A 143,625-nucleotide genomic window follows, 5' to 3' on the forward strand; every position below is an offset into this window, starting at 1 on the left:
CTAGTAAGGAACTGAACTCTGGCTGAAAAAGGAAGGCACCTCCATGCTGCTTCATTTGTCAGAATTAAATGCACCAGTCCTGAAGCCCTGTCTTTCGTCTTAGGAAAGAGAGAGCGGGCACAGTCATCTTGCGCTAGTGGGGCCAAGATGCACCCGCCTTCCTGGCAGTGCCAAGTCTCCCCCAAAGCAGGCTCAGCTATTCCACTGCAGCTCCAGGGAGAAGCTGAGGGCTGGGAGAGGCAAGGTGGGGAGGAGAAGGCTGGGTGAGCCAAGCCCAGTTCCGGCCAGCTGGGACTGCTGGCCCAGAAGGTGCCCAACCCTCAGCCAAGGTCAGTCTCTGTCAGAGCAGGCGAGGGGGGAGGGAGCGTCTTCTGGACTCAGCCAGCAGCAGCAGGTGGAGACCCAGGGAGAGCTCCTCCTCCTGTGAACTGAGAAGAGCTCTAAGAACAGCAGGCTCCCCACAGGCAGGCTGGACCCATTTCCCAGCACCTGGCTGAGGAGAGGGAAGAGACTGGATAGGAGCACACGTCCCCAGCCCCGCGAAGAGCCTTGATGCTGGTGAGTTGGGGTTGCAGAACCCAGTCCTGGGAAAGAGCCAGGATCCCCCCTCCCTCTGTGTCCCCCTGCCCCACAAAGCCACTTCTGAGCTGGGGAGTCAACAGAAAGGGGGTCCCATCTGGGCACTGAGGGACTCACAGCCCACCTGATGCTAACTGCCATGAGCTCTCCTTTCTTTCACTCCCAGGGGCTGGCAAGGAGGGTGTGCTAGTGTTGGGGCAGGGGGACCCCAGTGTGGGTTCAGTGGAGGGATTTGGGCAGGCCCCTACCTGACCCCTGGGCCCTCCCCTCCCTGGAGCTTTGGGGTGGTCAGGGGCAGGCTCTGGAGAGCCTCCTTGCAGGGCAAAATTCAGGTTTGCCTTTCCTTGGAAATTTAGTGCCAGAAAGCTGACACCCCACCCCATCTCAGTTTCTGGCACTATTCTAATATTCACCTAATGTTTATTGGATGGATTTCCCCCCTAAATTGATTTTTGAATTCTGAATTTATTGTTATTCACGTTTTAATCTGTCTTTTTGTTGTATCAATTAAGTGTTTTAAATTTGTTGTTAGCCGCCCTGAGCCCAGTTTTCTGAACTGGGAAGGGCGGGGTATAAATAAATTATTATTATTATTATTATTATTATTATTATTATTATTATTATTATTCTCCACCTCTCACCCACCCTGCTGCTGATTACAGAGGAGGTTGTGTAGCTGGATCCTTTGTTTCAGGAGGGGGCTCCAGGTGCTGTGTGGGAGGGGGCTGTCTGTCAGTACCCACCTGGGCATAAATAAAAAGGCCTGGGTCTCTGGCTCCTCCTTCTAATTCCATGCTGGTGTCATGGAGGGGCTGTGTTGGCAAGAGGTGGCAGGCATGCATTTTCATTTTGGGATTCCTTTCTAAAAAAGGAGAGGTTCTGAGGCTTGGACCTGCCTGCAAGCCCCATCCATCCCTCAGTCCCAGACAGAAAGAAGCACTCTGCATGTGTAAAGAGGCACTCTGTTCCCTGGGATTACTGTTAAACCTCTGGCTTTCAAACTGTTCTTTGGGGGTGGGGAGGCAGGGAGGTTGCGGGCTTGTAGGGTGTGGTTCAAATGACATTCCAGCCCTTTCCCCCTCTTTCCTCCCTGCAGGCAGCAGCCCAGCATCAAGATGCCTTGCAAAGCCCATTAGTCATCCTTGCTGAGTGTTTACCCTAAACAGTGGCTGCCTAACAGGAAGAAGGAAGAGAGGGGGGTGAGAAAAAATGCAGCTCAGTCCCAAATGGAGAAGAATAAGGAGCAGGCAGAAAACTTGGGCCATGAGAATTGCCAGGTCAAAAGAGTTGAGTTCTGATGATCTGGGGATTCAGTTTCCCCTCCCCTGCTGGACAGAGCCACAAGGTTGTGTGTATGTGTGTGTGTGTGTGTGTGTGTGTGTGTGTGTGTGTATTTCAGAAGTATGGCCCAGGCTTTGCTTCCTGCTCTCCCTTCCTGATGGACCATAAATGCTGCTGTTGTGTACTGTTTCAACATGACCAGATGCTTCTGAGGAACCAAAACATGGCCTGTAAGATCTGCTTGGCAGGGTTGAGTGGAAAGAGAGTTCAAGGTCACAGGAAGGCTCCTTCTGGCACCTCTGCTTGACAACAGGGAGCATTTGGGGTCTTCTCACTTGGTTGACTTGCTTCAGACCCCTTTGCTTTGATTGTAGCCCATTTTCTCCATTTGGGGTGCAGATATTGCTGAACTCCAGCTCTCCTCAGCAACCAGCATGGCCAGTGGTCAGGGAAGGATTCCGAAAACCTCTGATCAGTCCCAGGATCCCTATACTTGTGTACTGTTGAAGCCTGTGGAAATTCGAGGTCCCATCTGATAGCATTTGAGAGACCATTATCTTTCCTTTATGGCCTTTCTCTTTAAAAGTTCAACATTCATGAATCACCATGGGGGAAGCACTGTTAAACAGCTGAACCCCTTTGAATCATTTGCAGGAATTCATCATGTTCAACCTGAGGCATAGCTCAGTTGGTAGAGGATGAGACTCTTAATCTCAGGGTCTGCGGTTTGATCCCCATGTTGGGTGAAAGATTCCTGCATTGCACGGGGTTGGACTAGATGATCCCTGTGATCCCTTCAAACTCTACAATTCTATGATCTTCCACCTTTTTCTAAAGCATTTTGTGTGCAAAGAGGTCTTGTAACAATTGCAAAACTTTGCATGTAGCCACATGTGAGCCGTATGTATCAGCCACAGTTGAATTATATGGCGAGAGAGAGCCTGGTGTGTGTGTGTGTGTGTGTGTGTGTGTGTGTGTGAGAGAGAGAGAGAGAGAGAGAGAGAAAGAGAGAGAGAGAGAGAGAGAGAGAGAGAGAGAGAGAGAGAGAGAGAGAGAGATATATTTTGGTAGTGCCTTCCTGCAGTCTTGTAGAAGATGTGTTCAGAGATTCTTCTTCTCTTTTCACCGCCCTGTTCCCCAGTTTAGAAGCAACATAAACTATTTTAATTAATATTGTGTCACCAAAAGGGCTTGAGATGGCCAATTGAATTCTACCAAGATATAGTATTTTGATGAAAACATATCTTTATTGATTGTTGAAGATGAAAATCATTCTTAAAATGCAATCCAGAGAAAAATCATATCCCCCCGAGAAAATTCCTGAGTGGCAGGCCAAGATTAACATCATAAAATTGAATTTGTGCTTCAAACCTTTGATGTAATCAGCAGCTGGAGGATGGTCTTGCCCTCGCGGTGCTCCTTCTGATGGTGGGGAATTATGGAGGGGAATGAAATAAGTGTTTCTGGTGCCACTCATCCTAGAAATACAAACAAGATATTACTGGCGGACCCTGGCTGGTTGAAATAGCCTATATTGATCCCTGGATCCAGCTCACTGTGGGAGAGTGGGGGGGGGGGGGACGGCACCCATGGATGGCCTGGAGGTGGGGGAGGGAGATGGCTGTCACTCAGCAGGGACTCCTCTGGCCAATCAAAAGGCAGCCATTGCAGGGCCCCAGGAGCCCAGCAGGTTGGAGCTTCAGGCAGAATCCGGGGAGGTGAAGAGCTCTTGCACATGAAACAGAGACGGATTTAGGGTAACACAACTGCAGTGGTTGCACCGAGTGCCATGCTGCAGGGGTGCCAAAACATTGCTACAGACCACGATGCACAGGGCACTTTGTCACACAGGGCACCACTGAAATTCGAGAGCCCCAAGTCCACCACTGCACAAAAAGAAGCGGAAAAGGCAAGCGGATGTGGCAAGGGCTCTTTATGCTCAGCCACTGAGCAAGAGGTGGGGCAAGATCTGGGGTAACTGACTCATCACTGCACCATTGCACCACATCACTGTGCCCCCTTCCATAACCTGAAAAGAGCCCGTGAAATATACTCGGAGTTGAGTGTGGATTTCATGCTCTTTATTCAGCTCATAATGGTGAGGAGGAATGGAAGTTCCTCCGAAATGTCTGCTTTATATACATTATTTACACAATGGGCCCCACTTGATTGGCTAATTCCGGGATTCTCCTGTAGGCCAATCAGGTTGCGGATTCACTTCCACCTGGAGTTGGATTGGGTGGCTCCTGTGGACCAATCAGACTGCTGCATTCTGAATCCTATTGGTCTAGGACCAATCAGACTGCTGCATTTTGGGTCCTATTCAACTCAGTACATAACAGCCCACAAGAACTCTGTGCCATTCCTAGCCCTCTGGTCATCCTGGGGGCTTAGCCTCCTCCTCCCAGGCCATTCTTCTGGCCCACCTCCCCAGAAATCACAGCATTTCCATCTTGTGTGACTTCTGACTTCTTCTGCCTCTTCAAATGAAAGCTGGTGTGTTCCATCTTAAAGTCCCCCAACTTTAAGACACACACTTCTTTGATATGCCCCACCCATCTACTAGGCGTTGACTGAACAACTTCCCTTTAAGTTAACACCCACCCAGCTGCATCTCCTGGCTCCACAGGTCTTAAGAGCATCTTCCTGGCTAAGAGCAAACTCTGCCCATTGGCTGTGGCAAGCAGGCAGCTCGTCACTCATGGTCACCTGAGCTCAAACATCATGCATATGGCTTATGGACAGTGCTCCTTTCTTCCTGCCTTTGACCAGCTAAGGATGCTGCCTGCTTCATCCCACTCTAGAGTATATGAGCATTTTGGGACTCTCCGCTATAGTCTAAAAAACTATTCTAAAAAAAAATGTTTCTTTCATCTGGTATTGAAGTGAGTTTCTGATGGGCTCCTTCACCAACTAAGGTGGGGCAAGTCCATGAAAAGTGAGCTGTGTTGTGGCCTGCAGAGCAGGAAGGGAGTTGTCCTCATCCAGTGTTATGTACTGAAGTTCTCACCCTGGGCCAGCAGGGGGATACTGTAGATAGTTATGCAAATGAAGGATCGAAAGTGACGTTCAGTGATTGGATAGTTTGTATGCAAATGAAGGATCGAAAGTGACGTTCAGTGATTGGATAGTTTTAGAAAGTTGCAACAGTTACGTTGTTCTGGAGCTCTATATAAGCAGGCTGACTGAGCCCTTCAGTTCAGTTCTGTTCTGGCATCTGAATAAAGAAGAGCTGTTTGAAGAAACGCTGTGTCGTCTGATATGTTCACCCACAACTTACCATCCAGGAAGGTAGTTCTATCTTCCAAGTCAAGTGTGAGAGGAGTAAGGGAGGCAGCGGCAGCGGAAGCATTGTCTTGTTTTTGTTGTGCAATTGGTAAGCACCTTGGCAAGAAGATGGACTCTAAATATATTCAGCAAATAAGAGAGATCTCTGGAATAACCAGCTTTTCTTCCTCAGGTGCCAAACCACCCAAAACAATGGGGCCAGGTGGAGGGGAGAGAGTTCCACAGGGGTGGTGCAATGACTGAGAAAACTAAATAATAATAATCTCTCTCTATTCAACTGACTGCTGAATGCCCTTTCCTTTTGTTTTTAGGTTAGCTCACCATGAAGACCTCAGTTCAGCTTGTGACGTTGTGGGGGAACCGAGCCCCAGCTCACAGCATCACAGCCATCTTGATCACGGAAGACCAGAGAACCATTGTTACGGGAAGTCAAGAAGGACAAATCTGCCTCTGGGACCTGTCATCATCAGACCTGAAGGTTTGTGGTATTGCAAGGGAGTCAGTCATCTTGCTGCCCCATCCTATCATGTCTTCCTTTCCTCTTTCCTTCCCATGAGGCCTCTTATAGCCACCGTGCCCAAGACATGCCACATCCGTGGTCAGAAATCCCTGTGGAAGAAACCCTTCTCAAATAATATTTCCCATGGTATATAAAACTATTAGCAGTACTATTTTTGAACAGCCACTTTAGAACATGGGCTTGTCATGAGATACCAGAGGTTGTATGAATCTTCTTCCCCAGAAGGGCTCAAAGTAACCCCAGAAGCACCAGTCCCCCTCTCCTCCTCTCAGCAGCAGGAAATCTGCTCTGTGTGGCCGAAGAAAAGCCACTTCCGCCCTTCGGAGGAGGTGGAGTTGTGGGCTTCACGGCCCCAGCCTCCACGCGATTGGGGGATTCCTGGCCGCGTCACCTCCTGGCCAGCCAATCGGCTGGCTCCGGGGGTGTGGCCTGCCCGATTTAAACCAGGACGCAGCCGGGGATCTCCCTCTTTGCTGCCTGCCACCTGTTCCTGCTTTTCCCACCCTCCCTCCCTATAAGGAGGTCCCTCCTTGACCTTGCTATGGACCTTGGTTGGTCGCTGTTGAGGGGCCTGGTAGGAATTTTTCCACTTAGCAAATTGGCACCAGACACTTGGTTTTCACCTACTTTGTAGCAAATCATCACAACTTTCTTGGTATTGGCGGTTAGGCATTGGTATTGCTTTGTAGATGTAAGAGGGGAGGTAGTGCCATCACCTGCCCCACATATTGAAGGGTAGTCCGATATAGGATTCTGGGGGGTGTGGCCCTGTCCGAAGCCTGGGGAGGTGAGGGCCTAAGGCACGCCCCCTATCGGTGACCCTGGGGGAGTTCCTAGTTGATGTGCATCAGCAGGACTCCCCCTACTGGTGGTTAACCCTTCCTGGACTTCAAGTGGACGGGCTGAAGTCGGATATAGTTGGTTAGGACCAATGCCTAAGCCAATACTGCTCATCACCTGTAACCAATAAAGTTGTGGCCTTATTTAGCCCATTAGCCTTAACAATTGTGTCATGTGTCATTATTTCCATGGGGGGGGGGCAGCGGGAACTCGCCACGCAAGAATTTTTACTCGTGTGTCCTTAGAAAACAGCCACTCTGACATTGCTGCATGGTTTTGCTGTTCTAGATTTCATCAAAGCAAATGCTCTTTGGTCACACGGCGTCAGTGACCTGCTTGGCCAAGGCGAGGGACTTTGAGAAGCATCCATACGTGGTCAGTGCTACTGAGAACGGGTCAGTCGCTTTGCATTTCCCATGACGTGCAACCATCTCTTCATTTCAACGGTGGGAATAACCAGAGTGGCAAGGAAGGATGCAATCTCTCTTGAACAGTAGGCTGGTGATTCGTGGCTTTGGGGAAGAGCGGTCCTTGCTAGACAGGATCCATCAGGAACATTTCCTAGAGGAGCCCCATGGAAGATGATTCTGCTACACCTTCCCCTGGGGACAGTCTTGGGGGGAGAGTCCTTAGAGCATGAAGGTCTGGTAGATGTAGCAAAACAAAACGAGCTCTCCAATATGCCACAGCCTGTAAACATAAGTGCATATATAAAAAGCATGTTTTTGAGCTCTTCGGTCTCTGAATATGTGCACCTGAGAATGATGAATGCCTGTGTGACATAAAATATTTTAAAACCACCCTTCACCCAAGGATTCCTAGGCAGTATACAATAAGCATGAATAAAAGTATTCTTACACAACATAAACACAATAAAATCAGTGGCCTTCATAGCAAACAGAAAGGCAAAAACCCTAAAAACTACTGAGCAGGACTAAGGCAACATAATAATTTAAAATCCGTCAGCATATAAGAATGTCTTCTTAACCTAACATCCAAAAGATGTAGAGACAGCCCCAGTCTTACCCCTTTGGCGAGGGCATTCTGAAGCCACCACAGAAAAGACCTTGTCCTCCTGTCTTCATGCATCAAGAATGTTTGCTAGAACGTGGTATTGGCTGAAAATTGTGAGACATTTTAAGTCAAGCTGCTGGCACACCCAGAGGTGCTCCTTCGGGCATTTGGGTTAATGCCAGCTTCTTGACCTGAGCTCAGAAGCCAGCCAGCCAATGTTGTTTGCTTTCAAAATATGAAAATACCTGGCTGAAGCAGTTTAAGTACTGCAATGTGCTTCCGTGAAGTAGCTTGTGTGGTTATGATTGTATGTGTCCCAGTAAATGTGATGAAAGTTGATGTTTACCAATAATGGGATGCGACAGGAAAGAAATGTTTGGGCTTTGGACATTTGGATAAACCACTGGATTTCATCATAATACCCACCATGTCTTCCTAACCTCACTTTTCAGAATGAATTTCATAGTTTCATTAATAATAATAATAATTTATTTATTTATTTATTTATTTATACATACCCCGCCCATCTGGCTGAGTTTCCCCAGCCACTCTGGGTGGCTCCCAATTATTAAAAACAATACAGCATTAAATTATTAATTGAAGGATGATAAAGGGTGGAGATATTTAAACATGATCTTGGGGCCCTTCACAGAGGCTGGTGCATCTGTGGACATTTCTAACAGAAGGTCGTTCAGGTGGTCAGTCTGCAAGGTCCAAGATGTATCTTTCTGGATGTTTGTGATGGTGCTGACAATCCACATAAGATCACAATGGGCTGAGAAAGAAACAGAGAGGCTGCCAGGGGTTTGCATGTATGGATGCACTAGGGTTTTCTTGCTCTTCAAAATAATAGTACCAAATTAAATAGATTTAGGCTGCATTCCTATACTGCACTTATTTCCAAGTAAACATGCATAGGATTGGGCTGTGAAAACATTTTGATAGACCTAACAGAAGGCCTGTTTACTAAATTTGAAATAATTTGCACAATACAATACAATAATAAAGCTTCAGCAATGTGCGCTCACGACCCTTGAATTCACACTGACGGTTCTGCAATGAGGTGCACATCTCACAGCTGTCCTCAGGGTGTCACTGTTTGTTCTTTGCCCAGATTGAGACGTTTTTTCTGAGCAGCCCTGATCCTGGGCAGAGAGAAAGAGGAGGGAGGATGCTTTGCAAAGCAGGCAGTTCAAGTTTAGTGAAATGAAAATCACTTTCTGCTCTTCCAGTAAATGATAGCTGCAGTGACAAGTTGACGAGCTGTAATGGGAGCCATAATGGCCGCTTTTGTCACAGGCCTGTCGTGCCCTTGCAGGTAGCTATGGCAGCAGCCAGCTGCAATTTCCAAAGCAAAGTGAGGCTGTGCTGCTGTTGCTCCTGCTGTCTGGCCTCCTCCCTCCACCCCAATAAACAGCAGCAGTTTCCCACAGGTTTCCCTCTGCAAGTCAGCCACACAAATGGTTAGTCCTCTGTGCCAAGGAAAATCACCCAAGCCACAAGGAATTATTATTCTGACTAGGTAAAGGTCCCCCTGACCGTTAAGTCCAGTTGCGGATGACTCTGGGGTTGCGGAGCTCATCTCGCTTTACTGGCCGAGGGAGCCAGCTTCCGGGTCATGTGGTCAGCATGACTAAGCTGCTTCTGGTGAACCAGAGCAGCACACGGAAACGCTGTTTACCTTCCCACCAGAGCGGTACCTATTTATCTACTTACACTTTGACGTGGTTTCAAACTGCTAGGTTGGCAGGAGCAGGGACCAAGCAACGGGAGCTCACCCTGTCACTGGGATTCGAACCACCAACCTTCTGATCAGCAAGCCCTAGGCTCTGTGGTTTAACCCACTGCGCCACCCGCGTCCCATTATTTCGACTACTTGGCTACAAATCATATCGGATGGAGAGTAACAACAAACTATTATTTTTTTTGACAGGGAAATGTGCGTCTGGAATGTTACCTGTGGGCGGTGTGTGGAGAGCACAAGGCTTCCCTTTCGGCACACAGCGATTTGTGTAAGTACAGCCAACTTCACGGTGAAGAACTTCTGTCCATCTGCCCATTGGGACTCTCTATACCCAGCCTGGATGATGCTTCTTCCATATGTTTTTTTAAAATAAAAAAATCAGATCCACTGTAATGCTGTCCTTCCTGGAGCAGATTGGGTCACTAGAATCTCAGCAAAACAACCACCATTGGTACTAGCACCCAGAGCTGTCTGAATTCAGGCTACCTCTTTATTTGCTGTGCAATGTCTCATTGGTGCAGCTGTTCCTGTGGGCCCTTTCAGCCTGCTGGTCTTTGTCCTCAGTGCCAGGAGTTAGCTGTTCCCAGCGCTGCAGGGGCAAATCATTGGGCTGGGTAGAGGTGGAAGCTCCACTGGTGGCCCCCTCCCTCCCCCCCAACAGGCCAATGAAGGCCAGATAGGAGGGAGGGAAACAGGTCAAGCTGGGCAACTGCTAGAGAGGTGGCTGATGTGGATGCCACTGCTGAGGAAACATATCAAAGTGCCACACCTGCTGCCCCGGCTATCCTCTCCTTCTCACCCATGGGGCAGAGCAGATGCACACCTACTGGCAAACTCAGCTGAGGACCTCAGGATATGGCAAGGATGAGCACCTGGACAACAGGAACCCGGCAGTCTCTTTCCAAAGAGATCAAAGGAAGCCACAAGGGAGGTTCCAAAACCTCTTGGGTCCATTCGGCAGGCAGGCGAGAAATCTTACCTGCTGGCCCCAATCCAGCTGCTTGCAGGAAAGCTGCAGGTGCCTTTTCTGTGCAGCAGAGCACATTTTAGCATTTTTTCCATAGGCTTTGAAGTGTGTCCAGTGTGGCTTCTGCCCGTGGATTTGGACGGGTTGCAACCATTTCTCGACAATTGTCAAGCATACACAATGCTCATGCTGTTTGTATGAGTTGTATTCCATTTGCTGCTTTGGGGTTATTTGGGTCCTGATTCTATTATAAGCTGTACAAGTGTACTGTACGGCATTGGAGAGGGCTGGGGGTGGGAAGGGAGATGCATGGGCACCCATGGTGTGTAAATCCATGGCATGGGCTTCCCTATGGAGGTCTATTCATTTGCCAGGGAGGTGCCAGGAGTCTCTCTTTTGTCCACCTTTGTCACAGCACAAGAGGTTTGGAGGTGGCAGGCTTCTTGGGGAGTTCTCATTGCAAAGCAACACTTCGGAAGCCCTCGTTGGAGTCAGCCAATTCCCCACCTAAGGGCAGCCAAACGGCATTTTAACGTGGGTGACAACATTTTGCTTTCTAGCATGCACACCAGAGCCCCATGACCGAAAGCAATCCCTCAGCGGTCTTCTTGTGGCTAACCTGTTGTGGCTTTCCCCCTTTGCTCAGTATTACCACAGCTCGTTCCGCATGACGGGAGAGGGCTGGCTCCTCTGCTGTGGGCAATATAACGATATCCTCATCATCGACGCCAAAGCGCTGTCTGTGCTTCACACCTTGACGTCCTCCCAGTCTTCGGATTGGATCAGCTGCATGTGCTTAGTGCATTCCCCTCGCATCCAAGGTAGGTCAAAGCTGTGGGAATGTTCAGGGATGCAGGAGAGGATATATTGTCTGATTATATCATTTTCCAACTTGTGTTAACAAGTTCACAATTTAGCAGAGTAACATTCCCCTTTTTAAACTTGCAGTGGGTGTGTTTGCTCAGGCTCGCTAAAGCCTTTATAATAACTGTTCTGGTATTTCCCCCTTATTCCCTCATAAACGATAAGACACGACACAGTCTTCTACAAAAGTATAAAAAGAGGTTACTCACATATCATTCTGTTCACAATCGGATCCCAGAAGGCAGACTTAGCTTAGAAAAGTAACATACACTTGGAAACTATTCCATAAGAGACAGTCCCTTTGTCCTCTCTTGGCTGGAGCCAAGAGAGCATCTTTGGCTATGCAGATGTTGCTTTTTCAATGCATGTAGTGAAAGAGAGAGAGATAGCTGCCCTGCCGTGTGCTTTTGTTGTTACCTGCACAGGTGAGGCCACACCCACCTCTAGTCACATGCAGAGGAAGTCTGTCCCAGCGCAGAAGGAAACAGGAAGTTTACCTGCTGGCTGGACAAACATTCCTCCCCATGTGTAAACATGTTCACTCTAGGAATGTTGTACTTGGCTGCTCCTGTGTTTCACATCCCACAAAAGCTGGATGTTTCTGTGGGACTGAGGCCAAAGGCTCTTCGCCAGGCAGGGCCAGGACCAAAAGGACAGGCTGTGGCATCCCTGCTGCAGACACTGTGGCTGCAAAGCAGAATCTCAGCTGAGTGGTCGTGCAACTGCTGGCCAACCAGTCTGTTCCTTTGGCCCTCCCAGCTGGTTTCCACCTGAGCCCTGCTTTCTCCAGGCCTTCAGCTTCCTCCTTGACACCTTTTGCTACTCTCTGCTGCCCCCTCTGCACCTTTCCCCCTAGTCTCTGCCCTTCTTTCCCCACTTATTCCTGTTCCTTTCTGTAGGGATGGATTTTGGCACTAGGAGAGGATAGATGGCTTAGTTCTTACCCTACCTTGCTCATGTGAGTGAGATCAGCAGAGTACCGTACTTGAAAGCTAAGCTTTTGAGGGGCCTGAAGGCCCCTTGGCCCCTAGGAGTTGGCTTGCATGCTTGGGAGACAGCTGTTGTCAGGGGAATCATTATGAACTGGCAGCTGCAAGAACCAATATTTTGTGCAACCATAAGGAAAGAGCTGGGGGGAGTGGGGAACAGCTTCCAGTCAGGAGGAAAGGTGGCTCGTTGGCATTAGCTAGAGATATAACATCTATATGGATCAATGGGAGAAATTGTGGAGGGAGGATATCAAATTTACGGTGTGCTATAATCTGAGAGAAAATATTATGAAAATGCTATACAGATGGCACCACACTCCAGCAAAACTTGCAAAGATGTGTAAAACAGACCACCAATTTGCCGGAGGTGTAAAGATGGTATAGGGTCATATATGCACATGTGGTGGGAATGCACAGCCATTAAAGAATTTTGGAATAACATCTACAATGAATTAAAAGATCTATTTAAGTTTTCATTTAAGAAAAAGCCTGAAACCTTCCTCCTGGGAATAATGTCACCAGAAATCAAAAAAGAAAGATCACTTTTTATGTACACAACAGTAGCAGCCAGGATCTTAATTGCAAGAAACTGGAAAAGTGACAAAACACCTACGATAAATGAGTGGCAGGTCCAAATGATAGAATATTTACAGATTGCCATGATGACAGGGAGAATTAGAGGTTATCCAAAACAGAAAGTACAGAAAGAATGGAAAATCTTTAAAGAGTAGCTGGAAAAACATTACAATAACAAATATCTCCTGGCAGAAATAGAATGATCCTTGTAAAACAACAAATATAATGTTTTTTGATATCTGACGAAAACAAAGAAAGCAACACAATAATTTGGAACTGTGTGTGAACAAATAGTAGAAATAATAACACAATGAGTCTAATCGAAAGTCAAATGTGTTTTTCTTCTTTTTTCTTTTCCTCTCCCCGCCCCTTCTTTTCTCTTTTTTTGTGCCTCCTTTCTTGGTCTTTCTCTCTTTGATCTGTTAAGAAAGAGATTAAGAGATAAAAGTGTAATATGAAAACTTCAGTAAGTATAAAGTGATGTATAATTTTTCTACTACTATTTATATATTGTTAAAATTGGTTAACTGTAATGAATTGATGTAGCAATTACTGTGGGTTTTTCCTTTGTTATTGTTGAATTCTTTTTTTTTTAAAGAGATCCTGCTCTATGGCTTCATCCTAACAAGCATGTTTGCTCCTTCGTTTCACACAGCCAGCCCATATCCTCCTGCCTCTCCCCCTCATCCATGCCCCTTGCCCTTTTGTTCCGGCTCTATCCCTTTCCTGTGTGGATTGCTCTTCCCATTGAAAATATGTCTCTGTTGCTTTTTCTCACAGAGGACTCCTTAATAGCTGTCTCTGCAACAGGAACCCTTAAAGTCTGGGATCTGTCCTCATCAGTTAGCAGGATACGGGTAAGGAGCTACAATCTGGGCTGGCAGGCCCCATATGTCAAAATTCAAAATTCTATCCCTTGTGAAATGTTGTACTAGTTTTCTGCAGCTACTTGATTTTTAAGCTTTTATTCTGAATCAGAATTTTTGAATCATCTGCAATGAGCAGTGGCTGGAAGAGGAGGAGAAGGATAATGCAGATTATGGCTAGAAGAACGAGGAAGGGCCTGTCTGGCCCTGGGACTCTTAAATCCGGAGGCTTCTGCAGTCAGCACAGTATCACAATTCTGATTGCTAGATTTATATTTATTTAAGTTATTTTCATCCAGACTTTTAGGGCCAAACCTAAGGAACTCTGATTAAAACATTAATATGATTAATAGCAAAACAATCCACAAAATAGTAGTCTGCCAACAAAAACATCAGTGAAACACTCGATGGAGTCAAGACTTTTTAAAGCATCCATTTGAAAAGTACAAGGGAGGAGGATATAAAGTGCTGGAGGGATGTAGAGTCACCACTGAAAAAGCCCTGCTAACCTGATTGTAGCAGTGGACCACCAAGCTGGACCTCTAGGCTGGGCAGCGTCATGTGGCTCTAGGTGGTCTTCAAGCGGCCTGATCCCAAGGCATATTAGGGAGCATATAAAGTGTCATACCAGCACTTTAATTTGAGCCTGAAAATAAATGCACTGTGTGTGCAATTCTTGCAGTGTGTGGATTCAAAAAGTTGTGGCAACTTTCTCTCAAGACACCTTGGGATGCCAGGCTTTGATAGTCAAGAATCACATGAAAGCCTTGACTGATCCACTCAAGCCACAAATAGTAACTTAGATTGGCCTCTTTAATGAGAGAATTCCTCATGGAGAGCCACACCTGAAAAGGCTCTGCAGCTCCCTGTAGCAACTGGCCCAGAGCACCTGGGCAGAGCCACATGGGAGCAAGAGCATCATCTTCATGGATTCTTGCAATTTCAGAGGAAGGGATGGAGATGTGAGGGAGAGTTTAAGCACTCATCATGGAGCTTCAAGAACTCCGGTCTTGGGGTGTGCAGAGAATCTACAGGCCGTGGGATCAGATGCATAACACCTGGGGAACCAAGCTGTGAAAATAACTTCCCAGTCTACGGGATTGCTTGATACTTTGATACTGTCTTTGAGCAAAGGGAAACACAGCAACCCCACAGCCTTGGGAAATGGTTTCTGTCTACTAAATAAGTCCATCACTCACTTTGTCAGGCAGACATTCTGTGTCGTTTCTGTATTAAAATAAGATTGTTATAAAAAAATAATTAAAAAAAACTCCTTCCTCCTCCTCAGCCTCAGACCCTCTGACTACTTTTTGCTAAAAGTCTGGTGCTATGCTGTTTTTTTCTGTGTGTAATTATTGGTATGTTTTAAACAGATTTTATATATTGTCAGGGCTGGCTCCGGGTCCCAGCTCACCAAGGACCAACGCTAGCCGATAGTACAGTATCAAAGTCTTTATTGAAGAATAGTCTCCATTTACAAGTCTCAGCGTCCCAGCCCTACGTCTGGACTTTAGACCGGCGAAGCTCTGTCTGGATCTCCACCCCCCGTGCACCAGTTCAAGACTCTAATCTTACTCCACCTCTTCCTTCTCTCTCTCTTCCTCTGGGTCTTACTACCCCCCGGGGTCTCATTCCTCCTGGACTCTTCCGACGCGGAGCTAGACCCCTCTGACTCCTCCCCCTCTCTTCGGCGGGCTTTAGGACCTGGCTCCTTACCCGGGCTGCCCACCTTGCCGCCCTCCTGTACATTTGAACTTGGCGCGCGCGCGCGTTTTACTTTCCGGATGACCGTTTCCTCGCTCCCTGACGAGGGTGTGGCCACTCCTGCCTCACGTTCTCCCTCTGCCTGCGCGCTCCCTGATCCCGATGCCTTGGACTCCTCCCCCCTACTGCACTCTGGGGGGGACGCTGGTCCGGATTTCCAGCTGCTACTCTCTGAGTCCCCTTCTTCCCGAGGTGTCCCCCTGGGCACTCCCCTTGCCCTGACCATGGGGGCCCCTTTCTGTGAATCCTCCGAGTCACTGGAGAGACTCAGAGATCTTGGACTACTTTCGCCGCTGACATTTCCTTCCGACTCCTCCCCCTCGCTCTCTGTTTCTTCCCTCTCCAGTGACTCTGCTCCTGAACCCCTGACATCCATCCCCCCCTCGAAGCCCCCCCTTCCCCCCTCCCCTTCCTCCGGCGGGGGTGCTGGGTGCTCCGTCGTTGTGGGGGTGAATGGTGGATACAGTTCGTCCCCCGTGGCGTGCATCCAGTTAGAGAAATCCGGCTCGTCCTCCATGTCTTCGCCGACCTCGTTCTCCTCTGCTTCCATCTCCGTGCCGCCATGCTCGAACCCAACGTCCTCCCCCATCACGTCCATGTCCCTCTCACCCTCGTTCCCCTCTGGGTCCGTTGCCTGCCAAGGGCCCCTCAGCCACCTCTCCTCTCCTCGATTGTCCCACCAAAACGAGCGGTCTGAGGCAAACCCCGAGGGCGAGCCCTCCGGTGAACGTGTGTCTAATGGTGGTTCTTCGTCCGAGGTGAATCCCTGGAACGTGCTGGTAGAAAGCGTGGGTGTGAAAAGCCAGTCGTCGAAATACTCGGCTGGCATGGGCCTGTGTGGGAACAAGGCATGAAACTCCTCTTTGAGGAGAGGCTCGTCCAGGGCATAGTCCGGCACCCAACTGTTGGCGCTGGCCGGGGTACCTTCCCTTGCGAGAAAATATTCTACTCCCTCTTCCCCCCATCTCGAGTCCAAAATCTCTGTGACCTGGTTGATGGGTTCCCTTCTTGGCGACTCCCTCCTTGGGGGGATCTCCTCATACTGGTCTGGTGCCGTGCCCTGCGCCTGAAATCGGTGAGGTGCTTTGTAGGGCGTGAGCACCGACCTATGGAATACTGGGTGCATTCTGGATCCTTCCGGAAGTGTCAACCGGAAGGCCACCGGATTGATCTGTGCCTCAACTAGGTAAGGTCCTAGCTGCTTATGTCCGAGTTTCTTCTTAGCTAAGGATCTGGTCGGCACTGCGTGGGCCGCTAACCACACCCAGTCTCCCACCTGTATGTCTTCACCAACCCTCCTGTGCTTGTCAGCCTGCAGTTTGTACGCGTGCTTTGCCAGCTCTAACTGCCTCCTAAGCTGCTCGTGGACTTCCTGCAATTCCGCCGCCAAGACTTCCGCTGCCTGTGGCTCCCCCTCCCCCAGTCTCTCTAATCCCGGGAAGGTTCTGGGATGCCTCCCGTTGTTGGCGAAGAACGGCGTCACCCCTGTGGACACGTGCTTCGTGTTGTTGTAAGCGAACTCAGCGAGCGGCAGGTAGTCCACCCATGTCGTCGGCTGTTGATTTGCGTAGCATCTCAGGTACTGCTGCATGACGGCGTTGACGCGTTCCGCTTGTCCATTGGTCTGCGGGTGTCTCGCCGACGCTAGGTTGATCTTGACGTTCAGGAAACCCATCAGCTTCTGCCAGAAGCTCGAAATGAACTGGCGCCCCCTGTCGGACAAGATAGACCGTGGCAGTCCATGCACTCTGAAGACGTGGTCTATGAACAGTTTGGCGGTCTGTTCTGCCGTGGCGACCTTCGCGCACGGAATGAAGTGGGCCATTTTAGTGAACATGTCCACCACCACTAGCACTGCCGTTTTACCCCTTGAGCTGGGTAAATCCGTGACAAAGTCCAGGGCCACCCTCTCCCACGGTTCGCTCGGAGTCTGCAGCGGTTCGAGCAGTCCCGCCGGAGGTTTGTGCACTGACTTGGCCCTTTGGCAGGTGTCGCACCTCGAGACGTACTCCGCGACTTCCCCCCGCATCTTGGGCCACCAAAAATCTCTGGCAACGAGTTCTGCCGTCTTCTCCTTGCCAAAGTGCCCGGCGGTGGGTGCGTCGTGTAACTGCTGCAGTACTTTCGCCCGGAGGTCGTCTCCCGGTACGTAGAGGGCCCCTCTGCGGATGAGCAATCCGTCTCGTACTTGGAACTCGTCGTCCTTCACCGTGCCCTTGTGCACCTCCTCCATCTTGGCTTGTGCAAAGGGGTCCCTCTGCAGTGCTCGACGGACCGCCTCCAAGTCCACGGTTGCTGCAGCGCACGCCCACGCTTTCGGAGCGAAAATGTGCTTGGCCGCTGCTGGTGCCGCCTCTTCGAGGTATTGCGGCTTCCTGGACAGTGCATCCGCCATGATGTTGTTGTCGCCTGGGATGTATTCTATCCTGAAGTCGAAATCCGCGAAAAATTCCGCCCATCTGATGTGCCGCTGGTTGAGGAATCTTGCCGTGCGCCAGTACTCCAGGTTCTTATGATCCGTGCGGACCTGCACGGTGTGCTTGGCCCCGACGAGGAAGTGTCGCCACGCCTTGAATGCTGCATGAATGGCCAGCAACTCCCTGTCCCAGATGGTGTAGTTTTGCTCCGACTTGCTGAGCTTCCTAGAGTAGAAGGCACACGGTCTCCAGTCCCCATGCGGGTCCTCCTGCAACAGTACGGCGCCCACGGCTCTGTCTGAGGCGTCTGTTTCAACCCTCAGCGGTTTGCTGGGATTCACATGCAGTAGCTGCCCTTCGGACGAGAAGAGACGCTTAAGGTTCTGAAAGGACTGCTCCGCTTGCTCCGTCCAGATGAACTTCTTCTTCTTAGAGCTGAGCGTGTCAGTAATGGCCGCCGTCTGCATCGCGAACCCCTTGATGAACTTGCGGTAAAAGTTGGCGAACCCCACAAACCGCTGGACCTCCTTCCGATTGCGCGGGCTCTTCCAGTCCAACACTGCGCGAACCTTGGCGCTGTCCATGGCAAGCCCCTTGTCCGACAGCTTGTAGCCCAGGAAATCCACCTCCGTCCTGTCGAACTGGCACTTCTCCAGCTTGGCATACAGCCGATGCTCCTGCAGTCTCTGCAGAACTTCCTTGACGTCACTTTCGTGGGCCGCCTCAGATTCTGAGAATATCAGGATGTCGTCCAAGAAGCAGACGCATGTCTTGTAGAGGAGACCCGCCAGGACGTGATGCATGAAAGCTTGAAAACAGTGGGCGCCATTTTGTAAACCGAAGGGCATAACTCTGTATTCATATGTGCCCAGGGGCGTGAACATGGCAGTCTTCCACTCGTCTCCTTCCCGTATGCGAATCAGGTTGTACGCCCCTCGCAGATCCAACTTTGTAAAAACGCGTCCTTTCCTCGCCGTCGCCAGCAGGTCATCTATCTTGGGCATGGGAAAGGCCGCGGGCTTGGTTCTGGAATTTAAAATTCTGAAGTCTACCACAAGTCTTTTTTGGGGCGTGTCCCTCTTCTTCACAAAGAATACAGGACTGCCCCCCGCTGCCTTCGACTCCCGGATGAAACCGCGCTTCAAGTTGAGGTCTATGAACTCCTTGAGCTCCTGCAGCTCATCCTCAGACATGGAATACAGTTTCCCGGCTGGCAGCGTCGCTCCTGGCAGGAGGTCAATCTTGCAGTCATAGGGCCTGTGGGGGGGCAGCTTGTCCGCTTCCTTCTCGCAGAAAACCTCCAAAAACGCTGCATACTTGCGAGGCACTGCTTGCAGCGTGCCTAATTGTAGCTGCGGGTCGTCCCCTCCTTCTTCCGGGCTAGGAAGGATGCAATGTTCCGCGCAATAGGAGGAGCCGAAGGTCAGTTGGCGTTGGTACCACGCCAATGCTGGGCTGTGCCTGTGCAGCCAACTCATGCCGAGGACTACAGGCGTGTCCGACAGGTGTGTGACATTAAAGCTGATGACTTCTCGGTGATTTCCAATCCGCATCACCATTGGTTGCGTTTGGTGCACCACCTGCCCCCCTAACAAGTCTCTGCCATCCACCGTGACAACGTTCAGGGGCAGCGTGGCTGGTAGCAGTGGTATATTGTGCTGCTGAATGAATTCCAGTCCTATAAAGTCAGCGTTGCTGCCGGAGTCAATGGTGATCGGCACCTCCAGAGTGCGTCCATTGGGCAGTTGGAGAGACGCTGTAAGCTGCACCACTGGTTTGGGTGGGAGGGGGTCTGTGGGTTGCAAAAGTGCTGGGGATTGTTTCATTGACTTGTCTGACTGGACCCCAGTGCCTCTTCCTCCAGCCAGACTCTGTCGTTTAACTGTTGCTGCGTTTTCAATTGAGCTGCTTCAGCGACTGTTGCGGAGGCTGCAGTGTGCTTGTGGAGCCTCTGGGGACACTCTTTCGCCATGTGTTGAGCACTGTCGCAGATGTAGCACTTCCTGTTCCCTCTAGGAGGCTTCGTTTTGGCTGCTCCCGGTGTTAGGGCTCTGTTAGCTGACTGAGCCCTGGCACCTCCTATCTCCATCGGCTCTTCTCCCCCTCCCTGCGAGGGTGTGGAGTGCGCACGCGCTGCTTCTCTGGGAAAGAAGGGAGGTGCTCTGGCTGGTGCCCTTCCCCAACGCCCTTCTTCCCTGTTGCAAGGACGTTCTTCCAGATGCACCCCGATCTCCAGAGCCCTCTGGACTACCTGCTGGGTGCTCCTTGGTCTCTCCCCTCTTCCAATCTCCGCTTTTACATCTGCATTCAACCCCTCCCAAAAGAGGTCTCTGACTGGCGCAGAATCTTTTTCCCACCCCAGGGCATGAACCAGTCCGAAAAATCAAGTATGGTACTGCCGCACGCTGGCTTTGCCTTGTTTAAGTCCATGTATGTCCCTCCTGGCAATATCGACGTCTACCTTTGATAAAAAGCAGGAGTCCATTGCTTTAATAAAAGCCTTCGCATCTTGGAGCGCTGGATCATTGTCCCTCCATAGATTCCGCAGCCACGTTTTGGCTTCCCCATGCAAATGGGACAAGATAAACCCCACTCTCTCTCTCTCATCTCTAAAGTCTTTGTCAAGTAAATCCAGCGCAAACAGCAGGTCTGCTCTGAAGTTGGGGTACTGCTGCAAACTCCCGTCGAAATGCGATACAAGGCTTCCTCCCCTTCTCCCCAAACCTATGCCTTCTGCCTTGGCTCCCGTTTGCCCCTCTTTGGAAAGCACGTCCAACCTGGCCTGGAGATCCCGGCAGGAGGTAACCATCTCCTCCTCTCTCTTCCTGGATGCAATTACCTCAGTGCTGAGTTGTGTCACCGCTTCTTGCAGGGCTTTTATCTTCTCTTCCGTCGTCATCTTGCCTGAGTTTTGTGAGCTCTGTAAGCACCCCTCCTCTGTCCTCGCTGCGCCGACTCACGTGGCGAGGTTCTTGGTGCCAAAACTTTAAAATTGGAGACAGAGCTTACTGTCAGGGCTGGCTCCGGGTCCCAGCTCACCAAGGACCAACGCTAGCCGATAGTACAGTATCAAAGTCTTTATTGAAGAATAGTCTCCATTTACAAGTCTCAGCGTCCCAGCCCTACGTCTGGACTTTAGACCGGCGAAGCTCTGTCTGGATCTCCACCCCCCGTGCACCAGTTCAAGACTCTAATCTTACTCCACCTCTTCCTTCTCTCTCTCTTCCTCTGGGTCTTACTACCCCCCGGGGTCTCATTCCTCCTGGACTCTTCCGACGCGGAGCTAGACCCCTCTGACTCCTCCCCCTCTCTTCGGCGGGCTTTAGGACCTGGCTCCTTACCCGGGCTGCCCACCTTGCCGCCCTCCTGTACATTTGAACTTGGCGCGCGCGCGCGTTTTACTTTCCGGATGACCGTTTCCTCGCTCCCTGACGAGGGTGTGGCCACTCCTGCCTCACGTTCTCCCTCTGCCTGCGCGCTCCCTGATCCCGATGCCTTGGACTCCTCCCCCCTACTGCACTCTGGGGGGGACGCTGGTCCGGATTTCCAGCTGCTACTCTCTGAGTCCCCTTCTTCCCGAGGTGTCCCCCTGGGCACTCCCCTTGCCCTGACCATGGGGGCCCCTTTCTGTGAATCCTCCGAGTCACTGGAGAGACTCAGAGATCTTGGACTACTTTCGCCGCTGACATTTCCTTCCGACTCCTCCCCCTCGCTCTCTGTTTCTTCCCTCTCCAGTGACTCTGCTCCTGAACCCCTGACATATATGTATATAGTTCTAATTCTATCAGCGTTTAATTGTGTATGTGTATAATTTTTTTATTAAATCTCCCAAAAAATTCCAAAACATTTATTGTCATGTACAATTTCTCCCCAACATAAATTTCTTCTTAATTTCCCACCCCTCCTTTCCCAATTTTTGTTTTTGGTTGTTGTTTTTATTTTTGTTATGTATTTTGTGGTTTTATATCTTGATTTTATTCTGTGAACGGCCCTGAGACCCCTGGGTATAGGGCGGTATATAGATGCAAATAATAATAATAATAATAATAATACTTCTTATCAGCTGGTTTACAATACATATGTTTTGATTATCTAAACTTCACTATCATTAGATCTTTCAGTAATCCACTGCTTATATTTCAAATCCTGCCCATTACTTCATGTATGGGTGATAGATAGATGTTTAATTGTTTTTTAATGATTGCCTTTTCTCTGTTTTCCGCCATTCTTGTTTCTATCTGTAAGCTGCTTTGAGTCCCGTCAGGGGAAATGGCGGGGTATAAATAAACATATAATACGTTGTTGTTGGCATACGTTTGTCTCAAGGGACGATGGAGGAGTGTGCCTTTGGGGGTAAAGTCAAACTGTTGGAGACTAACATCGCCTGCTGTGGCCGTAGATATAGATAGCAGAGAGACATGTTTTATTGCAGATGAAGGCGTCTGGTTTTGCTGTTACAGATGCACCATGGCATTTCTCCTCTCTGCACTCCTTCCAGCAGACATTATTATTATTATTATTATTATTATTATTATTATTATTATTATTATTAATGCCTTACAAAATTAACTGCTATAATAAGAAATCAGTGAAATCAAAAATTTAAAAAGGAGTGGAAATGTTTTGATGAATATATGGCAAAATCTTGCTCAAAAAAAAAGAAGATACGCTAATATGCCTAGATTAAAATGTGAAGTACTGGTTGGAAGAAAAATTAGTAATGAAAGATAATAAGAATATATAGATTATTTGAGAAGATTGTAGAATGCGAAGATTATTGTAAATTGTATATTGTGGAGGAAATCGAGTGGGGGGCGGAGGGAAGTGGGAGGAAGGAGAAAAGAATAATATGATGGATTGTGGAAATAGAAATGTAAATGTATGGGGGGATGGGGAGGAAATGGTGTTGGCTTTGGCACATCTGTATTGTAATGCAATATGTGAAAACAAACAAACAAACAAACAAATAAATAAATAAATAATAAAAAATGCCATAGCATTAGAAGAATAATATTGCAGGGGTGGTGCTGGGAGCCTTAAAGGTGGGGGACACCCCCTCCCCAGCCTGTTGCAAAGGCAACCTTTACATCTTCTTGCAAGGAACCACCTGGGTGGCTGGACATCCCTCCTGCTGCCTTTGGGAGTTCTTTGGCTGCCCTGCTGAGAGACGGTGAGAGTGTCATTTGGCTCGTGCAATTCTGTTTGCAGACTCTGGAATGTCTTCAGTTGTTCCCTTGTTCTCTTCATAGCAATGGCAAGGTCTTTATACCAAGAGCACCCTTTTATTAGGATGACGGCTGGCTTTTCCTTGTTCAACGCAGCCATGCCTTGTTTTATTTTGCTTTCAGGAGAGGCAGAATATTCATGAAAGGGAATCCAAATCTTTGGACTGTGCTCCCTGCCGCACCGTCAGATTTTGCACCTTTACAGAAAGGCTTCTTCTTGTTGTGTTTTCCAGCTGCTGGAAGGTACATGCTACAGAATCGTGCCATGGAATATTCTCTTTCCCGCTCTCCTTTCTGTAAAACTTCAAGAGCTTGTGGAATCCCAGATGATTAGTGAACTCTCCATGGGTGAAATTGCAAAATAAAACCCCAAATCCATATATGTTGACAAACTCATGCAATCTACTGTTGTTAGGTTGCTTTAATTTTAAAAAAAGATCAAAATTTGCCCAAGTTGGAAAACGAAATAAAACCAGAATAAGGGCTTACATCTTCAATTGCCATTTCTTTACCCATCGCTGAATTGAAGCAGACTTTCCGCTACGTGAACTGTACCAATATTACAAAATCAGGCCTGTGACTTTGCACAGCTTCTGTTAGAGCCAATTAATGAGTTGCACAAGAGGTTTTCACCTTGACTTGGCAATTTGCTCTGTCCAGTGAGCTCAAATGTTTGCACGATGCTCCCTGGCCTGAAATAAATACCACCACCCCCTTCTCCCACCTGCCCCTGCTAAGAGGAGGAAAGTAGAGGAGGCAGCCCAGCAGCTAACACAAGCAGGAGCTACCGTATTTTTCGCCCCATAGGACGCACTTTTTCCCCTCCAAAAATGAAGGGGAAATGTGTGTGCGTCCTATGGGGCGAATGCAGGCTTTCGCTGAAGCCTGGAGAGCGAGAGGCATCGGTGCGCACCGACCCCTCTTGCTCTCCAGGCTTCTGGAAGCTATTCGCAAGCCTTGCAAGCCCTGCGGGAGTTCCCACGTGCTCACAAGGCTTGCGGACACTTGCCCGAAGCACAGGGAGTCCTCTGGAGGACTCCCCGTGCTTCGGGTGAGTGTCCGCAAGCCTTGCGCGCCCGATGGGAGGCCCCGCTGAGCGCGCGAGGCTTGGGGCGGCAGCCTGCCGCCCAAAGCACGGGGAGCCCTCCGGAGGGCTCCCCTTGCTTCTGGCGGGTGTCCGCAAGGCTTGGGGCAGCAGCTGCAGCTGGGGGGGGAAATAATTTTTTTTTTTATTCATTTCCCCCCCAAAAAAGAGGTGCGTCCTATGGGCCGGTGCGCCCTATAGGACGAGAAATACGGTATTATTTATTAGCTTACATACCACTTGTGGAGCTGGGTAAATATGTTTTGCCATTGCCGGATTTCACTTCTTTACGGACAATGAATTATCCATGGAATGATTAAAACTCCTCCTCCTAAAATAATGCATGAATGGAGCAGCCATTGATAAAGAGCCTCCATGTGTTGCTCTAGGTACCAGACATTCCATTTTACATGGAAATTGCAGTTAAAACCCTTCTTTCCCTTTGGGAGACTATTGAGCCTTTGCTCATCAGAAGCCGCTATTAATGTCAGTGTCTCGATGGGGAAACCAGTATTTCTTTCTTTGACTTTAGATATACGATTACTGTGACTTCTCCTTGCTGTGGACTGAATTCAGCCCGAGTGGACAGTCCTTTGCTGGAGGCGAAGTCCTCGCTGCTCACAGGCTCATCATCTGGATGGAGGACGGCCGTGGCTTCATCTACCAGCTGCTGAACAGGTGGGCTCAGATGGGAAGCCCACAAAAAAGTTTCAGGCACCAGCTGAACTTGGGGAGGCTCATGATGAAAAGCCCCCGGTCACAGCGATGGAAGCACAAGAGGCTAAGCTCAGCCACCAGCCTTTGTTTGGCTTGGCAGGGGGTGAGATTAGCCATGTCAAAAGCCATGTCAGCTGGCCAGGGGTGGGTGGGTGCTTCCAAGAAGGAAATGCCCCGTAATTACTTTTAACTGAGCTTGGGAGTCTCAGACACCCCCTGCTTGTCGTCTTGATGCATTTCCAAAGTTTTGACCTTCACTCCTCCCACTTTTCTCTTTGACTTATCCAGTGGTCTTTCGCGAAGCATCCAGCCATGCAATGGACGACCACTCAAAGAAACCCTCCACCCTCAGTTACTTTGTTCTACTGATGTGGGAGATGAGAAGGTAATGCAGTTGGGCTCCAGAGCCACCTTGGCAGCAAGTAGCAGCAATCTGTGGCAAACCAAAGGCAATTCAGCTGGGGCACTGCCCACCAGCTTAGGGTATCTTCTTCATTAAGGACTTTGAGATTGCTTTTTGAATATCTTGCCTCCACGCATGGAAGAAAAGAGCAACACTGAACATAGCCTGCCTCAGCTTGTATAGTGGCTCTCTTCTTCCTTTGTGGAAAGAAGAGCTACCCAAATGATTTCTGCATTAAAGACTGAAAGGTGACCAGAAGGCATAGGTGCCAACTCCCTGGGGCCCTGGGTGTGCAAGCACCCACAAAATTCCCCATCAAGGGACTGGGCACCCACAAATTTCAGTGCCAGGGCCATGCTCACTGCTTGGCACCCATGGCCCTGGCCATTTATGGTCATAGGGCCAAGCTGGCACTCCTGCCTGAAGGTGATTTCACAGGTGGCAGACTCAGACATTGCCCCTCCCCAAATAGGCAGCTGATATAAAGGTAAAGCGACCCCTGACCATTAGGTCTAGTCGTGACCGACTCTGGGGTTGCGGCACTCATCTTGCTTTACTGGCCAAGGGAGCCGGCGTCATGTGGCGAACCAGAGCAGCGCACGGAAACACCGTTTACCTTCCCGCCGGAGCGGTACCTATTTATCTACTTGCACTTTGACGTGCTTTCGAACTGCTAGGTTGGCAGGAGCAGGGACCGAGCAATGGGAGCTCACCCCGTCGCGGGGATTCGAACCACTGACCTTCTGATCGGCAAGTCCTTGGCTCTGTGGTTTAACCCACAGTGCCACCCGCGTCCCTGGGAGCTGATATAGAGCTTTATTTTTCCCCTTGAGGTAACATCTAAACAAAGAAAAACTCCTCATCCTGAATCCTTTTACCCTCCCAGTGAATTCAGAGTGGGGGTGTGATGCTCTTTGACCACCTGAGCTGTGTAGTTATGGGGCATTCTCTGGTAGGTGGGTTGCTTCAAGAACCCTTGGCCTCCATTGCATGCAATGTTCTCAGACTCCATGACGACATTGGTGAAGTCAATGTGGGATCAGAGAGTTGACGCTGGGCTTTGCTGCAAGTTCTAATTCTCGGGCTTTCAACTCTCTTAGGCGGTCCATTATGGATGAAAAGTTTATCCAGACTGGAAGACCATTTGCAAACAAGTTCTGGTCTTCCTTCTAGGCTTGTGGGAGGGAAGGGTTATCTTCCAAGAGAGGCTGTAGATCCTTTTTGATGCACTGGAGAGAACTTTAGCAGGGGGGCTCTAGCATACCCTCCAACGTTTGGCAGAGGAAAATAAGGAAAATAGGGAAATGCACAGGATGGCTTCTGCATTTCCAGAAATGCCATGGTTAAATTGTGGCAGTTGGAAGATATACTTCCTTTTTTGAGCCTGTCCTGGCAACTTGCTGGTCTCACTGAGGGCTGCTGTAATTTTAAGAATGCTGGAGGCAGATTCTCCAGGTGATTGTCCCAAACATACCCTCCACCTTAACTGCTCATGAGCAACAATGGGCCATCCCATACAGATATAGACCTACAACCGCCCCCCCTTGCAACAAACCCCAGAGCCGACTCCATCCCTGCCAAGAGCTTGTTCTTTTGCACATCTTCTAGCATGATATATGCCATCATATGTGCAAGCAGGGACCTCCTGCTATTTCCATTGGCCATACCATTTACATTAGTATTTACATTGGTCTATTATTCAGTATGCATTATGCAAGAGAATAAATGGAGGCAAACGAGACATTAAAAACGGTGATACTCGGAAACCATTTAAATCTCCCTGGACATTCACTCAGAGACATCGGAGCTGGCTGGGCTGAAGCAGAAAGTTTCAAGAGGAGGCTCGTGAGGTGCATTTCAGATGCAGGTTTGAGCTCACGTGAGACTGGCAATGGCTGCCTCACAGTCACTATATCTGGGAGTGGTCCTGCAGCAGGGGTTTAGCAAATGGGGTTCATCTTGCTTTGGCAGCTTATTATCCACTGGGAACAGCCAGTCCTCTTGTATGAACCCCAGTTCACAGTGGTAGACCGCCGACTTTGCTTGTGAGAAGTCCCAGATTCAATTCTTGGCAGCCCCAGGGAGTGTTGGAGAAGACTACTGTCCAGAACCCTGGAGGGCGATGATGATACATGATGATGATGATGATGTTAGGTGGGCCAGTCACTGAGTTAGCTGGGCAGCTTTCCTGTGCCCCTGTGACTGGATCTTCCACCTTTTCCACTAGACTTTATTGCCCTTTGATCAGGCGTTGCAATGGGGCCTGCCTCCCTCTTGAGTTGCAAGGTCTCTCAGCTTCACTTTGTAAGGACACACCTCATGCCATCTTCTGTGTGTGCAGATCAAAGCCCTGTTCATTTGATAGGAATAAGGCCCAAATAGAATGGCAAGACAAGCTGTTACAGTATATTGAACTGGCTAGATTAACAGAGGCAATTAGAGATCACACTAGACAAGAGTTTCAAAAGCATGGGGGAAATGCAGAGAATACTTCGCAAAACAGTGCCCTAAAATGCATACCTGGACTTGTTTCAATTAATGTCTGCAGGAGACTTTGTGGATATTTAAGTCATAATTAGAAAAATCTTAATAATTATTCATAAAGGAAACAGCTTATAAGAAGTAAATAAGGAGGCCAGATACAAGATAAAGCAAGTCTTTTATTTGGTTGTTTGTATTGTTGTATGTTATGCTTATTGTATTTCTGTATTGGGGGTGGGGGTTTATGTCATGTTGTAAATAAAATTTTATTTTATTTTAAAAGGAATAAGGCCCTTACTGATGTGATCCTTTAGCCATGCTCCCGGGACATCTTCACAGATGCTGTGGGCATGACCAGCGGAACATGCTCAGAGAAGGCGAAAGGACTAGTGGGCAAAATCCTGCTCCACATCTTAATAGGGCCATGGATAGATATAATCTGGATAATTCTTCATGCATCTGATAAAGTGGCCCACAAAAGATAAAGCAACATTAAAGCTGTTGGTCTTTACGGTGCCATACAACTCTTTGTTGCTTTTGCCGCAACCGACTAATCCTGTTTAAACGTGTGGTTTGCTTGTTTGTTTTTAATGAACAGAGTTTTTCTTACATTATGGGCTTCATCAATGAAAGAAAGGAACCTTTTTATAAGATCCTTTACTGTGGAGCAGCATCAGGCAGAATCACTCTGTGGCATATTCCAGATGTGCCAGTTTCAACTCTGGACGGTTCTCCAAAAGGTAGGCTCAACTTTTGAATCATTCAGGAGGGCGGGGGGGGGGGTTTAAAAGGATTGTGAAATGGGAAAGGTCGGGGTCTCCAGAAGGGGGAGGAGAGGAGGAGGAGGAGGAGGAGGAATGCCACCTTGCCCTGATTTGATTGAAGGCAGGGTGATGACTCAAACAAAGGAAAACCTTTGCGAATTTTCAGACTCTGGGATCCCACTGCACTCAAACAACAAATGGCCTCTTGTCAACAGATATAATATTTTATGCTTCATTTGCCTGCTTTACCAAGGAGTTCCTCAAATTGGACAGAGAAGACTGTTACATAATACAGAGGGTGGCTATTACTGAAAATGAGTTGTTCACATATCACAAACATGTCATTGAAAATAGTGTTGTTGTTTTTTAAGACCTTGCTGGATTTTTCCTAGAAAGGGAAATCTAAATACAGGAAAAATACGGATTGGCATACTGATTCCAGCAATGTCCTATGGGTTCTATGAAAATTATAGAGCTGGAAGGGACACCCAACCCCCGGTCATCTAGTCCAACTTTCTGCAGTGCAGGAATCCTGCCCACATGTGCTCCCACCCCACCCACAATCTGGAAGCAGCACTTAGAAAGAAAAACCTGCTGGGTTTTCCCGGAGGCAAAGAGGTATAATGCTTGCTTTGAAAACAGGATCAGAAAGACCCCCATCCTAATTTCTATAGCCGTGGCCTACAGGTGGCAAGACAAATATCAGCAAAGTCTTTGAATTTTGCCTCTGTCTTCTCAAGCTGTTGGGCTCTGTGGACGACCCCCTATTTCTTTTCCTCCCTAGAGATCCCTATAGCAACATCCTGGACTCTTCAGAACAGCTTTGACAGCTGCAGTCCTGCGGCCGAAGGCATCATCGACCACCTCTGTGGAGCTGAGAATGGGATGAGGAGTGACGCCATCACTTCCTCCATTTATATCCCCAGCCTTGATAAACTGGTGTGCGGGTTTGCGGATGGCCGGATCTTCATCATGCTGGCTCTGCAGGCTGCCAAGGCCAGGCTGATGGGAAAGGGCTCCTTGCTGAAAGGTGAGTGGGAATCCTGCAGACACTCAGGTTGCCCGAGTTTCTGGCTGGCATGGCTTGCTCATTTTATTAACTAAAATGCTACACTGCTTACTATGTATCTGTCTAAGTGCTTTGCATAGGTTCGTGTCCAATGAAGCTCTACTCAGAGTAGACCCATTGAAATTAATGGGCCTGTCAGTTACGTACATCGGTTATTATTATTATTTATTAAATTTACATACTGCCCGTCGTCAAGAGACCACAGTACGGTTTATAACATAGAATTTCAGTATGTCAAACGTTGGAGACCACCCATTAAAATGACAACAGCATTCCATAAAAATTCCTAACAACTAGATAAAAATGAAAGAAAACCCAAATGCACCTGTATTTCACAAATAAAGCTGAGCAGTGTACAAAAGAATTAAAAATAGAGTCGCAGTCCAGGAAAGCTTGGGTGAACAGACCACAGCGCCACCTGCATCCCTTTGGAAAGTTGGTTGGTACTAATAAATGTCTTACTGCCCAGCTGTGCATTTTGTAGGACTTTTAATAACAGCCAGGAAAAGACGAGCAGAGTCAGAGAGTTGTTCCAGCTCTAAAACTGAAGTACAGAGGCAACCGATTGTATGCAGAAATGCAATTGTAATGCCTCAAATCAAGGGGATCTCTTTGTTTTCAGGCGGATTTATGTGCAATCTCGTTTAGGATCACAGATAGAAAAATATCTACTTTACCAGCATTCGTTGCCTGGTTTAGTCTGCACAAGGGATGCGGGTGGTGCTGTGGTCTAAACCACAGAGCCTAGGGCTTGCTGATCAGAAGGTTGGCAGTTCAAATCCCTGTGACAGGGTGAGCTCCCATTGCTCTGTCCCAGCTCCTGCCAACCTAGCAGTTCGAACGCACGTCAAAGTGCAAGTAGATAAATAGGTACCACTCCGGCAGGAAGGTAAACAACATTTCCATGCGCTGCTCTGGTTCGCCAGAAGCGGCTTAGTCATGCTGGCCACATGACCTGGAAGCTGTACCCCGGCTCCCTCGGCCAATAAAGAGAGATGAGCGCCGCAACCCCAGAGTTGGTCATGACTGGACCTAATGGTCAGAGGTCCCTTTACCTTTAGCCCTATGATTCCCTATAATTCTTATGCTGCTCATGGCACATTATTAACTGTGCAAAGGTGGCCATAGTTTCTGGCCAGATGACTTTCACTCTTTTCTGTCAGGAGAGAGTTAGCCCCTGCTGGACTCTGCTTTCGTTGTTGACTTCTCTCCCTCTCTCCTCATTTTTTCAGACACTCTGCCTCACAGAATACTCAGCCACCACAGCACCAGCGTGACCTCCTTACTTTACCTCCATGGCCGATCAGCCCGGTTTGATCCCAGCTGGCTGATGTCCGGGAGCCAGGACTCCAGTGTGGTCTGGTGGGACATTTTTACCGGGGAATTATTGCATTGCTTTTCGCTGCAAGCTGGTCCCGTCACAAATCTGCTGTTGTCTTCAGAGAACTACAGGGTAGGTAAAGAGGATAAGGGAGATGGGTCTTCCCGGGAGGAGGGAAGAGTCAGGGCTTAGTCTACCCTCCTGCCTGAGTTCTTGGGCAAGACTTAGAGGACAACAGCAACAGGCAGGGTCAGATTTTATTTCCCCCTGGGGAGAAGGAAATCCAGCACTCGGCAGCATGACAAGTGATGAAAAGCCCCATTCTTTGCACCCACCAGAAAGTAAACAAAATAAATTCAATTAATAATAATAATAACAATAAATCAATAATAGCAGGCATTGTCCACACATGACACAACTGCTTGCTCAACTCACTGACCTAGGATTTAATTGCATCTAGCTTTTGACATGAAGAATGAGCTTGCAATTAGTTTTTGTTTTTTTGCTGTTCTTAATTTTATTACGTATTTTGTACTTTTTCTACTGTAAAATTAAAAACATTTTTATCTCTCTCTTCCTTGCATGCAAACTCTGCCAATTAAAAGTGCCTCTGTTTACTAAAAATCTGTCAGTGGCACCCCTCAGTTACCCCAGAGAAGCAGCCCATACTATTTAAAGCAATTTTTCTCTGCTCCTCAGCAAAAAAAACCCAACCCCCCAAAAAACAACCCAAGACATTCCCTACTCACTGCAGATAATCCAAAACACAGGGTATGGGGGTCCTGCCAGGCCAGGCAGCCAGTGCTAGCCCTAAGGGGTTGGAGGTGCTGAAGACAGTGAAGTGGGAGAGGAAAGAGGGTGCCTACCCAGATGTTACCCAGATGTTCACCTCACCAGAGCAGCCCCAATTGGTCTCTACAGCTGCTTCTGCCTCTTTGTTCCGAGCCCTTGGCACAAGGAGGTCTATAAACAAAATAAGGGATGAAGGGCAGGATTTCATGTGGAATTTATCAAATGAAGCCTTTGCGTCTTCTTATGATTCATTCAGCCTTGCCACAGTGCCCTCATCTGGCCAGATTTAGACTTCACAAGGCTTTAAATTAGATTTCACAGACCCAACCAACAAAGGAGTTCTTAGGGAAGAGAGAGGTGTCTGTCATCTTCTTGCCATTGATGGTTTCTTTTCTACTGAGAGAAGGAGTCAAGCAGTTCAGATGCGGGGTCAGCTGCTAAGGGTGTTCTGTGGCACTGTCTCTTCCCTCGATATTTCAAGAAGTGGAGGGGCAGGCAGTTGCCCACTGGGGGTGCTTTGTATGGAGCTGATCCTGTCTTAAGGCAAGGAATGAGCTTCATAATTGCATTTCCAGTGCCTCTAGAAGACTAAAACCCTGTGCTCAGCATCCATTAGGTAAAGCTGTTAAGGGTGTGAAATTGGACTCATTTTGCACAAGTGTGCTTTGTTTACAGGTGTGTAATTGGAATCCCAGTGTTACGGCTTTATTATTTCCCCTCCTGTCCTATTCCAAGGGCAACAGGCTGTATGTATACATTTCCATGCAGCAATTTTGAGGGGGGGACAGGATGAGCAGAAATCTGACTGGATCCCAGGAGACAGAAGCAGGCAACTTGGCTGGATGCAGGAGCTCAGCCCCTCCTCAGACCTGCTCAGGTTGCCTCTGCTACTTGTAAATAATAATAATAATAAAAAACAAGCAAAAAACAACTAATTTATTATTTGTACCCCGCCCATCTGGCTGGGTTTCCGCCCACTCTGGGCGGCTTCCAACAAAGATTAAAAACACATTAAAATGTCACACATTAAAAACTTCCCTGAACAGGGCTGCCTTCAGATGTCTTCTAAATGTCAGATAGTTGTTTATCTCTTTGACATCTGATGGGAAGGCGTTCCACAGGGCGGGTGCCACTACCGAGAAGGCCCTCTGCCTGGTTCCCTGTAGCTTTGCTTCTTATGGGGAGGGAACTGCCAGAAGGCCCTCAGAGCTGGACCTCAGTGTCCAGGCCAAACGATGGGAGTGGAGATGCTCCTTCAGGTATATTGGGCCGAGGCCATGTAGGGCTTTAAAGCACTTTGAATGCATTAAATGCATTTCTGTTCCACCTGGAGTGTCATGGATAGCACAGTCCATTCAGAAACTCTAGCTTTTGCCTTATTCACAGTGGTTTCCTATAAAGAAGAAAAGTCAGCTCCCTTTATATGTTTCACACAGCCACACACACTCCCCTTAGCACACTTTGGTGTTGGTGCAGGCTCACCTTGGCATTATCCTTCTTTGCAGTTCAGAGGGCACCGGATCGTGTGCTGCTTGTGTAGCGACGACCATGCTGTGGTGCTTCTGCACATACAAGAGCGAGCCTGCCTCATGCAGGCCAGGAAACACCTTTCCCCTGTGAAGAGGCTACGGTGGCACCCTGTGGAAAATCTCTTGGTGGTTGGATGCGAAGATGATTCCGTTTACGTCTGGGATATTGAGACCGGTAAGGCCTCTCTCTTTCTCCGCCATCTTTTGTTTGCAAAACACAAGGGACCCCACCAGCCTGGAGAAGCAGCTAGCACAGGCAAACTCTGTTTGAAATGCCAGAGTTAGAGAAAAGGCCAATCATAACTGTTAGCAATTTAACTTGGACTCTGAATAGTGAATGTTTAGCTTCAGAGGACTTGCTGTGCTGGCCAGTTGCCTGAGGTAGAGTGAGAGGCACAAGCCCTCTCCATTTCTGGTGACACTGAGTTAGTCGACACTGATAAAGGGTGTCTCCAGGCTGCCCACAAGCGGCCCAGGGGGGTTGTTTAACCGGCCCACGAGCTGCCCCCCAACCAAGCTGCCTGCTTGGCGAGTCCCCCCGCACTGCGCTAAACTGGCACAGCACAGCACAGGGACTTGATTCCGCAGTGCCGGAAATCGCATCTGTGGAGACGCAGATGCCGGAAATTGCAGGCAGGCGGGCGCGATTTGGCCCACGGAAGGATCTTCACTGGAGCAAACTGGCCCAGGTGAGGTAAACCTTGCTGCCCCCTGATTTAAATTAAAGCAGTCTTGATACCCTGCCATAACAAATCCACTTTAAAAACACAACAAAACACAACACAGACTTTTGGGTGTTTGGAAAGCAATGGGGAAATGCATTGAAAAGTGTGTCTGAATGAATTAATATTGGGAAGACGTGTAAACACCCCATAAGCAACTCTGCAGGATGAAGACTCATTGCTGTATAGGCATTCCTTAGACAAATGCTTAGAAAAGGCTGAGCATTGGGGTCCCTCTAGCGTTTTTCCTCTCCTTTGGGTGCATTCTGCAGCACTGTGACACTGATACAACAATAGTGCTTCAGTGATAGATTTATACTGGGTCATCCACACGTCATTCTGAGTTGCTCTGCAATGCTTCCCCAATGCTACCATGCTCTTGCCACCTAGAAGGGCATAAAAAACCCCTTTAGGATGAATTTGAACTAGTTCATTTTGTAAAAAGAGGCACTAGTTCCTTTTTGGAAAGGATGAACTTGAACTAGAACCAGTTCCTTTTTAAAACATACTTTTCAAGTATTGTGTGCAGACAGTCTGCTCTGCTGCAAGAATCCATGGATCAGGGCTCCTGGTTGTATTCTGCATGGGAAAGAAGACTGGTTGAGAAAATCATATCCTACATAAATCAGCATATAAAATTTGAGTCTGTTTATAGTCTGAAGCAGTTTACTTACTGTTTTGGACATGCTTGCATATCTACTACATAAAATATAGGCTTATAACAATGTGCTTTTTAAAATAAATAAATAAATAAATCCATGTATGTTCCGAGATGGTTGTGACATCTCCTGCCAATTTGCAAACATCCAGCGACAGACCCATTTGAGCTACAGTTCTCCTGGTTCCAAGTAAATGACAGGTCTTTATGACAAGCCTAGCACTGGGTGAAAGAGTCAGACCTCCACCATATCACACTCAGGCTGTGTTTCTAAATGAGAAATATTGGGGTGTCCAGAGGGGGCCACATGTTTGGGGCTTATCATGCCCACCCCCATCTGCAAGACACTCTGGGACCCTAAGCAGAGGCATGCAGAAGCTGCTTGTTCGTAGTCAGCAGTTCAAACTGTCCACCTTCTGATCAGCAAGCCCAAGCTCCTGCCAGCCTACCAGTCTGAAAGCATACCAGTGCGAGTAGATAAATAGGCACCGCTGCAACAGGAAGGTAAATTGCATTTCTGTGTGCTCTGGTACTCGTCACAGTGTCCTGTTGCACCAGAAGCAGTTTAGTCATGCTGGTCACGTGACCCAGAAAGCTTGTTGTTGTTGTTTAGTCGTTTAGTCGTGTCCGACTCTTCGTGACCCCATGGACCAGAGCATGCCAGGCTATCTGTGGGCAAATGCTTACTCCCTTGGCCTGAATGTGGAGATGAGTGCCACATCCCCTAGTCAAGTTTGACTGGACTTAACCATCCAGGGGTCCTTTACCTTTACTTTACCTAGTCAGCAGTGAAGGGAATTAACTCTGTACATGCTCAGATTTCTGCTATTATTTCTCATGCTCTGGACCCAAGAAAGGGTCAGAGCGTGCCCCCAAAGTAAATCGCAACGTGCTTTCTAGGAACCAAGTGGATTGCCTTTAGAAACTGGGCACATGCCTCCATCTCTCCTCCTCTCCCCCACCCTCTCCCCCAAGTTAACAAACTTTGCCTTGAGGGAAAGCTGACGTTCCTTTAAAGAGGCATATAATCCAATTATGGAACCATTAGGTGTTTTCAGGGAGCTCTGTAAGCTTATGGCACCTTCCTGCACTCTGCTTTGGTTGGAATGAGCATGAAGGAAATATCTGTGCTGCGATGCTTGACTATGAGTCTGTCTGCTTTCTGGACATTTGGGTTTGCTGGATTTTTAAATGACTTCTTTGCACTTTTTGCCATTATTTGATCATTCGTATTTATCAGTATGCATGTACACACACACACACACGAGATATATATATCAAAACAGAGGGCTCAACGATAGTTCTGCTTGTCCCATGCCTAGAAAGCACAGGTCTTTCTGCTTGTCTTGCCACTTTCCCAGGGGAAAACCTACTCTTTAGTGCTAAATCAGAGCAAACATTCCCTGCACACTCACTGCCCTGTTGGAAATGGAAGCCCATGTTTAAGAAGACCAGAAGCTGACATCCGTTTGTCTCAGGAGATGATGGAAGAGTGCACCGTTTGGGGGGTGAAGTCAAACTGTTGGAAGTTTACAGTTTCTGCTGTGGTGGTAGAGACTCATATGAGAGAGACATGTTTTGTTGCAGCTGAGGCAGATAGAGGCGGCTGGTTGTGCTGCGTTTCTTCTCTCTGTGCTCTTTCCTCTGGTCACTGCTATGGATATATGACCAGCAGGGCCGTCTTAAGCATATCTGGTGCCATGGTGCAGAGCTCCCTCCAGCCCCCCCCCCCGGTTTCTCAGAGGTTTTTTTAGGGAGGACGGCACTGCCAGCGGGGCTGGAGGAGGCGGACAGTGGCTGGAGGGCGGCTCCTCCTGTGGGGAAGAGGCGGAGGCTGGATGCAGCACCTTCTGGCTGAGCTGGCTGCTTTGTGCTGTGGTGGCCACAGCAGACAGGCTCCAGCTTGGCTTCGGCGCAGCATGGTGGAGGCAGGTGAGGGTGGTGAGCTGATGCCCGGAGGTGCTGTGTCCAGCCTCTGCCTCTTCCCTGGTGCCCTCCAGAACTTGGTGCCCTGGTGCCCCACACCACTAAACTCTATGGGTAAGATGCCCCTGATGACCAGACTGTTAGTCTCCAGATCAGCAGAAAACTGGGCCATTTCCTCTGTGTTTTGGTTTTAACTGAAGGCCTTTTGTCTTACTGGTTTATTTTTCTAAATCAAAACTTCCTTAAATGAATAGATAAGTGCTTGGTGCCTTCTGAGATCGTTTACTGCTATGCTATGATTTTCATGCAACAATATTTTTGAAAAGAACAAAAAAATCTCAGCTCAGAATGGCTGTAAGAAAGTCTAGCAGAATAGAGGGACCTTCCACATTTTCATTTGTTCCATGATTTCTAGTGATAGGTCTGAGTGTTTTGTTTGTTTTGTTCTGCTGCTTTCCCTGGGAAAACCCACTGTTTGTTGCTGAATCGGAACAACCACCAATCGGGTTTTCTGTGGGTTGACATTTGTTCTGATTCAGCAGTGAATTTCAGGTTTTCCTGGGAAATGTCACAGGACACACAAAAAACACACGGTACCCTCTCAGATCTGTGACTTGAAATCAGGGACAAATGAAAATGCGGATGAGAGAGGAGGAGGAGGAGAAGGAGGAGGAGGACCTCTCTCAATGAAAAGAGGGATAGGATATTACAGAAAGGGAGGGAGGAAAATTGAGGCCTTCAGTGGCTTTGGTCTTCCAGTGAAAACAATTCAAGGAGTCAGCCAGAGAGTCTTGGTCTCCTGAAGTCAGAGGCCCTCCTATCTGTGCAAATGTAAGTAGGATGGAGCATAAATGAGCAATGGGAAAGATGCACTTGTGAAGAAAAGAAACAGCAAAAAATGGACCATCTACCTCTTGTCATTTGATACCTGGAACACTAGGGGACAGCATTCAAATGCTGAATGGAGGCTGACTATTGATTGGAGTCTCCAGGCTAACCTGTAAGTTTTGAAGTGTTTCTGCTGAGAGACGGAAGGCGATTTGGGCAGGCAGCTTCCAGGGTGAAAAAAATATGGGAGAGTGAAACAAGCCTCCCTTACACTCTGGTTGCCCTGAGCAGCGTTTCAGATGCTGGAGAGCCCCTGGAAGCACATGGAAAACATGGAACCAGGAGCACCAAATGTGAATGGTTCCAACTGCTTTGAATGTTGCATTTCTATAGAGTTGCAACCCACCCAGGGACCTTATGAAGGGTGGGTAAGAAATCCTGTTGTTGCTGCTCGTTACAATATGATTAGGTAGAATCCTATGCTGCTTCTACATTAGAATTAAATTAATCAGCTGCTCACCGGAAAGGGAATAAAATGTGATGATTATATCCATTGATTTCTTATCATTTAAGTGTGCGTCTATAACTATCCCCTATTACAGTTATTAATTATGCCATTCACAGCAGCTGTGTATGGGGACCAACCATGTGGGTGACTTAAATGGTGTGATTCCTGGCATAAACTGGAGGCAGGAATGGCAACCGTGAGGGGTGGTTCTTCTTAACTTTGTGACTGTAGTTATGCTATAGGCCTTGTATGTTTATATACCTGGCATGGGTTCAGCTTTTGGCAGAGAATCCCTTTGGGAAGTTCTTTAAGCCCCTTACAGAGCTGACAAAATCCTATACCAACTTCCTTCAGAATATTGTGCTCAGTGGGACTTCCCATCTGAGCAGGCAGGTGCAGTATGATTCTGTAGCTGGCTTTTTGCTTGGTACCATTAAACAGCCATCCATGGAGCAGTCTTAATGCTCACCTTGGTGAATGAACTTACCTTCTTGGTCCTGATTCTGTCCCGGAGCTCCTGCTCTGCTTATGTGAAGTCATGCTCCGCTGCCTGTAAGTTTCTCAAACCACTATTTCTCCTCTGCCCAGGAAGTCTCGAGCGCCATGAAACTGGGGAAGTTGCTCAGGCAATCCTCGCTTGCTGTGAGGACTCAGTCATGGCAGCGGCAGATTCTCTGTCGGCCGTCTTTGAAGAAGACACACCTAAGCAGGAAAACCTGGATGGCCAATCTTCCAACTCCTATAAAATCGGTAGTCTTTCCTACAGCAGCCTCGCTCATCGAGAAAAGTCTTCCCACCATCAGGTGAGTGCACAGAAAGGGGAGACTTCGGATCAAAGAATTGCAGAATTGCAGAGTTGGAAAGGACCTAAAAGGTCCCCTGGTCCAAACCCCTCCACGGATCTGGGACAGCACTCAGCAAACCTACCTTGATGCCACATGACCCAAAGTTGCTTTCCCATCCCCCTCTCTGGAAGGGATGGTGTCACAAAAGCACCATTCAGGAGAACATTAAAACTTTAAGGCAGGTTTTGCCTGCAAGAGCTGAGGCACGGGCTGATTTTGTAACTGGCCACTTTAGTCCAGGCTCCACGCTGGCTAGAGGGCTGAATCCTTATGGGTTCAGGATGTTGGCTGGGAGTGAACTTGCTCTGTAAAATGATAACAAGTCCATATACTGTATTTTTCCGTGTATTACACGACCCCATGTATAAGACGACCCCTATTTTTGGGAGCCCTCAACAGTTGTTGAGCTTCTTTTGTAAGTTCGCTGAACTGTTGAGCAGCTTTTTGACAATCCCCCACTCTGGCTGACGGAACTGGTGCCGTAATACACCGCATACTGGCACTCACCAAATACTCTTCCTAAGCCAGGAAGAGCGGGTAAGCAGCCTCCTCTCCGACATTTCCCTGCTACTGCCGCAGCACCAGCCCTTACTTACTTAGCATATTAACCCGTGTATAAGACGACCCTCAATTTATCACAAAAAAAATTCAGAAGAAAGCTTGTCTCATACATGGAAAAATATGGTAAATGCTAATTAAACTATAGAAGCCCCTCCAATTGTTATTGATCATGCCTCAGAACCACCAACTACAGATGAAACTAGCACTTCTAACAAGACATCTTGACCAGTAAATATACGAAATATAACTATATTGTGCTTGACGAAAGGTAAGTCTATGAGTTTTACATATACAACAGTGGCTCAAAAAGCTTTGGCTTTTTGGTGGGGAAGGAGCCTCGATTGTTCCTTATCTTTGCACATGTAGAAGGATCATTTAGTATTTAGGTATTTAATGGTGGCTGCCCATCATCTCCTGTTGATTAGGAGCAGCTATTAGACATGATAATCACCCTCTTTGATATAACACTATTTATATAGACTAAACGATGACTGGTGAAGAACAGTAGTAGTAGTAGTAAGATGATAGCGCTATTTAAATGTATGTGGCTAATGAGATTTCGAACCAGGTTCGGTGCTTAATTCTGCAAATCGTAAAATGGATCTGCTGGGAGACTGAAAAGGTCTCCACTGAAAACAGAGCTCTAAAATAGCAAGGAATGACCTAGCCACACTCCAACACTTTAAAGTCTCATTGAATTCCAGAAAAGGGAGAGTTAACTACGTGCTTAAATGCCTCCCATGGAAAACAATGTTTAAGTGCTTGAGGCAGGCTGTGTGGCACCTTTCTTGTACCTCATGGCTGGCCAGCCTCTGAAGCAGATTCTCTGTATCAACATATTTGTCCTCATGGAAACTGCAGCCACCAGGACCGAGGGCTGCTTGGGTGATTTTTGGTGTGGAACTGGGACATGTGCCCAGAAGATAAAGTTGGCCCTGTTCCTCCTGGTGGGACAAGTGCCGTCAGTGCAAAACGAAGCATGCATGTCGTCAAATTCCCTTGATATACAGTACTTAAACAGGTTTTAATTATTTCCAGCATCAAAAGGCCCCCTCATGTGTGGCATCATTGTTTGCCAGAGAAAGCGCCACTCTGAACGGGAGTGAAGGGGTCTCTCCCCAAAAGCAGACCCTCAGCATTTGCCTCAGTCACTGACAGGGGGAGAGGCGGCAATTTGTGTGGTGAAGCCTATTTGAATAGGGTATTGTTAGAATACTTATGGTCCACTTGACAAGGGCTCTTGCTGTAAATAGCACAATTTGACTCCAGCTGTTAAAGGGAGGTTTTGACAGTCGCTGAATGGGATTGGGGAGGGGGGGAGGTGCTTTGCTGCAGAGGAGAGAAAATCAATACTGGCCTCTCGTTCAAAGCAACCTGCTCTTTTTCTTGTTCAGTTCTCCTTCCGGGTTTATATAAGGTGATCTGCCATTTAGAAAGGAAGACCTAGCTACTGTTTAAAAGCAGGGTTGGTTTGTGTGTGTATATGTGCATGTGCAGACTAAACCAGGCAACAAATGCTGGCAAAGTAGATATTTTTCTATCGGTAGATCTGTGATCCTAAACGAAATTGCACATAAATCCACATGAAAGCAAAGAGATCCACTTGGTTTCAGGCATTACAATTGCATTTCTGCATACAATCGGTTGCCTCTGTACTTCAGTTTTGGAGCTGGAACGACTGTCTAACTCTGCTTGTTTTCCCCCTGGCTGTTATTAAAAGTCCTACAAAATCCACAGCTGGGCAGTAAGACATTTATTAGTACCAAGCAACTTTCCAAAAGCCTGCCACTATTCTGTGACGCTGTCATTGGCCCTAATAAAGACATCACCCAACTGTGGATTTTTGAATTTTTTTACTGGGCGATTTTTTGCTTCTTAGAACAGATTCCTCTTCTGTGGACCTCTTGGGCTCCCTGACAGTGTAGCTTCCTCTATGGCCTGGTGCTGATCATTGCCATCTAGCCAAGCTGTGACCTGACACTCCTTAGTGACAGAATACCTGGATAGGGGTAGCAAGAAGGCTTGGGCATGGGGCTTCCATGGCACCACATGAGGGGTGGTCTTTGGTAAATTTTCATAATATGGCACCCTGTGCGAGGCCAAAAATTGACGCACCCAAACTGATCTCTCAATTATGGATGTGCTCAATTATATGGCTCTATGCTCTGTGCGGGGCAACCATGTAAATCATTTTGCAGCACAAGGGTTTGATTGTGCAGGTACCAGCCAACCTTTAAAAATGATCGCTGCTCCCCACCACCCAAAAAACAGGAGTTCCAGTGCTGCGCATGCAGCAGAAGAAAATATTTACTTTGCTCAATTCTTTGCTCAATGCAGTTTCCATTTTCTGCTTCTATGTAATGAAAAATGAAAAACACAGAAGCATAACAATAGGGAGAGGACTCTTGGTTTAAGAGATTTTTCTCCTAAACAAAGAGTCCTGATATTTCTCCTAAACCAAGAGTCCTTCCACCTATTGTTATGGTTCTGTGTTTTTCATTTTTCATTACACAGAAGCAGAAAATGGAAACTGAATTATTATTATTATTATTATTATTATTATTATTATTATTAATGCTTAATTGTGAGTGAATTTAACATGTAATAAACTACAGCTTGCATGTCAGTGCATTGATATAGTTCTCTAACACCCCGGAGTTAAAATGGCTTCAGAAATAAATGTGTTCAGCATCTAGGCCCACAAATGTAGTGGCACTTCCAAGATTCAAAGCTCCCAATTATGAGCATCTCTTTCTGTTGTCAGGAGCTGCTAGCTTTAAGTGCCTGGCTGGGGAGGAGGTGTGCGAGCCTCACCGAGAGAAGGAAGGAAAGACTATCCCTGACAGCTTCAGACAATGCAAAGGGGGGAGGCAGCAGATCGATGCTCCCTCCCCCAATCTTGGAAGTCTCTGCTGCTCCTCGCCCCTCCACTGTCCCGCCCCCAACCCCGGTCAATGTAATGACAAGAAAATTGGTGTAGAGGCCAGTCTTGCAGCTAGATCATTTTAGACCCTGGACTTAATGGTCCTCACGCACACACACTAAACAGTCATGTGTGTTACTCTGGTTAGGAAGCTGACTGCTCCTCTCTCTAGCCATGCCAGGGTCTGCAAATGCTCCTACATTCTTGGCACAAGAGAGCAAAAAATAAACAGCCCCCCACCAAAACACACACACTAAAGGTTGGGCAACCTGATAAAAAAGAGAGAAATACTTTGAGCATGTGGCGTTTCATATTTTATACTCGCTTCAATCTCCAAGGCTACAGGAATAAAACAAGGTTTGCTTCTGCAGCCCTGAAGCTACGCACATTTACTTGTAAAAAAAAAAAGGATAATAAGTATTTTTAAAGTGAAAAGAAAAATATAGAAATGGGCATCTGTAATGGCCTGCTTGCCTGCCTGGCTCTCCCTTCCCCTATAAATTGGTTTTAAAGGTATGAAAGGCTGCTGTGGGAGTAACCACTGTCAACCTCGGTGGGGCTGAGACCAGGCCTGCTTGCTGCTGCCCCCCCCCTGCACAATCTGTCGCTCCCCGGGTGGTCATTTGGTAGTGGGGGGCAGGGTGGAGGCTGGACTTTGGCCCCAGGTCTAGCCTGAGCTCCACCACCGGTAGAGCCTTCAACATTTGCATGAATTCTGCTCCTATTCCTAAATGTGTGCTAAATGAAGCAGAGCTGTTTTGCATTGCAGTGTGTGTGCAGAGCAGCAGCAGTCAATGAGAACACAGAAGCCTCTCAGGTACCCTCCTGTCTTAGCTCTGCGCTGATAGGCCTGCCGCTCCCACCTTGGGTGCCAACAGCCAGCAGCTCTGGCGTTTTGGGTGCTGGACAGCTCCCACACCCATATGCCGCGCTGGGGAGCTGTCCAGCCTCCTGGAGCCTGACAGCAGGGCTGGGTAGGTGCCTTCAGAGTTGTCCCCAGGATCAGGTTGCTTGAAGGTTGGCAGGGCGGGCAAGGGGGTATATGGTGTGCATGTCCTATGCTCCTGTCCCTCGTCCCCCACAGCTTCTTGGCCCAAGGTCCCATGTCTGCCCCACTGCTGTGTGAGCCCACTGGGAGACTTTGGCTCTCAGGAGGTTATACAGGGGTCCTCCCCACCCTTCGCAAATGACTGGGAACTTGAAAAACAAAACAGAACTCTTCTCTTCAAGGGCACGGGCATCTCTGAAAAGGAGAAAGCTGTACTGACATTCAAAAAACCTGGTTTTATATGGAATTTTACTGTCACTGAAATTAACTCAAGTTTCATTTGAAGATAACGCAGCACAGCTATTCAGTGGCGTAGCGTGGGGGGTGCAGGGGGGGGCCGGCCGCACCGGGCGCAACATCTGGGGGGGCGCTCGCACTCGCAGCTCTCTGCCCCTACCTGGCTCACTCACTCTCTCTCACTGCAGTGCTGGCTGTGCGAATCCGATCCGAGCAGCCGGGTCGCTGCCCATTGTGGAGGGGAGGGTGCCAGGCGTGCGGTGCGGAGAGAGAGCGAGGGACTATCTGGGGGAGGGACAGTGCAGCGGGGGTGTGTGTGCAAATTACTTGCCTTGCCCCGGGTTAGGGGGCGCAAATTACTTGCCTTGCCCCGGGTGCTGACAACCCACGCTACACCACTGTAGCTATTTAAAGCCTTCTGAATGCCAAACAAAGGCTCATTTCCATGCTCAGTTATTACTGGGCCTCTGAACACTCTATGCTGGGTCTGGGATTATTTTTTTCCACTTGAAAATGTTTATATATTAATATAAGCAATTTGTAGATTGCCATTTATATTTCTTTTTTTTAAGCATTACTGAGCCGCCATAACTTAAAATATCAGGGTGAAGTCCAACAATAAAATATAAAACATATTTAAAAACTACAGAAACCATAAACGGGAGCACGCTGAGGACAGAGCAGTCAAAGCAGCCTTGGAAATACGCTTCTAACAAGTAGAACTTTCTGTGGCATATGAATCCGGACCCATTTTTGTGATATCAGTTTAAATGAAACAAGCAAAACACACCAAGCCACCAAATGCAATTTCTGCCAGCCTCTGTAATCAAGTACAAGCAGCTCACTAAGCCGTGGCCTTTCCAGTCCAAAATGTTTGCTGATTTCGTGAAGCAATATTTTATGCTCATAAACTGGCTGCAAGGTGGGAGTGCAATTCCATTTATCTTGATATTCTTTAGCTTTATAGAGCCTGCCAAAGTGTCCATCTGTTCGGCGGAGATTGCTTCCCCTCGCGAGTGGTCAGGGGGAGTGAGCTGGGAGAGGTCAAAGGAGCTTCTTGACCTCGGGTGTTTCTCGCCGGAGCAATTGGAGTAGAGGGAGCCGGGTGCCATTACGAGGTGCTGCTCAGCAAAGCAGCCCCCACTTTAATTGGTAATGATAGCAGGGAAGACACAGCGAAGCCACAGCCAGGAGAAAACAAAAGGCATCCAATATAGTAATTTATTACCGGTTGCTGGGTTTCAGCCGCTTGGTTGTTTTACCCCTGCCGCGGCCGCGGAGAGCAAAAAGAGGCTCCAGCACTTAATGCAAAATGGAGGCCTTGCTGCCGGCAGGGCAGCGTGGGGCTCGGAAGAAGATTGCCTCAGCTATTAGCTGGATCATGGGTTTGTGCTCGTTGGCTCGGCTCTCCGGGCCCTTCTCTCCAGTGCATCAGCTGCAATTTCCGGCTTGCTTCTTTGCCTACAATTTGCCCAGTCTTCAGGCTGCTGAGCTGGTGTCAGCACTCAAACATGGTGAGATGTTGGGGCCCATGGAGCCAAAAGAGGTGCACCTGTCCACTGTGTTGTCCAAGGATGCCTCTGGCCCCACATTTACAGGTGCCAGGGGCTGCTGCAGACTCTCTGGGCAGTGGCCTGCGGTGTGCCAAGCGTTAAAGCTGCCTCTCCTCTTGAGCGTATGGGTGGGGTGGGGGAGGGCTGCAGGTGGTTGGCACCAGTGGGGGGTAGATGAGGGTGCTCAGTAGATAAGGGCCAAGGGAATCACTGGGAGTAGCTCCTCAGGCTGCTGTCCACCAGGCACATCTTAAGGAACCTGCTTTGCATTTTTGCTCATTGTTTCCCAGAGCCAGCAATATAGCCAGTGGTTGGAGCGACTTGTTCCCTTGCCAACCATTTTGTGTGGTTCTTTTAGTCCTACTTGGAATCCTGTCCATGATTCAGCTGCCTGGTTATTCCAGCTCTCTGCTTTTTGCTCCTTAAAGGTAAAGGTAAAGGGACCCCTGACCATTAGGTCCAGTTGTGGCCGACTCTGGGGTTGTGGCACTCATCTCGCTTTATTGGCCGAGGGAGCCGGCGTACAGCTTCTGGGTCATGTGGCCAGCATGACTAAGCCACTTCTGGTGAACCAGAGCAGCGCACGGAAACGCCGTTTACCTTCCCGCTGGAGTGGTACCTATTTATCTACTTGCACTTTGATGTGCTTTCGAACTGCTAGGTTGGCAGGAGCTGGGACTGAACAACGGGAGCTCACCCCGTTGCGGGGATTCGAACTGCCGACCTTCTGATGGGCAAGTCCTAGGCTCTGTGGTTTAACCCACAGCGCCACCCGCGTTTTGTTCCTTAACCACTTGCTAATCCAAAAGAGGACCTTCCCTCTTATTTCATGTCTTTGTAGGAGTCTTTGGTGAGGAAGTTTTATAAAAAAGCTTTTTGAAAGTCTAAGTTCACAACTGTATCACCCCTCTCTATATGCTTGTTGACACTCTGAAAGAACTTGAAGAGTTTAGTAAGATAGAACCTATCCTTGCAGAAGCCCCGCTGCTTCCACTTCAGGACTTATTCTTCTATATGCTTTGTAGGTCTTAGTTCAACAACACTATCCACCAGTTTTCCTGGAATAAACTTTAAGCTAACCAGTCTGTAATTTCCCCGATCCTCTCAGTATTCCTTAAAAAAATGTTGCTGCAGTGGCTGCTTTCCAGGAAGCCTGAAACAGCCCCAAGAATCATTCATTTTTTCAAATAACGCATCCAATGGCAAAAGCATCGCACCAATATTATTTGAGATGTAGAAGATGCATCTCTAACCCTGGTGCCCTCCAGATGTTCTGGACTACAACTCCCATCATCATCTTCCCTGACCATTGGCTTTGCCAGCTTCTAAGACCAATAGGAGAATTGTTGGTGTGGAATGTGCGATTATTCACGGTGCATATGAACATCTAATGAATGTTCAGATTTGTTGGGAGAAAATCTTTCAGGCAGATATGAATATTCAAATAGCATCAGAAGATCTCTCCAAGGCAGGATCTGTGAAATGTGTACTGGAGAGATGTGTGCTTTGTAGAATGTGCAAGGACTTGGCCGCAGATTTACTCCTCAGCAGAAATGAGTCGGCGGGCCTGTATGTTGCTCACCTTCGGCATTCTGATTCCCCCAAGTTTTTTGGGCGTGACAATCTCTGGAGCCTTTCTGCCCTGTTCTGACTCTAGACAGAGCAGCCTCCTTGCAGCTTCTGACTTTTATTTCCTATCCAAAGTTTCTTAGCAAAAGGCAACAGTTTCTCATTTGCAGACTTAGCAGACCTAGGTGTAAAAGCATCCAGATTTCCTTGTTTTCCACAGGTATGAATAACCATTCCAGTGTCCGTGCCACTGGGAACCAGGCCTTTATTTAGAGAGCACTAGGGGTGTGGTGACCTCTCCCTTTAATGGAGAAGGGAGGATGGTTTTCTTTGCAAAGCTACCACATGATTCCATTTCTTGGTTCCCTTGTGGAAGGAGAAAGCTTTGGTTGCTCCTGTTGTCTCTCGATTTAGCACTAATCCTGCCGTAGGATGCCTTGGCATCAGGAAGCTGGAGTGCCTGAAGAATTCAAGTGCTCTGCTTCCTAATGGACGTGTGCATTCTAAGTGGGCAAGACATAGTTCCTAGAAGCAGGTGAATCCCAGCGGCAAAGAGCCTGCAGAGATGAAAAGGTCACCTGGTAAAATAGCATTTCCATTGTACTTTCCATAAAATGTTTGTGTGGTGGGTCTGGCTTAGACCAGTTAAGGTTAACAGCCTGTGTTGATGTATTTGAGGATGAGGGGTTAGAGAAGAATGACCTTTCCCTGGAAGCAGGGGATTAGCCTCCTCTCTCTGCTGAGTTTTGCCAGAGACTCTTTCCCCCTTTTTAGTCACTGAGTCTGCAGTGAGCACTAGCAGAAGCAGCGAAGTCTTGGCTCTTGTTGAATTGCACATGGTAGTTTTACATGGAGGAACTGAAGCAGAAGGAGCAAAAATGGTGAAAGAGACTCTCCCCCCCCCCCCATTGCAGTCGACAATGCAGGCACCATTTGCACCCTCCTCCCAAATTGACTCTCTCAATTAAAATGTGAGAATTGCATTTTTATTTCACTCTGCCTGTTTTTAAAAGGAGCTTCCAAAACTTTTTCCAACACTGTCTTACAAGGCATTGGAAGCTGTAGTAGTCATCAAAGAAAGCAGTTTGCTTCATACTTTTAAAATTTATACTTTCCCCTTCAACAGGTTTCCAGGGCAGCTTACAAAAAGTTAACATTACAATAGAACACCACCATACAAATCCATTTTGCCACCTGCCCACCTCTGAAATGCCATGCCCTGTTTGGGGTGACTTTGCTCTCAGTGCCATCTTGGAATAAGTAGTAGTAGCAGTAATAATAATAATATTTATACCCCCCCCCCTCTGGCTGGGTTTTCCCCAGCCACTCTGGGCAGCTCACAACAGAATATTAAAAACACAATACAGCATTAAACATTAAAAACGTCCCTAAACAGGGCTGCATTCAGATGTCTTTTAAAAGTAAGATAGTTGCTTATTGCCTTGACATCTGATGGGAGGGTGTTCCACAGGGCGGGCACCACTACTGAGAAGGCCCTCTGCCTGGTTCTCTGTAACCTCACATCTCGCAATGAGGGAACCGCCAGAAGGCCCTCGGAGCTGGACCTCAGTGTCTGGGCTGAACGATGGGAGTGAGACAGGGTCTTCCCTGGAGTGCTGTCCCTAGAGAAACCCATCAGACTCCTTCTGTGGGTCACCAGAGATTGAAGATGCTTTTATTTAACAGTCTTGACCTTTGGTTTGCATTCGCTTTTGGTTGTTGGTTGCATTTTGCTTTTGGAAATGGTTTGTTATATTTACCTTTCTGTTGACCATACTATGTGCTGTGGGTAATTTTTAGTGGCTGAGCAAAATGTACATTATTCTTGTTCTTATTATTTCCAGCTCCCCACTGCCTGCCATACTCAGTGGCCTTTTACCATCCTGCCTGTGAAGACGGAGCGACAGAACATCCATTTTTATGTCCTTCTCTTTGATTTGGAAAAATTGGCCGAACTCCTGCATTCAGCCCAGCTCAAGGGACTGAAGTCATCCAGCTCATTCCACAGCTATGATGCTCTAAAGAGAGCCAAAAGCACAGCTGACAAAAGGATGCTAATGATGAAACGAAACAGAACTTCTGGGTCACTCTTTCCGTTGGATGGGCAAGTCAAAGCTCCAGCTGAAGAGCAAACATTTGGGGAGAGTAATGCAGTTGGCTCTTTGGAGCAAAGTGGCGGCATCAAAAGACACAAAAAGCCGAAGAGTTCAAAGAAGGTTCGGAGGCAGCCATCAGGAAAAGTCAATGTGAATGTTGTCATGGATGCAGCAAAGCTCCTCTTGTCATGCCTCTTGCCTTGGGGTGTAGATGGGGAGTTGGATGATCTCTGTGTTCAGTATTTAGATATCTTGAGACTTCTCTATCCAGTCTCACTTGGACTTATGTCAAGGAACAATCATCTCTCCCTGACATTGCCAGGATGGCGCTGTGCCAGTTCCCCAGGGGCAGAACAGCAACAGGAGGCAAATCACTTGTTCTCCAGAAAAGTGCTGGATTTGTGTCACAGGTACATTAGTGTGGCCCAAGAGCAAACAGGAAGGGTCAATGGACACACAAAAAGCATCCGTACCACAGAGAGATCCCTGACTCTGAGTTACTTACTGAGAAGGATATATTTAGTTCAAAGGATATTTGGCAGGCCCTTAGAAAAGACCAGGTAAGAACTTCCATTTTCCAGTGTTCCTCTAATCCCAAGCAGGCAAAATGTTAGATGGCACAGATGGAGGGGCAGACATTCCTTTGTCTGCCTATCATTTGTCATTCATAGTGTAGCCTAGTGCCATGCCCTGGAAACCCATTAAGAGTGTTTCCAAATTACTCCTAATTAACCCACATTTATATCCTTTGGTGTACCAGTTAGGATTTAGCTCCTTCTCATTTCATCTCCATGAAATGGGAATAATAATTTGCATAATTTCTTTGTTTTGCTTGCTCTGTTTATTCCTTGCTTTCTAGAGGGTCGTACAGATGGTTCTCAGTTGGTTGACTCCCAGCTAGGCACTGCTCAGGGGCAGAAATCCTTTGCTTTAGTCACTGAACTTTAGTCACTTTTGCTTTCAGACCATTTTTCTGGGCCATGATTGTGATGGAACTGTGTTTTACAGTGCTTATTCCACATATTGTCACGTCCCATAGGCTGCCACAAAAAGGGGAGCAAATGTTTCAGAAATTACCAAGGGCTGCCCCATATAGCTTAGGCTTCATTTTATGACATCTAGGCTTGAAGACATGAACAAAGATATATTTTGTGAAACAGATTCCAAGCCACTGTTGAAAACTGGGGTCTCCACATAACCTTAATTTATGCGGGAGGCTGAACCTTGTAAATAACAATTGGGCTTATATCCAAGGAACTAATGACATCTCCCATGCCTAGATTCAGTTTCAGGCACTGTCCCAGTTCTCAACTTCACCGAAGCCACCAACCAGATTCTTTTTTTTTTTTTATGAGGAAAGAAGAGGTGGATACTATTGGTATCATGGCAGCATCTCACACTAAATACTTCTGCAAAGTCCTTGCAGGTAGGGGAGAAGAAAATACGGAAAAGGCTATGAGGAGGAGAAAAATAGATCATCATCAATCATTCCTTGCTACCAGGAATGGAACCTGAGAGTAGTTTCCATTTGCCATGCTATCAACACTTCCTGCTCAAGAGTGTCACAGACCTTAGAGTTGGGACCTAGTGAGCCTAGGGCTTGCTGATCAGAAGGTTGGCGGTTCGAACCCCCGTGACGGGGGTGAGCTCCCGTTGCTCGGTCCCGGCTCCTGCCAACCTAGCAGTTCGAAAACACAGCAAAGTTCAAGTAGATAAATAGGTACTACTCTGGTAGGAAGGTAAACGGCGTTTCCATGCGCTGCTCTGGTTCGCCAGAAGTGGCTTAGTCATGCTGGCCATATGACCCGGAAGCTCCCTTGGCTAGTAAAGCGAGATGAGCGCCACAACCCCAGAGTCGTCCGCAACTGGACCTAACTGTCAGGGGTCCATTTACCTTTAGAGTCAGTCAGTAGGACAGAGCTCATCTGTTTCCCATCCCCACCCACCTCAGACATCATTCAGCACCTCTCCCTTATAAGGCATTATAAGCCTGGAAACTAGTAAAGGTCTTGAAATTGAATAGCATACAATATTTGTAGTGCACATTTTGAGAAATTTCAGTCTCCCTACCTTGATAGATATAAATATAGACCAGGAAATGCCTGGTTGGGGCACTCCTGGTTTTCTATTTGCATATAAAAAACTGGACCATGGAAACTGGCATTTCCCAGAATTAATTAAACTGAGGAGTTGAAATTGGCAAGTTGCAGGAATCATCGTCCCAAGACGCAGTAAGAAGGCCCCTTGTTTGGTCTACCCTTTTGACACTTCCTCCCACACCATGTTTGGTCTACCCTTTTGAAAGTCCACCATTAGTTGCGTTTTTATTACTCCTGCCCATTAAACAGGAATATCAAAATGAAGTTGTTTGGTTGGTTTGCTTGTTCATACCCACTCAAGGGCACATTTATTTTGCTGGCTGCTCCTTCAGCATCTGGGCAGGAGAGAAACAATATGTGCTGTGTTTTTAGCCAAGCCAAATGCAGCATGCTAATTAGACAACTGGTGTGGGTGATCATTGTCCTTCAAGAAACCTACATGGCTCTTGGGTCTGGCCTTCTAAGGACAACTAACTTGAAAGTTGGGGGGAGGAGAAAAATTGTGCTGCTGGTTCTGCCAACAGTCAAGGCAAGAAGAAAAGTGGCTGTGAGGGAGGAGCCTGTGGCAGGCAGGCAGGAAGTCTAGATGGCAACTGTGCAGCTGCCAGTCATTTCAAAGGGCTGCTTTATGCCAAGGGCCTCCCATGACTGGCAGCTTATATTGATGAGGAGCACAGTCCTTTCCCAGGCCTGCTTCCTTGGATGCTGGGAACTGAGCCTGACAAGTCAACACATGCAAGAGGCTGGGGAGTTTGCTTTGCTGTGGACTGTGGACTGTGGGCAAGAGAAGGGCCAGGCAGATGATTTGTCACATGGGATCCTTGTTGCTTTAAGCAAGTGAGCCTGCTTTCTGTGCCAGCCACGGAGGACAAATGGCTCTTGGGAAGTCTTAGCAGGCTGCCCAGCTTCACACTCTTTGATCATCTGAAAGATAGCTGTACACTACGGGAGGGTCCTCCTCCAGTTATAGATGTATATTGGGTTAGAGCCAATGTTAGTCCTACTCAGAGTAGACCCATTGAAAATAATGGGCATGACTTACTTAGGTCCATAAAGGTCAGTAAGTTTACTATAGCCCGGGATTGCTTAGTGGCATCTCTGCTTGCTTGCACTGATCTCTTTGACTGTTATAACATTTCCCCTCAGTCACCAGAAACTGGAGTCTGCACGCAACAAATGGAGACCCACACCATCTCTTGGGACCACAAGCTCTTATGAAGAGTCCACTAAACGTGAGTATCAGGAGACAGGGCAGAATTATGGCAGACACAACCCATGTTTGTTTTCTAGACATGACAGCATTGAAAACACATTTCGAGGTGCTGAAACATTAATGTCATCCTGTGCGTTGTGAGAAGGGAGCCTGAGTTTTCCATATGTTCCTCTAGTACCTTCTGAACTTTGAACTTCTCACAACACTCAAGATGCCCCAGGTATCCTTACTTTCATTTAAAACACTGGTCCATCATGATCAGTGGTGTAGCGTGGGTTGTCAGCACCCGGGGCAAGGCAAGTAATTTGCGCCCCCAAACCCATGGATTTGCGCCCCCTAACCCTAACCGCCAGATGTTGCGCCCGGTGCGGCCGGCCCCCCCTGCACCCCCCACGCTACGCCACTGATCATGATCTCAACTATTTTCAACTGGTAGGGCAGCTAAGCCATGTGGCCTGAAGCACTGGTGTGATGCACAGCAGTTGTTTCTCAGCCTCTGGCTTGTGAACTTGAAAGATGTTGGGCCAATAAATCATTTCAGTGCTGCTGCAAGTGGGCTTTCCTCTTCTTTTGTGAGGTATGACTGCTAAGAGATGCCATTTGGGGTTTTTACTTATGGGTGGTGAGTGACACCACCCTTCATATGAATATTTCAAACTTCCATTATCGTAAAAGAGAAAGAGAGAGACCTAAGTTAGCGTTCGTCCAGCAAAACTGTTGTATGAGTAAGATCCCCCCCCAAGCAAAGCTTCAGCATTGTTGATAACAAATTCTTAGCCTAGTGACTATCCGAGGCTTCATAGTTTTCATTATGACTTGATTTTAGCTACAACTGGACTGTTCAGGTAAGTTTTTAATATGTAACACTGTACTGTTTTTAACAGTTGATTGGGAGCTGCCCAGAGTGGCTGTGGAAACTCAGCCAGATGGGCGGGGTATATGGTAAAGAATAAATTATTATTATTATTATTATTATTATTATTATTATTATTATTATTATTTCATGCTTTAATGCATGGGTAGGTGAACTAACACGGGTGGCGCTGTGGGTTAAACCATAGAGCCTAGGGCTTGCCGATCAGTAGGTTGGCAGTTTGAATCCCCGGAGAAGGGGTGAGCTCCCGCTGCTTGGTCCCTGCTCCTGCCAACCTAGCAGTTCGAAAGCACATCAAAGTGCAAGTAGATAAGTAGGTACCACTCCGGCAGGAAGGTAAATGGCGTTTCCGTGCTCTGCTCTGGTTCGCCAGAAGCAGCTTAGTCATGCTGGCCACATGACCTGGAAGCTGCACGCCAGTTCCCTTGGCCAGTAAAGCGAGATGAGTGCCGCAACCCCAGAGTCGTCCGCGACTGGACCTATTGGTCAGGGGTCCCTTTATCCTTTACTAGGCAAACTAATGCCCAATCACCTTCTAAATCTGGCCCGCGGATGGTCCGGGAATCAGCGTGTTTTTACATGAGTAGAATGTGCCCTTTTATTTAAAATGCATCTTTGGGTTATTTGTGGGGCCTGCCTGGTGTTTTTACATGAGTAGAATGTGTGCTTTTATTTAAAATGCATCTCTGGTTATTTGTGGGGCATAGGAATTCATTCATTATTATTTTCAAAATATAGTCCGGTCGCCCACAAGGTCTGAGGGACAGTGGACTGGCCCCCTGCTGAAAAAGTTTGCTGACCCCTGCTTTAATGTAATGATCATATAAACCTATGAATAACCTGTTGCAGGCAGAAAAACATACAGCTGATGTAAGAAGAAGCTGGCTAGTTTCACTTCTCCCAATTCCTGGCAGCTGCATGGGCCACAAGATTCCCCCCCCCCCATAAGCAACAGCTTTTCTCACCCCAGAAGCAGCATGCAATAAACTCATAAAATCTGATCATGTCTTTGTCTTCATAACTTTTAACAATGAGTCTTGTAGCACCTAATATATTTATTGTAGCATCAACTTGGTCAGATGTGTTTGATTTTTCAGTATACCCATAGACCTTTGGCTCAGAGCTAAATGAAACAACCTCCCCCTTTTTGAGAGTTTGCCCAATGTGGCCTGCAAAAAGTCAATATTCATTTGTTGTTATAAACAGCGGAAGAAATTTCAGGAGTGGACAGGCAGGTGCCAGATTCCTCAAGGAAATGCATAAGGCCTACATCACATCCTAAATTATAGTCAGATGGGGGATCCTTTAAATAACCAGTCCCCTTCCTCCAAAAGGATGCTGAATATGAAAGTTGGAAGCTGGTTGTCTGAAAGGGCCCAGAGAACAAAGCTGCTCAGTTTTTACCCAGAGTAAGCTCCATTGAATACACTGAGCAGACAGTGTAAGGCTTCATTTACAACAAAAGAATCAACATTCCAGGTGTTTCCTAGTAAATGGCTGCCTACAGTAGCATTGCAATTAGAGAATTTAAAGTGGATTGGTGGCCTTTTTCTTCAAAACTAAAGGAAGGGCTTCACCATTTCCTTCACTTGGTGCAGGGATTTTATTTTCCCTATAAACAGGACTCCAATTTTGCACCTACACACACACACACCACTTTTAATTGTTCTCTGAGAATATAGATGGAAAATAAGATATGGCCATGCATGAATGAATAATAAATACAGTGGTGCCTCGCATGACGAAAAGAATCCGTTCCGTGAGTCTTTTCGTCTTGCGGTTTTTTCGTCTTGCGAAGCAAGCCCATTAGCGGATTAGTGCTATTAGCGCTATTGACAGTTCAAGGGCTAAAAACGGCTTTTTAAGGCTTAAGGGATTAGCGGTTTTGCTGCTAAAATGCTTTTAGCAGCTTAGCGCTTCAGAAAAAGGGGTTTTGGAGCGGGGGAAAAAAATATCAAAATTTTTCGTCAATTTTCGTCTTGCGAAGCAAGCCCATAGGGAAATTCGTCTTGTGAAGCGCCTCTGCAAACGGAAAACCCTTTCGTCTTGCGGGTTTTCCGTCTTGCGAGGCATTCGTCTTGCGGGGCACCACTGTATAATGGAACCATGGAGAGGGTAGAGGGAAGTCAAGGGATTGGAGAAATCCCACACTGCGATATTGTATTGATGTTTATTTTATATTGTTTGTTATGAATAAAACCAATAAAAAAAAAAATTGTTCTCCGAGACATAGAGGGAAGGAAAAAAGAAAACCAGGGCATTCCAGGATCAAATCAGAAACTGGGATGGCTTCTGTAATTCCAGGACTATCCCTGGGAAATTGGGACACATGGAGGGTATGTGAGGATTGAACATGGACCTTTCTGCCTGCGTAGGACCTCTGCCCCATCATTAAGTCACAGCCCCGCTTTGCTTCTCCCCACACCAACTTCTCCCATTTTCTATACCAGCTCCATTAGCAGTTCCAGCATCCTCAAGATATTCCTTACTGCTCTTTTTCCGTTTAGCTTTATATAGCTCATATGTGGGTGATTTATGGGTAATATAGTTATATCCTTAATTCTTTACTGATAAGAAAAATAGCCATTGGTAACCAAGACTAAAAATAAGGTATTGGTTTTTTTTAAAGCTGGGAGAAATAGATACTCTCCTACGCTGATGTTATGTAAGTAAACTGGAGACCGTAGGGCATATTGCATTACACCCCAGGATGGATTTTCTTCAGGGGAGGGACCTTGGAAATCAAAGCTGAGGAATCCGGAACTTCAGTTACATGTGATTTGATATGTGTATTGTCAAGTGGATTAAATTTCAGTGGGCTGTATATTGCAAACAGAAAGTCAACAATACCAGGATTGTTAACTTGTGTACAAGCTTCCTGTTTAGTTGCAAATGCTTCATGAAACTTATTTTCTTAAACTGCCATCATCTTTTACAAGGCCTTCAAGGCAAGTGGTTCTGTTTTAAAGGCCTGGTGCATTGTTATACTTCAGCTGGATGCAGCCTGACTAAGAGTGTATCCTCTATTTTCAGACATATTGGGGTTTCCGGTCCATGAACCAGAGAACAGTTCACTTGTCAAACTTATTTCTTCTTGGAGAGACCAATCCATTGAGGTAGGAAGTGGGTGCTCTTCTGCCATTGAGAACTATTGTGTAGGCTTCCTTGAAGCAACAAAGTGCAAGGAGACCTTGGATAGGTGGTGGCAATCCACTGCAGACTGCTGGCATGGGGAACAATATATGGTAGCTGAGACATTTGGTGTGACAGAGAAGCCCACAGTCTGTTATCTGTTGGTGATGCACTTGGTGCCAAAATCCAGCCAGGATCGCCTTCCTTGTCAGCATAGTGTGTCCTGCAGGGGCACCTTGGCATCTAACCAAGGTCAGCTCATGTGCACAAGGGAATCCAGACCAAAGCAGCTTTTGCAGATCTGGGGGAATCAGGAAGGCCCCACAGCCTCCAGGTCTCTGCCTTGATTCAGGACCAGTTCATCAACACAGACACAGCCTGCTGAAACCATGAGCAGAAACTCCATGTGACATATTTGTTGCTGACCTGTCGGATTTCCAGTGATTGCCCTACACATGTGTAAGACGATCGTGTCAGGGAATAGGCTGGCCCTGAACCTTTCGCATATTGTGCTAGTTCTGCAGGTATAGAAATTATCTGATATGGACAACCATGCAAACATCTGAAATAGCGCTTTGCATATAAAAAGGTGATGCATCTAGGGGAAAGTTTTGGCCTAGCCGTCCATCTGATGTGTCAGTGTGTGGAGAGGTCTTTTTTTCTTTTCTTCTTGACTGTTCAAAGTCAAAGAATATCAGGAACTGGCTGCTGTGTATGTGACAAGTGGTTGAAAAGTTCTCAGCCTCTCCAGTCTGATGGGCAGGAGAGGTTCTGGTCACCTCCTCAACCCCACCTAGCTGTAGCACCCCCAGGCCCCTCTTCTTCACCCCCTCCTATCATGAAGTCAGTTGCCACTGATAGAGCAATGCAGCAGGGCAAAGGGTCAGCCTAGCTTTGCCTTTCCTCTGCACTGAGCATCCTTGCATAGGTGCGCAGAAGCATAGGCAAGTAAGTAGGCCTTCCCTGCTCATTGCCCCCTCCCTGAAGCAGTGTTTGGGAGAAGAGGGGCGGGGGGAAGGAGGCCTGGGCTTGGGGCAGGACAGCCTAAGATCCTCCTCACTGACAGCCTGCATCTCTGACAGATGACTGAAGCCATTCAGGCTGCTCTGCTGGCTGAAGTTCGGCAGGGCCTGAGAAACCGTCGGAAGACCTTGGCCAACGGTCATGGGCAAGCAAGTGCCAAAGTGGAGGAGCAAAGGACTGAGGAGCCAGAGATAATAAAGAGCCACACCTTGCTGGGTAAGTGTCTCATCTGTTGGTGTGAGGGCAGGATAAGGTGGATGGAGAAGCATTTAATTTCTGAGATAAGACCAGGGTTCTCCATCCCAGAGTTCCTGCAACTGCAAATCTCCCTCAGGTAGTTGCTGCTACTATTCCTGTTCATCATCTCCATATTTAAGGCGTGGAGGGGAAAGGGTGTTGCTTAGTGTAAATGTTCAAAATGCTTCTAGTATTTCATTCTTGTGTATATTGGAAATACGATTGCAAACAATTGATGCATGCCATTTTATAGATAACATTAGTGAACAACAAATTATATGGAAATGAGCAGATGTTTTCAGATTTATTTTTTATCAATGAGATCAGACTTATACTAAAAATGTTGCTGCTCCAATTTTATAACTTCATACTATGAAATGTGGAGTTTTTATGCTTTGGTGGTAGAATAATCCACATTGTGGAAATTAGTTTTACAGCTGCATCATTTCATTTTACAGCGGGCCTAGTTGCTGTTACTTTTAATGGTGTTCCTGTTGATGGGCAGGAAAGTCTGATTCAGAATTTATGTTATGAGATGATATCCAATTTTCTTTAGGCCATTAGCTGAGCCTTAAAATTAAGTGACCTGAAGTTTACATCCAATCCTATTAGTGAGTCTTCTCTGTCATAGCTAATTCATAATCTCGTGGTGTGCATGTGTCTGTCATGAAGATTTGTGGCTAGCACGTTTGTTCCAGGAATCTAAGAAAAGTTAAAAATTTTCAGCCATAAAGAACACGGTTGATAGTTTCAGTTGTGCTAATATAGACATGCATGTGGGATTATCTTTTGTTTTACAATGGGTTCCCCTCTCCTGTCCCCATTCTACACCAATATTTTTATTAAAGTCATAATACCGCAAGATATAGAAAACTAATGTACATTTTAAAAGAGACAAAAACAGCTACCGAAGAGGGGAAAAAAAGAAAATATATTTGTCATGTCAGGTTCCCCCAGGTGCAGGTTACATCAGTGTGGGACCCCTGAGCATTCATGGAGTCACCGTTCACCATGTGTAACCTGTGTATACTAGAAGGTTGTTTGGTTCGAATATTTAGGAAGTGGTTGTGCATTGTGAACTCTGGTAGGCACCATTCAGGAAGAGCGCCTTGTGTCAACCCACTTGGAAAGAAAGGTGTTGACAGCTGAATCTCAGCAATAAGTGGGCAGTTTGTTGTTCACAAAGACAGATATATGCTAATACATTAGAAAAAACTTGTTGAAATATATAAGCAATTTCCTTCTTTCCTGGAATCTCTTCCTTTCCCATCCTTAGCTATTTTTGTACCAAGGCTGGAGAGGGATCCATGTTGTATGTTTTCAGTCATAAGGTGTCCTGCTTGAGGATGAGGATGGTTGGGCTTGGTGATCCTTTCATCTGCTGTTTGGTCTTTGCACAAAACCCAACTGGGCCAATTGGCATGGCTCTGTCTTCAGTTATCAAGTGAACACTGGTATGTTAAAAGAACCCTGTCTAGGTGCTGTAAGTTCTCATTAGCCAAGCTGATTCAAGCCAGAGCTCAAGGGGACCTTAATGAAATCCACAAGCCTCACCCATAAGTACCCTCCCATTTTAGGCAAACGGTGCCCCCTCCCCCTGTGGCTAATGTCCTAACAGAAAAGGTGACTAGGAGGGACCTGGGCCACTGTCATTCCTGGACTGAGCCATGGCCTTCCAATCTTCTTCTTCTGCTGAGGTGAATATCTGTGTTCACTCTCAGGCTCTTCTTTGGCTACAGAAAGGGGATGTGGCAGAATAGAGGCAGAGTATTCTGAGCTGCTGAGGTGTGGGATTTCTCCTGCCACCAGAAGTGGTGAAAGCCACTTTACTTCAGTGGCTCTAAAGACGGGATTTGACAAATTCAGAGAAGGAAACAGTTTGACAACGGTCCTTAGCCATGATTGTTCCATGGAAGTACTGTGCTCTTGAACTACCTCGGTAGAGGTCCCTGCCAGCACATTTCTCCTCCTCCTCCTCCTCCTCCTCCTCCTCCTCTTGTGGAATATGCATCACTGAAAGACATTACACCCTTGTTTCATATTACAGCCCTTTCCTGTAAAGGAACACAACTCAATTTTGTATTTTATCATCCAACCTGTGGTTTAACTTGGCTACTGTATCATCTCATAGACATTCACTTAAAACTGTACCTTGATCCAATATTCTCTAATATTAGTGGTCAAGTATTGAAGGAAGCAAAATGGAAGACTCTGTAGAACTGCAGCTTATTTCATTCTTTGCTTCATATATTTTACCAGACATAACTCCTTAATGCAACAGAAATCAGATTTGTTGTGTATTTTTACACAAAATCCAATTGTGCAGGCGCCATACCAGGCTCATCCAAAACATTAGAAAGGATACGGTTCTGCTAGGATATTGCAGCAACACTTTGGATGCCAAGGCACAGGAAGTGCCACTGTAAAAGGTGGTGTTGACTGCTCTCCATCTCTGGTGGGTGGTTTTGGGGAAAGATGAATGATCCCGATAGCTATTATTTATTTATTAAAATTATCCCACCTGATGTAACAAAACAATAAACACACAACATTCAATGAAACTTGGTAAAAACAAAACACAACTCTCTCATACAAATAACACTGTTATTGTTGTTGTTTAATCATTTAGTCGTGTCCGACTCTTCATGACCCCATGGACCAGAGCACGCCAGGCACTCCTGTCTTCCACTGCCTCTCGCAGTTTGGTCAAACTCATGCTAGTAGCTTCGAGAACACTGTCCAACCATCTCGTCCTCTGTCGTCCCCTTCTCCTTGTGCCCTCCATCTTTCCCAACATCAGGGTCTTTTCCAGGGAGTCTTCTCTTCTCATGAGGTGGCCAAAGTATTGGAGCCTCAGCTTCAGGATCTGTCCTTCCAGTGAACACTCAGGGCTGATTTCCTTCAGAATGGATAGGTTTGATCTTCTTGCAGTCCGTGGGACTCTCAAGAGTCTCCTCCAGCACCATAATTCAAAAACATCAATTCTTTGGAGATCCCAACCACCCTTATTTTTATGCAATGCCTCCTCAATTGCACCCAAGGCTACTACCACCCCCCCTGGATTGTTCCAGTGCCCCCCAGGGGACAGTATCGCCCACTTTGGGAAACATGGACCTAGATAAACCTAAGTTTTTAAGAGGCATTGAAAGGTTGTTACTGTGACTGTCTCACAAACTACCCGATGGAGGGCATTCCAGAGGCTCACTTACACATTGTCAGCAAGTGGCAGTCCACCAAGGACTATCCTTTTGGGAAGATCTTAGAGACTGGCTTGGTCTGTACTAAGTATCCTGGTCCCAAATGGGGCTTTAAATGTTGAGAACTAAACCTTGAACTTGGCTCAGTAGCTAATAGAACTTTCAACGCTGATGGGTAAAGTTGGGTGCCCCACTCCCAGAAGCTGCTGCAATTTGCACTGGTTGTGCTTTCTGAATCAAGTACAAGGGTAGAGAAGAAATAACTAAAAGCCGGAGCTGAGGTCTTATGGGGGTATTTGGGGCCTTCCTGCTTTCCTACACTTATCTTACTATCTTCTCCCAATGGGGGCTGGGCAAGAGAAGAAGAAGCCAAGTTGCCCTGAACTTTTTATGCTTAGATTTGCTGCAGAACTTGCTGCTTCTAGTTCCTTCATCTAGCGAACATGACTGGACCTGGTGTTGCGTTGTGGCATCTGAAAGCATTGCGCAGATTTTGGCCCACCTGGCATTTGGTGGGGTCATCAAGATCTGTGCTTCGTGCACTCCATGCATTTTTGAAAACTTCAACTAAGCATCTGCCCACGTGGGCCTGATATCGGCTGCACATAATGCACCCATCAATCCATTCCGCTAGAAACTCTAAAAATAAATTACAAACAAGCAAACAGAAACTGGAGATGGGAAGCTCCCTCTGCAGTACCTCAGCTCTGCTGCTCTCCTTCCACAGCTAACCTCTGTCTGTCTCCACTGCTGAGCCTCATCCATTTCTCTCTCCCCCTGACATTTTGCCTTTGCTAGATCACAAACTGCCTTTTTAGAATCCACCTGGAAAGGGAATGTCTTTCCTCTGTGCCACAACCAGCATGAGCTGAGCTGACGGTTTAGGATTGCCAGCTTCAGGTCCTACCTGGGGAAGCCCACTTGCCTCTCAGCCATTACTGTAAGAATGAGTCATTTGCAGGAGCATAACAGCAGCAGTTTATGGCGCCATTTCTCTTAGAAGCTCCCAGCCGTCCTCTCCTTCCCAGGTCAAACTGGGGGTCTTCTTCCTTGGGCCTGATCCAAATGGCTGTGCTCTCCAGCATATGGGTTTTAAGAACGGTTGTGTGCCAGAGGAGCTGAAGCTAGGAACAGAGCTTGAAGCAGGTGACAGCTCAGCTGCTTGGAAGGTGATTTGATGTGACCCTCGTCCACTGCACCAAGGAATGAGAAGAGGCACCAAGAGACTCACCCACGCGCTGATGCACACAGTTAACTTTGCCAACAACCCACTGGAGCAGCCAGCTAAGGTGCCTTCTCTGCTGTGTCCATCTGTGTTTCCCAAAATCAAGCTGGTAGAGCCCATTAAAATTATTGTTTGTTGAATTCTCTTAGATAAAATTGCCAGTCATAAATTGCTGCAGTCACCAGAAAGTATCATTTCTGATCCTTTCAATTAAACATCAACTTGGCTGTGTTAGGAACCCAACCATAAAACTGTAATTCAGTGGCTAATATTTTTAAAATCTGTGAACTGTAGAGTGGCTGCTCTTGGACTGAGATGGCTCAGGTGCCAGAATGTTCAGTCTTCTCTTGCATCCATCCCTAAGTGGCTGGAGAGGCTGCTTGCTTAAGTTTGCTCTCTCATACACCAAACAGTCAGTGCAAAAGGGACAACAGTGTGTGCTAAGAGATACGCCAGTCAGGGACTTGACTTGCTCACAGAGCCATTACTCTAAAATAGGGGTCTAGTCTGGAGGCCTGATGCAGCCCCCCTGACCCCCACCAAGTGGAGTGGAGTTAGCAAAAAGAGCCCCCCCCCCAAGAAGACCTGCCCCACAACATCCAAAGTGACTTGGGAGGAGCTCCTGAAATCAATGCCACTGGAGCTGCAGCACAGAAACTTGAGATTCACCTCTGCCTTGGAAGATCCCCTTATGGTGTCCCTTAGGTATCACTCTCTACAGTGGTACCTCAGGTTACATACGCTTCATGTTACATACGCTTCAGGTTACAGACTCCGCTAACCCATAAGTTGTGCTTCAGGTTAAGAACTTTGCTTCAGGATGAGAACAGAAATCGTGCTCCGGCTGCGCGGCAGCAGCAGGAGGCCCCATTAGCTGAAGTGGTGCTTCAGGTTAAGTACAGTTTCAGGTTAAGTACAGACCTCCGGAACGAATTAAGTACTTAACCTGAGGTACCACTGTATTGTAAAATGGCTTAAAGACAAATAAAACCCCTGCATTTCATAGAGGCTGACAATGTCAAGGTTTCAGAAGGTGTAAGCACAGCTCCCCGATATTCTTGCCTGGTCCCAGAACAGCATAGTACGGATTGGCTATATTATTTCCAGTTACCGGTACTTTCGTTGCATGGGGGTGGGGGGGAATCGCACCTTTGAACTAATGGAATCTGCTGTCCCTTTAAATCCTACGAAGTCTGCAGACCCCTTAAACGCACAGGGGGTTGTTGGTGAAGTTAACTGTGTGCATCGGCGGGTGGGTGAGTCTGGAGCAAGGTGCAACCTTTCCCTGCGCCGTAATAAAGTAGCTGTTCATCTGTGGTCAGGGATTGTCAAGAAAGACCTTGAGTTCCTCTGCGCTATTTCACAGAGAGGCCATCAGACAGCTTTGCATCATCTCACTCTATCAATCAAGGGCCTCAGCCACTGCCTTCTGCGAGAACTCTTCCTGTTTTTCACAGACAGCTCAATAACTTGTCTAGGGGTTGTGATAAATGCCCTCCATGCCTCACAAGCTGTCTCCTCCATCGCCACCTGCAGCTCGGCTTTGCAGAGCTGGTGCTTCCATTCCCCCCCATCCAGTCCGTTTCATTTCTTTGCACTTTTGAATGAAAGAGCCACCGCATTTATATATCTGGCCCAGCGGAAAAGCTGCACTGCAGATTCCCCATTTGTCCCCAACAGAGAAGATTAGATTTCCGCTTAGGAACAGTAAGTGGAGAATAGACGCAGGCAAAATGATAGGAACTGTTGTTTTTAATCCCTCCTCCCGCCCTGCTTGCACTGAAACACACACACTCTTTTCCTTTAATTTCACACACCAGTCATATTTTTAAAGATCAACTTTTGCAGCCCCAGCTGATCCAACTGCAGCCTCCTGCTGGTTCTGGAGCTGGAAGCCCCACAGAATCCCATCTGGGCACAATTGCCAGCCGTTGCTCAGGAGGCTATTACAGTAAATGAATAACTTCTCTCTCGGAAAGAAGGTGGCTCTTTCAGATCAGGTTGAAGGTCAATGGCAGGGGAGGACGAGGAGGCTCTCGTGTTGCAGCTGTCTGCAAATGCGCTTGGCTTCAGATTCAAGAAGGTCAGAAATCTGGAAAAGAACCAGAACTCTTGTGGGGTGGGGGCACGCACAAATGACCTAAACCACAAGGGGAAAACAAACTGCTACAAATCGCTTTAATGAGGCTTAGGGGTTCCATAGTAAGGAGACAGGGAACTTTTAAAATATAGTGGTTGTTCGAATTTGAAAATCTGCATTTAGAAAATCCTCTCCTCTGTGGGAAGATGGAGCATCTGCTGTAGCAGGGAAGGCCAAAGTGTTTGGGGATTTTGGGGTTTAGAAAACAGAGCAACTAAGAGAGGACATGGTAGAAGGCTGTAAAATCAGGCATGGTGCATAAACAGTGGGCAGAGAGCAGTGTCACTTTTGTCAGTCTTCATGCACTGCCACATGGTGCGTCTACGGCCACAAGGTCAGGTGGCTTTGAAAAGGGAATTAGACAAGTTCATGCAAGAGGCCCGTTATGACCACATGGATGGGACCTCCTGGTTCATGAGATGTGTGTGCCACTGAATGGCATTTTCTGAAGGGGAAACAACAGGAGGGGGCCTGTTGCCCTCATATCCTTGTGGGGCTTCCATTCGGGCCTGTGGCTGGCTGCTGTAGGGAGAAGCAGCATGCTGAACTAGATGGACAACTTTGGGCTATTAATCACAGTGATTATACAGATAGAAATTACAGGAGCTGAGACCATTTGATGTTTAATGTTTGGCTAGAGACTAATATGGTATGTGTGGGTGTGCATGCAGCTATTTTCATTCTGCTGCAGTGCTGGGCTTCCCTGAGGTTTCTAGCTGATCCCCGGATCTGACCCAACTCAAGAAGATTACAAAGAGCCTGTCAGTCTCTTCCTGACACATGTGGGATGAAGAGGCTGAGCATCAAGGAGCTAACCAGCAAAAAATCACACTGAGTAAGTGAACTCAACTCTATTAGAAGAAACAAGACTTGCTCATGAGTGCCAGGCCTAATGAGCTCGGCAACTCTTCTTGGTAGGTCTTGCGCCTACAAGGCAATTGTGGAGACTGAAGTTCCTCATATTCCCATACCTGACTAAATCTCCTCCTCACCAGGGTGCTTCCCAAGCAATCTGAGACTACACAGGCCCCTGTCTTTTCTCTTTCCACTTGATACCTCTCCTGGTCCTGGGATACTGGGGGAAGGGGAGCTTGTTGTAGCAGGAGAGGGAGCACCCTGGCATCTTCACCAGCCTGACTCGTCTCTGCCTCTTGGCCTCTCTCCTCTTCTGCTTCCACTTCTGCTTCTGCACTTCTTTCTGCCACAGCCTCTCTCTGCTCACTAAACCCTGTTACCTCTTCCAACACCAACACCTCCCAGTCTTCTGCCTCTGACCACTAATCATCATCCACTTACCAGTCCACAGGCTCTGAGCCTTCTTCTCTCGGGGTTCCCCCACTGGTGCCTTCCACCATTCCTCTGCATCTAGCCAGTTCATGACACTGAGTGGGAGCTAAGGCAGCATTGCAGATTTGTGCTAGTGATCTTTCTCCAGTGGACCTGGTGACGTGCTACCTCCTCATGAGATCATGCCCACACTGGGATTGGCCTTAGGAGGAACAACAACATTCCGGATTTCCTTGACCCCCTTGGCTTCCACTTTCAGCCAAATAGAGCATCACTTTCCTCTTCCTGTGAAGCAGCAGGCCAGTGACCTCCAGATTGGCAATTGCTCTATCCAGGAGCTCATTAGTGGAGCTGTCTGTGTCTCTGCCATCAGCATTTGGTGAAAAGGGCTGCCACTGACCCTGCCAGACTTGGGTCAGGAGGTCAGGAGGTCTCGTTTATTATTCAAAATTGCTTTCTGACCTTTTCTCCACTAGGCCAAATGAGGTGGGGTGTCTTCTGGTTGGTTGGAGGAACTGTAACCAAATGCTGGTTTCTTGTGTGATTGATTATTTTATCACCGCTCTAAATTTGTGTTTACTTGTATATACCTACTCATAGGCACAGTAACCTGAAGATTCTTGCACAACGATTTATACATCTTGCCAAATATGTATTTTGAAAATAATTGCAGCGCCATGGAATCTGTGTATTGCTTCACCTGCAAATCTACTGAGTGATTCAGTAGATTGATTGATAGATATGATAGATAGTTTGCAGTTATAGATCAAGTCCAAGTCTTTGCAGATCTCCATGGTCTGAAGTTTTACTGCTTGACACTGACGGTTGTGGCAGTTGACCACCACAGTGTCCCTATGATGATGCACTGTGATGACATTTTGCAGATGACAGCTGTTTAAGCCTCCTCTGGCTTTTGATAAAACTCAAAGAGAGCTCTCAGTTTGAATCAGATGGAAGTCTCATGCTCATTGCTCTGATCCTCAACGGAGATCCCTGCTCTGTCTGCTTGTAAGGCTAATCTTATTGCATACAGCTCGTAAGTCTGATGAACAACCAAGAGTCTTGTGGCACCTTAAAGACTAACACACTGATTGTGGTGTAAGCATTTTGGACTACAGCTCGCTTCATGAGATATGTACGTTTGCATGTTTATAAGGCTCTGCTTATGAACCACTTGCAGTTTGAACAGAGACAGCTGTACTATTAGGCAGAATAAGGTGACTGCCTCAGGCAGCTGATTTGGCATATTATGAAAAGACAGCAAATTATTGATTATTCCATTGATTATTGTAATTTTATTGTCAGGGAGAAAGAAAGGAGCCTGTTGGGTTTTCTGCATCAGGTTCCAAAATAAGTTGAGTCATGTTCAGCATGTTCATCTTGACTTGAGGTGGAGGCCTCATTTGCTAGAGGAAGCAAAATGTCTTGGGCTGACCTCAAGTTTGACATTAATTTAAAGGCTGTGTTGGGGCACCTGTTGTTGGACTGTACCTCCCATCCTTCTCCCTGACCTTGCTGACTGCTGGGGGTGATGGAGGTCCAACAACATCTAGAAGACCACAAGCTCCCCACTCTAGTTTTTGGATCATGTGTCTTGTCCCCCATCTCCATAGGCCTTTCTTGGGTTCTGGCAATTACAATAAAATCAATTCCTGATGTCACACCCTGCTGTCTCGTGCTGATTTGGGAGAGATCGCTGTCTGGTCTCAACACATCTGCCTCCTCACCAGAATTAACAGGAGGCTAGTTGTCAAGTCAGCTGCATTAACAGCCAAATGAATTGGATCAAATCCCTTTGCAACACGGTAGATGAATGGAGACAAAATCAGGGCATTTGGGAGCAGCTTAAGTTGCCCAAGCTGGGGGCGGGGGCAATGATCTTCCTCTATAAGGCAGTCTCGTAAGTGCTCTCTTTCTCTCTCCCTCCTTCCCTCCCTCCACCTCCACCTCCATCCCAGCTCTCTGTGGTTCAGTTCCTCATCAGTCCTGGAGAAGACTGGTCCTGGCCTGCCTCCCTGGGTCCTTGTGAGGGTAAACAATAGCTAAATGGGTTTGCCCTGAAACTGGTGTCAAAAGTCAGAGAGGAATCAAATGATTTTGAGACACTTAAAATAATCATGGTTTAACAGAAAGTGGAGACAGTTATCATGGACTGAATATCTTGTTCTTTTTTTTAAGGTAACTGGCAGATGGGAAGAGTCCTTTTTATCTTTCTTTATTGTTTCTTTCCCTTTTCTCTTTTTCCTCTTCTTTTTTCCCTCTCTCTCTTTCCTTTCTTCTTCCTGTTTCTTTTCTTTTCATTTCCTTTTATCTCTTCTTTCTTTCTTTCTTTCTTTCTTTCTTTCTTTCTTTCTTTCTTTCTTGTTGTCATCTCTCTTCTTTGTTTTCTTCTCTTTCTTCTTCGGCGTACTCTGTGCTCGTGGGGGTGGTAGATGGTTGGTGGAGGGGCCCTGGCTGGGAAAGTAGGGAAATGTTGGTCTCTGCTTCCAGCACATGGGCACGGCAGGGGGGCAGCTGCCCACCTAAACCAAGTAAATAAATAAAATACTTAACCAACTGACCAAATGTGTCACAGATAACTCAGTTCTGCCCCCCCAAAAAAACACATAAAGCCTGCCCCCCTAAAATAAATCATGGTTACTCCCATGTTCCAGCAGCATCAGCTCCTGCTTGTAGAAACAGTATTGAAAGCTTTGTTTTGGGTGGGAAAACGGGAAAGAAGTTTCCAGTCCTGTAATTCCGCTTGCTGTTGATGTCCTTTGAATACACCTCCAGGCTGTTTTGGTGTGTTTATATATATATATTCCCCACCCTGCCAGCACAGGTGACAGTAGAATTAAAGATCACATTGCCATTTACAGAAAGTAGGGACTTCTTTTAAAAGAGCACTGAAACCAAATAAGTATTCTATTCCCTAAATGCCACCAATTCATTATGAGACTTAGTATGTGAAATGAAAATGATTTTATTCTGCAGTCAAGGGCTGTGCATAATGTAACACCCCTGTTGTTAAACAAGTCACTCCAGACCTTGTTCATTTTGAGGCGTACCTGGCATTTGAAAGAGTCCCTCCTCCGCAATGAGTTTCTCCAAAGCTGGATGGAGGTTTGGTGAATATTATTTTAAAAGGGTAAAGGGACCCCTGACCAATAGGACCAGTCGCAGACGACTCTGGGGTTGCGGCACTCATCTTGCTTTATTGGCCGAGGGATCCAGCGTACAGCTTCCGGGTCATGTGGCCAGCATGACTAAGCCGCTTCTGGCGAACCAGAGCAGCACACGGAAACGCCGTTTACCTTCCCGCCGGAGTGGTACCTATTTATCTACTTGCACTTTGATGTGCTTTCGAACTGCTAGGTTGGCAGTTAAACCCAGTCATATTCTGACACACACATCCCTCCCAGGCTCTGCCATGTCATGTGGTAGTCAAATAGGATCTCATAAGGAGGAGCTCCTTAGCTGGCAGGGCTGCTGATCAAACTCTGCTCTGTGGCTCACTCAGAAACTTCAGACTTGCCATAGAGGTCTGTTCAATCAGCCCGTCCTCTGAGAAGGGAAATCCCTGGATCTTTGCCAAAAATCTAGACCCAGTCACAGGCTTTTAGGATTACAAGTAACTTAATAAAGGATAATGACGACCCCCAAACTGAGCACACCAGTATCACAAGCCAGCTTAACCAAGTGCACTTATAAAGCAGGAGGTTGATATTAGGTTTTAAGTCAGATTAAGTTGTTGTATAACCTACAATTACATGGTTTTTCAGTCTTAAGAAAAAATGGAGATGATTGGGCTCAATAGACCCTTCTGTATATTTAACTTCTGTTTAATTGGATTGGGAGCTGCTGAAACATCTTGGAGCTAGAGCCTCTAATCTGAGGAGATGATCCCAACAGTTTTGCAGAGCTTAGGGCAGCAGACAGATAACATGACCATGCGAAGAAGGCTCACACCGAGGCCCCTTCATCATCCCAGTTTTTTAGCAGCTTGTGCTGCCACTGTTGTTGTTTTTAAACTGCAAACGTATCTATTAATTGTGCTCCACTTTGCCCACATTTGCAGGCCAAAGAAGTGAGTTGCTCTGTTTATTTATTTTCATGCATGGATCACTTCCTGTACAACACCTCAAAGTTACATATGCAGTAGGTAACATATATTGAAAACAAAACAATTCCAGTTTCAAATTTATTACAAATTAGGAGAGCTGTTTCTTGCCCCCTTTGCATTTTGTAGGTGCCAGAGTCCAACTAACCACCCTTAATGAGAGGAGCAGGTGCTTCCTCTTAGGAGTACAATGGCTCTCAGAAAATCTGTATTTCCCTAATGAACAAGTCGTCTCCTCTTGAAATCTAGGGGGGAACTGCCACCCCATCCACAGTAGGGTCATCAGTTGCTACTGGATCAGCTGTGTGGTGTTGGGGCTGGAGGATCATAATTGAACTGGGGAGAGCTGGGTTCAATCCCCACTTGTGAAGCTCCCAGTGTGGTCTTGGGTTGGTTGGCCAGTCATCTTACCTTACCTGCAGGGTTGCTCTGGGAAGAGGGATCACTGGACGGTATGCCCTGAGCACGTTGGAGGGGTAAATATATAAGACCCCTCCTTAAGAATTGAATAAGACCTAGAGGTCCCTCAGCCTCTCCCAATCAAATGGGCTCAAAATTTAATATGTTGCATAGATCTGGATTGTGCTTCAGGCATAATTGGCATGGATCTTCCTCCATTTTGCAGTAAAGTCTCCATTGCCCAGGCAATGCCATTGGCCTGGGATGATATGGTGCCAGCAAAGCACCAGCTTGAACTTCCTTTGCTTATTGCCTTCGGGATCCTGCGAGTCATTCCTTTAGCCATTTACTGCTATCATTTAAATTTCATTTACAGATTACACTTGCACTCCAGTGTCCTGTTTCAGGCAGAAGACCCTGCTAGAGGGGTTGTGGGGGGAGCACAGCTGGGCCCTGGTTCCAGAGAAGCCAATTCCATCCAGGGTCTAATGAGCAGAGCCAGAGTCAAAAGTCCAGAAAAGCAAGTCAGTGGACAGGTGTCTTGTACTCTAAAATGTGTAATCAGATCATAGTGGAATGCCAGGTCTCAAACACACAGAGCAGAGAAGTAGTTATCAGCACCATGGAGAGCTCTAGCTAAACTGAGCCCAAAGGAGGGTTTTGGCTTCTGGCCCCAGTATGGTCTCTATTACCCTTAAAAGGGACCTGATTGCTTTAGGGCAGCGGTTCTCAACCTGTAGGTCCCCAGATGTTGTTGGACTACAACTCCCATCATCCCTGAGCTCTGGCCTTGCTAGCTAGGGGCGATGGGAGTTGTAGTTCAACAATATCTGGGGACCCACAGGTTGAGAAAGGCTGCTTTGGGGGCTTTTGACTGCACCAACATGAGTGTGGATGTGGCATGATATGGCTTTGGAGTTTGTGCCCCTGGCATCTGCGGATGGCAGTGCTGAAGGGCGGTTGAGGGTCTGGCTTCATGGAACTGCCTCCTGGTGACATGAGTTCTCACACTTGCTTTATATAGAACATACATGTGGTGTTTGGGTGTCAGATTAATCGCATGTTATAGACATAGGTAACCAAGGCTTGAATTCAGCCTTTTTGGAGCCATGTGTCACTTCCTAACCGCAGTGGGTGTCTAATAAGGGGTTAACATGCTCCCCTTCTCCTCTTCTATCTCTCTGACTTCATTCAGGCCATGTGCAGCTGTCAGATATGGTCTTTGTATCCATAAGGAGAAAGAAAGGTCATCTTGCTCTCTGGAAATTACACAGAGTGCCTATTGGTGTTTGCTGCTCTGCCCTTGCTAACTGTTGACACTAGTCTCCTGGCTGACCCCATCTATGTCGGTGTCTCTAAGAGATATTCCCCACTGCCATATGGTGCTCTACTCACTTCAGAGTCCTAATTTCAGGGCCTCTGGAATTAATTCTTTAATCTGCTCTCCAAAAATTGTAATGAAGACGCTGACATTTAATCAGTATAACAGCAAGAGCTTACTACACATTAGACCCCAACTCTACATTTCTGTAACCTCCCTACCTTTTAAAAACTACACCACCAGATTACCAAGTGCCCCAGTACCAGGATTGAGCCGCTGACCAAAAGAGCCTTACAGGTCACTTCCAGCTGTGATTTCCCATCCCTTCTTTGAGCTGTGCCACTCCATGAGGCATTCAGCATCTTTCAAATGACACAATGCAGCTATTGAGTTCCTCTGGAGATGTGAAGCAACCTTGAGCAGGTTTCACCTGGGAATATTTGCATTCTGCTCCCTCGCAGAGAAGTCAAAATGAACACAATCACTCTAGACTTCATTAATGGTTTTCTTGCAAGCTTTGGTGGGAAAATGGTTTTGACGAATTAGATTTGAAGCTGCTCAGAAGTCTTGCTGAGCTTGTAACACAACTTAAATTAAGTTATAGCTACAAGTGATAAGCCGTGCTTGCTAATTTACAATTATATTTATTCACTTTGTTCCCAGAAGCTTCTGAATGCTTTCACTAGTCCAAGATAGATTTGCCTGTTTACCAAATGCTCCTGACTTTCAAAAGGTGTGCTTAGCTGTATTGCAGCCTGAACAGAATTATGATCTGCTAACAGCAGCAAAACAATCAGATTTACCCTCCCCCTCCTCTCCTCCTTCTCCTGAGGTGACCCATTCAGGCTCTGAGGTGCATTCCTGGAAGGACAGTCTTCCGAACCTCAGCTTAGTCCATGTGCCTCTTGCTCCCCTTGGCAGCTCAGACTATTATCACAGTGTGACAACAGGCCAGCAAAAAGTTTATACAGTGGCACCTTGGTTCTCCAGGGACGTGGGTGGCACTGTGGGTTAAACCACAGAGCCTAGGACTTGCTGATCAGAAGGTTGGCGGTTCGAATCCCCGCAACGGGGTGAGCTCTCATTGCTTGGTCCCTGCTCCTGCCAACCTAGCAGTTCGAAAGCACTTCAAAAGTGCAAGTAGATAAATAGGTACCGCTCCGGCGGGAAGGTAAACGGCATTTCCATGCGCTGCTCTGGTTCGCCAGAAGCGACTTAGTCATGCTGGCCACATGACCCGGAAGCTGTACACCGGCTCTCTTGGCCAATAAAGCGAGATGAGCGCCGCAACCCCAGAGTCAGCCACGACTGGACCTAATGGTCAGGGGTTCCTTTACCTTTTTTTACCTTGGTTCTCAAACAACTTGGAACTCAAACACTGCAAACCTGGAAGTAAGTGTTCCAGTTTGCGAACTTTTTTCAGAAGTCAAACATGCTCCGTTTCGAGTGTTACACTGTGATCTGTCTGTTTTTGCTATTTATTTTGCATTTTTGTGGCTGTGTGTGTGTGTGTGTGTGTGACTGTGTGGAACCCAGTTCACCTATTGATTGATTGTGTGACGGCAGTATGTTGTTTATTGCTTTCATTTTAGATCTTGTTAGATAGTCAAATTCATGTTAAATTGCTGTTTTGGGGTTGTTTTTAAAAGTCTGGAATAGATTAATCAATTTTGCATTACTTTCTATGGGAAAGCGTGCCTTGGTTTTGGAACGCTTTGGTTTTGGAACGGACTTCTGGAATGGATTAAGTTTTAGAATCAAGGTACCACGGTATAGAGATGTAGATGTTAGGATTTCTTTCTCATCTTGTTTGTTTCCCGTACAATATATGTTGGTATATATGCACTAGAGGCTATGAATGTTGCCTTCTCCCAGGTTCCCCCATGAATTTCCCTGCAAATTGTTGGGCACCTCCTCCGCTGTGGTGCTTCTTTCTCCATTGCCCCAGAAGTTCTTATTCCTAAAAGCTGGCTCCGTTCTTAGAGTGTATCAGTGACTGGGGAAAACAGTTGTGCTGGGTGCAGATACTGGGAAAGAGAAGGAAGATGAAGGGTTTCATACTTGTTTCATTCCTGGTTTGATATATATTCACATTTATTTTGTTAAATCTTAAGACATTTGGGATTGGGAGGGCTTAGTATCAAAACTAAGAAAATGTGACCTCGGCATAGAAAGAGCAGCTGAAAGAAAGATAGCTATTTGCTAGAGTATTACTGTTCTTCTCTTTTTTCTTTTAGCTGCCACCAGTTGTGACAACTGCGCAACACCTGCAGACCTCCAAGAAGGAAAAGACACGGCTGAGAGGCAGGTCTTGGAAGAGTCGGAAAATCCAGGTGAGAGAATCCCAGGTGCTTGCCTGGTGCAGCTGTGTGAGAAAGCAGGCAAGGCAGAGGGGTCAAGGCAATGTGCTTTCCTTTGGGGCAATGCCTACATCTAGCCAATTGTCTCTGGGGAATTTGGAGCCCCTTTCATCCAGGTCCAGGCAGGGCAAAGCTGATATAAGAAGTTTGCCATAAGAATTTGTTGTTGTTTAGTCGTGTCCAACTCTTCGTGACCCCATGGACCAGAGCACGCCAGGCACTCCTGTCTTCCACTCCCTCCCGCAGTTTGGTCAGACTCATGTTTATGGCTTCAAGAACACCATCCAACCATCTTGTCCTCTGTCGTCCCCTTCTACTTGTGCCCTCAATCTTTCCCAACAGCAGGGTCTTTTCCAGGGAGTCTTCTCTTCTCATGAGGTGGCCAAAGTATTGGAGCCTCAACTTCACAATCTGTCCTTCCAGTGACCACTCAGGGCTGATTTCCTCAAGAATGGATGCGTTTGATCTTCTTGCAGTCCATGGGACTCTCAAGAGTCTCCTCCAGCATCATAATTCAAAAGCATCAATTCTTCGGCAACCAGCCTTCTTTATGGTCCAGCTCTCACTTCCATACATCACTACTGGGAAAACCATGGCTTTAACTATACGGACCTTTGTTGGCAAGGTGATGTCTCTGCCATAAGAATTAGTGATAGACTCAAGATGAGAAGCTGGATGGATCAGATAGTGATCTCTTCTTTCCCAGAAAAAAAGGACCAGGGCGCTGTTCAACTATCAATCATGCTGCTCTTGAGAAAATTTAATGGGAAGCAGTATTGTTGCATTTCCCTTTTTCTCCAGATCAGCAACTACTGTATTTCTCCTTCTACCTCTTCTCACATCCATCTTTGGATAGATGCCAAGCTCTCTTCATTGTTTCATCTCTTGTCACATGTCCTGCATGTGTCCATTTTCACTTCCCACTACATCTCCAACTTTTGATCTTTGTCGTATCCATTTATTATCTTTTCCATCTTTTAATGATCTTTCTTAGCTGGCCTGTTCTATGACATGCTGTGCTTTCACGTTTCTCTGTGTCATGGTCCAGTTCTCCGCTCCATCACAGATAAAATGCGCATATCAAACACTTTAGCTTTCAAATATAAGGTTACAGTGGTACCTCGCAAGATGAATGCCTCACAAGACGAAAAACTAGCAGGACGAAAGAGTTTTTCATTTTTTGAGTTGCTTCGCAAGACGGATTTCCCTAAGGGCTTGCTTCTCAAGACGAAAACGTCTTGCGCCTTTTTTTTAAAACCGTCAATGCATTCCTATGGGAAACCATCAATGCACAGCGGTGCTTCGCAAGACGAAAAAATTCACAAGACGAAAAAACTCGCAGAACGAATTAAATTCGTCTTGCGAGGCACCACTGTATATATATATATATTGATATAAAGCTAAATTTTCCAACAGCTGCTCGTGATTATTTTAGCCTCCTATTTATTTCTGCTGTTTGCGCTTCTCTTCCCAATGCGACCTTTTTCCTAATATTATTTTCCTAATATTTTAATAGGGGGGGGGGATCTCCTGGACCATCCTGTGGACTGATATATATTTGTGCACAAAGTACTGAAGTTATGACATGTCCCTCCTTCGACCCAGTCAGCCAGGGCTGTATTCCGGAGAATTTGCAGAGTGCTGTCTCTCACTCACGAAAGGGCTAAGCAGCCTTGTCCATCCATTCCCTCCCCCCTGCCCTCCTGCCACCAATATATTTTCTTCTCCTACATCTTTGTGTGCCAATCTGTGAACCATAAGCTGAGTTCTGTCAGCTTAGTTAAAAGCTCCCCAAATCTAGCCACGCATGTGTGCTGCTGAGAGGGCAGCTGCCGAGCGGCCTGATCCTTCCCCAAGGAGCACTGCTGAGATTTAATTTTCAGTGAAAGGGTGCAGCAGCCTGAAATCCATGTCAGGTCCCTGAAGTCATCTCAGACCCCACCTCAGGCTGTGGGCTGCACGATTGGATTTCAGAGCACAGGATTCTCCAGGAGGGAGGTGAAAAGGAGCCTGCCACCATTTACCTGCTCTGAGCTGGGCTTGGTTTCTAGCGCTGCCCAGGAATGCAGGAGGAACAATTCTTCTTGTGCCATAATAATAATAATAATAATAATAATAATAATAATAATAATAATTTATTATTTATACCCCGCCCATCCGGCTGGGTTTCCCCAGCCACTCTGTGTGGCTTCCAACCGAATATTAAAAACAATACAGTGGTACCTCGGGTTAAGAACTTAATTCGTTCTGGAGGTCTGTTCTTAAGCTGAAACTGTTCATAACCTGAAGCACCACTTTAGCTAATGGGGCCTCCCACTGCTGCCGTGCCGCCGGAGCACGATTTCTGTTCTCATCCTGAAGCAAAGTTCTTAACCCGAGGTAATATTTCTGGGTTAGCAGAGTCTGTAACCTGAAGTGTATTTAACCTGAAGCATATGTAACCCGAGGTATCACTGTACAGTGTCAGACATTAAAAACTAAACAGTTGTCTTTTAAAAGTAAAATAGTTGTTTATTGCCTTGACATCTGGTGGGAGGGTGTTCCACAGGGCGGGCGCCACTACCGAGAAGGCCCTCTGCCTGGTTCCCTGTAACCTCACTTTTCGCAGGGAGGGAACTGCCAGAAGGCCCTTGGTGCTGGACCTCAGTGTCTGGGCTGAATGATGGGGGTGGAGATGCTCCTTCAGGTATACTGGACCGAGGCCGTTTAGGGCTTTAAAGGTTAGCACCAACACCTAAGTTAAAGAAGGGCAGGAGCTTCTTCTGAGACTGGCTCAAAAACAATAAAAGTCAGCAATTTGAGGAACAAAAAGAGCATATCCCGTGGCCTCGTTTGGTTGTAACAACGAACAGCCTGCAGTTGCAAATACTCTCCATGATCTGGTTCCCTTTGAAGGAAATGTATATTCTGGCTTTTGATTACCGTATTTTTTGCTCTATAAGACTCACTTTGTCCCTCCTAAAAGGGGAAATGTGTGTGCGTCTTATGGAGTGAATGCAGGCTGCGCAGCTATCCCAGAAGCCAGAACAGCAAGAGGGATTGCTGCTTTCACTGCACAGTGATCCCTCTTGCTGTTCTGGCTTCTGAGGTTCAGAATATTTTTCTTCTTCTTGTTTTCCTCCTCCAAAAATTAGGTGCGTCTTGTGATCTAGTGCGTCTTATATAGCGGGGGGAAATACGGTATTTCTGCCATTAGCTCCCTTTAAATGGAGCCCTTTCCCCCCTCTCTCAGAGATCTGCAGCTTGAAATCCAAGAGGTGTCAGGCCAGCAGCAGAGGAGTTAAGGGAGATTTAGCCCACAGGCAGAGGTGCGCCAGAGAATATGTTTACTGCCACAGCCTCTCTGCTGCATCTGAGAGCTCTGCCTGGCTTGCTCTCTTTGCAATCATTGCCTTTGCAAGGAGTCATGAATTTCCCCAGCCTTGGCCTCTGTCCATTCCTGCATTTTAAAGAACTTTCCTCCTCCTCCTCGGTCGGGAAACCTCCAGAGACTTTTCTACGGGGCTCGTTGCTTCCCACTGAGAATTTGTAGCTTGGTTGCCATGGCGACGTCGTATTTCTCCAAGAATTGCTCATATTGATCCGTGGACAGGCGTAAATGGACAGGCGAGAGTGAAGGATAGAGAGGGCGGCTGGGAGTCCTCTAATGTGGCCAGAGGTTATGGGGCTGGAAATCAGCTCATAGCCAGCATCTAGAGAGAGAGAGAGAAAGGGACAGCTTCATTTCATTTCAGGGTTTTGTTTTCACACTCTGTGCGATTGTCGACTTCCCCCCATTGACTGACCGGGGGGGCGGGGGTGGGTGGGATGACGACTTGTTAGTCGCCTTGTCACGCCAGATCTTCAGCGCTTGCCCTGACACAGCTGTCAGCCTCCCCTTGCCAGGCAGTTTGGGGACCCGCAACAAAGACCCGGGGACATGAATTATTTATTGCTGCTTGTAGGGATGGAATTATGTGATAAGAAATCAAGACACTTCTGACAGAAGCCCTTGTTTGAAAAGAGAGGTCTGGAGAGAGGAGCCCAGGTCCTTCTTGATGCCTGCCTCTTAATCTTTGGGCAAGCAAAAGCCCAGCAGTGCCGGGAAGATGGGAAGGGTGCCCACCAGGGGCTGCCCAGCCTGCTTCACTGCTGGAGGTGAAACGGGAACTTGCCAACCCCCCTCTGACCCCTGTGCCAAAGCCGTGCTTTCCAGGGCGGTGTAGTGCGACTCATGCAACACGTTGGCGATTAATATACACAGAACAATAATTATACATACCTTATCAACCTTCTGAGAAAAATACAAAACATTAAACAAAGCCACAAAGACTTGTGAACTACCCAGCCTAAAATGATGTCTGGTTTCAATAGGCTGCTTCACTCAGCCTTTTAGATAAGTTCGTGAAGATACCAAGGAAAGGTAAGTTCGGTGATATTCACAACACCGAGAGATGCTAGTAGAATTGTAGAAAGATGTTGATAAAGTTGTGGACAATGAAATTGTAGGCGACAGGGTGCCGGCGTTTTGCACCTGTTTTGCCCTGGCAGTCCAAGTAATCAAAAGGCCGCTGTTCACCCCCCATGGGGCCCTTTAACTGGGGCCTGCAGGTAGCACACTCCCAAGAGAGTTTTCCAGGCTTCTTCAGTGGTCAAAGTCTTGACACGTATATTTATATTCAATTTTATAGAGAATACTTAGCTTAAGCTTAAGAGATTGATTTGCTTCCAGAGTGGTGCGGCTGCAGCTTCTGGGTGCCCTGCTGTGCCATGGGAGAAGTGAGGAGAAGGCGCAGCCAGGATTAGATCTCTGCTGAACCCACCACCGCCACTTCTCTTTGCTTCTCTAGATGTGGCAGGGGCGGGCAGGGCAGTGTCCCCGCAGGATTCCACCACTGGAGGTGGCTGCTTCAGTCCATTTCAGGCCAGCCCTGATGCTGAAATCTCTTTACCCTCAAAAGCAAAGCTTGGCTAAATGAGAAGTTACCTTAACCAACCAACAGTACCTGGTTGGCCGCTGGGTGCTGACTAGCAAGCTGCATGTTTTACTGCCCCATAGCTGAGCTGATCCTCATCGCAGGGTCACCTGAGCCTCACATGCCTCCCCCCCTCCTCCACAGGGGCCTCATCCAGATCATCATCCCAGATGTGGAGGTGCCTCAGGGGCCACCCCAAGGCAGCCACTCCTTCCCCAAGCATCCTTTCAGGCTGAGCACCTAAACAGCTGGTGCCTTCACCTGACAGGGCAATGACAGGAAGAGGCACCATAAACTGAGTCGCTTCATTTGCTGTGAGTTACTGTCCCTTACTTGCTGCCAGTAGAGTAAGCATCAAGGTGGCATGTTGCTGGGGCTTCCAGGGCCCTGATTCACACCCCGCTAGGCAGTGCCTGAAGGTGTTTCCACCCAGGGGCATTTGAGATACTGCCGACCTGTTTGCATTTGGCAGGAAAGGGCATGTCCACCCTTAGCCTCCAACAGGTGGCTGTGATGTCAGTGCCTTCCCTCCACTGCCAATAATAATACAGTGGTACCTCAGGTTAAGAACTTAATTTGTTCTGGAGGTCTGTTCTTAACCTGAAATCTGTTCTGAGAGCCAGTGTGGTGTGGTGGTTAAGAGCGGTAGTCTCGTAATCTGGGGAACCGGGTTCGCGTCTCCGCTCCTCCACATGCAGCTGCTGGGTGACCTTGGGCTAGTCACACTTCTCTGAGGTCTTTCAGCCTCACTCACCTCACAGAGTGTTTGTTGTGGGGGAGGAAGGGAAAGGAGAATGTTAACCGCTTTGAGACTCCTTAAAGGGAGTGAAAGGCGGGATATCAAATCCAAACTCTTCTTCTTCTTAACCTGAAGCAGCACTTTAGCTAATGGGGCCTCCCGCTGCTGCCCGATTTCTGTTCTCATCCTGAAGCAAAGTTCTTAACCTGAGGTAAAATTTCTGCGTTAGCGGAGTCTGTAACCTGAAGCATCTGTAACCTGAGGTACCACTGTAATAGTAATAGTAATAGTAGTAGTAGTAGTAGTAGTAGTAGTAATAATTTATTATTTCTACCTCGCCCATATGGCTGGGTTTCCCCAGCTACTGTGGGCGGCTTTCAACAGAACATTAAAAACAGAATAAAACTTCAAACATTAAAAACTTCCCTAAACAGGGCTGACTTCAGATGTCTTCTAAAAGTTGGATAGTTGTTTATTTCCTTGACATCTGATGGGAGGACATTCCACAGCTCAAGCGCCACTACTGAGAAGGCCCTCTGCCTGGTTCCCTGTAACCTCACTTCTCACAGTGAGGGAACCGCCAGAAGGCCCTTGGAGCTGGACCTCAGTGTCTGGGCTGAACAATGGGTTCCAATGGCAATGAATTGCAAGTGAGGAGCAGGCTGTGTTCCATTCAGGCCCTGCTTGTGGGCTTCATCGCTTAAGGGCATCTGGTTGGGGCAAACTGAAGCAGCCATCTTGGCTGGTGGAATCCCATGGGGTGACGCCTATCCCTTCGCAGCTGCTGCGGTCAGAACTGCAAGGCATCAACAGCTTCCACCAAAATCTTGTGGAGCTATCTCAAGTCTTCCGCAAGATCTCACAAAAGTTCCATGAGATCTAATTGGAAGCCTCCTCCACCACTGTGTGATGCTGGTGAGGTTTTGGTGGTGTTGGTGGCACCTTCCCATTTCACCTCAGGTGGTGGAACAGGATGGTCCACCTCTAGAACTGGGCATGACACTCTGAATGACCACTGAATCAGCAAAACACAGTGAAGGCAGACACTGCAAATAAGAACATGATCTTCAGATAAAGCATTATCTGCCTAGGGAGGCAACAGCCTTCTGGAACAAAAAGGTCTCCACTAGCCAGTGGAAGACAACCGTGGTCCAAGGTGTCCAGAACTCCTCTGTGGGGCACAGAGGAGCCCCCCCCATGTTATCTTTAATGAGTTGGCAGGCTGGTCAGGGGAGAGGAAGACCTTCAAAGGACCTTGCTTTGGAAATGTTGGTCAACAAACAAGAGGGTGTTAATGGGCAGAAAGGGGCATGTCTTGCAAACAAAAATCAGGCATGACACGTTTTAGGAATGGCAGGAGAAGGAGTTCCTGCCAAAGAGAATTGGCATGACAGCTTGGACCTTGCAAGGCCAGCTGTAGCCTTTGAACCAAATGAACTGGCGCAAGAGCAGAGATGGAGGAGTTTTCAGTATAAACGCATGGAAGTTAATTCCATGCAAATAGAATTTCCATGGTCAGAGGCAGTATAAACCCAAGTGCCAGGGGCAGGGCGAAAATCAGGGGTTAGTCATCATCACCTGCAGGCCTTGCATGTAAGCTTCAGTGGGAAGCATCTGAGTGGCCACTGTGAACAACAGAATTCTGGGCTAGGCTGACCATTAATCTTATAGCTGTTAGCATGGGTCTTCTCCATTTGCAGGAGATGCTATGACCAGGCAGTGGAAAAGAGAGCTCTTGCCTTAATCATCTGTTGCTTAGAATCCTAGAATTGTAGTGTTGGAAGCGACCATAAGGATCATCTAGTCCCGCTCCCTGAAATGTAGGAATCTTTTTCCCAATGTGGGGCTCAAACCTGTGGCCATGAGGTTAAGAGTCTCTTGCTCCACCAGTTGAGCTATCCAAGGTCCCGCTAGTGGTATCTGACTGGGCGATGATGGACCTTTGGTCTGATTCAACAGGGGGGACTTCTCTGTTATTATATAGCAATGCTTTTTTTTATGTTTTCATTTTCCTGTGTGTTAAGCTCTTCAGAAATGGCCAGCCTTACCCATAGCTTGTTTTGAAAATAATAATGAAAACGTCTTCATTACTTTTCCCTTGTTGTAAGCCTATCAGCCAAGCAGACAATTCACATGACATTTGAATAATTTGAGGAATGCATAAGGAATGTATTGAGCCAGCATTTCAGTTTGTCACACCCAGGGATTTTGCACAGCATCCAACCAAGCTTGAACAATGCAAACAATAGCCAGATTTTGGTAAATAATATATGCTGACCACATAAAGTCAAATGATAATTTGATCTATTGGTATTATCTAGCTTTTCTGTGGAATTTCTGATAATCCAGATAATGTGTCTGCCACCCATCTGTTGGGCTTTGAAATCAATTTGGTCAAGCAAGAAATTAATCCAGGATTTATCTGTGATCCCGACCCATCAGAGCCCATAGGCTACAGTAAAGCAATTAAAAAGTTGAGGAGTCTATTAACCATTGCCCCACCCTTTTGCCACGTACCACTCCATTCGCCGTTGCGTGGCTTTTGGCTTCTGCAGGTGACCTAATTTCAGGTCTTGACCTCTAGAGTGAGGGGGAAATATTCACACACAAACACTTCTTAAGCTGGACTTTCCTTGCCCCTCCATTTTCTAGATATATGAGAGGTGAGAAGTTGCTCAGATACCAGTCTGTGGTATGGAGGTGTGTGTGTGTGTGTGTGTGTGTGTGTGTGTTGTTTTGGGCCACAACACTGTAAAATTTGTTGTTGTTGTTTAGTCGTGTCCGACTCTTCATGACCCCCTGGACCAGAGCACGTCAGGCACTTCTGTCTTCCACTGCCTCCCGCAGTTCGGTCAAACTCATGTTAGCAGCTTTGAGAACACTATCCAACCATCTCGTCCTCTGTCGTCCCTGTAAAATTTATTCAAGGCTTAATTTCTTCAGATGTTTGTTAAAGGTTATGAAAATGTGGTGTTCTAAAGTCAGGTGGCTCTGCGTGCCTGCATGTGTGTAGGAGCCTTTTAAAAACATGCAAAATGTATCAGAAGATTTTTAAAAAATGTGCCGTTTTTGTTTTGCAGATGAGAAGAAGTCGCATCCTTGGCTGTTCAAGGTGTGTTCTTGCAAACTGTGTTAGAGGTCGGTCACACCCTCCTAAGGAAGGCAGAAGATGGAGAATTGTAGCAAAAGTGGAAATTCACGCTGTGTTTTGGTGTGCCTGCCTATTTCTTGGGCTTTGCATTAACCATATTTCATGGCACCTTCTGATCCTTCCATGCCTCCACTCCCTATCCCTCTCCCCATTACTACATTTGCCCTAAATAACCAGGGCAGAGTTCCTGTTTCTGCTGAGAAAAACATGTGCTGTTTCTCTCCATATTTACTTTCAACTTTCATTATTTAGGCACCCCACTCCCCCCTTTAAAAAGGCAATGGTGAGACAGTGCTAAGATGTTTGAACCACACAACAATGCAAAAGTGTTTATCTGAGTTTACCACACACACAAAAAGGTTTTCAGTGTGAGCTGCTTTGGATTATTATGTTTGCCCCCCAAAAGGCACAAAAATAAAAACAGAATTTCAAAGAGAACATCAGTGTCACTGGAAGCCTTGGAGATGTCTTGTGAGAAATGTCTGTGTTCCTTTGGAGAATTGAGACACGGCGGAGACTGTTGTAGCTTTAAGAATTATGGTTTATTCACCTATCTACACCTTTAGTCCTCATGGAGGAAGTCTAAATCTGACAGCATTGTCATTTCAAGAGGGGCTTGTCCCCCACAACAGTGCAGCCCTGGAGTCCAGGGCATCCCTCTCTCAGCCAGCCTGCAGCCAACCTGCCCAAGATGGATCCCAGTCCTCCTCCTTCCTTCCTCTTCCCAGAACATCTTGCTAAAAACTCTCTTTTCCTGTCACCCCAGACCCAGTTTCCCTGGCAGCCTTCCAAACCTCTGTCTCTGTTCATACCTCAGGGCAAGGGGGAAGGGACAGTTCTCTTGCATTGCCAATGGCTTTCAGTGGCCCTGTATTATTTCTTAATGGTCCTAGTTTGGCCAGGTCGCTTTGCATAGGCTAGCTCAGGAATTCCTCTGCAGCTTGTATTTCTCCCTTCACACCCCAAAAAATCAAAATCCTACCATTTATTAATTTCTAGGTTTAGGGAGGTTTCCCCTCACCTATAACAGTATATTTTAAGGGCATTCAATGGAGTGCTAAGGAGATTGCTCCAGCAGAAACATATATCCTCCCCTCTCCTCCCGTAACATACTGTTCTGGGGTTTCTTCTAAGCCCCCCTCAAAGCCAATTTAGGTGGGGCAGAAGTGGGAGAGGGTGGGAAACCTCATTGTGCTATCAGAAGTCCTTGTATGGGCTTCCACTGGTGAGGTCATTTAGTTGAATTTGGGCCCTGGTCTCTGACCAAGGCAATGCATAATATATGAAAAGCACAACGCTCCGTTCCAAAGGCAGTCCTTCCCTGGTGCTAAGAATCCATCAGGCCTGGCAGTGGCCAAGTCACAACTGGCAGTTGTCCACAGTGTTCTTGGGCGTTGTGGAAATAATTACATTGATGCAACATCATGTTTCACAGCTTGCTTTTAATTTTACATCCCAGCCATTTGGCAACAATGCTTTGGAATGCTTCCTGCAGAGGTGGCCCAGCTCCAGCCACTGCAGGGGGCTGCCATAATTCAGGCCGTGTGTGAGCTTTCTGTGCACCCGAGAAAAGTAGCCAAGTTGGCCGGCTGCAGCAACAGCAACCTCAAGAACCAAGAGAGAGGTGCAGGTCATGGCTGCTGCGCATAAGATGAGGGCAAAAGTGGCTGAGACCAGACCCCATTGGCTAATGAGTGTCTGAATGCTACCTATCAGGAATTCATTGCTACCTTATTACCAGCTCAGTGTGTTTGTTCTTTGTCCTAACTAATAGATGCTGTAAATGTTTGATTCATGTTACCTTTTAATATGAGAATGTTAGGAAATGTTCCTGAACATAATCTCAACCAGATTGATTTCCTATGAAAAATTAATAGCTGACTAGAGGACAGTAATATGGGAAGGGGAGAACATCAGCCCTCATTATATCCAGACTTCATCTGATTTTCATCAAGGCCAGAGATCATGTTGCATGTTGTTGCCCTGTTTAGGAAAGGCAAGGAGGTCTCTTATCCACCGGCCAAAGCCCAAAGTGTATACAAAACACCATTGTGGATCAATGCAGGATGGAACACTGGATTAAAAGATTGAAGGGAGGGGGAAGTGGAGCTGAACATTCATGAGGTTGGCATAGGTAAAGGGTAAAGGGACCCCTGACCATTAGGTCCAGTCATGGCCGACTCTGGGGTTGCGGCGCTCATCTTGCTTTATTGGCCGAGGGAGCCGGCGTACAGCTTCCGGGTCATGTGGCCAGCAGGACTAAGCCACTTCTGGCGAACCAGAGCAGCACATGGAAATGCCGTTTACCTTCCCGCCGGAGCGGTACTTATTTATCGACTTGCACTTTGACGTGCTTTCAAACTGCTAGGTGGGCAGGAGCAGGGACCGAGCAACGGGAGCTCACCCTGTTGTGGGGATTTGAACTGCCGACCTTCTGTTTAACCCACAGTGCCACCCGTGTCCCGAGGTTGGCATAGCCAGGAGCAAATACCTTGACTTCAGAACCCGGGGCATTTCATTGCAATCCAGACAGCAGCTGGTTTTTTGGAGGTGCCTGAAAATGCTTTGGTTCAAAGAATATCTCAATAATATGAACCAATCACTAGAGGAGGGAGGTCAAAATAGGACAAAATGGGATATAGCAGCAGAGCATCTGTTCTGCATGCAGATGGACAAAGTTCGTTCCCACGAAGCATTTCTGGTTGAAAAGCACTCAGGGAAGAGCAGCATATCGGTGGGTAAGGGATCTCCTCTCTGCCGGAGATCCCAGAAAGGTCACTACAAGACAGAAGACAAAAATACTGAGCTGGGTGGGCAAAGATTTGAGTAGTGGTGTTTGCCAACACCCGAGGCTCACATGCTGGACAGGGGAAAGGTGCGGTGGGTGAAGAGAGCCCTCTGTACCAGCCCATCTTCCACTACTGGACAGCGGTGGAGCTAGCTACTCAGGCACCCAGAGCAGCACCCATGCCGTGCACCGGGGGGGGGCAGGTTGAGCCGCCATGGGGGGGCAATCGGCACAGCAATCGGCGCCCACTGGTGGCAATCAGCGCATTGGTGGCAATCTGCCCAGGGGGGCGATTGGCGCAGCGATCCACCCAGGGTTTTTTTTTGTCACCCCCCCCCCCTGTGATGATACCTGAGGCAGACCGCGTCCAACCCCCCTCCTACCCCCCTGCTACTGGAGCCAAGCAGGGCTGTCCTACACTGCCTGCCTTCACAGGGGGGAGCCTGGCTGACCCCTGTGGCCCTTGATTGGCAAATCCTCCCTGACCCCTGTGGCATGGAGAGGAGTGCCAAGCCAAGCCAAGCTGCAGGTCAGCCCTTGCCCACCCACCTCCATCCATTCGTACCCGTTCACCCTCCAAGCAAGGAGAGAGAGTTGGTTGGACAGCCATTTATCAATGGTGCCGGGGACACAGTGGCGAGGCCAGGTGAGGTTCTGGGGCCCAGAGACCGCTGGCAACAGGCAGGGTGGGACAGACATCCCTGCATGGGGGAACCTGGTTCACGCCCCCTCAAAATTGTGTGTCTGGGGCCATGGCCCCCCTGCCCCCCTATGCTCCTGGATTTGGACCTGGCATAAGGCCACTTCCTATGCTCTGTGAAGGCCTGTGGAAATCAGGAGGTCGTCTTTCTTGGGTCTTGAAAGGTGGTCCCCAGAGCCACAACCAGGAAGAAGAAGAAGAGAAGAGTTTGGATTTGATATCCTTCTTTATCACTACCCGAAGGAGTCTCATAGACGCTAACATTCTCCTTTCCCTTCCTCCCCCACAACAAACACACTGTGAGGTGAGTGGGGCTGAGAGACTTCAGAGAAGTGTGACTAGCCCAAGGTCACCCAGCAGCTGCATGTGGAGGAGCGGAGACGCGAACCCAGTTCACCAGATTACGAGTCCACCGCTCTTAACCACTACACCACACTCCATTCTGCCCAGCCTCACCTCTAGCAGCAGGTGGATCAGAGGAAGGGGGCTACAACTTCTTCTCTTATATATAAATATGTGTATTGATTTGTTAGAAAGACAAGTTCACTAACAAACCAAAAGAAAACAAGGGATAAAAAATGTAAACCATAAAGCATCACAGCCTAGAAGGACAAAGGTTCAAAGATACAGCACAGCTCCAGAGGGATAAAAACGTATTAGCTCATGCAAAGGTACCCTATACAAAGAATGAAAGTACCAAGTACCTACCAGGGTGGACTGGCAGATGAAACTACTGGACTATGCAGAGATGGCAAGATTAACCAGGAAAATCAGAAACCAGGAGGATCAAAAGAATGGGACAAATTTAGATTATTTGAAAAACCACTGTAAACACTTGAACCTCTTAGGCAGGTTTTTAATAACTCTTTAAATAATTTCTGATACAATGGAGGACAGTAGATTGGATGGACTTATAATATGCAGTTAAAAAGTTACTCAAATAACCCACGGAGGGGAGGAGGGAAGTCTTGAGATTTGGAAGAATCTTGTGAATTTTTTATTTTTTGTTTTACTACGGATGAATATGAACAAATTTGTAAAACCAAATAAAAATTATTTTAAAAAGAAGAAGAAGAAAGGTATATTAAAATAAGCTTATACTCCATCTGAAAGAGCAGGCTCCAACAAAGGAGGAGTAGATTTTGAAAGTAACAGACTATGCAGAAATGACAGCAGAATTAAGAGATCAAAATGATGAACTCTCTATAGAAGAATGGAGGCCTGTCGTGAACTATTTTTATGAAAATTAAAGTCAAATGACATCGCAGGCAAGATTTGAGATAGAAGCAGCGGAAGAAAAATGATAAAATAACTAATAGGGAAACATTTTGTAATGGATAAAGATATAATACAGTGGTACCTCGGGTTAAGTACTTAATTCGTTCCGGAGGTCCGTACTTAACCTGAAACTGTTCTTAACCTGAAGCACCACTTTAGCTAATGGGGCCTCCTGCTGCCGCCGCGCCGCCAGAGCATGATTTGTGTTCTCATCCTGAAGCAAAGTTCTTAACCTGAAGCACTATTTCTGGCTTAGTGGAGTGTGTAACCTGAAGTGTATGTAACCTGAAGTGTATGTAACCTGAGGTACCACTGTACAGTGGAAAAGGTTTGCGCAGAAACACTGTAGAGGTGGGAAGTTAATTTATGAACAATTTAATTATTTGATATGAAGATTATTGTGAAAATGTTGGGGGGGGGGGGATAAAATTATACGACAAAATTCAGCAACCTTTCTGCAGTCCCAGAGGAGACTTGAAAAGCATATTTGGTACTCAGAACTAAGGGAGGGAGGGGAGAGAGAAAGAAAGAAAGAAAGAAAGAAAGAAAGAAAGAAAGAAAGAAAGAAAGAAAGAAAGAAAGAAGGGTTTAGACAGTCAATTTCTCAGCAGTGTTACCAGCATCTCAAACTGATGGTGGCTGGAAATACTTAATCAAAAAGAAAGTTGGGTGGAGGATCTACATTTATTTTTATTTTATTTTTGAAGAGCAACTCTACCTGGGGGGAGAGGGGGGCGTTGCCTCATTCTGTGCTGAAGCTTCTTCTACCCATCATTTTCGCCATACTTTCCCATTATTATCTGGGTGATGGCAGTGACATATTGAGCATACGTGGCAGTGAGAAAATTGATTTCCCGCAACAGAAATGCTTCCAATTTTCCCAGGGCCATAATTTTATGTCCACAACAAAATAAAAGGGTTATTTTCCTTAAGATGAAGGGAACTGAAATCTTTGATAAAAGCCACGGTAAATGTTGTACTTTAAATTGTGAAAACTACAGTTTTCAGGGACGTTGGAGCCTATCTGGTTCGTGGAGAAAAAGCAAACCATACAATTGTGAAAAGATTTGAATCTGTCCTCAGGTATCCCGGCCAATTCACAACTTTTTATATCTGCTGGGTCAACAAATTGAGCAGTGGATGGAAGGAAGGCCAGTCGTTTAGCCAAGGGACACTCAGTTGCCATCACTCTTGTGTATTGTATACTGTACCAGGGTTTGCTTTTCATCAAAAAGCTGTCATGTGGGGTTTTGTGTAATCTTTTAATTTCTAGTGGGGAGGGTATCTGGGAGGTCTACATCCAGGCTCCCCATTTCCTCAGTGGCCTCAGTAGCATGGATGGGGGAGCTGGGCGCTCACCTAAGGTACCAAGCTGAGCTCAGTGGCTTTCTCTTCTTCTTTTTAATGTCCTTTCTGACGTGAGCTAGGTTAGCTAATGGCTGTTCTGAGCTGAGGGAGGAGTCCCATTGCACTAGTAGTAACCCTTGTGCTGACAGGATGAGTTAGTAGAACACTGCCCTTGAAGTTTATTTGAAATTGCTGTGTTCGTTAGTACAGTTTCCTTGCGCATACTTCAGCGGTGTGTTCAAGTTTTCAGCCCACAGGTCATGTTTCATGCTCCAAAGATTGCATGAACCTGCTGCCCTGAATAGCAAGGTGCTTCTTCCAAGACCCCTGCACCAAAGGAAGCCAGAGAAGGGCAGATGGAGGCTCAAACATTTGGATGCCTTGCTGGAAGTTGTGGAGCAGCTCTGGAGTATCGGAAAGGACATATGGAAGAAAACCGTGTAGCAGCACTGCATCTACCTGAGGAGTCGTCGTCGTCATCATCATCATCATCATCAATTATTATTTTTTATTCTTTTTACCTAGCTCCCAACAGATTAAAAACATGATAAAACTCCAAACATTAAAAACTTCCCTAAACAGGGCTGCCTTCAGATGTCTTCTAAAAGTAAAATAGTTGTTTATTTGCTTGACATCTGATGGGAGGGCGTTCCACAGGGCGGGCGCCACTACCAAGAAGGCCCTCTGCCTGGTTCCCTGTAACCTCACTTCTCGCAGTGAGGGAACCACCAGAAGGCCCTCGGCACTGGACCTCAGTGTCCAGGCTGAACGATGGGGGTGGAGACGCTCTTTTTTCTGTGATTTCAAGGCATGGGTCCCCAAGGTTTTCCTTTGTTCTTCTGCTTTCACTGGGAAAACCCTCCACATATTGCTGCATCGGAACAGGTGTCCATCTGCAGAAAACCCAATAACATCTGTCCCAGTTCAGCAGTAGACCCATGGGTTACCCCGGGGAAAGTGGCAGGGCAAAAGGAAAACCTTTTGGACCTGTGCCTAAAAATCACTGACAAATGGAAGTGTGGATGAGCCATGTAATGTCCTCAAGAGCCCACAAACCATTTATTTAAGCACAGAGGTTTACATTTAACTTTCCTTGACTAGCACTGACTTCTGACTTCTTAAGTTCTCCTTCTGGGTGTGGCAAATGACGGCCTCCTTCAGGCTCCACCCACCATCTCCTGAACCCCGTCCCCCTTGCCCAAAGCCCTCTTGGCCATCCTGCCTGGGTGACATCCAGGATCATGATGAATCGTCCCCAACTCTGGCCTCAGATTGTTTTTTAACATTTAATTTAGTTTCTTCCTGTGCTTGGATGAACAGGGCTGCGTTATGGATTTCTGCTCTAATGTACACCAGCAGGTTGGAAGAACAAACCTCAGCAAGCTGTGGAAATTAGAGAGGGTGGATCAATAGAAGGGAAGGTCGTGACCCCGCCTCTGATGCTGTGCACTGGCCAGGGATTTTCTGCCCCTTACAAACCTCTGGCTGCACGCTCTCCACATCCAAGTGAATACCTAGCAGGAAAATCACATCCAATGCCACAGCCCAAGATGTAAAAGGGCAATTGCACCCATATCACACCCTTGGTTCTCTTGGTCAATGTGGAGGTGCATTTCTTCTCCCACAAACTGAAAACAGCTTCGCTAGCCAAGACAGATAGAGCCATAGTGACTATGGTCTGCCTCCACAGTTGGAGGCAACAATGCCAGTTTCTGGAAACCACAGGAAGGGAGAATGCTCTTGTGCCCAAATCCTGCTTGCGGGTTTCCCACAGGCATCTGGTTGGCCACCCCAAGATGGCGGACTAGATGGGCCGTTGGCCTCACCCAGCAGGCTGTTCCTACGTTCTTATGTTAGAGCCTTGCAGCCTCTGACTGCTGCCACTTGTTATCCTTTTTGAAACTATTCCCTGTGCTGGAACAACAACAGAATCTTGTTCACAGATATGCTCCATAAATATATGCATCAGAGGAAAGGCAGGCATGAAAAACCAGTGCAGGAGTTGCTATTGACTTATTTGGTTCCCTCCTTTTATCTCATTAGCAAGACATTACTTGCTGCAAGAGTCATGTCAATGCAATTTACCTCAGGGGTATTCTGTTCTAAGTTCCTTTACTAAGGCCAGGGAAGGAATACAGACAAATCAGAATGAAGATGGGAAGGTGAGGGTTTCATGCCACTTGGAGGGCCTAAAGACAGTAGAAAAATAAATACTCAAAGACCGAGGCAAATCATCACATCCTCCAGGCAATTCTGCTTCTGCTGAGAAGCAAGGAGGTTGCTTGTGTGGGATGTAATCTATTGGAGCAGTCAAATACAACATTCCTTGTTTCCCTAGAGTGGACACAGACAGGGGGTGTTACTCCAGCCAAGGTAGAATTTCCTGTTGCACCTGGTCTGGAGCATCCTCCCCCTGCATGTGACCAGGTAGGTGGGCATGGCCCTTGCAGACCTAACATAAGGTCCAGTCATGCAGCCATCTTCCTCTCTTGATGCTCTCCCTTCCATTTTGGCCACTGCTCCTGATGCTGTCTGCTGGCTCTCTGCCAGCAGCACATGGGCCCTTCCTTACAAGGATGTAATCCACACTGTATCACAAGCTAAAGCCTGCCTTCAGGGATCATACTGTGAACTGCATGTGAGTAAACTTACTTACAAGGAAGACTCTTGGGTCTTTATTCTTTTAGGAGGGAAACAAAGGGGTCTTACCAGGAATATACTCCAATGTGAGCATGCCAGATTGGTTTGCTTAACTAAAGAGATTCAAATGAATCTGTAACTAGTTTCTTGCTGTGTAAAGGGGAATGAGCTCTGCTTTATATATGTATGACTCACTAGTGTGAGTTAGGAAGGATAATATATATCAATACAGTGATATATTTGGTTGAGAACGGGATCCATTCCGGAGCCCTGTTCACAACATGAGCAGAATGTAACCCGCACCTGCGCTTGCACGGGTCACGATTAGCCGATTCTGCGCATGTGCATGACGTCATTTTGAGTGTCTGCGCATGCGTGAGCAGCGAAACCTGGAAGTAACCCTTTCTGGTACTTCCAGGTCACTGCGGGACACAACCTGAAAAGATGTAACCTGAACCAAACGTAACAAGAGGTATGACTGTATATCCTCTCCTACTGTCCCCAACATTCCCACAGGTTGCCAAAAGTGGGGTTGCTGGGATCCCTCATTGCTCTCCAGGGGTGGTGAGTGAGCTCAGTGGTGGAGTGTTTGCCTTGCAAGTGGCAGGTCCCAGGTTCAGTCCCTGGTATCTCCAGTAGGGATGGGAAAGACTCCTGCCTGAAGCTCTGGAGAGCTGTTCCCCTCAATGGAGACAATACTGCACCAGATGGACCAAAGTTCCCAGCCATGGGCTCCTGTTGCTGAAGCAGCTTTGGGAGAAGCTCCACCCGCATGGCAGCTAACCTGTGAATGAAGCTGAAAGCTGCACATCACAAAACGTGGCATTTTTTAAAGTGTTCAAAGGACTCCACTCAACACATTCCAGCTCAAAAGTCTGCTGGTGAATGCAGGTATTTCCCTCACCCAAGTGATTCAGAGTGGGGCTACCTTTGAAGGTGACCCAGAAACTACAACTAATCCAGAACGCAGCAGCCAGACTGGTGACTGGGAGCCGAGACCACATAACACCGGTCTTGAAAGACCTACATTGGCTCCCAGTACGTTTCCGAGCACAATTCAAAGTGTTGGTGCTGACCTTTAAAGCCCTAAACGGCCTCGGTCCAGTATACCTGAAGGAGCGTCTCCACCCCCATCGTTCTACCCGGACACTGAGGTCCAGCACCGGGGGCCTCTGGCTGTTCCCTCACTGCGAGAAGCCAAGTTACAGGGAACCAGGCAGAGGGCCTTCTCAGTAGTGGCGCCCTCCCTGTGGAACGCCCTCCCACCAGATGTCAAAGAGAACAACTACCAGACTTTTAGAAGACATCTGAAGGCTGCCCTGTTTAGGGATGCTTTTAATGTTTGATGTATCACAGTTTTTTAATATTCTTTTGGAAGCCGCCCAGACTGGCTGGGGAAGCCCAGCCAGATGGGCGGGGTATAAATAATAAATTATTATTGTTATTATTATTATTATTATTATTATTATTATTATTATTATTATTAAATAAGTATTTGTCTGAGTGAAATTAAGAAGTACCAGCTGGTTCAATCAGGTGGTGGGGTGGGGAAAACTAAGGCTGGTGCCTATCAGTTTGTTGGCTTCAAGCAGCAGAAACTGAGCTGCGGGTCTAAAGGCCTTGGAACTTGCTCGGCAGGCTTATTTCATCCAATCTGCAGTATGAAATTGATATGGCAAGAGGATGTGCTAATGCAAGGGACTCAACGTGCCGTAAACTTATCTTTTTGGACTGACTTATCTATTGCTAGTTCTTTTTTGGCTGCTCCCAGTTGGAAGGTCCAATTGCTCCTATGAGTGAGTCTTGAAGAGAAAAGCAATGGCTACTGGCAGGAAAACAGCAGCCCAGTCAAGGAGCTCCTGGTAGGCCAAGCAAGCCTGCCATGTCATCATAGACTTGGGTAGTTTCCAAGTTCTGACTGCAGTCTGCTGCTCCCTTCCGGCAAATCCACATTTAGTTTCTTATAGTCCCAACCTGATTTCCCACTGGTCTCTCAGGCTTATTCTTTATGAAACCTTTCCTCACTCTGGCTTTGAGGTGGAAAGTTTCTCTATGCCTACTGATTCCTCCTAAACCCTTTGGTCCATACATCACCTAGGTCCTGTCCTGCCTAGCCAGACGCAAAACGCCGGAGGGTGGTGTGGCGATCCCACAGGGTCCCCCGACGTTTCACCGTCTATTGATCCCTGTGCAACCACTTTATTCCTCGCTGCCACCACCCAGGCCCTACCTGGTACAATACTGAGTCCAGTCAGGTTTAAATTGGAACATAAACTTCTCTTTATTTATTGCAGTTCAACAAGTGTGTGGTTTCATAAACGGTATCGGTCAATTACAATCATGGGGTGCCTATCCAGACCTATAACTTCCACTACCTGCTCTCACTCACTAAACCACCTCTCAGATATTTACTTGTCTTCCTAGCCCCTAACTGTTCCTGACTCAGCTTATTTCGCTACACTAACTCAACCTACCCACAGGCTCTATCCCAATTCACTCCCACTCCAACCAACCATCCAACTCCCAACGAACTCCTCCTTCGCCCCTCCCAGAACTGGTTTTATAGTCCCTCTGACTCCACCCCCCCGGGTTCTGATTGGGTAACTTGTTTAACTATTTCACCTCCAGCACTCTCATATGTTAACGTCACAGGTGGTGGCAGCCACAACTGGCCTGCACTTCAGAAATGGATACAGATCTCCCTAATCCCCTAGTACCATTTGAGGGCTCCCCTGTCAACTTTCTACCTGCTTTCCTGTTCCACCTTGAGCCACCTGGTGGCCCAGTCAGTGCCCCCCTCCCCCTTAGAGTCAAAATGGAGGAGGCTAAGGCATATTTTGTGCTAAAGGCGTGTTATGTATTTTGGCGTTTTTATATTCCTGCATTTGAGGGGGTTGGTCTAGATGACCCTCATGGTACCTTCCAGCTCTGCAATTCTATGATTCTATGAACTGGAGATGCCAGGGATGGTTTCATGTGACTTTCTGTGTGGTCTTGGGATGAAGGGTGATATAGAAATTTAATGAATAATAAGAAATAATTATAATATGTAGGGATTAGGCTGCCAGCTTCTTATGCAGGCCTCTCATGCCATCATTACGGAGAACCCCATTCTTGGTGACAATTACACATTTGGGCATTTCACAGGGAGGTCCCTTCTGCTGTTCCTGTGTGGCTCCTCTGCTCCTCTCCAGGGCTCTTCCTCCTTCTTCCCACACTGGCAAAGCCTTGGCACCTCAGTGGTGATTTTTGTCAGTAGGGAAAGTGCCCCTTTAACAGCTATGGCAAGGTTAGAATCCTAATTTGTAGGATTTTACCATTTGATGATCTTCTTTAAGACATTACAAGTGATTAAAAGGACCATAACAGATAAATGCAGCCTTTAAAGCTACTCATGCATTCTTAATGGGCAGCCTGTTAATCTGAGGTCTGGGTCATGAATTTGAACGCTCTTCACTAAACACCTCTTTGGCAAGGAAAGCCAATTTCCCCTCAGGGTAAACTGTAATTCATTAATTGTAATTAAATTAAACATCTGTGACTAACTGGGAATCCCAATTTGTCTCCTGCACAGGGCAGAGCCTTGGCATCCTCAGGCTCTTTTGGTCTCTCTATGCAGAAACAGGGAAAGGGGGGAGGGCGTTGTGTGCCTGACCAGGGCACAGACAGGAGGAGCCCTATTGTTTAGAATTTCTATCATTTCCTTGCTGAATCCACAACTTGCCATCCGCTTATTTCCTTTCATAAAACAGCGGCATCTATGCACATGCCAAGACTGACATTTCCAATTTACTTCCTTAAGAAAAAATAAACTAACATAAAACGTAGAAATAAAATGCAACATGGTTGACCTCTGTCTTGCCCCCATCAGAGGAAAAGTACTGGGCTAGATCAACCACAGGTCTGGTCCAACCATGTGCTTTGGAATTTTCCTGGGACATCCCTGGGGTCTTTAGGAGCTACTGAGGCACTTCCATGTGCTGCTGCCCCACCAGAGTAAAACTTGTTGGCTTCTGCTCATTTCTTTCTTTGCAGTTTCCTCTATAGCAGTGGTGAAGTGAAAGGCTGTGAGGGCCGACCAAAGGGCCAACCAAACTTGTTAACCTTTCTTTAGGATTGAGCTTTTTTAAGGGTTGAAATTGTTGAGGTTTTTTAAGGATTTTACTGCCACAAGGGCTGGATTAGACCACCGACCGGTGGGCTGGATTAGACCCCCAAAACAGACTTTGGACTTGGCTGCTCTACAGGCTTCTACACAGTGAAGAATTGAGTTCTGCCTGAACTCTTCACGCATTGTTAGACAAGGGGTGTGGGTGCGTGTAGAAATGGAATTGCTTTTTTTCCTACTCTACATCTGACTTGTTGACTTGTTTCTACTCTACATCTGACTTGTTGAGACTTGTTGAGAATCTGGTAAATATTGTAGCCCCAGAAGGCCCCTGCCAATCGCCACCCACCCACCATGGCAGAACAATGGAAAAACTGGAAAGAAGAAACCTTTCACACAACAGCAAATGCCGCAAAGCTGAGCAAGCCCTGGTCACCACATTGAGTCCCATTTCTAAGCCCATTGTAACCTTGTCTCAAGGCACAGAGCAGGTGCTCAAGGCTCACAAGACAAATGCAAACCATTGACCAAGAAAGCAGGTGCAGCACTGTGCTGAAGTGGAAGTGAAGGTCAAAGGGGGTGGGCAGAGGTGGCTGAGAGAAGAGGAGTGGAAGCCATCCCTTTTGGAGCCACAGCCAGTATGTTTATGATCATTTCAGAACACAGAAAATGTGTATAGTGATACCTCGGGTTAAATACTTAATTCGTTCTGGAGGTCCGTTCTTAACCTGAAACTGTTCTTAACCTGAAGCACCACTTTAGCTAATGAGGCCTCCTGCTGCTGCGCTGCTGCTGGAGCATGATTTCTGTTCTCATCCTGAAGCAAAATTCTTAACCTGAAGCACTATTTCTGGGTTAGCGGAGTCTGTAACCTGAAGCGTATGTAACCTGAAGCATATGTAACCCAAGGTACCACTGTATTAACAATGAACTAGAGCAGTGGTTCCCAATCAGCTAAGTACTGAGGACCCCCTGCGAAGTCATGCACTCCTTACTTTTGAAACTTTTGATATCTCTACAGTAGTTTTTGTTATGTGAATGGAGCTTATAGTTAATGGCGAATGCCTGGTATGTTCCTCCTAGTGGTGCAGCAATAAAACTGCTGGCACATTTGCAAAGCTAATCGGAGTCCAGTATGGTTTCTAATTGGATGGGGGACCATGTGCTGAGATTCCTGCATTGCAGGGCGTTGGACCAGATGAGCCTCAGGGTCCCTTCCAACTCTACAATTCAATAATTCTATTATCCTGGCTCAAATATATGTTGGAAATGCAAGGAAAAAGAAGGGACTTTTTATCATATGTGGTGGGAATGTAGAGTAATTAAAAAATATTGGGAAGTGATATATAACGAGTTGAAGAAAATGTTTAGACTAACATTTGTAAAAAAGCCTTAAGCATTTTTATTAGGGATTGTAGGGAAAGACCTGCCAAGGAAAATGAAGAATATATTTATGTATGCCACAACGACGGCAAGAGTATTAATAGCACAAGGATGGAAGAATGAAGAAATCCCAGCAAAAGAACAGTGGCACGAGAAATTAATGGACTATGCGAAACTGGAAAAACTGACGCACAAACTACGTGACAAGGATAACTGTGACTTTAAAGAAGAATGGGAACCTTTTACAAAGTATCTAAAGAATCAACAAAATGAGGTGGACTCCTTGGCAGGTTTTGAATAAACATACACAAATTTATTTGTTAACATAAGAGATGGATAGCTTAGAGATTTTTACATGTTTACAATATGCAGAGAACAATATGTGTTAATAAACCAGAAAGAGGAACTGAGGGAAGTTGTAGGGGGGAGGGAGGGAAAAAATGGGGGGAAATACAGTTGTTAAAATAATTTGTTATGTGAAAACTGACAGTAATTTTTTAATAATAATATTATTAATAATAATAATAAATAAAATCAGAGATTTGCCGCACCAAAAAAGAAAAGAAAAAAAAGGTAAAAGAGCAGGTAAGGCTCCAGAATAAGCATTGCAGGTAATGGATTTTCAAAAAAATGGAAGAAAATGGTAGAAAGACAATAAGGACTCTGCAGACAAGAACTGGGTGTGTTTTGGCCTGATCTCTACATTTGCAAGACATGAACGAGATTAAATACAAAATACACATAATTCAGCAAAGATGAGTATGGGCCTGTGTTTGTGTGGATGTGCAAGGTGGGAACTGCAGTCAACAATGGAACAATAGAACTCAAGAGGTGGTGGGCTCTCCCTCACCAGAGGATGCTCTGGGTCAAGGTTTCCAGCAGGAGGTTGGGACCAGGTTGGTGGCATTCTGTGAATCCCTAAAAGCTCAGTCACTTCTACTGAAACCCAAAGGGCACAGGCACATCAATGTGTGGCTGTGATCCTGGTCTTTGTGTGGCAGTGACTAGAGCATCGTTGGCAACAAACATCCAATGGGGCCAGATTCCTCCACGTCTCTGGTTCAATCTTTTGAGTTATGGGATCAGAACAAAAGCAACTGTTTTTCTGGCTTGTAAATTTGTGACAAATGGCAGCGTAGGAGCTCTTGATTCCCATTACAGTGATGAGGAAACAGCTTCATAGTCAAGACTAACTTTGCTCTAAAAAGGTAACGGTCAAGGACCCCTGACAGTTAAGTCCAGTCGTGAACGACTCTGGGGTTGCGGCGCTCATCTCACTTTACAGGCCGAGGGAGGCGGCATTTGTCTGCTCCCCAGACAGTTTTTTCAGGTCATGTGGCCAGCATGACTAAGCCACTTCTGGCGAAACCAGAGCAGCACATGGAAACGCCGTTTACTTTCCCGCTGGAGCAGTACCTATTTATCTACTTGCACTTTTTGGGGTGCTTTCGAACTGCTAGATTGACAGGAGTTGGGACCGAGCAACGGGAGCTCACCCTGTCGCAGGAATTCGAACTGCCAACCTTCTGATCGGCAAGCCCAAGAGGCTCAGTTCAAACACCTTAAAATTCAGCAGCAAAGCCCACTCTGAGAGGTGTGCTTTGAACTGCCTTGTCAGCTTGCCAAGGTGCTTCTCCTGGCACTGTCCTTTGGATCTGAACACAGAGCTCAAAATGGGAATCAAACAACATGTAGCCGATGAGTGAGCTTCAGCACCGTGGACTAGAAGCAAGCACTAGCTGGGCTTCTGTGTCTCATTCTGTCCTCCACCCCACCACAAAAAACCTACTAATGTGGGGTGGGGGACAGGAGTTCAATCTATGTCCCCCAAGCCTACTCTACTGCAATGTATTTCTAAGGAATTCATTAAGCGGAACTTGCTTTTAAGGAAATGTACGTTGAGGTCTAAAACATCTTAAAGCAGGGGAAAGTGCTCAATATAATTTTCAGGTAGGTCTGTCGTGTTTTAAATTTGAAATTTGAAATACTTTATTGTCACTTGTACAACTTGTATACAGTGAGATTACACGAGCACCCCCCACTCAGCTCTCTTAGTCTTAATTCCCCTCATTTACTGACGCACACCCACCAAACCTGAAAGTCAGTTGCCCTGTTGTTATCTTTTCATTCAGCACCCTAACAACCCACGGATAGAAGCTGTTCTTTACCCTGTTGGTGCGACTAATCATGCTTCTATATCTTCTGCCCGAGGGCAGGAGATCAATAAAGTGCCGGCCAGGGTGTGAATCATCCCTGAGAATTTTCCTCACTCTCCTGAGGCAATGTTCTTCCGCGATGTCATCCAGTGGATTCACGGGACAACCCATAATATCTTGTGCTGTATTCAGCAGCCTCTGTAGGCACTTCCTATCAGTTGATTCGGAGGAAGGTGGCAGAAAACAGAGTGCTGCCCCTTCCATGAAGCAGAGTGACGTGGGCACTTGAAAGGGAAGCAAGATGATGCCCATTTAATTTATTATTCCTGTATTTTTGCTTTCAGGCATGGTGGGGAGAAGCCCTCGGGGGAAATTCTGCCTCCAGTACACAAATACCTTGACCAGCCCTGAGTACGATGAAGCAAACCTTGACTTGGAATTGAGGGGGGGCATTTTCTGCTCAGCCTCTCATGCCTTGCAACGTCTTTCTCCTCCAGCCCTGAGACCACATCCCTTTTGGTCAGCAGGAAATCAAAGAGGACTGCTGAGAGTCCATCCAGCGGGAAGTTAATAGCCGGTTTAACCTTCATTTGGCTGCGGGGGATTAGCTAGCAGCATGGATAAATAGCAGGGACAGGTTTCTTCCAGTTGGCCAGTGTTGTCCCCTGCTCAGGGCAAAGAGGGAGTTACGGCTTCCCTTCAGGTTTAAGCATTTCTGCCTCTCTTTACTTGCTCCACAGTTACCTCACCACCCTGTGGAACATTGTGGAGCAGGCCCCATTCACAGGGCAAGGGATTCCTCCCAGCTCAGCCCCATCTGCAGCTTCCCCAGTGATGGTTTTTCCTCAGGCTCAAATCCATTTCTTGCTGCTTCACTTGGCTGATCAATGGGCGCCGTTCAGTGGTAATATTGACTTAGAAAACTAGCTTGGAATGTCAGATGAAGTTCAAACTGCTCCAGTCAACAGGAGGGCAGCAATCATCAGGGCCACTTTAGAGCATCACAAAATTGCTAGGGTGTTTTTTTTTAATAGAGGCCTCTTGGAGCTGTATGTGGAGCGACTTCACCTCTTTTCTTGTGTACCAAATAACTTTGTGTTTGTCTCATTTAAGGCAGTACAACCTCATGCAAGCACGTATTTCTGTAAAAATACTCAGATTTCCACATGTTGAAGTGCTGCTGTGTTAGAGCCAGACGCACAGAGGGGGGTTCAGCCATTGATTACTCTGCCCATTTCTTGAGACCGGAAGTAGTCTTGAGTTCTGCATCAATCTGAGGATGTTTTTTTTAAAGGTCTCATGAAAATTCATGTGTCTGTGCATTCCTTTTAATACATGTGATTTTGTATGCAATTTCCCTTAATGTGAAGAATTTATGTAGTCAGCACCACTTTTGCACACAGTTTCCACTAATATATGTCCTTTTGCACACAGCTTTTGGGTGGAGAACTGTATCACAAAGTTTGGAGGAGTTTGCATTTCAAAGGATTGCTCCCCATTGTTTGTGTCTGCAAATCAGTCAGGGCTTCCCACCCCCAGACTCATCTGTTTTTTTTTCTAGACCACCATATTGCAGCATGTAAACCAGTGTTTCTCAAACTTGGGTCTCTAGCTGTTGTTGGAATGAACTCCCATTATCCTAGCTAGCAGGACCAGACCAGTGAACAGATCCCAGGTGCACCAACTCTAGGGGGCAAAGATTTGTTTGAAGGAGGCCTAGGGCCACCCCCCATATTGAGGGGGCCCGGCATAACATCGTGGAAGGCTGCACCTGACTGCATGGTGTCAGGAGATGCCGCAGGAACTGGAATGCATGGTGTGAGGTCACACCAGCCTTGATAGATGCTGTGGGGACCGACACAGCCAAGCAGAATGCTTCACTAGCCTATGCGGCATTGGGAAACATGTGTGACATCACACAATGCACACATGACATCACACACACACACACACGTGATGTGGGCAGGCCAGCCCCCCCCCCAAATATTGGGGGGCAATCCGGTGTCACTGGCACATCTTGAAAGGCACTCAATATCTCCTTTCCCAAATAAGGGAATGCTTTAAAAGGTAATGTGAACTTGTAACATAGACTCTGTGGATGGGGTTGAGAGGGCAGGATGTGGAAGGTCTCCGTGCACCAAAGGGATCCCCAACCTCTGCATAAGTGCTGGTGCTGGTGGCACTCTCTTTCTGCCACCAGATGTTTGCCTCTTTCACCTGCTGTAGTCAGGATGTAGGGTTCAGCAGTGGGTTGTCCACTGTCCTCTGCAAAGGTTGCAGACGGTGGGCAGATGGCTGTGTGGCTGCTGAATGGACTGTGAGCTGAGGGGGAATAGGGGGGTTTCAATTGCAGAAGTACAGTGCTGGTAACTGGATATGTGAATCTGCCTACAGTCAGCCAACTCTTGCAGAGGGGTTGGCTGTGTGGGATGTAAACACAGGAGCAGTCAATGACAACATTCCTAGAGTGTACATGTTAGAACATGGGGAGGGATGTCAGTTCAGCAAGCAGGTAAACTTCCTGGGGACGGACTTCCTCCACATGTGACCAGAGGTGGGTGTGGCCTCACCTGTGCAGGTAAATGATAAAAGCACAGGGCAGGCAGCCATCTCTCTCTCTCTCTGCCATCTTCCTTTGATGAGGAAACATCTAAGCATGCCCTCTTGGCTCTCAGCCAAGAGAAGAGATAAGGACTATCTTGCTACAAGATAGATTCTAAGTGTATGTAACCTTTTAAAGCTGTCTGCCTTCTGGGATCACATTGTGAACAGAACGTGAGTAAACTTTTTAATACTTTTATAAAGACTGTGTCGTGTCTTGTATTTTAAGAGGGAACAAAAAGGGGAAATTACAGGAGTAATTATTATAGAGGTTCTAGCGAACCTGTGCAAGCATTACCGTTGTGAAATTAAAGGGGAATGTCTATAAACTCTGCTGATATTCTGCACCCCTGAACATTCCCACAGGCTGATGGTCCCTGTTAAAGGTAAAGGTAAAGGATCCCTGACAGTTAAGTCCAGTCGCGAATGACTCTGGGGTTGCGGCGCTCATCTCGCTTTACAGGCTGAGGGAGCCGACGTTTGTCCGCAGACAGTTTTTCCGGGTCATATGGCCAGCATGACTAAGCCACTTCTGGAGAAACCAGGGCAGCGCACGGAAACGCCGTTTACCTTCCCGCCACAGCAGTACCTATTTATCTACTTGCACTTGACATGCTTTCAAACTGCTAGGTTGGCAGGAGCTGGGACAGAGCAATGGGAGCTCACCCCATCGCGGGGATTCGAACCGCCGACTTTCCAATCGGCAAGCCCAAGGCTCAGTGGTTCACACCACAGCACCACCTGCGTCCCCATGGTCTCTGTTACTGGACTCCAAACAGTGGAAGTGAATCCTATGCCATCCACAGTTTCAGAAAGTTATGTTTGCAGTTTGTGTCCAGGTCTTTACATGATTGTAGTTAACTCACTTCCATGAGTGGAGAATGTGGTCGTTGGGCTCTTTCTATCATCACAAATTGCAGGAGCCAGGATGCAGAAAACAGACAAAATTCTTAAAACGCATCACACACCTGTCAGTGGTAAAATGTGAGAGAATTGTCATTGTCTGCAAACTTTCAGAGAAAGGACCAGTAAATGAAAGTGTCCTCATGACAGAAGCTGTTTCTGAGATCCGGAGTGGAATCAGCAGCTCTAAGGAGTAAACAAACGCCCTCATATCGTTGTCAAGAGGCAGCTCTCCTCTCTCTTTGCTTCCAGGTCTAAAGTTTTGGATGCACATTGTGCTCTCATGTGGAAACCTGGAATGTGACATTGTGTGGCAGGCCAAGCGAAGGAAGGTGAACACACAGGCGGAGGGCACCACTCAGGCACTCTGCAGGGTCGGCTGGAGTGGAGGAGGAGACTGCCGCAGGGCAAATGGCAGCCAGCCAGCCTTCTGGAGCCAGGCCAGGCAAGCTGGAGGGGAAGTCTGCCATGGGAGGACCTTTCCTTCAAAGCACAGGGGGCTCCGGGGGAGAGAGGAGGGGAAGGAAGGAAGGAGGTGTACTGCTAAGACTGTAGCCCAGAAAGCCAGGTCTGTGAAAGTCAATAAGGGGTGTGGACCAGGGCTTGCCCGGGAAAAAGGATGCACAGGCTCAAACTTGACTCTAAACTAAAGGTAAAGGTACCCCTGACCGTTAGGTCCAGTCGTGGATGGCTCTAGGGTTGCAGCGCTCATCTTGCTCTATAGGCTGAGGAGCCCAGCGTTTGTCTGCAGACAGCTTCCGGGTCATGTGGCCAGCATGACTAAGCCGCTTCTGGTGAACCAGAGCAGTGCACAGAAACGCCATTTAACTTCCCACCAGAGTGGTACCTATTTATCTACTTGCACTTGATGTGCTTTTGAACTGCTAGGTCATGGGTAGGCAAACTAAAGCCGGGGGCCGGATCCAGCCCAATCGCCTTCTAAATCCAGCCCGCGGATGGTCCGGGAATCAGTGTGTTTTTACATGAGTAGAATGTGTCCTTTTATTTAAAATGCATCTCTGGGTTATTTGTGGGGCCTGCCTGGTGTTTTTACATGAGTAGAATGTGTGCTTTTATTTAAAATGCATTTCTGGGTTATTTGTGGGGCATAGGAATTCATTCATTATTATTTTTTCAAAATATAGTCCTGCCCGCCACAAGGTCTGAGGGACAGTGGACCAGCCCCCTGCTGAAAAAGTTTGTTGACCCCTGTGCTGGGTGGGCAGGAGCAGGGACCAAACAATGGGAACTCACCCTGTCACAGGGAATTGAACTGCCAACCTTCCAACCAGCAAGCCCTAGGCTCAGTGGTTTAGACCACAGCGCCACCCGCATCCCAACTCTAAACTAGGCGAGAGTAAAACAAAGGACATGAACAAACGCCTTTGCACTTCTTGGGTTCAAGCGCCACGGTGGCGCTTGCTCTCAGGTAAATGCACCCTGACTGGCTTGTAGCAACTTTACAACCTGATGCTTCCTAATGTTTTCTGGGATTAAGTCTTCCTGGTGAGTGTAGGTAAACGTGCATGCAGGATCATGTGGGTTTAACCATTGAAGTACCCCACCCAAACAGAGGAGACATATATGCATATAATTCCTTCAGGTAACACCAAACAGATGTTATGGATTTCATTCAGTGTTGCTGCAAATGCATCTGAGGAGACCCTTACAAAGCTCATTGCAAAAGATGCAACCCAGCACAGACACAAACTCCTTGTTTCTCTTCTAAGCAGGACTCCTCCAGAATGCATGGCAATCTCCATGGTTCCTCTCTTCATAACTGTTACACCCAACCCTGGCCATAAATGCATCACAATGCCCTTGTAGCCTCAGTCCATCCCCTTCTGCTTGCTCCTGCTCCAAGAACAGTGATGGAGAGGTACCAGCACACTGGCAACCTCTCCCTTGGACCTCGTCTTGCCCACCTCGCCAATGTGGTTGCAATGGCTCCTGTGTTGGGCCACAGAAGAAGATGTTCTGGGAGATGGGCTGGAAGTGGGTGGATGGGAGGTGAAGGTACCTGTGATCAAGCAGTTAATTTGTTTCCCTGTCTTATCTGCTCATGACGAGGCATTAAGGAAGGTTTCCTTAATATATCTTAACTCCATTGTTGGCAAGTTAAGCTCAAGAGGCTGTGTGTGAGAGCTGGGAATTCCACTGATGTAGTCAGGATGTAATGTGTCCTGTACTCCCATCTTCTGCTCTATCTTTACAGCAGATATTTAAGCCTAAAAAGGCTGACACATTTCTAAATAATCCCCCAGGAAACAGTTTAGTGTGGGGCCATTATCTTGATAGTTCATAATTAGGTTCAATAAGAAAGCTTGTTTTGCCAACCCAGGTCAGATCCCTGCTGTGTCCGCCTGTGCCTGTGCTCAGTGACCTTGTTCCAAGAGTGTATTGTTAGAAAATCCATTATTATCATCACACACACTTTGGAGAAGTGGCTGTTTTGCGAATTGATGGTGTGATGTTGCCACTTTAGATAAAAGAATCCATGAATTATTGACTTAATGAGTTAATGTTGCTTCAGTCTCCAATGAGACCTTTATAGGCTGGGTGCTATTTAACGGGAGACATCTGAGGCAAATACAGAGAGAGAGAGAGGGAGAGAGAACGAGTCCTCTGCAGGGCATGGAGGACTTCCTTAGAGCAGGCTTCTATCTTCTTGGACAATTCTGGGATTAAAATTATTGCATGGCAACCAGATGCCCAACTACATTCATTTTGTTTAATGCACAATCACAGCTTGCGTCTTACTCATTTATCATGCACTGCTGGGGGCAGGAGGGTTTCTGCCCTGTAGGAATGTCACTGATAACAGATATAATATGAAAATCATTGAGACCCTGTAGGGCTATCAACTCCTACAATTTGTATGGTGAAAATCTGAGCATGTAAAATACAATATGGGAGAGCTACAAACTCCCATCCATCTAGACCAATCTACCAAACATAATGCTCCCGTGTAGAGATCCTCTTGCAAAGGAGCAAAATGAAGGTTCCAGCCAGCAGAGGTTCCTCACAGCAGTTCCATAGTTCCAGGAAAAAAGTGAAATTCTGACTCTGAATAAGCCATCACACAGCTCACAAGCCTTCCATGTAAGAACAACTTGCCAGCTAAAGTCTGTCTTATCCAGCATCATGTTCTCACTGCCTCTGAGAAGGCCACAAGCATCTTCTCCAAATGTGCCTCTGAGCACCTGTATACCCTTTAGCAAACCTTTGCCTCCCCTGTCATCTAAAAGTCCAATCACCTCCCTAGCCAGCCTCTTGTTACTAAGGCCTCTGAAGAGCTTTTGTTGTTGGTCTTCCTGTTTCTAGCAAGGTGCTTTTCCAGTTACCTATTTGCCAAAGTTTCTGTTCCCTTTTGTTTTCTTCATCCACACATTGTTTTAAAGGAAGGCATCCTCTTGGCCCTGGTGGTACTTTCCTTGATCTGTGGCAAACATTTCAGCGGAGCTTCTAATCATGTGGTTTTGAACAGCTCCCAAGCATTATGGAGTGCTTTGACTCTCTTGACTTTTCCTTTCAACTTTCTTTTCTCCCCCCCCCCCAACCTTCCTTTCAACTTTCTGGTGCAGTCCGTGTTCCCAGGGAGAACAAGGAAGGAGCAGCTTCAACAACTTCAGTTCCTGTGGGGCTCTTCTTGTTGCATTTGCTTCAATGACTGAGCTGAGCTCTCCTTAGGAAAACTGTACTGGAAGTGTGGCAAATGAAAGGAACCCTTTCTTGCATCTTTGCTTCATTCTTCTCTCTTTTTCCTTCCTAGAAAAACATGAATACTGCTGTTGATACACTCTCTGTTGAGGCATCCAGTGCTCTGTTCTCTGCAATCAGTTGCAGTTAATGATGCCTGAGAACACGAACAAGACGCCCCTGTTTTTATTAAGCTTTTAATAGGTTTTATTTGATTGTTGTATTTTTATATGACTGTGTATTGATGGTGAGGATTTTATGTCAACCGCTTAGATATTTCTTTTCATATTAAGCCATTTATAATTTTTATACATCAGTAATAAAGCCCATCTTTGAGTCTACTCCTGCCAGTCCCACAATCTTTCACTGTCTTCAGAATTCCTTTAGACACACATTTTAGCGTCCTGCTAATGTCACATTAGCAGATTGCAATCACAGTTGTTAAAATGAATACAAATGAATTAATAATGATTATCTAATTATTTGAAAGTGTCATCCTACTTTAGGAGCCATTTCACAATGTTCCCAGGGGTTAATGACGCCACTCACTTCCTGTTGTAAATCATGCAGCAAAAGTGAGGGGGGTGAAGAGGTGTGAGAAAGGAAGGCACTAATCTGACGGGCTTCACACCCCCGTTGGAAACCATGCCAGAGTGATGGGCCCTCTGCTCTGTGTCCGCTTGCCGAAAGTCTTCACCACAAGGTCCCTTTGACCTCCCCCCCCCTCAGTTTATTGTTTTTACCTTGGCATTTTATTAGAACAATTTTAAAGTTCAAAGAAAAAAACTAAAATGTCAATCCAAACTATAAAAAACAGCTCTTTTCGTTTGTTGCCATTGTGGTGAGCGGCTGGTGGAGCTCGAGTATGTCTTCCCACAAGACGTTCAAGATCAAGCGGTTTCTCACTAAGAAGCAGAAGCAGAACAGGCTCATCCCACAATGGATCCGCATGAAAACTGGCAATAAAATCAGCTATAACTCCAAAAGGAGACACTGGAGGAGGACCAAGCTCCTCTACCTAGTAGGGCTGAGGTAGGAAACCAAAACACAAGCAGCATGGGAGACGTTATGGAACTGGGATTTAAAGTTTACAGCATGCTGTACTTTGAAAGAAAATTATATGAAAATGATGTATCGCTGGTAATTAACCCCTAGTAAATTAGCTAAAATGTATAAAGCAAGGTCAAATACGTGCTGTAAATGTAAGGAAAAGGAGGGCACCTTCTACCACATGTGGTGGAGCTGTAAAATAGTAAAAGAATTTTGGGGGGTGATATATAATGAACTGAAAAAAATGTTTAAAATAACCTTTTCTAAAAACAAACAAGCCAGAAGCTTTTCTTCTAGGATACTGGTGGATACTGTCATGGTGGTGGAGCCCCTCCCACACATCCCCAGCAGGTGGACCTGCCACATTCTGCACCAAACTCAGTCCAAGGGCACCTGTCACCAAAAACCATAGGGACATTTAAGGAGATCAGCAGGGATTCATAGAAATAGAATATCCATATAGTTTGAATTTAAAATGGCTGTTTCCTGTGCCCCATTAAACTATGAACTGCATTCAACTGAAAGACACAGGATAAATGAGATGCAAAATGGCCTTCTCAGCACCACTTGAAAAAGCATCCCGGGTCTCTTACTGCTGTAGGCAAGACCACCTATGGGAGGATGGAGCTGTCCATGGAAGCAGCTCGGTTTGCTGATAGAGATGATGGAGATGTCAAAAGGCAACCTGCAGCCAGAATGACAGTGTGATTAACTGAAATGAGGCTGAAGTCACAAGCAGCTCAGGCCACTGGGAAATTAAGGCACCAATTCGAACCATCAAGATCAGCAATGATATTGTGGCATATCCTAGCAACAGCAGCAACATTAACCTTGCCATCCTAGACAGCGAACTAATTTCACAGCAGCAGCAGCAGCATTTCAGCATCTTTCAATCCCAGAACTTTTTGAATGAATGCTGATATTCTCCAAATGGACCAGCTTCTGTCCTTTTCTTTAGGAGCAAATGGAGTGAATAATAGTGGTTTCCCCACAAACTGTTCCTGCAGGAAAAGAGCAGTTGCAAGGAATCCACATTCAGGAGAGAAGGTTCATGGTGCAGGAGCCACACAATTGCAGGGGTGAGACTTTGGGCATCCTTCCCTCCCTGAATGAGGGATTAATAAATGACAGGAAGCAACTATGTGGATGGTCATAGTTTGCAACCCAGATAATCCATCAGTGCTAATGAGGTGTATCCCCCAGCAAGGGAGTTGCTTCCTGTTGTGCAGCTGGAAGTATTTCTGTGCTCTCCAGTAAGTGATCTGAGGATTTCTCCCTTTTCCAGTGTGATCCAACCACCACACAAAACAATGCAGCTCCATTAAAGCAAAATCAGCTTGGTGGAGAGGAATGGCTACTTGGGGGCAAGGGTGAGAGGTACTATGCCTCTACTCCAGTGGGTCATTAAGATGAAGCCCCCACCCCCATGTCAACCTACTCATTCACAATTAAGTTTGTACCCTACACTGAACACACCAAATCCTGGAGAAACAGTGTTGCAGCTGAACTATTAAAGGCTGTGATCAGCGTGTTGGGGGGGGCGGAGTGGCTGCATCTGATGCTGAACTATATTGCTGCTACAAATTTCTGCTGCCGCCTGCCTGGGTTCTGCCTGAAAGGCTCTTCCCAGTCCTGTGGGCATTAGATGGGCACCTGGTTGTCCCCAGAGACTTGGAGGTCTTGTTCTGACCCATCACAGCCCATGAGGCAAGGTGGGCATTGCAGTTGCAGCACCATGGACAGCTCCATGAAACAAGGTGGGCGTTGCAGTTGCAGCACCACGGACAGCTCCAGGTGAGCCACAAAGGAGCTTGTCTAGGGGTGGGGTCTTTGTGTTGTTTTGTTTCATAAATCAGAATAATAGAATTGTCGAGTTGGAAGGGACCACGAGAAGCATATAGTCCAACCCCCTGCAGTGCAGGAATCTTTTGCCCAACATGGGGCTTGAACCCATGATCCTGAGATTAAGAGTCTCATGCTCCACCAACTGAGTTTGAAGCTGAATCACTAGAAGTTAGGATTATGCACATAGCTGTCAACTTTCAGATTTGAAAATAAGGGATCAGCAGCCTTGAAAATAAGGGATCAGCAGCCTCACCTGTCCCGGGGACAGTCTACGGGATATCTAACAGTCTGGGATAGCAGCGGGAAGCAGCGGGAAACGGCGCTGGAATAAGGGAATTTCCCACCAAAAAAGGGAAGGTTGACAGCTATGATTATGCATCCTGATCCCTGTTTTGACCTGAGAAGCTTCATGGTGCCTTGCTCTGATTTTGGTCAAATCTCTCCTCTCCCCTTAGACTAGTGGAGCTTTTGAAAAGAAGAAGTTGTGAAATTAGTGTCAGCTTTTAACAGCAGAATGTGTGTTCATGAAATTATTTATAAACCATATTTTGGGACATAGCCCACTCAGCTGTTGTCCAAGTGATGCAATCGGACGAGGTTTATTAATACCAGAACACAAGAAATGTTTCCAAGTACTTTGGTAATAATGGGGTTGGGGGGGGGGAGGCCTGAATGTGCCTGCTGTGCAGAAGAGCAAACGCTGTGATTGATCTCAATGTAAACAGGGTGATTTTTCTTTCTCCAACATGACATGGAGCCCAACCGTGTGTGATGGATTCTGTCGCTGCCCCTTCCCAACCATCATTCTCGCTTTTAATCCACTCAGTGCTCTTGTTGGGCTTTTGCCTGCTCCCATTTCATTTCACCCCCTCTCCAAACAGGATGCAATAGTTGGTTTATACATGTTCAACAGCAGTAGATAGTTTCCTTTAAGAATTCAGGAAAATATGTGGTGCTCCGGGGGGCAGGAGGGGGCAGGGGAATAAAAGCTACCTGTAAGAAAGTTTGATTTGCCTTCAAATGAAAGTGGTGATCTGTTGTAAGCGCTTTCAATCCCTAGAATCTCATATGGTTTCACTCCTCCTCCTAATATGCTAGTCCTTTTTGCAGGAAGCAATCCAGATTTCCTGAACCTTGTCAGAGTAGAGTAGAAAGTGGCCTTTACTGGTCATCTCTTGCACGGGGTTTCCTGAGCACCTCTCCTTGGGAAATGGGTACCCAAAGCCTTCTTAGATAGAGTACTGTGAAGGTTAATATCTAATAGATTCCTGACTGCTCTGGGGGAGTTTTCAGTGGATAGAGCAGGTAATCTTGTTGAGGCTCTTGTCTCGCTGTGGAATGGCAAAATTCTTAGGGCCATCAGCATGATCATTCCTGAGGCTCCGCTCCAGTCCTACAGAGGCCTCGTTGCTCCTTAGTATTCTGAGAAGCTGCAGTTGATGAAACAGACTGGCTGGGGGGATGGGGACTGGTGGAAAGCACCATTAAAGATAAAATTATCAAACCTAGGAAAGGATCAGAGTTGCTGAAGAAGAATCAATATGGCTTCTGCGAAGGTATGCTCTGTCTGCCTAACCTTTTAGAGTTCTTTGAGAGTTCCAATAAGCATATGGGTAGGGGTGATCCAGTTGATACTGTGTACTTAGTCTCTTGAAAAGCTTTTGACAAAGTAGCTCACCTACTTAGTAAGCTAAGCAGTCATGGAATAAGAGGGAAGGTCCTCCTATGGAGCAGTTACTGGTTAAAGAGCAGAAATTAGAAATAAATAAACAATCAAGGGATGTAGAAAGTGAAGTCTGCCAAGGATCAGAATTGAGACCTGTGCTTTTTAAGTTCTTCATAAATAATCTAGAATTAGAAGGGAGCAATGAGGCTGCCAGGGTTGCTGATGATTCCACATGGTTTAAGGTGGTTAAATTGCAAAAGGAACTCACCAAACTGGATAAATGGTGGTATAATCACAAATACAGTTCAGGACTTATTTACACTTAACTTTCCTCTGTTCTTTCCAGGCATGATCCACAATTTGAAGCTCTGTGTCCAAGCACCCGAATTGATGTTTGCTCCGACTGAACACCAAAGATCAGGTTTTTGTGGGGAAAGCTCCAGGGCAAAAAAAAGGAAGAACTGCTCAGACAAGGAGCTTCAAAGTGCAGACCTGTGCCTGGAAAGAGTGGGGCAAAAGCTAAATGTGGATAAGCGCTCAGTGTAAGCAAGTTTAATGTTATGCATGTTGGGGCAAAAAATCTTAATTCCACATATAGTCTCATGAGGGCTGGTTAGGCACTGACTGCCCAGGAATGAAACTGTGGGATTGCAGTAGAAATGTGAACCCAGTGTGCAGCAGCTACAAAAAAGATAGATTCCATGCTGGGGAGATTTTGTGTGTGTGTGTGTGTGTGTGTGTGTGTGTGATGACACTAGAACTGAAGTTCTAGTGAAGCTGACTTTTGAAAGATTCAGGAAAGACAAACGAAAGTACATATTTACACAGTGCCTAGCTTGACTATTGAATTTGCTGCAGCAATATGTGACTTTGACCACCAACCTACAATGAAATCTTAACATGTCTACTTACTTCTAGGTATGTAAGTACAGTGGTACCTCGGTTTAAAAACAGCCCTGTTTACGAACTATTTGGTTTACGAACTCTGCAAAACTGGAAATAGTGTCCCAGTTTGTGAACTTTACCTCAGTCTAAGAACGGAAACCGAATGGTGGAAGAGCACCAGTGGTGGGAGGCCTCATTAGGGAAAGCGTGCCTCGGTTTAAGAATGGTTTCGGTTTAAGAACAGATTTCTGGAATGGATTAAGTTCGTAAACCGAGGTACCACTGCATAGGGTTGCAGCCTTAGATGACTTTAAAGGGGGATTAGATAGAGTTATGGCAAATAAGGCCATCATTGGCTAGGAGTCACTATGATGTTGTTCCACTTCCAGGACCAGGACCAGCAGCAACCCTCTGAAGACCAGATGCTGGGGAGCAACAGCAGGAAAGGGCTGTCACCTGCATGACCTACCTCTGGGCTTCCTATAATGGGCTTCTGGTAGGCCATGGTGAGGAATGGGGATGCTGAATTAGCTAGGCCCCCTTTGGTGAGATCCAGCTGCTGGAAGAAGAGTTTGGATTTGATATCCCGCTTTATCACTACCCTAAGGAGTCTGTCTCAAAGCGGCTAACAATCTCCTTTCCCTTCCTCCCCCACAACAAACACTCTGTGAGGTAAATGAGGCTTAGAGACTTCAGATAAATGTAACTAGCCCAAGGTCACCCAGCAGCTGCATGTGGAGGAGCCGGGAATCAAACCTGGTTCACCAGATTATGAGTCCGCTGCTCTTAACCACTACACCACACTGGACTCTTCTTCTAGCCCAATCCAGGAGTACAGCAGAGAACAACATCCAAATTTGGAGTTGGAGGGCTGCTGTTGCAAACACAAGGACAGCCAGGCCACATTTCAGGCTACAAGACCCCTTTGCCCTCCCACATTTCATCACAGAAGGCAAAAAAACCAAGGCAAAGCCTTCTCCATTGTGATTATCTGCTCTCTGTCCCACTGATTTATTTGGTGTCAACCAGCAGAGAGCTTTTTATATAATGAAACACTGCCTGCATGCCATCTGTCATCCATCACCCAAAGTGGCACGCCATTTAAAAGGTTTTTGTTGGGGGGGGTGGATGGACGGACAGACAGAGGAGTGGGTGCACCTCCTACTAATCGCCTGATTTCAGGAACTGGGCTGGGCAGAGACCCTGAAATGCACACATGGAATGTGGTAGCTGCAACCGTGAGCCAGTGTGGTAGTGGTGCTCAGTCTTACTATCCCATGGCAGGATTATTCTGCTCACAGCGGTTGCAGCCTGATAATTATTATTGATTCACTCTCAGGCTGTCAATCTGGGAACAGCTCTAAAGTAGTCCATGATGGACAGAGAGAGAATTGGACAGCCACCATCCAACGAAGAAACTTCATCTTGAAAATGAACTTAGATGAGATGGTGCAGGTGGATAAGGGTAATTGATTATTGTTTTAGAGTGGAAGAAGGAGATATTTTTAAAGAAATATCTCTTTGGTATCCACCCTAAGAAATCTGCACTACTCATAAGACTGTGCGCAAATGTCATACACTTTTAGAATTCTGTGTAAATGGTTTACTAAGGCTTAATTTTATCACAGAAATGCAGTTAAGATTCCCTGGTTTGCAGAACACACAAGGCAGTTTCCTCATGGGAGTGATACAAGCTGTTCCAAGCTGCATGACTTAGTGCCACAAAGAGACTAGCTAGTCCCCTGCACTGTTAGGGACAGTGAGGGGTCAAAGTTGCTAATGCAAGAGAACTTCCTTGTCGTGCCCATGTTATAAGATGGTGGTTCCCAACCCACCCATGGCACCATTCATATAATGAAAACTACCATAGAGATGTCAAAAATTTCAAAAGTAGGGTTCCATGGGTTGACTTCTTTTAGGGGGAAGAGGGGGTCCACAGTACTTATCTAACTGGGAACCACTGTTATAAGGGATTCTTTGCAAAGTGTTTTAAACCTGATGTTTTGCTGTGTTGCCTAACATTCTCTGCTCCAGCTGCACAAGCCAGATCCCCAGTGCAAGATGTTTGCCATGGGAAGATGCCTTCCAAAAGAGACACAAAGGTAGAGACACAGGCAAATGCACATTATTTCTAAAAGGCAGGGCACAAATATGTCCATGAATGAATGACTGGCTGAATATGAAGCCCTGTGAGTGAACAGGCTAACCTCCTTTGCAGGGTTGTTATTATGAGGATAAAATGGGGCAGCCTCTAGCTCTGCTGTCCTCTGAGTGCCTTTTGCCTTGGTGAACCTCTCCATTTGCTAACATTGGGACGCGGGTGGCGCTGTGGGTTAAACCACAGAGCCTAGGACTTGCTGATCAGAAGGTCTGCGGTTCGAATCCCTGCGATGTCGCTCTGTCCCTGCTCCTGCCAACCTAGCAGTTCAAAACCCCGTCAAAGTGCAAGTAGATAAATAGGTACTGTTCCGGCGGGAAGATAAACGGCATTTCTGTGTGCTGCTCTGGTTTGCCAGAAGTGGCTTAGTCATGCTGGCCACATGACCCGGAAGCTGTACGCCGGCTCCCTCAGCCAATAAAGCGAGATGAGCGCCGCAACCCCAAAGTCGGTCATGACTGGACCTAATGGTCAGGGGTCCCTTTACCTTTACTTTACAAGGGGAGTTTAGTGAGCTGTACTGGGGGACTTGGCTATGCAATCCCATCTGTGTGGCTCTGCATACAGCATTTAAAAACAAGATGTGATGGCGCTTGTCGTTCATTTCTCTCTAAGTGGAATGCCACATTCAGATTCTTCAAGATTGCAAGATTGCCTTCCCAAGGTTCCATCATCAAGAATGAAAACCCCTTTTCCTTGGGCTCTTGACTCCTTGTAATCATAAAATGCCTCTTGGAATCTTCAATGGGGTGACAATTCACTGAAGATTAATTCTTGTGCAGGAGTCGCTGGGGCTCAAGCCAACTGTTTGATTAGCTGTAAATGACTTGTGTGTTGGTCGAAATGAGTCTCCTCCTATTATCTCAGAGCCCGTTCCCAGGGCCAGCGCTCCTGCCCCTCCAGATGCAGCTGTTGCTGTATTTGCTTCCCAATTACATTGTGGGTGAACTCAAGAGAACACAAACCAGCGGAGGAGAAATCTGCTCAGTCTCACCACAATTAGGGCTAATGCTCTGGTTCAGGAAAAGTCAGGCAGACAGGTCACTCGTATTTGATTTTTGAGCATGTTATTTAGAATTTGGCCACAGACACAAATCATTGCACACAAATCTGTTCATTTGTTTTTTAAGGGGAAGATCTTCCAGCAGTGGTAGTATTGATTTCCCACTATTATGTCTTAAAAACTGATGCGCACACACACACACAGTGTACACACACAGAGAGAGCCTGCAGCACAGAGATCATTTTCTGCTTGGTCTTTTGCCAGCCACAGGCATTCCTGCCCCTTGCAATTATATTGGAGCGCAGAGGCTGACAGCTCCCTCAATCCACCACATGCTACTTTCTCCTCCTGAATTGCATCACGAGGACCTCTTCACTTCCTCACATTCAGGAGGGGGCAAGATGAAGAAGAGCGAGCCAGCACAAGCTCCTTCCCCATCTCTTTATTAAAAAAATAAAATAAAAGGAAGGAAAGGGTCCTTTCTTGCAATGCTTGATTCACTTTTGGGATTCTTAACCACAATATGTGATGATGTGTCCCACAGCTTGCATGGACTTTTCAAAGCACAAGACAAATTCTTCTAGAACAAACAGAGACATCCTTAGGAGCTTGGAAGCTGGGCCTTCCAGCTTATCACTCGCAGTGCTCAGGCAACCAAAAAGCTTTGGAACTCAAGCCGCTTTTCAGAAGTTGCTAACAGATGAAGAATAAGGATTTATTTTAGCATCTAGAGATGTCATGAGAGAGTACTGCAGATATTAATAATGTGCAGCTTGAAGCAACTGGATGCATAAAAGTGACTCCTTTTGGAATAAAACATTGTCCAGACCCATAAGTATTGTTCAAAACTTTACTTGCAGAACTTCCTTGGAAACAGAACAAAAACCATAGTGATACATCAAAAATAGTTGCATACAATATTTTGCGCATGTCCAGCACAGGCTCAGCATCTTATAAGAAAAAAACTTTACTTCTTCCAGAAATAAATCTGTGTCTCTTTCCCATTCCATCCTGCCTAAGGCTATGCAGCTCCTGGAGGGCCATTACCACATCCTTTTGTTGTCTCTGTGGCATCAGAGAAAGACTGACAACTCCCTTAAGGTTGGTGATTTGCAACTGAATGCCTTACTCATGTGATCTAAGGTTAAACACTCATGTGTCAGAGCAGAGAACATTCTCAGTTAATCATGAACTTGGTTAAAGCTCAGAGAGCTGCCATGGAAAATCCTGAATGTTAGCAATACACATCCAGGCATTCTCCATTTCAGTGTCAGTTAAACAATTATACTTGACAGAGAGGAGGCAGCATAATCATTTGAAAAGGAAGCTAAAGGGGGGGGGAGGCAGAGTGGTGGGGAAAGGGGCCACTGTGGGTAAGGCAAGGGAAGTGGGAAGCAGGGAGCCTTTCTTTTTTATATTTAGAGATGGATGCAGAAATGACAGGAAGAGAGGCAGGACTAACTGCTCCATCCCAGGCTCACCCCGAGGGCCAAAGCATTCCACACAGACCCAACCAGAGGGGCTGTTGTGACATTCCGCTGCACCACAAAGTGATTGGACATGCCTGGGCTTGAGGCCTCTGATGCCAAGTACTAAAGAAAGAAACCTGCTCCTTGGCTGTTTCTTTAGGAAAGAGCTTCTGTAGCTGGCACAGCCCATCTCTGTTGGCACAGAGCCCCCTCCCCCATCAAGGGGAAGGGAACACACAGCCCTTGGCCATTGCACAGGCCAATGTCAGGCATGATTTCCCTTTCGCCTCGGGTGTGAGAATTGCAAGAGCGCTTTGGATGCCAAGAGGATACTCTGGCACCATGCATTAGAGTATAATGATGCTGTAGTCACGGCAGTTTTTGTTAACCTTAATGAGCATGTGTAACATCTTTGGGCGAAGGGCATCGCATTACAATGTGTGATGAATTATGCAATAACAGAGTTCAATACACACCCTCTACTTCTCCCAGATGTTAAACAATGCAGGAAATCAATCCTGAAGTTTAACTGTATTAAAAGGAAGCCAAATATCATTCTCCCCACAGAATGCCTGCAATGTGCTTGCTTGTTAGGGCAATCCCAAAGTGGCAGCTCTTTGGCTGCAAAGAGGGCGATGGTTGGGGGAGATAACCACAAGCTGTGCCAGTTCACACAGTGAGCCCTGGGCTCTACAGGGTCCCATAAAAACTGGGCTCAAAAGGCACCCTCCTCCTCCTCAGCGTTCTTTCACGCATGATACGTGGGAGGAGCACTTTCTGCCGCCACCCCCTATCATACTGCAGCAAAAGGGGACAGGTAAGAGGAGGTAAGGGACGCGGGTGGCGCTGTGGGTTAAACCACAGAGCCTAGGACTTGCCGATCAGAAGGTTGGCAGTTCGAATCCCTGCAACGGGGTGAGCTCCTGTTGCTCAGTCCCTGCTTCTGCAAACCTAGCAACTCGAAAGCACATCAAAGTACAAGTAGATAAATAGGTACCACTCCTGTGGGAAGATAAACAGCGTTTCCATGCGCTGCTCTGGTTCGCCAGAAGCGGCTTAGTCATGCTGGCCACATGACCCAGAAGCTGTACGCTGGCTCCCTCGGCCAATAAAGCGAGATGAGCACTGCAACCCCAGAGTCAGTCACAACTGGACCTAAAGGGTCCCTTTACACTTTACCTTTAAGAGGAGCTTCATAGGAACCTAATGAGCGCCTGGCTTCTGCAGCTGGATCAGGCCAAAAGGGAGCCCATCTAGTCCAGCATCCTCTTCTCACAACCCCAGAGGCTGTCAAGGTAGGAGGAAAGAGAAACAGGCAACCCCAGTGCCTCCCCTTGCAGGGAATGTAATGTGCCCACCACATGAAGCAGCAAGCCTTGGCAGGACTGAAACTGGTATGTGGAGCAGTCTGTTCTGTTTTCCACATGCAGCTTCTGCAGAGTTATGAAGAGCCTGGTGCATTATCTCAATGAGCTCCCAGGCAGATCCCTTTGCAAGCTGCACAAAGATGTACAAGGAACTGAGCAACAGGCCAGACTGCAGGCTAGGAGAAGGAGGTGGCCAGTGTGGTGTAGTGGTTAAGAGCGGTAGTCACGTAATCTGGGTAACCGGGTTCGCGTCTCCGCTCCTCCACATGCAGCTGCTGGGTGACCTTGGGCCAGTCACAGTCTCTCAGCCCCACTCACCTCACAGAGTGTTTGTTGTGGGGGAGGAAGGGAAAGGAGAATGTTAGCCGCTTTGAGACTCCTTAAAGGGAGTGAAAGGCGGGATATCAAATCCAAAATCCAAACTTGCTAATATACAGCTGCCACGGCGGAGGGACTGTGAGTGGGTGGAGTGCAAGAGTCTATTATAACCCAATTCCTACACATCCTGCTAACAGAGGCAGATTTAGGGGAGCACGACTGATTCGGTCGCACAGGGTGGGGAGCCTCGGAGGTGCTACAGCGGGTGCCGCAACTATTATTTAGAATGGAAGGCAAGGGCCAGGGGCACCAAATTTTGGCAACGCACAGGGTGCCACTGAAATTTGAGACCCCAAGATCTGTCACTGCTGCAAGCCCCTTTCTGCATTTCACTGCTTATTGTTCAATTATTTCTAAGCCCCAGCCCATGGTCATAAGAATCTAGAATCTTACTTTTAAAATCATCACCATCCTCTTACTTTTGGAACACACACAGAGGCTCTCACACTGTCAAATCGTGCTGTGGTTGCGAGAAGTACACACATTTCTCAGTTAAATTCTTCAGCTGTTACAAGAGCAACATTTCCTCTATTGTATTCATCAGCCTGTCCTCCAATCACTCTGGATCAGTGAGCCTCAGGTGGCTAATTTGTGGATTAAAAGGAATGGCCCTGGTAGGAAAAGGAAATGCAGTGGAGGATGAGAAGCATCTTCTGTGCCGCACTCTGCCATTACACCCGTTGCCAGCACAAAAGGAGGCAGTGGAAAAAACATCAGAGAGGATGTTTTCTTTGTATTGTGGGAAGGATGGTGGAAGGGCATATTGCCTACTTAGAGCACACTTGGTACAGGAGAAGTGGTCACTCTCTAAAGGAAGCCTTCTTGCTTCTCATAGCTTCTTTGACTCTGCTCATTAACCACGCTGGCATCCTTTTGGCTCTCATGGTACCTTTCCTGGTCTCTGGGATACACTCCAGTTGAACGTCTAATAATGTGTTTTTCAAAGCATTTTGTAGAGATTTGACTCTCTTAATTTTGCGTTTCAACTCTCTTTTACCCAACCCCACTCATTTTGGACAAGTTCCTCCTTTTGAAGTCAAATGTGAGCATGTTGGATTTTCTTAGCAATTGGTTATTAGCAGGGACATTTAATTTAATAGCAGTAAGGTCACTGTTCCCATCTGGTTCATCAGCACTTACATCTTGCTCCAGGTCCTGGGTACCAGTCAAGATTAAGTCCAGGGTCACCTGTCAGTTTGAGCACCAACAGATCTAAGGCACAGCCATTTAGGGTATCCAGATATTTTTCCTCTTCCTTGTAACTGGAATACATATACAGTGGTACCTCGAGTTAAGTACTTAATTCGTTCCAGAGGTCTGTTCTTAACCTGAAACTGTTCTTAACCTGAAGCACCGCTTTAGCTAATGGGGCCTCCTGCTGCCGCCGCAGCGCCAGAGCACAATTTCTGTTCTCATCCTGAAGCAAAGTTCTTAACCTGAAGCACTATTTCTGGGCTAGCGGAGTCTGTAACCTGAAGCGTATGTAACCTGAAGCGTATATAACCTGAGGTACCACTGTATAGCCAGTCTGCATGAAGGGGATTGAAGTGGCTCACTACTACAGCATTTCCCCTTTCATTTTCTTCCTTGATTTCATTCTCCATCTGAAGATCTTCATCAGCATTTTGATCAGGGTGTGTGTTTGTGATAGCATGTCCCCAGTGCTGAATTTTTCTTGGGGCCTGGTATCACCACCCACAACAACTCTGTGGGAGAGCCTGCCCCTTTGGGGATTTCTTGCTTGTTGGGCCTGTTTGATGTAGCTCCAGTTTGCCCTCCCCTCTTCTCTTTTACACTGAATTTAGTGGTCTATGCAGGCAGAGAGATGAGAGGCAATTCTGCAAGGGGATTTTTTTTTTTTAGATGCAAAACAGTTTAGGATATCAAGTTGTGATTTACTCCACAATCTGCCCTGTGTGTGAATGGGAAGCCTCAATATAACAAGTGTGGGATGTGAAACACAAGAGCAGGCAAGTACAACATTCCTAGAGTGAACATGTTTACACATGGGGAGGAACGTTTGCCCAGCCAGCAGGTAAACTTCCTGTTTCCGTCTGGGCTGGGACAGACTTCCTCTGCATGTGACTAGAGGTGGGCATGGCCTCACCTGTGCAGGTAACGAAAGCATAGGACTGGCCGCCATCTCTCTCTGTATGACTACTTTCGTCGAAGAAGCAGCATCTGCTTAGCCAAAGATGCTCTCTTGCATCTCTTGCAGCCAAGAGAGGACAAAGGGACTGTCTCCTTATGAGATAGTTTCCAGGTGAATGTTACGTTTCTAAGCTAAGTCTGCCTTCTGGGATCAGATTGTGAACAGAATGTGAGTGAGTAAACACTTTTTATACTTTTATAGAAGATTGTGTTGTGTCTTATCTTTTATGAGGGAATAAGGGGGAAATACCAGAACAGTTATTATAGAGGCTGTAGCAAGCCTGAGCAAATGCATCTGTTGTGTAAGTTTAAAAAGGGGGATGTTAATCTGCTAAATTGTGGAACTTGTTAACACAAGATGGAAAGGATATAATCAAACAATATATCCTCTCCTGCATCCCTGAAGATTCCCACAAGGAGGAAAAACAAAGACCAGGAGAAACAAACAATACACAGCATGTGTCATAGCATTCCCAGGACATTAACTCCAAGTTGGCACTGATGGGCCAGGCAGGCTGTTCTGACACCCAGCAGGGCAGCTTGCAAATAATCAGGTGGGTCCTACATTCCTTCCCAGCAGTTTGGAAAACATCAGACTTGCTTGGGGAAAACTGAGGATGCAGGAGGACCAATGAGAGCAGGATGGGGGGGCAGTTTAGGATAGGGGGCTTCCTGCTCTTTTGGGGTTGATGGACACAGGCAGAATTAAGGCAGTGAAATGGCCACATTTAGCACATTATTTGGGGCAGCTGCCTTGTGACAAACCTGTTAAAAGCCCAAAGGATTACAAGGCACTATTAATATTTCCTTGGCTTTAAAAACCTCTCTCCTTACGTGGGTCAGCCTGAGGAGGCCAGAGCAGATGGGGCAGGGCTGATTTGCCGGTTTGATTGTGACTCTACGGAAAAGGAAGCGGAGGGCCAGCCGTGGGCAAGCCCCATCCAGAAGGCACAAATCCTCAGAGGCAAAGGGAGCAGAGGTCATTTGCTTAAGGTCAGCAGAAGCCTGGAGGGCAAGGGAGGCTGAGGGAGCTGATAGAAGCAGCAGCAGAAGCACCCACAGGCCAAGGAACCACACAGAGGTCAGGCCATTGTTTTCACCGTGGGCAGAAGGACTCGGCGGGGTGGGGAAGATTGTTCTCGGGAGGGGTTCATGAGAGAAGTGAGAGGGATCGAGACCTGGGTTGTCCGAAATGACTTTTAATGTTGTGTTTTAAATGGTTGTAACCTGCCCTGGGATCGCAGGGTATAATAATATATATATATATTAGGGCAATATAATTATACAGTTGTACCTCGGGTTAAGTACTTAATTCGTTCCGGAGGTCCGTTCTTAACCTGAAACTGTTCTTAACCTGAAGCACCACTTTAGCTAATGGGGCCTCCTGCTGCCGCCACGCTGCCAGAGCCCGATTTCTGTTCTTATCCTGAAGCAAAGTTCTTAACCTGAAGCACTATTTCTAGGTTAGCGGAGTGTGTAACCTGAAGCGTATGTAACCTGAAGCGTATGTAACCCAAGGTACCACTGTATATTATAATCTAAAATTGAATTATAAACAATAAAATTAAATAATAAAATTATAACTGGGCAATATAAAAACAGCAATAATTCAGCAGAGCATAAACACATTATGCTTGATCTTGTAGTGACCTAAATACAGGAGTAGACAACCTTTTTGGACCAGAGGGCATAACTGGAATTTTGAGTGTGTACTGTGAGAACACCGCTCACAAAATGGCTGCCATGAACTGGGGGGTGGGGGTGGCAAAATGGCTGCCATATCTCAAGGGGCCAAAAAGAGAAAGGACCACAAGACCCTGGTAATAGTGGGGGCATGCCCCTCACCCTCATCAGTTTTCCCATCAAGGGGGTGGGGAGAGCAGCTCCTTCAGCCACCGCCAGACATGAGCTCTTTGCCCCTCTCCTCTGTAGACAACTACCAAGCCTGGCATCCAGTTAAAAACATGTTTGAAGGGGTCCTGTTCAACGTTAGGACAGCATAGCCAGTACAAACAGGAACTGAGCAGGAGGAATAAGCCATCTCTTGTGTACTATGGATTTCTGAGGGGATATTTCTTGACAGCTTTTGCAGGCATCCTAGAAGGTACTGGCACCTGCAGCCACCACACTGGCAACCCCTCCTTTAAGAGCATTTATGCTGGATCAGACCAAATTATGTCCCACAGGATCCAGCCAGATTCTGCTGTGAAGCCCACAAGGAAAGCACAAAGGCAGCAGCCCCCGCCTCACAGAGCCTCTGAAGACCCACATGCTTGTCCCATGAAAGGTCCCAGGTTCAATCCTGGAAACATCTCCGATGGACAGAGAAGAACTTCCTCTGCCTAGGAAGCACCCTGCAAATCAGAGTGAGTGATCCAAAGGGCTGCAGAGTTTGGCACAGTCACCTGCCCTCCTGCCATAAGACGCCCCATATGTTAGTAGAAACAGCCCAGCCCCCAGCAGCCATCCAGACTGGCGGCTACCAGTCACCCAACTGGCACCAGCTGCCCACTCACCAACATCCTCCAAACGCCCTTTGCTCAAGATGCCCCACAGCGGCCTCAGCTGTCACCGGTGAATGTGACCAACAGCAGCACAGGTCACTCCTTCCACCCGCTAAGGAGGGGGAGGGATTTCCCCTGGACAGCTCGCTCCAGAAAAGACCTGGAGATGGTTCTTGCCCCCAAATATATGTGCCTGTTTCTTCTCCCCATTTCCCTCTAACCTTATCTGTGCATTCTAGGATCAGGCAGGCATTGTGCTGACTCTGATCAAAGCGATGTGCTGAAAGGTAGAATTCTGAATGATGTTTTCTGAATTATCCTATGCTCAGAGAGCAAGTATTGATTTTTAAAAATATAACTGGCCTCCCGCAGGGAACAACCTTCCTGGGTCTCAGCAACCGCAAGGCCATTGAGATAGCATTGTTTCAAAAATCGGAAAGTCATCCATCAGCTCAGTAGTAACTGGGGTGAGCATGTAGTGTTGAAAGAAACATTTGGCCCAGTTACAACATGCTCCAGTTTAGGCAGCCCCAAGGAACTATGCTGGGCTGCGTAACATGTCCGCCTTGGGAGCTGAGGAGGGCTGTTGAGGCATTTTTTTCACTGCCTTCTCCAAGCCGATTGTTGAAGTTATAAATTTAATTTCCATAGAATGCTGCTTTCAAACGCATTGTGTTTAAATGGTTGCAAAAGAAAGCTTGAGACATGTAACCAGTATTTTTCCGTAGGGTGTGTTAAGTCAACTCATGACTCATCTCCTGATTTTGCAAGGAGTTAAACCTTAAAACAGTGGGGAGAGGTGTAATCTGAGTATGTACCTTGCCAGTGTTTGTATATTTAAATGAGGTTGCTTGCAACCTACCAGCATGCAGAAGAGAGAGAGAGACAGAGAATGTGATCTTCCAAAACTACATTTTAGTAAAGATGAAGGACATATAAAGCCTGTCCTTTTAAAGAAATAAAAAATGCTTAAAGGTAAAGGTAAAGGGACCCCTGACCATTAGGTCCAGTCGTGACCGACTCTGGGGTTGCAGCACTCATCTCGCTTTATTGGCCAAGGGAGCCGGCGTACAGCTTCCAGGTCATGTGGCCAGCATGACTAAGCCGCTTCTGGCGAACCAGAGCAGTGCATGGAAATGCCGTTTACCTTCCCGCCGGAGCGGTACCTATTTATCTACTTGCACTTTGACGTGCTTTCGAACTGCTAGGTTGGCAGGAGCAGGGACCGAGCAATGGGAGCTCACCCTGTCACGGGGATTCGAACCGCTGACCTTCTGATTGGCAAGTCCTAGGCTCTGTGGTTTAACCCACAGCGCCACCCGCATCCCTAAAAAATGCTTAGTTGGAATATAATTGTGAATTTGCTTGACACAGGGTCCTTTGTGGAAGGAGAGGCAGGCATGGGTGAACCATAGCCAACGCCCAAAATAAGCCATTGTTGATTTATGCAAATGCTAAATTATGTAAGTGCTGGTGTGTTTTCAGAAGGAGTGGTGCAAGATGGGGGTTGGCCCAAATAGCCTGAAAGAAACAGCAGCCCTAAAGGCAATCAAAGCAAGCCATAAGAACCATCACTCCATACTTCTTCTGGAAGGCTGCTCCTTTGTACTGCCACATGGGCTTAGCTGCTGCTCTGAAGTCTCCCTTTGGCCTGAGCTTCCTCTGGCTCGGACGGTTTTAACTCAAACGGTGCTGTAAATCAAAGCGCTTCCTCCATCCACAATTCCTCCCACATGGTTGATTGCAATCGGTTCCGCTGCTATCTGTACAAGGCTGCATAAGACTGCCTATAAAAACAACTAATTGCTGATCTGCTTAATTGAACTTTTTGTTGTCACATTTACAAAGATAAATGGAATAATCAGCTTTGGACTAATGAGAGATAATCAGATTATGCAGAATGATAAATAAAGACAGATCACCAGTCTACTGTGGGGTGGTTGAAGTCTTAATGGAGATGCGGACGGCAACATTTTGTGCTACCCCTCTATCCCCTAGAACCCACCCCTCTTTTTAATAAGGGTAGGTTCCATTTTGGCCAGGGGGGACCCTCTAGCCCAGCTGCCTGGTTCTTACCACAATGACCAACCAGATGCTACAGTGGGAAACCCACAAAGTAGGGCTGGAGCACAATAGCCTTTGGCAAACTGCCCTGGACCACGGAGGCTCCATACAGCCAGCATCCTTAGAATGCAAGAACAGCCTGCTGCATCAGACCAGTGGGCCATGTAGTCCAGCATCCATTGACAGTGGCCCATCAGATGCCTGTGGGAGCCACACAAGAGGACCTGAGCACAAGAACACTCTCTCCTCTTGCAGTCTCCAGCAACTGGGATTCAGAAGCGCTACTGCCTCTGACTGTGGAGGAAGAGAACAGCCATCATGGTTAGAAGGCTTTGGGAGCCTTCTCCTCCATGAATTTGTCTAATACTCTTTTAAAGCCATTGAAATTGGTGCCCATGACTGCCTCCTGTAGGAATGAGTTTAACTACAGTCATACCTCAGGTTGAATGTGCTTCAGGTTGAGCACTTTTGGGTTGCCCTTCACGGCAACCCGGAAGTAATGGAGCGTGTTACATCCTGGTTTCGCCACTCACACATGCGCAGACGCTCAAAATGACATAACGCTCATGCGCAGAAGTGGCAAAACACGACCCACGCACACGCAGATGCGTCATCACATCTTACATTCCATTCAGGATGCGAACAGGGCTCCGGAATGGATCCCGTTCGCATCCCAAGGTACCAATGTACTCATTCCTTTCTATTATCTGTCCAAATCAGGGGTTAGGCATTGGAATATGTTTGTGTATTGGAGGGCAGGGTGTGGCCATCGCCTACCCCTCCACTTTATGGGTATTCCGGTAAAGGAATCTGGCAGTTGTGGATCCTGTCCAATGCCCTTGCTAGTGGCTAGGGCCATGGCGGTGACATCAGGGGGAGCTTTCAGTTGCATTTGCAACAACAGGCTCCTCCCACTGGTGGTTAACCCTTGTTAGACTCACCCCTCCCTGAGGGGGTGGAGTCACGCTCTGTTGCTTTATCCAATGCCTAAGCCAATACCTCTCACATGCTGTAATCAATAAAGTTGATAATAAATCAAATCAGGGGTCGGCAACCTAAGGCTCATGGGCCACAAACAGCCCACAGAGGTCGTTTTACCTTCCCACGAGCCACCCCCGAACCGAGCTGCCCACTTGGTGAGCCCCCGCACGCAGTGCTGAACCGGCATAGCGTGGCACAGGGACTAACTGACTGGCGCCAGAAATCATGTCTGTGCAGATGCAGATGCCAGAAATGGCAGGGACGCATGAGCGTGCACCCACGACCTGGCCCACAGAGGGGGCTCCGCGGCAGTGAACCGACCCAGGCAAGGTAAGCCTTGCCAAGCCCTGGTCCAAATCTTCCAACATTCAGCTTCATTGGATGACTATGAGTTCTAGTGTTATGGGAGGAGAAAAACTCTATGCACATTCTTCATGCCATGCATTGTTTTTACAAATGATCATGTCATCTCTTACTTGCCTTTTCCCAAAAGAAGTCTTCAAAATCTGCCCCCCCCCCCAAATAAATCCTGGCTATGCCCATGAATTCCAGGAGCCTTTGCAACAACCGTTGAGGCAGATGGTTGGTGTTTGAGAAAAGAGGTTTGGAGGGAGCGGTTGTGGTGGAGTTTGGCAGATATTTGTGGATTTAGGGCAGAATTTGGCTTTTTAGATGGTGTTCCCCACTATAAATGATTTTGTTTTTTTTTATATATATAATTTTTTATTCAATTTTCAAATAAAAAAAAAATACATCTTTTTTACATCCAATTTCTCTTTTTTGACTTCCCTCAACTTGACTGATACTCCTTCCCTTCTTAATTTCTTACACATTTCTGAAACCTCACCCATTGTTTGTAAATTAAATCTTGTTTCACTCATATTCTAGCATTTCTTTTTACAGAGCTTCATTAAAGCTTACAAGTGTTACTTGTTTTTCACTTAAGTTATGCATATACTCTGTAAATGATTTTGCGTGGTACCTGGCAACGTAACCTCCACATAAGTGGGGAGGAGTCTGAATATTAGAGAAAACTGCTGGTTAATTTTCCCAGGGACTTTTAAAAATAAATAAATCATGAACTGATGTGGAAATGTGGAGAGGCAAGTCTGGAGAACTGAAAGGCATCCCACCTCTTAAAAGGAACCCATTTTCATTTAAAAGTTGCAGTTTTGTTGCTTAATATTCCATTGTTGATGGGCAGCTGTTTCGACTTACGAAGTCCTCTGATAATCTGAAAGTATTCCCCAAAGGACCTACTTTTCTAAGGGTGTTTTGATGACCTAAGCAAAAAAAAAAATCTAAGTACAGGAATCTTGATATACAGGAAATGAGGCCCGCGGCACATTATTTACAGTAAAAATTTCATCCCCATTTGCTCTGCTGGCTCATAATAACTTCATAAGTTGTCTTTCAGTTTGTAAAGTGCCCCTTTTAACCTCCAGCTGCTTGATGACACCATCTGTGGTTTCCCATTAAATTAAATTAAGTGAAAATTCAATCAGGAGGGGAAAACGTTGCTCTTCTCACTTCTCCAGGAGGCTAGAGAAAAGACACTTCCAAGTGTTTGTTGTTGTTGTTTTAAAACAAAAACACACACACACACACACCTATGAACCATTTATAATTAAACCTCTTCAAGTCGACGTTTGTTTCTGACTCCCCCAGGGCCCTATTTATGGGACATGTTGTTATTTCTATGGTTTAGATAAGCTTTCGTTCTTATTAGCATATGTGGGTTTGCCTTTTCGGCATACTGTAATTAGCTGTTGCTGTGTTGACCTCAGAGCCCAAGAGACTCAAACAGTCACATTTGGGATATTGGCCTCTGTGAGGCCTCTGTTACCCTTGACTAAGGTGGCCTGTTCTTTTGTGAACAAATGAAGGCAATTCAGCATTAGTCGTGAGCTGCAGGATGCAGTCATTGACATTTGAAAAGCAGACATTGGCTGTGCAATCCTAGGCAGACCTACTCAGAAGTAAGTCCATTCTAGGGGAGTTCCTTCCAGATTAAGCTTTTCAGAGAGCAACGTTTATCGTCTGCCAGCCCTATGATGCATGCAAGGCTGGCAAGAAGGAGCCCTCCGCCCAGCTCATCCCACCCCCCACCCCACTGCTAAGCTCGCTTCTGGCTTCTCACAAACCCTATTAGAAAATTCCCCCCACCAACGCTTCACAACAGGAAGCATAACACTTTGAGTTCAAGAGAATACCAGTAAACACATCTCAAGGGGAAACTTCAAATGGCCAAATTCAGGAAATATAGCCATCGTTATTACATTTGAGATGGCATTTTGCCCTCCCCCTTCATCTAAATGCATCTAAGGGCAGAATGTGCCCTCCTCTTTCTTCCTCAGCGCCTTCCAGACCTCCTGGCCCAGGCATGGCCAGCATCCTGCCCAGGCTCCCCAAAACAGAAGGTCTCAAACATTTCTTATCGTAGGGTTGGAAGACACTTCAGAGGTCATCTAATCCAAGTCCAAGCAGGGTCCAAGCACAAGAGCACTCTCCCTTTGTGTGGCTTCCAGCATCTGGTGGTCAGAAGCATGGTGGCCTCCATCTGTGGAGGCAGAGTAGAGCCATTGTGGCTGGTAGCCATTGATGGCCCTTTCCCACTCAAATAAAAAGTTACTAAAAGTGCTTCGCTTTCGCCAGAATGTGTGTCAGCTTCCTTCTTCCTTCCTTCTGCATCCATGTTAGCAATTTATTCTGAATACTACTACTAATAATACAGTGGTACCTCAGGTTACATATGCTTCAGGTTACATACACTTCAGGTTACAGACTCCACTGACCCAGAAATAGTGCTTCAGGTTAAGAACTTTGCTTCAGGATGAGAACAGAAATCGTGCTCCGGCGGCGTGGTGGCAGCAGGAGGCCCCATTAGCTAAAGTGGTGCTTCAGGTTAAGAACAGTTTCAGGTTAAGAACGGACCTCCGGAACGAATTAAGTACTTAACCTGAGGTACCACTGTATAAGAAATTTTATTTATATCCCGCCCTCCCCGGCCATAGCTGTCAACGTTTCCCTTTTCTTGCGAGGAATCCTATTCGGAATAAGGGAATTTCCCTTAAAAAGGGGGGAAAGTTGACAGCTATGTCCCCGGCCAAGACCGGGCTCAGGGCAGCTAACATAAAGTATATAATACATTAAAACATAAGATCAAACAATTGATTAAAATCAGATGACAACCCATCTAGTAAAGCCAGTAGCGTTTTGATTGTTCTTGCTTTCTGCAGAGAGCCATATGGTTGTGGCCAATGGATGGGCCATTGGTGACATAAAAAGGATTAGCGGCAGGTGATGGAAAGTCACCGAAGAGAACATGAAGTGCAAGAACACCAAACTGAAGGGAGCCCTGGCACCTCCAATTTATGTACTTTGCACCTAGGTGGGTAGTTAAAAGGTAAAAAGGTAAAGGACCCCTGGACGGTTAAGTCCAGTCAAGGTGACTGTGAGGTTGCAGCGCTCATCTCGCTTTCAGGCCAGGAGAGCCAGCATTTGTCCACAGACAGCTTTCTGGGTCATGTGGCCAGCATGACTAAACCACTTCTGGTGCAATGGAACACTGTGACGTAAGTCAGAGCACATGGAAATGCCGTTTACCTTCCCACCACAGTGATACCTATTTATCTACTTGCACTGGTATGCTTTCAAACTGCTAGGTTGGCAGGAGCTGGGACAGAGCAACAGGAGGTCACCCCATCACGGGGATTCAAACCACCGACCTTCCGATCGGCAAGCCCAAGAGGCTCAGTGGTTTAGACCACAGCGCCACCCGAGTCCCTACCTAGGTGGGTAGCAGTAGCACATTAAGACCAAAGAAAGAGATTCTTCAAATGCGGCACATGGATTCCTCTCCCAGGTTACAGACAGACAGCACACTTGTTCCCACACATACATGTGCACTATAGGTGGCCCCAGGAAATGGCCATATGGAGGAAGTGGCCCTTGGCTTGAAGGGAAACTGCATCCCCCCTCCTTTGACCCCCCCCAACCCCCATATTTAGGACCATCTGCAATGCTAGGCTCTCAGCTCTCCATGGCAAAGATGGTGAGGTCGAGGGCAAACGGCAGCCTCCACAGGGATGCGCAGCTGTGGGTGACCTTTTAGCTTGAAAATGGCCACTCAGAGTGGTAATGCGAGAGCGAGGAGTCAGGCGATGGCCACTGGGAGGCCTGCCATGCTGACTCCATGCTGAGAGTGCAAGGGGGCATTCAGGGAAGCCCCATCCGCTATGGCACACAGAGGAGGAAACATGAAACTGGATACATTCCCACTGAGGCAACATTTCTGCACATTTCTTCTTAAAAGCCCCATTGTCACCTGATCCCACAGCAAGGGTTGAATTTGGAGAAAGCGGAGAAAGGGGGTTATTTAGGCGATGTGGCTTTTCTACCTCAGCAGCACAAAATGACTTTGTGTGTCAATCGGGCTCATGGACTAGGCCTCAGGTGGCCAAAGACATCCTGGACAGAGTTGGGTTGAGCCACAGAAAATAATACATAGCCTTGGAATTGCTACTCTCCAGACAGCAGGTCCTTTGTGATGAGCTTCTGAAGGCTTTAAGAGGGAAGCACAAAGTCCCCAGCAGTTGATCACCTTGCTTTTGGCAAGAGTATTGAGCAGAAACAGCAGTGCTATGGGAATGGGGGGGGGGGGTGTTGAGGGTGGGTGTGGGCCTAACAGCAGATCAGTCATCATGAAAGAATCGTGTCCCTCAGTGTGTGCTCTTGCCTAGGCTGCCAGAATTAATTTAGGGGCTCTGGGGAATTTAATACCAAATCAGCAGGCAAGAATGCTAACTTTCAAAAAAGAATATGGAAACGCATCTTAAGAGTTCAAATGAAGCCCCTGAAGCACACCCACCCACCCTTTGCTTTTGGTGTTGCTGGAAGATTCTCACAATGCAACTGGGAAATTAAAAGTTGGTTCCCTGATCAGGTCCAGCTCTATTTAGTTCCTTGGGGAAATGAAGACATGTCTGCGGGTGCAAAATCATATTTACAGTACAGCTTAAAGTATGTAAAAGTCTTCCATGTGTTTAGAGCTATGCCATGTGCATCCTTCAGATGGGAAAAGGGTAGTGATCATATCTGTGCCAACAGGACTGCTATCAAGTTAGTGCTGAAGATGAAAATATGGTGAAAATTTGCCACCAGCAGTTCCTTTATCATGCAGCTTTTTGATAAACCACTAGAAACTGGTTGCCAAGCAACATACTCAAAGGCATTGCTATGTTTTGGTAAACCCATTCTTTCAAGATTAAGAAAGAAGTATTATGGTGTTTTAGCAATTACCGGCACTGTAATTAAGAAAAAAAGCAGGGAATGGGGGACTGGCCTCTGTTTTATGGCAGAATCCTGCACTGTGGTTGATTTCCCCTTCCTTCATTGGGATCAGAACTGACAACTGAGTCCCAGGAAATCCCTGGTGGAGAGGAGGGCTAGGGGTGTGTGTGGGTGTGGGTGTGGGTGTAGGACTGTCCATACCCACAAAGCAATTGAAACTGGCCAGAGCAGTCACATGACTACTGGCTATAAATATGAACTCTCAGAAGCTGGCAACGGTCAAGCACAGATATTTGATGTTATTTCAATTTATGCTCCTTTTGCACTGATGTTTTGATGTACTTGGGTGTTTCCATATGTTTCCATGACGTCCTGTGCTTGCATGGGGAAGGGTGGTACAGAAATTCCTAAATATATAAAAAGAAATAATTGCCACCGCATGTTATCTATTAAATGCTATAACACAAAAATTCCATTGCATGTCAACATTCAAATATGGTCAAGTATTAAGAAGGAATATGTGGATCTTGCTTCCATCCTGGCTAGTATCTGCAACAACACAACAAGTTGTGCCAGATTCACAGAAAGCTCCAGGTGTTCTATAGAGTTAGAAAAGGAGGTGGGATTTTCTCACCTAGGAAGGTTCCTGCCAGAAGCATCATGTAAGAGGCTCCTGGTGTTGTTGTTCAGTCATTTAGTCATGTCCAACTCTTTGTGACCCCATGGACCAGAGCACGCCAGACACTCCTGTCTTCCACTGCCTCCCACAGTTTGGTCAAACTCATGCTGGTAGCTTTGAGAACACTGTCCAAACATCTCGTCCTCTGTCGTCCCCTTCTCCCTGTGCCCTCCATTTTCCCAACATCAGGGTCTTTTCCAGGGAGTCTTCTCTTCTCATGAGGTGGCCAAAGTACTGGAGCCTCAGCTTCACGATCTGTCCTTCCAGTGAGCACTCAGGGCTGATTTCCTTCAGAATTGATAGGTTTGATCTTCTTGCAGTCCATGGGACTCTCAAGAGTCTCCTCCAGCACCATAATTCAAAAGCATCAATTCTTCAGCGATCAGCCTTCTTTATGGTCCAGCTCTCACTTCCATACATCACTACTGGGAAAACCATAGCTTTAACTATATGGACCTTTGTTGGCAAGGCTCCAGGTAGGTTTGCCATATTTTGAAGAGCAAAAAAGAGGACGCATTTACTGACTTCTACTTTTAACTATGAATCGCTATGACAACTCTCATTTCACATACCCATGAAAAAGAGGACATGTCCTGGAAAAAACAGACATCTGGCAACCCTAGGCAGCTTCTGACCTGCTTGGCCCCTTCCCGCCACCAAATTATTGCCAAAACCATCTGGCATGTCAGGAGCTGCCTAGGGTTGCTACAGGACTTGGAGGACCATCTCTGGTGCTACAGGACTTGGAGGACCATCTCTGGTGAACGCCATCTCTCCCCGCCCCATGTTTGCCCAGGTTACATGAAAATACTTGCACAGCATGAAAAAGGCATTTGATCTCTCTTAAGGTTGAGCTTTTTATTTATTTTTTACAAGTATCCTGTGTGTTGTGGGTCCAAGAAGCTAAGGAGACTGTAATGGGATTCATTCAAAAGTCTCTCTGCTCTGAGGCTGATTAAGCTCTTTGCCTTCCTGAGAAATGCTTTGAAAATTCAAACAGACCTGAATCCAATTTCTGCCAATACAGCACAGAGAGGCTACTTCACAATTCAAGTAGTCAGGTATTGACTCCTGGCAATCTATATCTGCATTCGAATGGTGAGCTTTGGATTAATGGGGAGCTAAAAGCCCAGCAGAGCCGCTCTCTCTGCTGCCAGCCAGCCTGTAATTGCAGCCTGGATTTCGCCAGCCACAAAGGGCAAAATGAATGTGATCATCCCAGTAGTCAATGGGACATTGATTTTTTTTCCCCCACTCTACAATTTCTACAAATATTGAAGCTCATTTTTAAAGCAAGGTGCATTATTTATCTGTATTTCTCAAAAACAGCTGCCAAAAAAACTGACCTTGCTGTGATTCAGTGTGTGCGATTATGCAAATAATGGAGGAAAGACATTGGAATCCTGACAGGCCACCTGAAAGCCACACCCCCTTGTTGCTCTTCTGTGCCTCACTGTTTGGTAAAGAGACTAGAAAGGAAATGGTGACATCACCTTGGACAATGCTAGGAGTTTGTGTTGACTTTCATCCATCACCGAAGGTGCAGAATTTGTACCCTATTTTTACAAACATGTTTGAATAAATGATATTTTTCTTGTGTTGTTTTCCCCAAATTCATTTCAGTTCTAGAAGAGAGAGAGAGAGAGAGAGAGAGAGCGCTTTGACATATAATATTCAATCAGCATCATTGTTATTATAGATGCCATTTTGCTAGCCTGAGTTTACATTAGATTGATGTCTGCATCAGGCCAGGACCTGATGTAAAAGGGGCTGGGTTGTGCAGTCAAAGTTCTTTAGTACTTAGCAAGGATCAATATGGGTTTGTTAAGAACCCGATTTCTTCTACATTTATGTTAATAATAAGAATGAAAATGCCGATTTTGGGAAAAAAGGAATATCAATCAATGGGAAGGTGGGCCATGCAGAAGGCCCCACACAAATTAAGCGGGCAGCAGGAGGCTCTACCTTCTGGCTATCTGACTGGAAAGGGGTTCCCTGCCTCTGGCTGGCAAGGTAAATCATGGAAGGCCAATGAATCCCTTTGCTGTCCAGGTAAAAAGAGTGGACTAAGCTGGTGAACTTTTACCCTCCTCCACCCAAGCTCCTGCCAAAGCAAAGTACAGATTTTTAAAAATCCAATAGCCAGTGTGGGGCAGTGGTTAGAGTGTTGGACTAGGACCTGAGGGACCAGAGTTCAAATCCTCAAGAGCAAGACAACCCCCTTCCGCATTAATATCATTAATATCATTAACAAATCTGAACACTGTGTTGCTCAAAGTGGCCCAGAGCTTGTCCCTTCCCCTGCGGCTTTATGGTTCCACAGCTTCCCCAAGCTCACCTCACCTTCCCTTCACTTCCTGGCTTGCTGCCCAATCTCTCTCCCTGCCTCCCACAATCAGACTGCAGAGGCAGTATGATATATACAAGCTGCCCTGAGTCTATAGAGTGGTGGATTCATGTTAATAAATTGATTTAATTCAACCTGACCTATCTATTCATATTAGTCCTCTGGGGAAAGAGGAAATAAGCCAGCAGAATTAGACAGCAAAGCTTGTACCATGATGTATTTCCAAACCTCCTTTTTCATGGAGATCATTCTCCCTTGCTCAGGTCCCACCAGTCTGAAGTGGGGGCTACTTTATTGCTCGGCAATTATTTCAGTCAGCTGTATGTCAATTCATGGGGGAGTTGTAAACATGGAAATAGATATGAGAGGAGGGGTGGCTCAGTCTAATGGCTGCTGGTGATGGGAACAGTGACTGTAGTGCTATCAGATTCAACATATGTGTAATGGACAGTTGCAAACAAAATAATAATAATTCAGCACCATCATGTTTAACTTCAAGAGAGGAAACTTCTGCAAAATGGAGGAGGCTGGTAAAAAGGAAGTTGAATGGCAAAGTCTCCCAAATGCTTCGGTGTTGTTTTAAAACACGGCAATAGAAGCTCATCTGAAGTGTATACCTCAGATCAGGAAAAGTATCAGCAGGACCAAGCGAAGGCCTGTGTGGTTACCAAGCAGCATCGCAGCAGCTAATTGGAGGCAAGAAGGCTTCATTGAGAAAATGAAAGTCTTGTCCAAATGAGGAAAACAAAAGGAGCACAAACTTTGGCAAAATGCAAGAAGACAATAAGAGGTACTAAAAAAGAATTTGAGAAGTACCGGTATATCAGGACCTGTGCGTTGAAACTTTAGAACTAAGGATGAACACTGAGGGAGCTGAGTTTGCGGATGATACCAAATTGTTCAGGGTAGTTAAAACAATAACAGATTACAAAGAACTGCCAAAATAGCTCTCCAAACCAGGGGAAGAGGCAGTAAAAGTGCACATGCAATTCAATGTAAGCAAATGTAAAGTGATGTACATCAGGGCAAAAAAAAAACCACCACCCTTAATTTTCTGGTCATTCACTCTGGTGAATGACCAGGAATAAGACCTTGGTATCATAGTGGATAGCTAGATGTAGATGTCAACTCAGTGTGCAGCAGCTGTGAAAAGGGCAAATTCCATGCTGGGGTTCATTAAGAAAGGGATTGAAAATAAAACTGTCCATCTCCATAAGGCCATTACACAAATTTATGGTGCAACTGGGCTTGGAATCCTATGTACAGTTCAAAATATATTGTAGAGTTGGGTGTGAAGCAAACTGTGGTGTGGAGAAAATGGATAGAGAAAAAGTTTTCTGCCTTTCTTGTATCATTAGAACTTATGGACTCCAATAAAGCTGAATATTGAAAAATTCAGGCCAGACAGAAGAAAGCACTTCTTCACACAGTGTGCAGTTGAACTGTGGAGCTCACTTCCCCAAGAGGCAGTGATGGCCATCAACTTGGAAGGCTTTAAAAGAAGATTAGAGCACAGTGGAGTCTATGCTCTGACTGCACTGTCAGAGGCAGTATGCTTCCATGTATCAGCTGCTGAGGCACACAAGTAATGAGAGATGCTCAGGTCCTGTTTGTGGGCTTCCTATAGGCATCTGGTTGGCCACCATGAGAAGAGGACGCTGGGCCAGATGGACCACTGATCAGATCTGGCCTGATCTTCTTAGGGAAACATAACACAAACTCCTGCCACCGCATAGATTCTGAGGGGGTCCAAATTGACTGTGTCTGCCCAAGACAAAGATCTTGCCTGGAGCCAAGACCCCGTGGTGGCCCTTGGAGTTGCCTCCCCTGGTGGGTTATTGCCTGGAGGGTTATTGTGTTGGTTGGTTCTTTTACTTATGACACTTCACAGTCTGTTTTTCAGTCCCAAAGGAATGCTGGCAGGAGGAGCAATGCCATGAGAGGGAAGTCTGCTGTCTGCTGCTGAGCATAAGCTGGCAGCCCACCAGGGCAAGGCTGAGACTCTCTGAACCTTTGGCCCAGGCCCAGTTCCAAACTTGCTAGGCTCTGCTGATCTCATTTCAAGGTGAGCAATTGCCCTGGGTCCTCCTGCAGATGGCCTGCTGACTATTCATCCGTCCCCAGGCAGCTTGAAACTGGCTGCTTCTCTACCCATTTTGGAGCCAACAAACATTTCGTATTGATTTATTGATCCCTGCCTGCTGTAGGAGCTCAGAACCAGCTCTTGCAGCCTCCAGCCTAGATGTGTCCCTTCCTTGCTACCTAAGTATTATTGCAGTTTGTGGTAAAGCAACAATTAGACCATGATGGGGTCCATTGTGAAAGGCTGGACGTATGTGCCTCCAAAGATACAGTGGCTCTTTTCTTCCTCTGTCGCCTCATGACTTGCACAAACATTCTCTTGCTTTCCGATTCTACTGCACCACTGAAGATTAAATCCAGAGTTTCCCCTGCACTGGTCAGTTCCCTGACCCACTGCTGTAGGGCACAGCCATTCCTTCTTCTGTGTACAAGGCAAAACTGACAATTGCTGCAAGTGATTCCATGTAGGATGTGAGGCACCCATGGAATGGACTTGGACAGATCTGCATCAAACCCACTGGTGACACTGGAGCCAACTCCAGGGGGCCATGGGTGCTTCGGCACCCACAATAATATATTTGTGGGGCTGGACCCCCACAAAGTCAATGGGCAAAGTCGAAGCCCTTCATTGCAGGCACCCACAATCTTTGGCACGAGATAACACCTATGACTGGTGATATAGAAACAAATAGAGTTTCAAGCCTATTTTTATTCCAATCCAAAAATGGAGAGCTCACAGCTAGCAAAGTTGGGCCTAAGGCGGGTTCATGTGAGCTCTAAATGTCAAGCTGCAGAATGCCCTTTGAAGATTAAATCTCTCCTCTCCTCAAAATGAGAGGGAAATTCTCAAATGCACAGATGATTTAATAATGGAAGAGAAATTTGCTACCAACAATGCATATCTAGTACAAACACATTTGGTCTTTTTAGCGTGGGTTGCCCTATGTAAAATATGGAAGTCATCCACAAAGGGCATCATTGCTAAATGAATTCTGAAAGCATCACACAGAGGATTGATGAGTCAGGATTAGGACTTTCCCACAGCAGAACCAGAGCAAAATCAAGCTTTTAAATAATGAAGGCAATAATCATATTAATCAAGTTAACACAAGTGCCTCTCCACCCTGGTTCTGGCATAGTGTGTCTCCTGGTTGTGTCAGTGTATGATTTGGAGTGGGTGAAAACTTTTTGTGGGATATGCAGACCTGGTGCTTTCTTTATATATACCGTACACATGTTGGCTATTATGGGCAATGTGCTTGATGGTGGTATAACACCAAAACAAAGTGTTGAGCTGGATGCACTGCTATGTACACCATGACTCCCCATTCCATACTTTGAAACATTGTTTGGAATGTTTGGAACAGTCATCAGGGGATGAGGGGTGAGGTGTCACCAGTTACACTGATGACATCCAGCTCTCCTCCTTGTCATCTGAATCAAGTGAAGCTGTGCAGGCACATGACTCATGTCTGGAGGCAGTGATGGTCGGGATGAGGATCAATAAGTTGAAGCTACTGTGTTCTGACACTTCCCTGTAAGGGACTTACTTCTACTCTGGAGGGATTTTAGTCACCCTGAAAGATCAGGTTTATAGCCTGAGGGATGCCTGAATTATACCTTGTTGCCGGAAGCCCACTGTTCTGTCCCAGCAAATGGTCCCAGGACTGGAAATATAAATTAAGTTCAAATATATCCTCTGCTACTTACCAAAATCCATCCAGTAACTTAATCCCCCGCCCAAAAGAGAGAGAGAGAAACAGCTTCAAATTCACATTAAATTCCAGTGTGGACTCTGATGTAAAGCTGAAAAGAAGTTAACATGGATAGCTAAATGCAGGAACCAACAGTGGGCTGTGATTTGTGTTTCCCTTAATTCCAAGCCTCCCTGCAGCCCGTTTCCTAGCACCAGCATACTGCCCTATCATAAATCCCTGGGCATTTTATGAAGTTTTACTCCAAGAAGAAAGGAGCCTCTCATCCAATCCCTGTAAGGCACTTGTACCCCTCCTTCTCTCAATCTGCATGCCACTTCTGGAACATATGATACTTTGGGTTATGATTTCTCCCATTCCCCTTTGCCACTCTGCGGCTTCTTTCCACTTGTTATGCCCATGGGCCTTCCTTGATCTTGTCCTTTCAGGTCCTTTCCCTCTGTTGACTTGGTAAGATCAAAATATCCCACTCCAAACTCCAGCTGTGAGATTGTGCTTCCAGGTCCACCAATGACACATCAGATCCCTCCAAGTTCCGCCCCTTTCCACTGCAGCCCCGCCCCCATTCCATGTGCTCTGGTCCTCTATAAACACATGCAGCCATGGTCCTATGCAGAATTGTCCTGTGCAGCTTCTGCCAAGAACAGCCTTAAGGGTTAATAATTAAAGAATGGTGTTCTTGTAATCAATGGAGTCCTCTAGCTGTATTGATCCAGATAACGGGCTTATTTTGCTGTTAAAGACTGTGTTTTTTTTAGTCTGTTCAGAACAAAGACACCCTGGGGGGCCATTAGACAAATAGGCATTTAAGACCATTTTTGTTGATACTTAATTATTATTAGTGCCCAAATTCTCAATTTAAATAAAATAATCTAATTAACTCCACTTCTGCCTATTTTCTTGGAAGGAATGGCTGTGTGCAATTGCCTGTAAGTGCCTCTGTCTCTCAAGATTGGTTTCTTTCAGATTTATTTATTAAGAATTTATAAACTACTCTGCAGTCAGAGAATCCCAAAGCAGGTGAACAGAAATAGGCCCAGAGCTGTGTCAGCCCCATGGTATTCTGAGGAGCTGGTGCAAATGGAATAATTGGGCCAATGGCTAGGTGGCCAGTGGCAGAAATCCTGTGGCCAGCAGGATCAAACGCAGCTGGGAAGCCACCTTCAGGCTTACACCGAGAACCCAGACTTTCAAAAAGCTTTTGCCAAAGTTCCCCATCCCAAACTCCTCATGAGTTTAGACAGGTCCTCTTATGGAATCAGGAACTGTTTCAAGAACAGGAAGTGGAGAGTAGGAATAAATGCACAGTTATCCCAGTGTGGAAGGATGTGGAAAATGGGTGTGAAGAACAGCCACACCACACTGCAGGGCTAACCTAGGGGGTTATATCACTACACAGGACAGCCACTTCTCTCTTCTTGCTACCAGTGGCTTGGTTTTTATTTAGGGCAAGAGGTGCAGGATTCCCACTGCTTTGCAGTGGTCTGCTTTGGAGTAGAGGGGGACTGCCAGCTCAACCCCAAGTATCTTGCCTGACTGTTTCACCTCCCTGCTGTCCTGAATTCCCAGACACTAAAACCAGTACAGTGGTACCTCGGGTTACAGACGCTTCAGGTTACAGACTCCACTAACCCAGAAATAGTACCTCGGGTTAAGAACTTTGCTTCAGGATGAAAACAGAAATCATGCAGTGGCGGCACGGCGGCAGCGGGAGGCCCCATTAGCTTCAGGTTAAGAACAGTTTCAGGTTAAGAACAGACCTCCGGAACGAATTAAGTTCTTAACCCGAGGTACCACTGTAGTGTAGCCCAAATGGGGCAAAATCAAATACCCCATGAGTGTGTCCAGAAACCAGTATAACCTAGAAATCTAATTATGCAGCTTATGTAGGAAAATGGGAGAAACAGTGACCAGGCACAATCAAAAGGAAAATGAAAAACTAAAGCAAAATATTGATGAATCTCATCACATACTGTAGGAATGGATTTAGGCACTAAGAGAGGCTATATTATTTAGTTATTATCCTTCCTTGTTTATGTGGATGAGCTCAGCAGAGTACCATCCTTTGCAGCTTTAAACTTGGAAGGTAAGACAAGGTTGATTTAACCTGAAGCTGTCACCTGAGGCTCAAGTGGGCTCATTGGCACAGAGTGCCTTCCATCAGCTTTGGTTGGTGGCCCTGCTGTGCCCTTATCTGGACAGGGACAGACTAACTACTGCTGTCTATGCTCTGGTAACCTCTAGGTTAGATTACTACAATGTGTTATATGTAGGGCTGCCTCTGAAGACAGTTCAGAAACTTGCTTAGTGGGGCAAGATGGTTTGATCATATTACACCGATTCTGTCCGACTGCACTGGCTACCAATTAGTTTCTGGGCACAATTCAAAGTGCTGGTTTTGACCTATAAAGCCTTAAACAGCTCAGGACCACAATACCTTAAGGACCGTCTCTCTCCATATGAACCTATCCAGACCTGAGATCATCTTCTGAGGCCCTTCTTCATGTGCCACCTCCTCAAGAGGTCCAGAGGGTGGCAACACGAGAACGGGGCCTTCTCTGCAGTGGCTCTCCGTCTGTGGAATGCTCTCCCCAGGGAAGTTCTCCTGGCGCCTTCATTATACACCTTTAGGCACCAGGCAAAAACATTCCTCTTTAAACATCCAATATAATTTTAACATGTGTTGTGGGAAGGGGAGGGTTATTAGGTTGTCTTTGTTTTTATTATGTATTTTCTGATTTCTATAGTGTGGTTTTATGTTGTGAACTTCCCTGAGATCTATGGGTGTAGGGGCAGTATACAAATTTAATAAAAATAACAAAGAATAATAATAAAGCTTAGGGTACATCCTCTCCACCCCACCCCCCACATCACAGGCTTTTTATTGGACTTTGTTGGTTGCAGAATCTGTCCCATCCAGGGGAATTTCCTGTTCTCAAAGCCCTCTCCTTTCCCTATTCTTCTGGGAAATAGGGGCTCTTTGCAAAAACCCAGGAGGAGCAGAAGGCCCAACTGGCTCTCTACAGGCCAGAAGAGCTTGGAGGCAAAGCTACCGTCTCAAGAGTCCGGGAGGCCTCATCTTCTGAAAGGAACCGTTGCTTCTTGGCAAAGGCCTGGGCAGAGCCAGAGGTCAGGGCAGAAACCAAATGGGAAAGGGGACAACCAGGTCGTTTCCCAGTATGGGATGGATCCTGGGAGGAGGGGGACAGAGGGGAGACCCCCTGGAGCACACAGAGGAGACCCTTTGCGGAGGCGCAGTCTGGTGGCCCTGTTTCAAGGTGACTCCTCCGTCTGGCCTGAGCCAGCCTTTTCTCTCCTTTTCTCTGCCTGCGCCTCCCGCCCAAGTCTCAGCTGTTGAGCGCACCGGCCCCCCCTTCCATCCTCCGCGGCGCTGGAGCTGCTCTGCAATTACCGCGCCGGTATCGATCCGGCTGCAGCTCAGCTCCCGGCCGCCTCTCAGCAGCACCTCAGCCGAGGCCCCGCCGCTGCCGTTGACACTCTCGCTCCCCTCCCCCCTCGCGTGCCCTGAATCCCGGAGGGCAAAGCCTCTCCACCCAACGTGCAGGCCGAGCGAGGGGCCCGGGGAAGCCCCCGAGAAGCCCCTTGCCCAGCCCGACGTGGCGGGAGGGGGCGGCCCGGGCGAGCAGCTCCAGCCAGCTCGCCTGGCAGCCCCTTCCGTCGGGCAGCAGCAGCAGCAGCGACTCCTCGGTATCGAACGCTTCGATTGCTGCAGCTCAGCCTATTTGCATACTGATCTCTCCTCGCTTAGCCTCGCAGATCCATAACGAGGCGGGCGGCGATTCCCAGGCACGTCGCCTCTCTCCCCAGGCGAGGCGAGGCTGGCCAAAAAGCGCTGCCCAGCGAGCAGGAGAGACCAGGCAGCAGCCGGAGGAGGCCGTCTGCGCGCGGCACCGACGGGAGAGAGCAGGAGATCCGGCTGGACGGCCGAGCTGGAGTCCAGGCGGCAGCCCAGGAGCCTAGCGGCTGGGGCTTTAGCCAGGGCCACTGCGCCGGGCCGCCTGGAAGAGCCCTCGCCCCACTTCCGACGGGATGGCACGCCCTTCTCCTGCGCCCAGGGCCTTCGAGGCTGACGGCCTGCCGGCCTTGCCGCTCAAGGGTCACGGAGTGGACCTCGGGGGTAAGCCTACTCTGCGGAGTGACGGGGAGTTAGGGGCACGTAGGAGGTGGGGGGGGGGGGCTTCTTAGCTAAGCTCAGGAGAGACGGGGTCGCGAACTCCTTCCCTCTCCTGCGGGCCATCAGGAGAGGCTCAGCCTCTGCCAGTCGCCGGCGCGGACACTGCAGAGACCGAGTGCGCGCGCAGGCTTCGCTCAGGCGGCCGGGGAGGAGGGCCGGAGGGTCCAGCGCCCCGAGCTTCCTTTCCTTGGAGCTGTCGTGCCCGTGGGGGAGAGGAGAGGGAGAGAGAGGGCCCTGCCTGCCTCCTCGGCTTGGCCGCGACGTGGTTTTCGTTCCCTCGCCGCCTCGCCGACGCTTGAAATCAACCGGACAATAGCTGCCTCGGAGGAGGCGTTTCACAAGCACCGATGACCAGCCGGGTCAAGACCTTCAGAAATGCTGCTGACAATTGGGGGGGGCAGTTCAGATGCGCCCAAAACAAGGCTGCGAAGGGTTGGGTTAGCTCCCTTTGCAGGAGATGGAGCTGATGGCCAGGGGGCGACCTCCGCCGTCCTTGGCTGTGCTTCGGAGCTCGGGGGGGGGGGGCTTCCGCTCACTTTCTCTCCCCGCCCCACTGCAATTCGGGGTATAAAGTCTGAGGCGCTTTTTTCTGACTTCCCCGGAGGTCCGGCAGGGAGAGCGCGGGGGGGGGGTTCTTCGAGGGCGCCCTGCCTCGGGTGCGAGACACCCCCCCCCTGCCATGCCCCTCCAGCGCCCTGCTGAGCTGCTTAAGGAGTCTCCTCGGGCTCGGCCTGGAGTGGAGAGCGGCTCTGGAGCCCCTGGGCTAGGAGGCAAAGACAGCCGGCGTCCCCTTGGAAATCCAACCCTGCCAGACAATAGGTTGCTGCGCTCGGCTGGAGGGGCGCGTTCCTCGCTGCTGCTTCTTGCGCCTGTCTCGCACGCTGCTTCCCGGCAGCCGACCTGCGGGCAAGGAAAGCTCAGGCAGCCGGGCCCAGTCGCTTGGGAGTCAAGGGCTTGAGGCGGGGCTCAGACTTGCCACCCCAGTTATGGCTCCAGTCGGGGCGGCGTTTTCAGCACAGCGGGGGTCGCAGATCTACAGAGATGCTGCCCTCTCCTGCTCCTCCTACGCCCTAAAGCCGGCCGAGCATTTTGCAGAGCCGTTGCAGAAATTGCTTGCGGGGAACCGGCGGGAGGGAGCAGGGAGTCCTGGCCCTCTTCTGCGCTGGCTTTGCGGCTCGCCTCGCCGCGTTCCTCGGCCTCTGGGCAGGCAAAGTCTTCCGGGTCTGCCGCTCGCGACGCGCTCCTGGAAGCTGCCCGCAGGGACAGAGGGGGCGAGCTTTTCCCGAGCCTGGGACCGGCCTCGGCTTTCGCCTTTCTCTCACACCGCCTCCCGGTATTTGCCGCGTGCGCCTCGCCTGCCCTTTGCAAAGAAAGCGCTCCGTCCCACTCTTTGCTGCGCTTTTAACATAAGATGCCCAGCCGCAAAACAGTCCCACATAGGCCAGTGGACCACCGACCATCACAGGTGCGAGCCGATGGGCTCTGAATAGAAGTGAAGTAGACTATAAAAGGCAGCAGGGACCTTCGAAGATCGAAGCAGGTGGAAGCGCCTCGAAGGCTAGCCGCGAAGGGGAGGTCCAGCTCGCCCTCCCCAGAGCAGCCACTTCTGCTCTGCCCGAGCTTCCCCTTCCAGTCGAGGCCGGCCGGCCCTCTGCCCTGCTCCAGCGAGGCCGCAGGAGAACGCGGCCGGTTGTGGAGCCGCAGCCGCCTCTGCTCGGCGCGCCCGGAGGAAGAGAAGGCAGCGGAGGCAAAAGGCCCAGCCCTGCGTGAGGGGCCCAGCTCCGGGCAGGCGGGGACTTCTCGGTCCGTCGCGTCTTCCTGCGGGCCACATCGGCTTCAGCAAAGGGCCACGCGGGCCACCTGTGGCTACTTCTCCCCGGCAATGGCCTCCAGCTCTTGTAGGAGCCGCTAACCCGCAAGCAGGCAGCCGACTCCGCTTCTTTACCCTGGAAAGAACCGAGGAGCCGAGGCCAAAACGCCGCACTGGCGCTTCGCGGTCTTGTGAATGCAGTTCAGATGGACGCGGGAGCGAATCAGCTCGCCGTCCACGGATCTCTTCGGGAGAGGCGGGGAGTCTTTGCGAATGTCTCAAAAAAGCTGATTTCCACCACTAACCATTACAGGTTTCCTATTATTATAAGAAAAGAAAAGAAAACGCTGGAGAGGAGA

The 143,625-nt window shown here is 47.1% G+C and overlaps 2 protein-coding genes across 2 annotated transcripts; both read left to right on the forward strand.

The window, feature by feature from the left end:
- The first annotated feature begins 458 nt into the window (after positions 1 to 458).
- Positions 459 to 82,446, forward strand: WDR72 (WD repeat domain 72). The gene is made up of 20 exons (XM_083413231.1): positions 459 to 558; positions 5,460 to 5,626; positions 6,797 to 6,903; positions 9,456 to 9,534; positions 10,880 to 11,054; positions 13,443 to 13,519; positions 23,058 to 23,177; positions 24,551 to 24,696; positions 25,024 to 25,120; positions 28,218 to 28,359; positions 29,168 to 29,413; positions 30,685 to 30,905; positions 33,071 to 33,269; positions 38,325 to 38,539; positions 48,317 to 49,128; positions 51,814 to 51,899; positions 55,788 to 55,870; positions 56,969 to 57,125; positions 73,055 to 73,150; positions 81,952 to 82,446. Exons 2-20 carry the CDS (start codon positions 5,471 to 5,473, stop codon positions 82,005 to 82,007), a joined length of 3,270 nt encoding a protein of 1,089 aa, XP_083269357.1. The 5' UTR covers positions 459 to 558; positions 5,460 to 5,470; the 3' UTR covers positions 82,008 to 82,446.
- A 24,002-nt stretch (positions 82,447 to 106,448) lies between these two features.
- Positions 106,449 to 107,652, forward strand: LOC310664773 (large ribosomal subunit protein eL39-like; the record flags this gene model as incomplete). Its single annotated transcript, XM_083414323.1, has 2 exons — positions 106,449 to 106,657; positions 107,634 to 107,652. Exons 1-2 carry the CDS (start codon positions 106,491 to 106,493, stop codon positions 107,650 to 107,652), a joined length of 186 nt encoding a protein of 61 aa, XP_083270449.1. The 5' UTR covers positions 106,449 to 106,490.
- Positions 107,653 to 143,625: the final 35,973 nt, after the last annotated feature.

The sequence above is a fragment of the Podarcis tiliguerta genome (assembly GCF_965153285.1).
Source record: "Podarcis tiliguerta genome assembly, chromosome: 14".
NCBI lineage: Eukaryota > Metazoa > Chordata > Lepidosauria > Squamata > Lacertidae > Podarcis > Podarcis tiliguerta.

What these genes read in the sequence shown, in the direction of transcription:
- WDR72 (XM_083413231.1), top strand. Translation starts at nt 5,471, where the DNA reads ATGAAGACCTCAGTTCAGCTTGTGACGTTGTGGGGGAACCGAGCCCCA. An exon ending in CATCAGTTAGCAGGATACGG is followed by an intron (nt 13,520 to 23,057) that starts GTAAGGAGCTAC and finishes TTTTGCTTTCAG; the next exon opens with GAGAGGCAGAATATTCATGA. An exon ending in ATCTACCAGCTGCTGAACAG is followed by an intron (nt 24,697 to 25,023) that starts GTGGGCTCAGAT and finishes TGACTTATCCAG; the next exon opens with TGGTCTTTCGCGAAGCATCC.